We start from the raw sequence: 128,877 nt of genomic DNA, 5'->3' as shown, positions 1-128,877 counted from the left end.
CACATAAACACATTTGTGGTGACTGATGCTGTCTCATGAGAATCATCAGTCTGGGCAGATATGTGAGAGTAGGAGGTGTCAGACATACAACATTCTGAATCTCTTTCAAGTGTTTATTTCCTCCATGCTTCCTCCCTCTCCTCCTAACCACACTGCAGATCAAACACATCCACAGGAATTGCACACAGCACAATGGGCTGGTAGAAAACAGACAGATTTAGAGTTATAGCCATGCCAGCATGCACAATAACACACAGCTACACAAAGTTAGGAACGGATATGTACAGGACAGGTGCCTGATAAAACTTTATTTCAACTCAACTTTGACAAAACTGACTTTTATTTTCACCAGGGTTTTAATTCATGGCTGAACAGGCTGTCAAGAGGACCAATCACAGCTTAAAGTATTATGCCCTTGTAAACGTAATGACTTGTATAGAGGCAACGCAACATGGTGCCATCGCATTTCCTCATAAAACCACGCTGATTGAATAAGTAATTACTTTTGCCATCACTTTTAATGGATCGCACAGTAATCACCCTATCTCTAACTTAATTATGCCTGTAGAATTACATTTTCATTATTTGGGTTGCTATCGGAAGGATCCCTAGTGGGCCTTAAACTTCCCAAGGCGTTTAACTATCCTCTCTCTCATCAAGACAAGCCTGGATTTACAGTCAATGTACAGACAGAGCTCAGGGAAGAGGAGGGGGTGTGAATGATGAGAAAACAGACACTGGTGAGAGTTAACGGCGACACAAGGAGGTGGAAGTGAAGAAGCAAAGTGAAGAAAAGTTCTACGAATGGAAGTTAAAGCAGATGGTGTGAGAGCTGATAACTGAATGCTGTTAGACAGACTGAGTGATCTCCCAGTAAGTACCTGAGTGAGAGGAGATGCTGTGAAGAAGAAATGAGGACAAAATTGTCTAAAGATGTTGCAAGATGAATACATGTAGCGCTACAAATGGGAATTACAAAGGTGTGATCGTCACCTTCGAATCTTAACGTGCAAACTGCACACGTGTTCTTTCCATTGGCAACGTAAGAAAAGGAAATTGAATAAAAACAGCTGGCAGATGTGAAATATGGTAGAGAGGGAGATCGTAGGTTTCAGAAAAAATCCAAGAGCAAAGTGGTCTTACTGTAAACATCAGAGCGTGGCATTCATGTGTCTGCATTCCTCTACCAAGGGCAGTAGTTTTCCTTTAACACTTTGGTTTTGTGTTGTGGAATGTTGATGTGAATGTTTGCTCTGCCCTACAGTGCAACTGATGAGAACTTGCACCACGAGGGTCAACAAAAGTATATGAAGCAACTACATAGTTCACTCAATTTGCAGCCCTTATAATTATTTATTTTTTGTTGACCCATAGAACCCAACCGATGCACTCTGCATCCAATTTCACATCAGTTATTCTTGGTTGAATTACTCTCGAAGCAATAATTGCAGCTAGATGTAGTGCATACTACATCAAACCCCATGACTTGAACTTTTCCGCAATGTGAGTTTTTTGTCCCTGTGACAATATAAAAATAATCTTAAAGTCACATCAAATTTAATCTGAGTTACAGCCACCATGCAGCTCTGTGTCCATCTCCACACGCATTACTCTTGTGTAAATTACCCATGAGCTTGCCATTGTATGAATGTGTTGACATCTTGATATGTAAATATCATATCACAAGAAAGAATGTAACCAGACCATTGTAAATATGCACATGTGTGCATACCAAAGCAGGCAGATCATACTTCTGCAAGTAATCCTTAATAACTTCTGAAGTCCCTATTATTTCATAACCTACTGCATGTCAAAGTAAACAGCAGAACTTACCCTTTTCGGTGATACTAGCTGTTTCTCTGTGCGGCAAAGAGTAATCTGGTTTTGAAATTCCAGCATTTTTGCATTGTCTGCAACACAGGAGTGACATTCCGTCTCACTTTGTTTGAAAAATGAACACAGAATGATGGATTTGCTTTATGTGGGATTTCTGGATAGCCATAGACTCAGAGAAGACTCACACTTGTTGATGAGAAGAAAAAAAAACAAGATCTAGCATGTGTGGCCAAAGCTTTTAATAACTAAGATAAAAAGCTTGAAGGTAAAGGTAGTAAAATTACTCTGAAAACAGCCTAGGGCTCACAGGGTTCAAGTAGCAAATCCAAGACTTACCACCAGATCCTGTAGTTTGTTAGTTTGTAAATCTGTGTTTACACATCAAGAAGATGCATGACCCAGACTTGAACTTACTAGAAGCTTCCGCTTAGAGTGTTTTCCTAGTGTTTGAGTCTTATGGTCTCAAATTTTCAGCTGCGGTCAAGCTCTAATGACTCCATCAGCTGAACTGAGCCAGAAAGGTAACCACGCAGAAAGGCATTGAGAAAACCTGCAATGAGAGCAACTCAGAGCACCAGGTAGAGTAGTTGTAGCTGAATGTAAAGAGGAAAGTGTGTGGTTGGGGGGTAGACAGCGGTGTGTTTCATCCTGCGCTAGTTCTGTGGGACAGCTTGGATTATCAGTGGTGTTATGGTCCGGGGCAAGGCTTTCATGCCGCCACCGTGGTCAAATGCCTTTGATACGCTTGGCCAGCACCCTCCAGGCGGCAGAAATCCAAAGGAAGAGCACAGCAGAAGAAGAGTAAAAAGGCACCAAAAGAGACACTGAAACCCTATGAAGGTTTTATTTGCTGCATGTGTGTGCGCGCACTCCTCCATGTGAGTTCAAAGTCACCCACATGCTATGATCATACACTGTGTGATGTGTATGTGTTTTCTAGGCTCCCACTCAGAGAGGTGGGGTGTGAAATCAGGTCTCCCTGCTCCTCAGCCTCCCAGTCTTGTTTCCACAGATTCCTCCCTTCGTCTGTTTGTCACCATCTGTCTCTGCAGTGCAGCCTCCTCCTCTCTAGTTCTCTCCCAGTGACCTTGCTATCGCCCATTTCACACCACTTTCTCTACCCCAATCTCCCTCCTTGTGCTCGTCTCTCACTCCTCCTGTCTCTCTCATCACTTCTCTCCATCTCCCTCTCTCTCTCTCTCTCCCTGCCTCTCATCTTCCCCTTCTCAGGGGCAGTTTTGTGTAATTAAGTCCATGGTAGTGCTGTTGGTACACCAGCTCTGCCATCCTGACGGCCAAATTAAAAATTGATTTCTTCGATGGATTCTATGCACTGGATGAATGCTCTTGCCCTCCTCCTTGCCCTTACTCTCTCCCACTCTCTTTCCCTTCCTGCCCTCCCAACTTCATATTGATGCTCTCTCTGCGTCCCCAGCTTCCTCCAAGTGTCACCTTTGTTCCACTGTAAAATCTACTGGAGTCACCCATCACCCCAACTCACGCCCTGCCTACCATAAGTCAACATTCACTTAGACTTTATAGCTGAAAGTGTGCTGCTGCAAAGCTCGCCCTTAGCCTTTTTCGTCTTTGTTTCTTCATCACTAAGGTAAGCGCAGTCAGTGTAAGGTAGTGCAGACATTACATCACAAACAGTCAGTAAATGCCACTAAAGTTGATAAATGCACAAGATGTTTGTTAAATTACCTTCCAGAATGGATTGGTGGATTGTCTGTCAACCAGTTGCAACACTTGTGCAAAAGCAGACTCAAACTGTGTGGTGTATAGGCTCATTAAACATTCACAACCGCAAGCATATGAGGAGAAAAAAAAAAAAAAAAGTAATTATTTTTGTGCTCGAGACCTGCTGGGTTTTGGATTTACAGAGCTTCTCAATGACAAAACAAATCAATGGAGTCACCCCTGTGGGAGGCTTTGGCCCTGCGTTAGGTATGCCATTAGAACCGTAAGAAAGAACAAGTCAGAGTCCATGTCAGAGCCGCACACATTCTGATTTCAGAAAGATCAGTGGAGTTAAGTCAGCACAAAAACACCCTGTGGCACTGCTACGCAAGTCAATGAATTCTGAAGTCAGATGTGATCACATCAAAAGAAGGGACAGAAAGTGTTTCTAGGCCTGATAAACTCTATTCAGAACTTCTGAGGCTTTTTAAACCTTCAACATGTGGTTATTTTATTATTGGACAGAGCCAGTGAACTACTCTGACTTGGCTTGTGGGACTTTACCCCCTAATGTTTAAGAGGACAGAGTAGATATTACAAAATGTCTGTAAAACCAGAGTTTCAAGAAAGGCGTATGGCATAGATGCTAAGTCAGCACAAGTATTTATGCAGAACCTGGCCCTGACTGAGTGCACATTGTCTAGGGCCTTTGTTTTACAAAGGCGCCCATTATTTGATATCTCTGAGTGGGCCGTATATCCTTTACACACTTTCATGCTCCCATGCATCTCTATGTTCCTCCTTTACCTTCCCATTTGTCATTCACCACCTTCCTCACTGTTTAACTCTTTCTCCTGTAATCTCCAGCCTTTCTTCTTTTCCATTTTATATTTTTGTGTTGCCCCTAGCTACAGTTCCTTTATACAGTCGTGTTCTTTTGCTAGGGACACACTGGTAGACTTAGGTGAGTGTGATAACTATTCATACGTTTGTGCAAAATTTTCATATCTGAAACAAACGAGAAAAGCTTGCAATTGGTCGACTGGCTACAAAAAGCAGTCTGAGAAGATGCTGTCACGTAGCCCCATTTTGATACACCAAATCAAACTCATGGGTTGGTCCATCGATCAATGAATCCTAAATTAAGCAGGGAAAAAAAAAAAAAAAGAAAACACAGTCCATTTATAATGTTTTGTTTGTCAAAGTGTAAAACAAGATGTTCTCCCAGGTTTGTGGCTGTTTGTATACTTAAGGTTGAGATTCAAATTGAAATAGTGCAATGCAACACCTGAAACCTAACCTTACTTAACAGCAGCTTTTTAAAAATCTGAACTATTCAAAATATTGCAACTTATCTGCAGTTCATTCAATTTATTGTACTTGACAGTTATTGAGTCTGCTGATTCCTGCTCCCTCCTCCAAGTGGATAGAGCCGTTTGTTAGACTGTGGAGTATTTAACAATGCATATTTTTGCAAGCAAATATTATATACCTCATAGGCTAGAAAGTGAAAATGATGAATAGCCTCGAAGGAAATAATCTAATTTGTGTGTATATTTTACTTATTTACAGTCAAAGCTGACACAATAAATGCAATAAGTGGTCGTTAAACCTTGGAAATGGTCAAACCTGCAGCGGGACTCCAGCATGAAAACTGCAAAGTTAGCAAAAAAAAAACCAAAACAAAAAGCTGTTAATTTGTCTAGTTCACAGTACAGAGCATGGAAGCATGACAAAGCACTTGCTCCCTGCTCACTCCTCTCTGATGTTTCTGCTTTTTCAACACTGTCCTCATCATCACCTGCAGACTTGCTTAAATGCGCAAAGTTATTTACTTTGTTTGGCACCTTCCCTGCACCATCGACTGGAGGTTTTCTTTATTTATTCATGTTTTGACGAGTGCAGGATACATACAATCAGTACTAGACACTAATTACCTGAATGCTGGATACTTGCAACTGTGATGGCAACTGCTATCTGCTATTACATGTTTCCCCAACTGTGTTGCTGCAGCTAAGATGACTTGCTGAATATCTGCATATAGACACATAGCTTATTAATGCCAAAGTTTGGAAGAAGAAAAAAAAAAAATCCAACCGTACCAAAACTATCAACTAGGAAAATTCCAATGGTCAGGATTGGAACAAAATTAAAATAAAGCTCCTAAATTTACACCAGATGGGTGCAAAGACTAAGATTTCACGGATAGTGGCCCAGGAATACGAAACATGTTCGTCATGTATCGACTTTTCAATAACGCTTTGCTCTTAATCACAAAATATCAATAACCAGCCACAGCCAATGCTACACCGATGTAATTATGTCTTCCTGCCTTCATTGTTGTTCTGTTGGGTGACACACTGGATTGCACACAATCCCGCTGAAACTCTGAAAATGTTAACGTCAATGACATATTCAAAGCTTGGATGATAGTCTGTCATTCATTGGAACATAATTACACCTAAGAAATATCAGACTTTTAAAAGCTGTCTGTGGCACTAGTTGCGACTGCTGGTCTTCATCAGTGTCTTGTATTACAGACAGATACCAAGATTCAGAGTTAGGCCCCGTTTTCACTTCGCAAAAATGGTGATATTTCAATGTGTTTGGGCCTTTGGGCCTTTGGCCTTTGGCTTGGAAGTTACAAGTCACTGAAAACGATCATATCTGATACTCCAGCCACAGTGGAGATTTGGAAAAGCTCTGCCTTTATGTTTGCATGTAGATAGAAGGAGACGGAGTTTGACGTCACAGTATGCAACAAAAGCGCCATCAGCGTCATACATGTGTGACCCATGTTTACAGTTTGGCTACTGTGGTAGAAAGTCAATATGTTAAAATATTTTACTTGTTTTGTACTCTAACACCACATTTAGGAGTAGCTCCACTTCTCTGTCGGTCCAAACAAACGACCCTCGGTACATGACAAACATGTTTTACAGGAAGTAATGAGTGGCATTCATTGTTGTGTTTTTTTTCCAGGATTCTGATTGGCTAGCGTAGCTTATGCTTTTCGTTACACTAAGGCAAGCTCATAGCAGCTCTTAACAACGTGTCTATGCGGGTTTGTGTTAACAAAGATTTTTTTTTAAAACACTCTGGTCTAAACAATGCTATTTTTGAAAAAATGGATCCATTTTTGTAAATATCTGGCTATGTGTAAACGTGGCATAAGTCGAAAGAGAAGGTGGAGGACATTTTTACATTTTCCAAAAGCAGAAGGCTCACCTGCTTTTGACCCTCCCAATCTTGTTATATCTTTTATACTTTTTTTCTTTTTTTTTTCTCCTCTGGTTTTGATGCTGGAAAAAAAGTCAAGAGGTCACATTTGGCTTAATGTTCTACAAAACAAGAATACCACTGCAAATAGAGTAAAAATCTTGCCAATATGAGTGTTTTCACTGACCTTTAATCATGGGGGAAATGACCTAACTACTATTAGTGGGAACCATCCTCTGGGATGCAATAAATTTCATATCAATTTCACCATTGCTTGACAGAATAATTGGTCAGGACCAAATTGTTTATGTACTAATTGGCATCATCTTCTATTAGCCCTGCTGTCTGCATGACAAAATGGATGAAAATAATCATATTTGATTAAAAAAAATATAGAACAAAACATTTTCATTGGATTCGGCCAACAATGGATTGTCTGCATTCTAAATCAGTCATTGGAGCCACATTGCAGATACTAACTGGCCTGAAAGTCTTGTCATGTTTCCAGCTTTATTTCCTACCTCATCCTTCTCCAACGTGCTGTGTGATCCTTTGCAAAAAAGCATACCACCAAGCTGCTCTTTTTGTGGAGACAAAGCAGACGGAGCTGAATGAATAAAAAAAAATAAAATACCTGAAAATACATAAAATAAAAATAAATCGTTTCCTTCCTCCCACTGTCTTTTCTCTCTTGCACCTAGCAGCCTCTTTTTCTAGCACCTTAAGCCAGGCGAGTTCACGCCTTATTAGCTGCCAGTTTTAGCGTTATCATCGCTAATTACCAGGACTAATCTCCGCTAATGACGACATTATGAGGTGTACAGTACATGTGGCAGCGTGGCCAATGCAGAAGATAACCAAAGGGAGCTTAAGTTCAAGAATAACCCTGCATATCTGTGTTCTCGTTGAGGATTCTGTGCCTGTGCGTAGGTGTAGTGTTTGACAGCGAGGAAGAGCGAGAGGACAAAATAGAGAGAGTGTGCCTGCATGTGAGGAAAATAGGTAAGATGGAGGGCGTTTGAAAGAGATACTGTGAAAGACAATGAGGAATGACAGCAGCAGTCTGGACAAATTAGGTAGTCAAAAGCCAATATAGTGAACCACGTTGCACAAGACAAGCCTTTAAGTATGAGCCGACAGGCCAGCACAAACAAAAGCAAAGGGTGACTTAATACACAGACAGCATCTCGGCGATAATTATTCCTCTTTCCGCTTTGGGAAGCAGTAGTTTGCAGGCAGGATTTAAGGATTGCAGGATTTAACTGACCTGATTTTACCTTTGAAACAGAACCCTGACAGAGAAGGTTTTCATTTTTCTCAAATGCATTCTCTCTGCAATTTGAATTCCCTAATTTACCAAAGAGAGTGGAAACCAATGCTATAATAAGCAAGGAATAAATATCTAACAGCATTATATGATCTGAAATGTGTGTACAGTAACATAACATGGCTGAAGCGAGGAATACAACTGCTTCCTTTTATCAAAGCAAGCGTTACATTCTTAGCCCAATGAGCAGGTAAATTTTCTATGTTTTTACTCTGTGACAATTCAACTGAGCATTTCAGCCGCCTGGATCAAACCAGAGACTTTACAATAACAGAACCATCTCCTTAACACTGCAGCCTAGACAGCGGTAGAAAACAAGGATAGAAATGTAGAGAAGGGTTTTTTTTTTGTTTGTTTGTTTGTTTGATTTTTCTCCATTAACTGTCAGCGACTATGTGTAGGTGTGCGAGAGCGCCGCATGAAGACAAAAACGCAGAAAGACCTCAGCTGGTTCTATTACCTTGAGGATGGCCTCTCAAAAGCTGTGTACAGAGTGTTCAACAAATAAAAGGAAAACTAAAAACTATGAAAGACAAGAATAATTTACTTTGCCTTTAGCTCTTAATCCATTATGAATGCACACAGTCAGGCACAGACGCACATTTTGAGCTCAAACAATAGAACTGTATTTCATCAAAGGCTGGTGGAGACATTTGCATTAAGGCTGTAGGCAAATTTCACGTCTTTCTGTTTCTGGATTTTCCCTGGAGCCTTTTAATGTTTTCAATTTATTGTGCATTATTCTTTATTTACATTTCTGTAATACATTTTTTTGACAACAGCAAATAGGTTTTATGCTTTATGGATTTGACCAAGAGTTTTATACAGTTGTGATCAGACCATGATGCACTGAGTATGTTGTGCACACTCGCAGACATCAGTGAAATCAATAAATGCATGCCCTGGGCAACTCACCGGTCCCAAGTGATCGTTCTTGGCGTTTATGTTTTTTTTTTTTTAACACTGTATAAGAGTTCCTCACCCAATCATTTAACATCAGTAATCTGAGCAGTCATCTGACCTTAGCTTCTTCATAGGGGATCAGTGGTAGGAGATGTAAAAGCAGCTTCTGTACTGCTGAAGCTGGTTTCATACTGCTGTTGAAGAAAGTCATGCTTTATTTATGCTTTGATTCATCATTACCCTAATGTTGCCAAGACTTCCCAATAGCCACTATACCTTATACTTGAAACTAATTTGAGCTATTAGTATGCTTTTGCAGGCTACCGGTGTTGTGAGTGTTCTTATATGATGCAGCTGAATTTTGTTTTTAGGCCAGCGGAAAGTCCTTTTTAAAATAAGAACTGCCATATTTAAATGGACAGTTGCACACCGCTAACCTCATTTTGGATGCAATTCTAACCTTTTAACTGCTCGCTGTTCTCTCTGCTCTATAGGTGGTGTACAAGAACAATGATTTTAAGCTGGAGCTGTCGCGGCTGGCCATCGAGCGTGACCCCAAAATCACCCTGAATGGCGATCTGGTGTTCCGATGCGAGGACGTGGCAGCCCTGGACCCTGTGACCTTCGAGACCCCTGAGTCCTACATCTCCCTGCCCAAGTGGAACACCAAGAAGACAGGGTCTATCTCCTTTGACTTCCGCACTACAGAGCCCAGCGGCCTTCTGCTGTTCAGCCACGGCCGCCCTCAGGGTCCTAAAGAGCAGAAGCCCGGCAGGGAGCTGAAGACTGATTACTTTGCCATGGAGCTTCTGGATGGGTATTTGTACCTGCTGATCGATATGGGCTCCGGGAAAACAAAGCTCAAAGCCAGCAACAAGAAGGTCAATGATGGGGAATGGTGCCATGTGGATTTCCAGAGAGAAGGGAGGAAAGGTGAGGGGGAAACTGATCTACAATTTGACTCAATCTTTTTATTACAGTGTTTATTCACATGAATCATTCAAATTTCATACACATTTGCTCCTGTTAACATTTACAATTATAGCTTTGCAGTTGCTTGCAAAGACCAGTTACCTGTCGCTAGAACCACAATATTTTAAAAACTACAATTGTGCAGGTGCTTATTCTCAATCTTTTTATATTTTAATTGCGTTCCGTAGCATCTTTAGGCAGCACATTTAAACTGTTCACTGGATTGGGAAGACACAGTGTCACGGATTTATCAGTCACACAAAATGAGACTGAATTGACTTTGACAAATTTCTGAACCGTCTTTCTCGCCATGCTAATTAAAGCATGTTTTAAGTGGAGAAATAGTTACACATACTAATTATGATTCAACCAGAGGTGGCTGTTAATGTAAATGTATTTTTCATAGCCGTGTGACGTCTTCAAATGCATCTGCCTGCTTGTGGGCACAAACAGGAGCATCTGCATGCCTGAGTGTGTGGTGTCTGATGAATGATCTTAGGTGGGCAAGCACCTTGGACATTTTATCTCCCTCTAATGGTGTCTTATAATGAGGAAGGGTGGGAGTGAGTGTCGGTGTGTGTGTGTGTGTGTGTGTGTGTGTGCATGCATGTGATCTCACTGCCGCTCCTGCTGTAATTGGCTTTTAATAGAAAATTAAGATGGAGTCGTTAATCACAGAAAGAGAGAGGGCCCCTTTGTTTCACCCACTCCCTGCTGCATTCTGCTTCCCTTCTCCTCCATTTAGCCTATTATAGACACATTAGACACACACAAACACATGCGCACAGACACTCAACTGTCACCCACCCCCCTCTCCTTCCTCATATGTCCTTCTGTCTCTGCTCCGTGTCCCTAAATTAGCCACCTACTGGCCCTCCCACTCACCCGTTCATTCTCCCACTTACTCATTCAACCACTTGACCTCCCACCCACTCGCCCACCTAACCAGACCACACACATCTTTAGATGTCTCATTTGTGTTGTCCTTTAGAGCCATTAACGCACAATTTCAATCACTTGCTAAATACAAGAAGCCCCCATATGGATTTGTTTAACTACGTTTCGACCTGTTTATCAGTTTGCCATCATATCAATGATAATTGTTTGTTTTTATTTTTTTTCATAGTTAATATTGTCATTTGTTCTTGTCTTTTAGGATCCATCTCAGTCAACAGCCGCAGCATGCCCTTCAGTTCCCCAGAGGGAAGTGAAATCCTGGACCTGGACAGTGATATGTACCTGGGCGGGCTGCCTGAGTCCAAGTCAGACCTCATCCTGCCGCCAGAAGTTTGGACAGCACTCCTTAACTATGGCTACGTAGGATGCGTCCGCGACCTCTTTATCGACGGCAAGAGCCGCGATGTTCGTCGCCTGGCTGAGATCCAGAGTGCTCTTGGTGTCAGCAGTTTCTGCACTCGTGAGCTCCAGAAGCGGTGCAGCAGCGCCCCCTGTGGCAACGGGGGTCTGTGCAAAGAGGGCTGGAACCGCTACATTTGTGATTGCATTGGCACCGGATACCTTGGTACCAATTGCGAGATAGGTAAGGAGGACGCTTAAGGGCTAGGGCGTCTAGATGGGTGAGATGGTCAAGATTTGAACTCCCTTTTCAACTTTATGTTCTGAACAACTCTGCGTATAACTAGCTTGTCACAGCTGTGTTAAACACTGTTCACAAAAGAAAAAAAAAGTTATTGTATTGTCCCAAACAACACTTCAAATTGATACAATACTTTCCTTACAGTGAGGCAAAAAAAACAAGAGGCATCATAAAATACAGTTTATATGAAATGTGTAATGGGAATTACAGACAGTCCCAACATGAAACAGTGAAAAGTTGCCCTATTACTAACATTGTAAAGTAGAATAAGAAAACAAAGGTAGAAAGAGCATGTTGGCACATTTGACAGCATTCTTCCCGTATATGACACAATGAAACAGCTGTTGGTATAGTAGGAGAAAGAGCTCCACAGTGAGCTGTGCGTACGCGAAATGCCACTCGAGGCTCAGTTGCATTCAGCCCCACTGCTGGGACTCGGGAATTGAGGCTGAAGTGCTGTGAGGTTGGCAGCAATGTGGCAGAGCAGCCAGGCCTATTGCCGCCATCTGTGGTAGTCACGCAAATCCGGGTGGCGCAAACGCCACAGTGAAGTGGGGTGAGCTAGTCAAATAGCACCACGTCTGTCTGATTCATCCCAATTAGCCACAAGCACCTCGGTCCATGGTTTGTCTTTGCACGTCTGTGGGGGGTGAGTGAGCCATGACAGTGTGGAATTTTGAGGGACAAGGAAGGTAATGAGGGAAGGAAAGATTGGATTCAAATCAGGACAGTTGAGGCAGAGGATGAAATGTCTTTATTTTGAAGGGCGATATTTTAACAGTTTACTTGTGGTTGCTCAGATGACAGGTGTGGTTTCTCTGATGTTCTTCTGCCATCTAGTGGAGCTTTGGGTTACTGCAGGGATGAGGCACTGAGCATTTTTCTAATAACTGATTGCATATTTATTTATTTATTTTTAATAAACTGAGTACGTCGATTAGCAGAGTTTAAGGAGAATCCATGATATTGACAGACAACCCAGAGGATGGTGGGGGTAGTGTTTTAAGATTAGCGTTCATGTGGTAATGTTTTTCATGAGACATTGACTGATTTAACTGATAGAAAAAGAAAGCAGTATCCAATTTAAATGTATGTAGAAGGTTTGCCGTAGAAGGCAACGCACGTTTGTCCAGTTTGTGTGAGTCTGTTATCGTCGTCGTTTAAAATATCACCTGATAGTTCCCCTGCAGGAAGGGGTTTTTCTGCATCTTTTAACATCATGTTTTTGTGCACTCTAAAACCTAAATGCTTGAAGCACCCTTTGACAGTGACTCATGTTAGCCTGTGGTGACACATATCGACCCACACTGCAAGATAAGAGCAGTCCTCAGGGAACTGTCACTCTCCACAGCGGTCTATTTATGGCAGAACTGATTCCAGAGACAGTAACCACAGCTGTACCTAGTGTGAATAAGAATGTTTCAGAAACCAGCTTCACTTTTGTTTTGGACATTTTTTTTCTGAGTTAGAGGACAGTCAGATATTTGATTCCACATGAATAGTTCTTGTGGTTTCCTGTTCTTAAAATGAGGTCTTGGGCATACACTTACCAACTGCAAACGTTAATTTGAAAGTAATTAAATTTGTTTTTATTACCAAAATTTCATAGAAAATAACATTAAAGTGCATCCACAAAGATTCTGAAAGACAGTGATGCCGATGTACAGTTTGCAAACTTTCTAACCCATTTAGAGGTGTGAGAGATGCAGCAAGATTGATATTATCTTTTGATCGGTATGATAACTTTTCAGACACACATTGCTTTCATCATTGTTGGTACTGAATTTTCCCTTGATCTTATGATGCAGATATGACATCCAAGTACACCCTTTGATGAACAGGGGAATTTATGTTTCTTTCGGTCACATTTGAAACAGTTGAAAGACAAAGATAGAGGGAAAAAAATAGTATTTTGCATGGCTATTTTGCAAACTTTCTTGGTGGATATGATTGTCATGACAGGTCATGCAGTGCTATGGTTACACACAGTTGAAGCAGATCCAGCACACGTGGACGGGCTGTTGTTGAAGCATTCATGAAGTTGAAACTACCTCAAATACAACAAAAATGCTATGAAATGTGACAATCAGTAGGTTAGTAGTGGAGCATGAGTCTCATGTGGTAAAAGGAAAAACAGACAAGAATGGGGAGCGTGGAGAGTAGGGAGCAGGCGTTCTACTTTGTTTCCCCATCAGGTAACAAGTGGGTGCACTTTTACACTTGGAACACTGGGCCCAGGTGTTCCCAATGAAAAACAGCCCGTCCACATGTGCTGGATCTGCACAACAAAACACAAAGACAAGTGTCCAGGCCAGCAGCCAACAAAAAGAACCAAAAAAAAAAACAAAAACAGCGGACTCAGTCAAATAATGCAGCCTTCATTTAGTTTTCATTAAATCTGTGGTGTTTGGAGGGATAAGACATGAATATATATCAGAGGAGAAGATTTCCCAAAGATAGTTCGATTTTTTTTTTTTCCTATATCATTTAATCTTACGTTGAATTTAACAAATACTTCCACTTGGCTGGTGATACTAGCCTGTCGTATCCAATCAGCCTCCATATCATTAAGCCTAAAATTATTCATAGCCCTGCCAAAATTTGATTCATGGTGATTTATTTATTTTTTATCGTTTTAGTGTGATCCGTATGTGAAATAATATAAACAGGTGATCAAAGACAGCACAACATTATGTTAAAGGTATTAATGTTTAATTTTTTTGTTGTCAAAAGGAAAGAAAGTCCTTGTGTAAAACTCTGCATATCCCAACTTTTTGTTGTCAGCTCTTGAAAAAATGCTAGTTCCTAGTTATGTCAGTACATAGCCATGGAGACAGGGTTTCACATTGTAGCTGCTCACAAGACAGGGAGCAGCTATGAAGCCACTTCCAAGTGTTGTCAAGTGCCACTGGCCACAGTGCAAATCATAAGCAAAAGGTACATGGAGTCACAGACTGTGACAAATATCCCAGTGTGTGGTAGAAACCGAGTGAGTGACAAAGAAGAATCTGAGGATCACCACCAAGACCATTAAGCTTGATTAAGCTGAACCATTCTGGTACCAATATTTTAAGGCAGACAGTTCCAGCAAACACAAAACAAAGCTGAAAACTGGTGCAGCTTTTCTTTTGTGAAAGAAAGGAGAAGCATTTTAACCGAAGAACACCATCTCCTTAGTCAAGCGTGGTTGTAGGAGTGTCGTGCTGTGGCTTTGTTTTTAATCGTTGGGTCAGGTAACCTTGTCAAGGTAAACACCATCATGCCAAAAGAGGATTGCATTAAGATTCTGGAGAGAAATATCAAACAGTCTGTAGAAAAAAACTAGGCCTTTGACAGCATCAGCCATTTCAATAAGATATTAATCTGAAATATACAGCCAAAATTATTTAAAAAATGGTTAATAGAAAACAATGTCAACATTTTGGAGTGAACCAGCCAGATTACAAGTAGCTTGTCAAGAACCTGTGGAAGGAATTGAAGAGCAGAGTGATGCAAGGAGTTTGATTGCTGTGGTGGCAAATAAAGCTGTTGCCATTGATCACTTAACATTGAATATTTTTTTGCCCACTTTGTCCTCTCCTTTACCCCTACACAGAGGCAACAGTGCTGAGTTATGACGGAAGCATGTACCTGAAAATCATCATGCCGGTCACCATGCATACAGAGGCTGAGGACGTGGCTCTGCGCTTCATGTCTCAGCGAGCATACGGTCTGCTCATGGCCACCACGTCCAAGGAGTCAGCGGACACCCTGCGACTAGAGCTGGACGGAGGCCGCGTCAAGCTCACTGTCAACCTCGGTAGGCCGCTGTGATTTATCGTGGATGTCCCTGCTAACCTTTCCCTTGCCCCCTCCCCTGTCTCTCATCTTCACTCTGTATTTTAGCCTTGTATGCCTTTGAACTTAGGATTATGGTTTGACATTTTGAGCTTCACACCATGATTTTTCTTCCCTTGTCAGATAGTTGGGTGGGGAAAAGTTTCTAAATTTGTCCCTCAGCTTGAACAAATTTGTTTAATTTAACAGATACATTTGGCACTACGGCAGCTTTTGGCCGTCATTCTCTTATTGGTTTAAATGAGGATCATCAATAATGCAGAAACTCTGTTCATTTGAGAGAACTGATGTACAAGTACAGAAACTTCTGTTCCACAAAGTGCTTGCTGGAGGAAAATAAGGCAGATTTGTAATGTAAAGGTATCCTCAGATCATAATAATCTCACCCTCTGTGGGGAGCCACCCTGCAGTAATTTCTTTTCCATATTCTTTGATCCCTGCAACCCCCCCAAACCCCTCTGCATTCATCCCCTTCTTTTGGTATTCTGTGAAGTCCCATAGCTCCTCATTCTGTTTAAAAGCTCCATCTCTAACAGTATCCCTGGCCCGACCCCTAGCCTTAACCCGTTAACCTGTCTCTAGAAACTTTAAGGTGGCCTTGCTCCTGTCTCGCTCTTCCTCATGGTTCTTGCTCTCTTTTTTTTTGTTTGTTTTTCTTTTCTGTGGAAATAACTGTAGGGGTTGGTTGTCTCCACTTCTGCTCAGGAATCTTCATTGTAGGCAAATGGTTAATGTGTTGAAAGAAGAGGAAGATGTAAAGTGGTCTGAAAGGCAATGTTAGTTAGGAGAAGGTCAGTGAAATTAAACAGAGAGGACAGTTTGTAAGATGGATTGTTCCATAGAAAGGACAAATTCATACCCTCTAATAACTGGCTGCAGGAATGTAGACCCATTGACTTATTAAAATTTCATTGCAAAGAATGTTAGTGCTCTGGGGAAGATGGGTATGACCTTCCAGCTCTGGAGATTTTAAGTCTGTCCTGACCTTTTGAAGGACCAGACTTTCAGCAATGAACCGGGAGGAGCATGACAGAGGTGCACCCTGGAATGTGAGATTTTAAGCCACCATAGAGACAGGAAGGAGGGCAGTGGGATAAACGAAGGTGGCCGTTCTTCTATCTCTTCTCTCGCGCTGTCTCTCCTCTTTCTCCTTCAGCCTCTCCTTTTTTCTGTCACTCATAAACACTCCACCTGGCCAAGACTCAGAAGATGGAACTTTTCATCCCTTCAATGGCCTGTATGTCTGCGGCCCTCGGATCAAACAGTCAGAGAGACCGGCTCACAGCTGTAGCGTCAGAAGTTATTTGTACCTGCTGTACACAGGGCCACACTTCTACCTGCTATCAATTAGCCACACTTGAGGCTAATTCATAACTGCATAGGCTTTTTTTTTTTTTTTTTAACTGGTGCCTAAATGACACCAGTTAAAAAATATACACAGTATCTCACACCATAGCTTTGCTGAGGGTTTTCATAGGTCTTTTGCAAGAAAATTAATTAACAAGTAAAGGCATCCCACAATCAAAAGGGAATCCTTTTGATCTGTTAAGGCTCTAATCCTTGTTAAGATAATTAAAATTCTGGTAATTTATCACTAGGAATAGCTGTAATTTGAAACATTTAAGCCTAATGATATTTATTAGTAATAGATGATGAGGATAACCTGTTCAATGTGCAATATGTAGGCAGTAGCTAAGTATTCCCAGCTAACGCTGTCCAATAGCAACTGGCATGTTATTGTTTGGCTTCATCAGCCATTGCAATTATTAATTGCCAGTAGAGAAATTCTCCTCCTGTGGATTGACTGAAAAATGACTTGCTTCAGGCTTTTGCCCTGAATTTCCTTCATTTCAAAATAAAATCACAGCTTTCTAGCACATGTGGCTCACTAATGCACTTTCATGGAATTACACTTGTATTATATCCACATCTCTACAGAGTGATGCTGGTCCCTGGCTGTTTGTGTCCACTATTCTGTAGCGGTTGACAGCTCGAGACCACAACCCAGCCACACTGCTACATGCACATGGAGTTTGCAGCAGACTAGTAATGAAATATTCTGAGGATATGGGATTCTGTAGGGAATAATCATTTGGTACTTTAATGAAATGTGTGTAAGAGGTCTCTATTTGCTAACTTCATTCAGAGGTGGAGTTAAAAGGTCAGGTTTTGCCAAAGACCCAAATTTAGTTTCTTTCTCTACCCAGAATGGGTGTTTACCGACACCCTGCTTTAACCTAAATCTTCAAGTTGAAGGACTAAGCCTTTTAACACTTCAGTATACTGGGTGCATGGCTTTTAAAATAATACCAGTGTTTTTGTCGCACCCGTTTAGAAAATCGTACACAGTAGAGTGTCTTATCTATTGCAGTTTGTGTGCACAAAGCATAAGGTGGCTGGGATGTGCAGATCACCCTTTCTTGTCATTTACACTGTTGGGTTTCTGATACCTGAAGTGCTGCAGAAGGCAAGTACATCTCAAACTGTCAGGAAAGGGAGCTAAAGTTAAAGGTGCGAGATGCTGCATCTGCTGCAGCGATGGCATAACAGATGCAGAAAAAATGATGTTTGTACACAACGTGAGCATAATGGCTTAATATAGTTAAATTTAAATCCTTGTTTTGCAGATCATCTAATTATTGCCAACACATTTTGTTCACTTGAAATTATTTGGCTCTATCTAAATTGTTTACGGAAGTAATGGTTATTGCACGGTTTACACAGCACAGTTTACAAAGGAAAAGAAAGGAGAAAGACATAAAATATTGAAAAAAAAGATGTGTACATAAAGGTTTTGCCAGATGGTATGATAAAACTTTGATGCTCAGTGTTTCAAAACTGCATTCGACCCAGATAGAACCTTATAATTCCAAGTACACGATTTGCATTTTGATGTTGTCTCTGTAATTACATGTAAAGTTGTTTTGATGTATATTTCCACCAAAAATAGACCAATTTGCATAGCGTTTTTCCATAAATCTAAAGAAAGTAGTATCACCAGTATGTTCATACTGTCCTTCTCTATAGACCTGACAAAGTCTTGCCTTCTGCTGTGCTTTGGGGGGTATTGGGTGGAACACGGGATGGTAATACTGATGGAAGAAAAGGGTGATCCTGACTCAGAGACTGTCCCCGGATGGTGGCCCCAGAGCAATGCTTGGTTGTCTGCAGAATGTACCTTGAAGGATGTAAAAATGTCTTTTTTCTCTTTTATCCTTTCTCTTCTTCCTTTTCTTTCTGTCTCTTTCTTTCTCCTTTTCTTTTTATTTGATCTCACCATTTCGCTCTCTCTCCCGCCAGATTGTATCAGGATAGACTGTAGCCTCAGTAAGTGGTTCTATCCATTTTTCTGACTAAATTGTATCTGTCTATCTCATCCTGATTCTGTGCAGTGGCGATTTCTGCTCTCTCCTGTCCTCATGATTACTGACACCTCTCTCATTACCCATGTCTCTGCTCTTCAATATTTCCTTGCCTTTGATTAAGCACCATTTATTTTATTCGTTACACACCTTTTTCCTCTCACCTCCTTTCATTCTTGTGTTTCTTACAGCCTCATTTTAAGTTTGACCTCAGCTCTTTTTGAAATACCTGATCTAAGTTGTATTTTTCTTCTCTCCATAAGTCATTTTAATTTCCCCTCCCTTTCAGTTACGGATTTAATTATTGTTTCCCTTGCATAATTATCAGAAATTTTCATCCCACTTCCCTCCTCATTCGCCTACCACAGTCAACTATGAAATTATTTCATTACATTTCCCCTGCTTATTACCCATTCTAGTCATTTTCCTGTCAACCTTCTCTAAAAATGCATTCAGAAAAGGGCAACTTGACACTCCCCTGCTGGATGTTCCTATTTTCTATTATGCGACGTTGAGTCTCGGCTCCACATGGCTGCACACACAGGTGTTGCTTGTTTTCTATGTGGGACAAACTGTAGTTCTGGCCCCCAGAAAGCTAATTGCTTATCCACTGAGAGACGGCACCACCTGGTGTGTGCTTGTTTTCGAAGCAAGCTAATGTTTTTCTGCCTCACGCTGACAGAATGATAGCAAACTGTTATTTCTATCATGGCCACTGACAATGGCCATGAACAACTAGCCCACAGGTAAGTGCTGCCAGCCACGGTGACAAAAATAGAGAAAACCTCATGTTTGCCACAATGCTTGTGTGTATGCGAGTGTGCTACTCAATTTTGATGAGGTCTTTGTGTGGGGAGAAAGGTGAAGGGCTTGATTTGGATTAGCATCTAAGAGCGAGGAGCAGGCAACAGCTAGTAATGCATGGAACTGAGTATATATTGATTCACTATTAGTATTTATATGGAGTCGTGTTAAGTTGTGGTGACATCGTCAGTAGCAGGTGCCATTGTAGAGTCATGTGTTTGCTTGCTCAGCCTCACTTGTTCAAGTCTTTTCCCTCTTAATGTATGTGTGCCACATCTCTGTACATCTGTGGAATGCACATGGATTCTGTTTATGTCAGACTTTAAGGAGCACCATCCATAACCTGCAAAAGCCTCCACCAGGTGTGGAAGTGGCCTCAGTGTGTGACAAATTACTTCCTTTATCATGTGCAGTGCCACGGGCATGGCAGACATTCAGAAAATGCTCAGAAGATGTCAATACCCTAAAATCACCACTAGATGTCAGAGAAGCATTAGGAATACCTTGTGATTTCCCTGCAGTAGGGAGGAGTTGGAGAATGAAGCTTATTTTTGTACCACCATAGGACTCTAAACCATTTCTCCGTTTGCCTCTGTTGGCTGACTCCATTATTGTAAATTAACTTAAATGATGGCTGAGGTCATCTCAGATTTGCGTGTTTTAGAAGGTGAAATGTTTTGAAATCAGAGAATATCATGCAGCTTTTTTTTTTTGTTTTGTTTTGTTTGTTTTAAAGATTCTGCATGCTTCATAGAACCACCACTGTACTGGAAAGACCACTTTAGTCAAATATTTGATCTGGTTATTCACCAACTGGGAACTCCGGGTTTCAGTGGATTTGCAAAGAATATTTTATTGAACCGCTGTAGTTATTCGGTTGACTGAGCACCCTTGTACAGTAATACAGTAATGTCCTGCTTCATGGCCACTCAGTCACGCACAACATTGAATAAGAGATTGCAAAACATGGGTGTGTGCATGTAACACAGAGGAGGAAGGGGTGTGTATGTGAGAGAGAAAGAGACTAGGGAAAAAAAGACAGAGAGGGAACAAACCAGGCAGAACTACAGACAACATTTAATTCAGTGGTATGGCATGTCCCAGTCGATATCCCCTCTAGAGCCCTACAGTTACTAAAGTCACAGATTTGTGTAAGAAAATCAGGATACCAAAGTCTCTCTGGTTACTGGTCCATAAACAAAACAGCAAAACAGCGCCTTTGCAGGGGCAGCCACGTGACGAATGTGTCACATTAATGCAGATGTTGAGATACATGAACAAGTATTGAGAAGAAAGCACAAAAAAGTCATGTATTGATTTGCTGCTATTACTGTTTAAACTGCAGTATGCCAACTGCTGAACCACCTGACCTTTTTTTTCTTTTTTTTTACTTTTATCCCTTGACTTTGGAGTGCTTTGTGAGGCTTAGGAAGTGAAGGATCAGCCTTGTGTTTTATTGTAGTATATCGTGACCCAGCTCTCCCCAACTTAATGCATCTGATATGATACAGAGCAGAGCTGTAGCCCTCAGCTCCAGTCAGGTCAGGGTGTCAGGCTGATGATATCTGTTCGGAGGGTGGCCTTTCAACCGCCAGCAGCACCTTCTCTTAGTGCAAGATGAGATGAGATTTGGCATGACATATGGCCAGCATGTGGGGTGCGAGCACTCCGTCTGCTAATGTCATACCCTTTGGCCTCTCCACCTGCAAGCACTGACTCAAGAACACACTGAAACACACTGTGCGCGTAGACGAGATGAGAAGTAACATTACAGTTCAGTGTGAAAGCATCTCTAAAAAACAAACCTTAAAAGTAAAACGGAGAAAAAACAGGCAGTCTCCAACATTTTAATCAAGACTGACAGCACCTGTGAAGCTTGACAGTGCTATCACAAGCACTGCTTTCTGATGTGCTGCATGTATACAAAGATTGACAGTAAGGGAGTAATGATAGCTTATGTAAATACGTTCCATAAACTGAGTACCCTGGCTACTTACATGCATGTGCACACTGACAGGAGTTCAGGGTTGTTTAAACTGGTTATTGAGAAGATTCATGTGGTAGAATAGCAAAGACAGCAGAGGGTGACAGAACAGGGGATATAAAAAAGCGCAGGGGGAGTGATAATTTAATTAACACAGCAAATTACAAGCTACATGGAGTGGAGGTAGTATTTCTATCGCTACCACTCTACTTCCCTCAATCTTTCATACTCTTTATTGTCTACACTCCTGACAGTTGATAGTATGGGGGGGTTAATTTCTCTGAAAACAGTAAGCCAGCTCTTTAATTAGAGCTATAAAATGGGGCCAGAATCAATAGATTGTGACTGTACATACTAAAATATCTCAATATATCTTTCCAGTAGCCCACTTCTTATTCTTTAATTAACTACTTTTCCAAATAAGTAAGTTTTAGCCACTTTAACAAAGACTTTTAGTAAACAATATCATAGTCCAATAAGAATAGCACACGGATGACTAATAGTACGAGGACATGAGTACACTGCTGTCCAATGCTGTCAATGTGCACGCCCACAAACCTCAATGCACATGTACGCACACATGCATCCACAGATGGATGCACCACTTGACACATATTGTGGGCAGCTAAGTGAATCTGCGATTTTTACCCACTCTTAGACACATTTTTGTCACTGAAGCTGCCACCTTCCTCAGTCTTAGCTGCTTCTGCCCAGGTTGTCAGGTGTCACACTCTTCCCCCATGTGTTTTACACAGTCACAACTACTGAAATATGTAGCACAGTTCATGTAGCCCTGTAACCATTTTCACTACAGATACATGTGTTCAGAGACAGCAGGTGTCATAGCCATTTTACATTTGAATGGATGGCTTGTTCAGTCTAATTTGTATTGAATCGGGGTCTTATCTGCCTCCCCTGCTCTTTCTCACTCGTCTCCATGCAGATGGCTTGCTCTTATTTTCTCAGTGAATCACAAATATTGAATTTGACTGAGTTTCCAATCACTCACTTAAATCATGAGTCATCATCTCCTATCTGAGCCAAGTAGATGTCAAAGATAGATTTGCGGTAGGCATTAGAAATTGCCCTCTGCATGCACAGTGTTCTACAGATTTTAAAATTGGATCATGTATTACATTTAGACTATAAAGTATAAAATTTATTTTGGAAATGCTTGGATTGCAATTTGATTTTTTTAAAGGCAATTTAATGCTTCAATGGAGGATAGCTTTTGTTATTTAATGTTCATTTTATCCTCCAAAACTCCAGGCCAAATGTGATGCAATGAGCCAATAAGAAAAGTCTATTATTAACATAATGCCTTAGATCAGTGCACTCTCAAAGATAGTACTTTATTTAATAAATAGATAATCCTAAAATGCATGGTCTAGTTCAAAGATGGACAACACAAATTCACTGTACATTTTATAGTAGTTACCAAACTAAAATATAATTAACAGTCATCTGTATGATAGCAATGCACCGCCATGGACAAGCAAAAACCATGCAGTATCTAAACATTATGCAGCCTTCTTAGCAGTTGGAATAGTGCGCCGTCACACGCAAATCATCTGTTAAAGACTGAAAAAAACACTCATGAATATCTCCCTGCAACTTCATTTAATTTTAAGACGTTTTATCACATTTTGCTCTTTGCATGTAGTAATGGAAACAAACCAAATTCCTCTTAAAATGTTAAACAGACATGACCTCAAAAAAAAAAAAAGTTCTTTGAAGCCTATATACTGTAAACTTCAAAGGAATATGTGATCAGAACATTTTCCTAGCTAGAGCTGGAATGCAATGCGGCAGTGTGCTTGTGTGGAAACGTGCCAGTGTGTTGAATTGTGTATGTACACATCAGTCTGCTATTTTACATTAGGATACGTTGGGACCTCGAGATCTGCCTTATGTGTGGTGTCAGAGTGATAGTTGAGGTCAATTTCTGCCAAAATGTTACATAGCTGAGGACTGGACACAATATAATTAGGAGTGAACGATAAGGGCTTAGTTAAGAAAGATTTGTAAGACCTGGATTCAGAAAATGTTCTACTTCCAGTTCCAATGTCCTGCTTCACTTAATTGCACAAATGAGTAGAAGAACTGTTCCTGCAAAGAAGTCCAAAAACTAAAGAGCAATATTCTAGCTAGAGCACAAGTTGGGAAGGCGATGAACCACAGCTGCAGCAGTTGGTAATGCTGAGTAAATGTAGAAGCTCTAACAAGGATGGCACTGTGCCTTGTAGTTTTTCTTTTTTTTTCTTTTCTATTTACTTCCTCCTTTCTCCCTCCTGTCTCCGCTCAGTGTTAACTTAAGACTCCCGAGGCAATCTGCTCACTAGACCTAACCGGATGAGAAGATTGCCTTCCTACCCTTTTTGTCTAATACAAATTTTCCACACCAATGTTCCAGTGTCTCCTCGTAGTCTGACCACAATTTCAAATCTTTAACTTGGAAAGGCCAGAAAAAGACAGGGGCAATGTCTGTCTTGTCTCCTGGGACCTAGTCAAGTACTGGAAACCAGCATGTACAGAAGACCACCTCTGCCCTCCTGGTTCACTGACGAGTTTGTGAAGAATGTCAAACTGTAAGGTGCAAAGCTTAGTGTGCATGGCTTGTTCATTGCTTTGTTTGGTTTTGAGGGCAACTGCCACAGTGACCAGTCAAATAACTTAAATGTGATAAATGGATATTAAGATTCCCTTATAGAGAGGCATATGACAGTAGTGAATCCAGAAAAAGGGGCGTCCTCGGAGTAGTCTCGAGGTTTTCCTGAGAAACATTGTCACACACTGGTAGACCTTGTGAAAATTTAAGTTCAGCAAATGAGATTGTGGGTCTTGGATGGTGTTTATTTTTTGGTGTCTTATTGGCAAGTTTCATCACACTGCAGTCTTATAACACCTCCTGGCTGTTATTTTGGACTAACAAGACCAGGTCCTTATCTAGAAGAATAGGGAGAGAGCCAATTCTGCAAATTCAAACAAAAATCCCATGTATAGAATCACCAGTCGAATGTAATACAAATAAAAAATAAAAATACCTCCAAAGTATTTGCTGACTTTGCCCCAAAATATGGTTGAAAGAGTTTCCCCACAGGTTAAGCTACAAATGCACACAGTTTCATAAAACCTTGCTTGCATCTGTACAGCAACACTACTGGCTGGATATTACCTGGTTCAGCTGTTACAAAGCACATGACTTCATAGGGACCTGTGCCATACCATACCATCTTTAGTGTGATGGAATTCTTCCATATTTGTATATTCAGGATTCTTTAATTGACACATCTCTCTCTAATGGCGTCGCTGGTGCCATCTCTCCATAAAACTGTTTAGTGTTCAAGTGCAGAAACAAAATATTGTTTTACTCTATCAATAGAAAAGATGTTCAATGTCCACATAGAGTGCTAGTTTCCCCGTTATCTTTTTTTTTTTTTCCCTCAGAGTAATGTGAAGACAGAACAGCACAGTTGCTAAAACTGATCTGATCTTAACGAGTGCATAGAGGACTGGACCGTTGAGTTTAATCGTGGTGTGGCTGCCTGACTGCTGTAGTCTTTATCTGTGATCGGTTTGTCTCTTTCCAGCACTATGTGGTGACTGGTTAGATGTGGACACATTGCAGAGACTCTAATAAGAGAAGCGGCTGCAGCCTGAGGCTGTAGAGACCCATACTGCCTTACCAGACTGACAGATGTCTCATGGGACCATATCCTCCTGCCAAAGCATGCTGGGAAATGCGGTTTAAATCATAAATCAGCATTTCCCCCTGGGACCTTTTTTCTAGAGTGTAAAGCAGAGAAATGTGAGGAGGGAGAGATTAAAAAAAAAAAATGAGGATGAAGAAAACTGATAAGAAGCAGGCGATGGAGGGTGAGGATATAAAAAGAAAGCAAAGAGGAAAGGTGCACATGGCAGCATGAAAAGGACGGAGAGAGTTGCCTGTCTTTGAAGCTCCAGCAGGAGCTCTAACATTCTGGAATGGATGGGTAAAATGTATGATTCATGCCCTGCTTCTTGAAATCATTCAGGTGTCCTCTCAACATCTTCCTAATTCAAATAAGTCTTCCTGCAGTGGCCATCTGCAATTCCAGAAGCTATCAGCAGCCGTTATCTTGCCATGCTAAAGCACCAGAGCCCTGGCTCACAGCGCAGGAGCAGGAACAGTGGGGAAGAAAAAAGTGTGTGGCCACTGATACCAACCAGTGAATACAAATGTCGTGTGCAAGCAAGCATCACACACACATTTTGCTTCAGAGAAAGGAAAGTAGACACACTTGTGTACACATACGGGCACAGGCTGCCTTATCTCTGTAATTGGCACGGGGGGTCAGAGCGGCAGGCGTAGATAATCATGGCTGGGGGTCATAATCTGTTCGCCGCTCCTTTCCCTGCTTCTTATTCCTCTTCTTTCAGTGGTCCCTCCCTCACCATAATAACCACACACATCCGCGCACAGTTTTGTACTCTTACACGCGGACATGCTTGGTCACTTCTTTTTTTTTTTTTTGTTTTGTTTTGTTTTGTTTTCTGTTTGTAATGCAGCACCATGCTGAAGATGTTTTGGATGTAGCCGTAGGGGGGCTGTTTTGCTGTTGTGTCAGCATGTGACAGTGTCCTCAACAGACTGCCAGACCCCCCACTTACCATTCCCCAATCCCTTCCACGCATCCACACAAATACATCCCTCTGACACCTCCACCCTCCATCAAGAAACACAGGAGTGGCAGGGTAAAACAAGGAGAGGTGCCTCATAGGAAAGAGATGTAGGTTAGGATGGGGGGAAAAGTTGCATGGAAACAGAGTCAACAGCAATCATTTTTTTAAAAAGGAGGAAGACATACAGGAGGAGGAGGGTCTCGATGTAAATGTCTCTTTGGGTTTTTATTACCATTACCTGCTTCTATCTTTCATTTCTATCGTCGCATCTGAATAGCTGCCATTTAGATGGCTCCCGTGCAGGCACACAGAAACACACCCAGCTTTTCATTAGATCTGCAACGATAGGTCTGCGCTCCTTTGAAATAGAAAATATGATATCATAAGATAGGAGCCAAGTAGCGTTATCGTCAAAAGAGGTCTTATCCTGATAAGTCTGAAGAGCAAAGCAAGTCCTGTCTCTTGCTATAGAAACAGTATTAACTTCTGCAGTTTTATGTAACTATTTTTGCTATCAGCCTTTGCTTTTACAGAAAAATAACACGTCCATATGGGTCACTTGCCTCCATCGAAGAACCCTCAGCCCTCCTGTAAACCGCATTCCACAGCAGTAGAAAAGTAATTTCTACTTCCATTCCCACATATAGTATGTGTATATAATAGCCATTTGGTAAATGATCCTGCAGTGATGCTTGCAGTCTGACTAAGGCAAAAAAAATAAAAAAAAAAGCTATAGAAGGATATAAAGAACTCCATCCAAACACACATATATAATATATAGAGAACTGGCCTATGTGGCTCAACCAAAACGCACTTTCCAATTTCACCAGTGCTTGGCTCATTTTTAAACAAGACACTTCTGAATCTGAAAGTCAATGAAGGCAGTTAACAGAGTTACTAGTCATGAATCATAAAATAGCACCCCTGGGTCTCGGAATAAGGCATCATTTGCATAGTCCTACCTCTGTAAATTAAATTTGAGCCACATATATAAGAAGCGGCACAGGTTTGTGGAATGTGGGCAGCAGTTGTTTGTCACTGCGGAGTCAAATCTAGTAGGATTTCTTTCTATTGAAAAAAATAAATAAAGAGTAAAAACATTTTGAAACCAGTGAACAATAGCTCACTTGTGTATTACACTGTCACATGCTGGCATTCAAATGTAAACTGCATTTCGCAAAGCAACAATTCAGAAATGATCCAATTGTGTGGATTTGTATTATTTTTAATGTGATTTTACACTTTTTTTATTTTGACTTCTGCAAGTAATTTTCCTTTTTCATTCTATTTGGTACAAATAGTAAACAAAATGATGTTTTTGTTAACCTATAGCCACAATAGTGGTCCATTATCGATTAATTGTGAAGAACATACTGTTAACATTTTTCAGTATGCTTAACCACTGACACTGAAAAAAACAAACAAACAAAACCCCTGTAAAGTTAATAATCTCTTCACAGCAGTTTGATATGAAAATATTCATCATACCTGATCAACATGATTGAGTGACTTGTTCACTGTAGTTAACGATAGTCCAGCTGCTGGAAACAGCTGCTCAGCTGGAACAGATGCCCACAAATACTGTTGCACAAACTTTATCAGTCAGTCAAATCAGTCAGTAATTACTGCCACCTCTAGGATGGATTTGTATCCAGAGCAGAGTGTCGCAGATGCACTTCATCACTTTAGTTTAAATGATGTTAGAAGTGTGTTATCAGAGTCCTGCTGCCCCTGAAAGTTCACAGCATCAGCTATGACAGCTATCTGCTGCACTTGGATCCTGATGCGTGTAGTAGAGTTAGAAAGCCCTAGTTTAGCCTAACAGCCACCAAACACATTTATCATAACTTTCATCAGCAGGACTGCCACAGCCAGCAGCTGGACAGCAGGGCGGTGTGCCAACCACCAACATGTAGGGCTAAGAAATTAAGACAACGCAGGAGTGCCAGAAGTTCAGGGTTATTAAATGTAAACTTAAGGCTGGCTCCAATTCATACTTTATACTCATATGGGACAGTCCATAACCCAGAGACATTTGCAAGGTCTAAGCCAAGGGTGTCCAATCCTGGTCCTCGAGGGCCACAGTCCTGCATGTTTTAGATCAGGGGTGTCCAATCCTGGTCCTCGAGGGCCACAGTCCTGCATGTTTTAGATGTTTCCCTCTTCCAATATGCCTGATTCAAATGATCAGCTCATCATCAAATTCTGCAGAAGCCTGATAACGATCCTGATCATTTGAATCAGGTCTGTTGGAAGAGGGAAGCATCTAAAACATGCAGGATTGTTGCCCTCGAGGACCAGGATTGGACACCCCTGGTCCAAGCTCTACTCAGACTCCGCCTCTTTAATCATTTTTGTATTAGCCAAGAGTTCGGAGGAGTCAGGGACTGCAGCCACGCTGAGCTTCCAAATCATTGCTCAGAAAACCTGTGGATGACATCATGGCAGGCTCAGCCAACGTTTGTACAGTCCAGAGATGCGATTGTTTTATGCAACCCTTATGGGTTTTTGGTGAACACACTCCATGTCAAATAACAGTATAATGCTCCACCCTGTGGTGAAACCAAGCACTACAGCAAAAGTAAATCTTTGTCCTGAAACACGACCCTCATCTTCTGATTAATCAATTAATATATATATCAACTTAATTGAATCACTTGAATAATAATATCAATTAGTATGCATTAACATCCTTCAATAAAACTAGTAGTTTCCGATATTAAATGTGTCTGGGGTGTGTGTGTCCTTCTGTTTAAACCATTCCCAAGGTAGCATGTACATTCTTGAACTGAGACCTGCTGTTATTCATGCACCTGTGCCTATAATTAATGAACCATACAGTGTTATGTTGATAGTGGAGATGAAACTGGCAGTGAATGAAAAATGATGAATTATTTGAGTAGATTTATGATTAGTTTGATGTGTATGGGTAAAAAAAAAAGAACTAAAATAGTGTGCATATTAATGCTATTGCTGCATGATTCCATTCATAAGTTAGTATTTCTCCGGCATAAGGATGATGTGCAAATGTATTCCCTTTAATCGTTTTAATATTTCACATTCATGACTAAGACTGAGCAATGTACTAAGAATTTATTTCCCAAAAGCCTTTTCTTCATTTCTGCTAAACAACCACACCTGTTCAACTCTTGAAGTCAGCTCAGTAAGATCCTTCCCAACAAACTGAGGACTGTGTCGTGCCAAGAATGCCACAAAATCCTGTGCCATTGTCATTAGAGAAAATCATTAAAGCATGCAGTTTGGTAGAAACAAGGGGCATTTGTGTTCTGTTACATGAATGTCACATCAACTCGACACCTTTTGCAGCTTTGTAAACCCAGGTGCATTAAAACGTTGTTAGAAATAGGTTCAAAAATTGAGTTTATTAAGTCAAATATACGCATTAAAGGTTTTGTTTTAGTGAGAAAACTGAAGGACTGGAAACAAGACAGTGGCAATGACTGAATCTTTCAAGTCTATAAAAACCTTGATTAAGTTTCCTGAGAAGGAAAAAAAAGCTAATTAGAAGGTATTTAATTATCTTCAAAGGTTGCGTATTTGCTTTTCTGGCCTGTGGTAGGCACTAGCCTTTTTTTAGTCTGCGATTGCAGTCTACCGTGAGACATTGTATATCGATGAATTATAAACTGAGACGAGTGTGTCAGTGGATTGTGTTGCAGGAAGCGTTTTTATTTATTTATTTTTGGTCAAGTAATGCATCACGATTGTCTTTCAGCATTGCTGCTTGGCACAGAATCTAGGGAACTCATCAGCTCTTAAAAGGGATGTGTCGGTTTTACCCATCACACTATTAGCAAGTATTGTTTTAGTATTGAAAAGCCTTATTCCAGAACACTACATTCACTTACTTTGTCGTTTTAAGGACTGTATAATAATCTTATGAGGGCTGGTAAAACAAATAATACAGTGTAGTTAGTGACAGTGATCTTATAATCTTTTTAAATTCATTTTTGTATTTGGAACGTGTCTCCTAGATCCTCAGCTCCTCACATATATCTGTGGATTTATCCAGCCTTCATTTCTATTAATTTTCTTTTAATATATTAAATTGTGTGTAATATACTTTTTGTAGCTCATCATCAGTACGTTTATGATAGTTTTCCAGCAGTGTATCACTCAACATTACACAGACTATTAAACCGTAAACTTCAGATGGATTTTATTGGAACACCTCAGGCATGCAATATAAACATTCCCCAAATAAAGACTGAAAGATTTGTTTGCATTGACAGATTGTGCTGCTTTAATGCCACCGATTTAACTGTGTTAGTGTACAGATAATTTATGCAGTGTTTGAAGTTCTTGTACCTCCACTGTCAACTGCAACACTACAATGTGTGTCAATTCTCACACTTTATAATAATTCCCAAAATTGTCCATGAAGCATGGCGTCACCTTACTTTCAAGTGGAAATCAGACAATAATCATATGCAGTGCAAAGCCCAAACTGACTTACTTAAAATTTAATAAATAGCCATATGACCTGCATACTAATAAGTACTTCTGGAAACATGTTCTGCTCTCTGCTCTTTTGCCTTTGTTTTTTAACCGCAGTCATAAATAATTTCCCTCGCTGTGGTCCGCTTGAAAATATGAGAAATAACAAAAGACCAGTGATTGTTGATCATGTTTTGACAGACGTCTCTAAAGCCCGTTTGCTTTTCATAGGGCATACAGCGCATGGCATTTTGCACGCAGTGTCTTCAGCACTGCATTAACATTTGGAATGAGTGCGGTTTGCATATAGCGGTGGCAGGGAGCGCTTTGGTGTCCTGGAGATGTCCCCCGCCGTCCAGACAGCAGTCGACTCGAGTAATCAAGTGTGAAGGTTGCGAGGAGCAAACAGCCATTAACCTCCCAAACACAGGCCATCATCACCGTCTGCAGAGGACAGAGGGGAGAGTGTTTGTGTGTGTGCGTGCGCGTCACTGTTGGTGTGTGAATGGGAGCGACTGCTGTGTGTAGTATAGAATTGTGTGTGTGAGTCCTTTATTGCTGTTTCATGGATTGTGTGCGATTGCGAGCGTGTCTGCTGGCAAGCTTGTGGATGCATGGTGCGTGTCCACGGCTCGTACTGCCATCAGTTGGGTGGAGAGGATTGTGTGTGTACATCTGAGTGTGCGCAACGATGCTTGGAGCATGCAAGTTTGAGGCCTTGACCGCAGTCTGGTAAATAGTCATTTGTGCGTGTGTGTATTTTGAGACTTGCACATATATACTCTGGCATCCACGGCTATTTATTCTGATTTGCAGGCAAATCAGGCCATGTATCCCACTCTGTCAGCCTGTCCAGTGTGATCTCAGCGCACATTATTCCCATATGGCAGTACAGTATGGCTGTGCTTGGCATGCCCAGGCCTGTGACCGCCTGTTTGACATGCCACTGTGTCGGCTGGTGTGATGCCATGCTGAACCATCCCATCTGTTCAAGGCCAAGCTGGCACAAGAGGGAACTCATCGGAGGGAAGCTTGAGGAAAAGGGCATTGGACCTGGGGCTTGGCAAGGCATGGCATCCAAAAATCTCCTGAACTACTGCCCTCGAAACGGTTCAGAGAAACAAGGGCGTGATGGAGTGCAGGGAAGTGTTTGTTTTCCGTAGGGACAAAGGGAGCAAATACAGTGAATAAGTCTCCATCTGACTAGGTGAAGAACAGGTCGCCTACAAATGAAGACAAGTTGATGTCTTCATTATTTACATGTCTTTTGCATATTCTGCTGATGAAAGTGCCACGAAGAATGGCATTTTAATGAAAACCAAACGAGAATTAATTCATTTCAGCAACTGTGACTGACATCTGTTTTCAAGTCAATAACAAATAAGTCAAATTAATTTTAGAAAAGAATCTCAAATCCAAACCTAAAATGTGACCTGTTCCGGGCATGCTTCAATATACATTCTTTTAACACTGCAGTATTACGAAACTCTCTTGATAGTGATCACAACTAGAGGTTATAGTTCACTTACCTATTTTTTCTCTTAGTGCATCATAGGATAGAGGAGTAAGTATTGTAGGAGGGATGTTGTAGGATTAAGGTTGTCTGATTATGTGTGTGTGGGTTCCACAAGTTTGAATTTCAGAGTTGTAAGCAAAACTTGTTAAATAAATTCTAACTATTAAGGCTGTAGCTATTTATTATGTTTTTTAAATAATGATAGCTTAAATTATCTTCCCTATCAGTTGACTAATCTAAACAATTCATTTTCCTCCAAAAAAAAAAGCAACACGACTATTTGGTATAAGTTGTTGCAGCTCAGTGAAAAATGTGGACAAGGGTTTATATATTAAAGTGCAAAACTGTTCTGACACGGTGTATATTTTACAAGCACAGACCAGCTAAAGCAACTCCTTTTCTCCTAATTATACTCTGATTTTGGTGCTAGCTTTGAATTATATGAAAATATATCCAAATTCACAGCACAGTTGTTGTTTTTAAAACAAGATTTTTAGTGCTGCAGAGTAGCAGCTTGGAAGAGGCTGCTGGATAACACGTAATCGTAATGGTCTGCGTTTCAGTCATTTCATACTCGTTCTGTTGTCTGACAACAGAAACAGAGACATATGTAAATGAATACAGATTTTTTTGTGAATCTGACTGTTATAAAATACAGTATGTGTGAGCACGGAAAGTTGGACAAACAGATGTAGTGCCTCCGTGCAAAATGTTGTAGGTGGGTTTTAGTTTGAGGTGTTAGTGCTGCTGCGATATACCATCCGAACTTTGCACTTTTTACCAACCACCTTTTGAAATGCTCTTGAAACCTTAGGGAACTGTGTGACGCAACAATTACACAGCGACACTGATACAAAGCAACTGTAATAATGACTTGAAGTAAAAACACAACAAACTAAAAAAAAAAACAAAAACACGCACCAGTTAAGAATATTCATGTCGATGCACTTTCACTGTCGACATTGATTATGCCAACAAATTGTGACAGTTCTTTTAAATAAGCAGAGCTTTTCTGGCAGCAAATGACTTGGGTTTTTGCTATTCTGTTAAAATTAATTTGCCTTCAGTGATATATTACACTGTTAGTTTGAGAAAAAAGCTAATAATTAATAGGACTAACGGTAAAGTATTTAGCAGTTATGATTAATCTTTTGGTTTGGAATTGGGATTGAGAATTCAGCAGCCATCAGAGAGTACATTCAAGTCAATGCAGCCTTCTCTAAAACAAGCGAAACCACTGGAAGTGTGCGCGGATATGTAAGAAAATATGTGTAATCTCGGTTTGGGGTGGGTTATCAGTGTGCGTTTCAGAACACTTCAGGGGTCCCTTTCAGTGCAGCAATGAGATGTGCAGTATTTATAGGATTTGTTCATTTGGGTGGGAGGAGAGCATTCAACCGTTTGAACTTAAGAGGCAACATGCTGAGAGGCTCTGTTTAAAAAAAAATCAATAGCAAGTCAAGCGGATTCAGAGGAGATGCAGTTCAGGAGGGTGTTTCAAAAGCAGAGATACCTGGGACAGATCAGTTGTTGGCGAATTTCTGTGTGTGTCTGTGTGTTTAGACAGTAGCGTGCAGTGCAGCACAGTTGTTTGAGGGTAAAGAGAGTGCATTGAAGGAGGAAAGGATTGTTAGAGACTCAGACAAGGAGGCAAAAGAGAGGAAGAATGTTGTGAGTAAGTGTGAGTGGATGTGAGAGAGAGAGAGAGGTGGGGTGTGGGGGGAAGATGGCGTCCCTCTTCATTACTAACACTAAGGAGCCATGCCAGCAGCACAGATGGCAAAGGAGAGAGGGGGCATCAGGTTGGCACACAAACTGCAACACACACACTTCCACACTACATACATTGGCACACTCGAACCAGCATTAAAAAAAATATGTAAATTCAAAGAATAGGTCCTCAAAGCTCAATATGCTTCCCTAATAATCGTGATACAAAGTGCAGGTACAACAGACGTGCACATAGATATTGTGCTCATTCCTCCTCGCGTCACTTGCCCACGCATAGACACACTCACACACTCGCACACGTGTCATCAAGTCATCCCGCGGTGTTCCCGTGCCACTTTCTTGGCCAGGAAAGCAGCCGTGCTGACACTGCATCTCTCTCAGCATCTTCTGGCTACCGCACTTTCCCTGACACACACACACACTCTTCATTCCCATTACACATATTCTCCGACCCGTTGCCACCATCAGTGCTTTAACCTAAGACCTAAATTAAAATTTTAACAGCACCTTTATGAAAACGAGTTCCTCTCACATTCTCTTTATCTGTCATTCACGCCCACACACACAATCACAATCACACACACACACACACATTCAGGCCCCCAATGGTCTAATTAGGAGCACCGGTCTGTTTGCACAGTAAGAAAACAGGGCAACATGTTTGTGTGTGGGAGATTGTGCACAGCATGTACTGCTCTCCTCTGCAAGGTTGAACGAAAGAGCAATCTCTCTCTCTCTCTCTGTCTCACACACACTCACCACATACAACACACACACACGCACATCCCACAAATGTAGGAAGCAAGAAAAACCATGTAGAGTCAGCTCATAGCCTACAGTACACCTAAGAAACACCCACCAGCTTCTGGTTCTTACAGCTGAAGTTACTATGTTACATGAAAATCCATCTTTTTACACCAGTTATGTGCATTTGTTGTTTGTTTGTTTCTTCAAATCTTTACAGCTGTACATCTGATTTGCAATGGCTAATTAGCTGGGTACAGATAAAACATCTCAAAGAGATGCTGATAAAACATCTGTAAGACTGATTTCTACTTCTCTGCTGGCCTTAGTTTGATAGTGTCTGTTCAGTGGATGCTAAAGTAGGTGGTTTTGTCATTCTCAATAACTTTCAAAGTAAGCAACGGAAATTACCAATCAATAGAGGAGTGATTATTCAGCATCCTTTGGCTGGAAGGGTTTTCTTTTGCACAATCTTTAAGCAGCTTTTATTGTCTTCCTTAAGGCACAGTATGGAGGAGGAAATGGCTGTCAAGCGATGCCATTTTACTACACTTGTTTTTTTTTTTTTTTTAAGGCAATTTTGATGCAATACCTGTATGAAGTTCATAATTCACTATCTAAGACGGTACAGACATCTAGAATTAATTTCAGGTTGAAGTCCCCTGTTGCACACGTGCTTGGCTTATACAGGGAAGAATCCCGTAATTAATCAGAAAGTATCACAGCATGAAATAAATTGCCCTTTGTAAAGATTTGCATTTGCATGCTACTCTGAAAAACCTCAGTAGTGTGTGTTTGTGTCCCTTGTTTGACTATACTATTTTGATTTTTAAGCTTCTTTAAAAAATAAATAAATAATGCCAATGTACTTCTAACGAGGATGGCAATTCATCTATTTTTTCAATGAAATTCTCTCATCTATCGCCCCCAACTGGTAATGGCCCAATGATGATTCCCATGTCATTTGCAAATTCTGATATAAATGTTAATCTTGAAATTCATAGACAGCCATGTGATAAGAACACATGGGAGAATAAACCTGCATGATATTTACCTTGATTTCAGTTTTAAAGAACGTGCATACCTGCCTAATCCGAAGCTGGATGTGCCTGTACTGCGAGTGTGAACAGCATAGTGGGGAGCTCATTGTGCTTTCCCACATGGGAGCACAAGAAGGAGGTTGCCTGAGGTCCATCACCTGGTGAAATGCTAATCATAAACAAGTTCTACACTCATACCATACGTACACAAATGCCCTGTTTGATTGCAGCACCTGCCTGTCTTGCTGAGCAGGGATTCCATGAGAAACCTTTTTTCTATCCCTCTCCTTTTCACAACGAACCCAAGTATTACGATTCCTCCTGGTCAGCATTTGGTCTCCCTGGCTCTGTTTTTACGCTCTTCTGCTGTTCTGCATGAAAAATCCATTCCAGTCATCTGGTATCCACCTCTATCTCTGCATTTTCTGTCCTGCCCTCCACCTCACCCCCCTCTCTGTCTCTCGCCTACTCTTTTCAGTGACACTCAGTATCAGCACTCTCTTTTTTTCCTCCTCAGAGTGGGGCTGCTGAGTAAAGAACTAGACACTCAGGACTGTGGATCTTTCTCGAGCCCATTTTAATTAGACTGCAGTCCACTGTTATGTTTTCTTTTCTCTCATGGGTGCAAGTGTGCGTACGCGGATCCGTGGATGTGCGTGATTTTACAGAAGCTCATGACCTCGAAAGCACTCACTGCTCGTGATTATGTTCTCTTCCAGGGAATTCAAATCACAAAGTTTGAGTTAGCTTTCACTGCTGTATCCCATATTTAAAGATGGCAGCTTTTGTCAAATTACATAGAAGAGAATATGACTCTGTTAAGGTGGAACTTGACTAACAACCGAGCTCAGATTCACCTGTTTAGTTAAGCCGGCGTTGAGATGAAAAGGTGGCACATTCAAGGCACATTGCTGTTCTGTAATACAACTATATCTATTTTTCTGTTCAGTGTTACATTTATTTTGTGTTTGGAGGTTGATGCCACTCTGATTCTGTACTTTACATAGAAGTATTGTTACCTTCAATCTACATCTTCATTGCATTTTCACAAGTTTCTTTTCAACAGCTGGATTGAGGCACCAGTGTGATGGTGTGGATCAGGGTCTTGGCTTAAACACATCATCACATTCATCCTACAAAACTTTGGCCTTTTAACCCTTAGACACGCCCTGCAGTTACCTCTGGCACGTACAATCTCAGAACTACATATGGTTGAGTGACCCTGAAAAACAGCCGGCTTCAATGACTCGCAACTATGTATAACTGCATGACTCATGGCTGCTTCCGTTGTCATGAACTGTTATACCACCAGCAAACTTGCCAGAGACCGCCTGTGGCACTATCATGCTGTGGCGTTGTCGTTTTGGCTTCTACATTGCCGAGCAATAATCATTTCCTCTTTGGCCGGCTTTGGCCCCTCTGGCCAGACTACGGTGTTCTAGTTAGCTCAGCAGCCATGTTGGTAAAGCTTACTGGGTTTGTTGTGTGGCCGTCATTATTTTGAGATGATTCTAAGCGACAATGAGGATGTTAACTGGACCACACAAAGCTCTGGTGTCATGCAGAATGCAAAAGAATCCAAATGAAACATGACTCACAGCAGTGTTTTATCATTTTTCCTTCATGCCGGGGCTTGAAGTTGGGGTGTCTGTGCACAACGTGAACAGGAAGGAGAGACATCCTCATGCTTGGCAAGATATTCTGTTTGTCAGATGCTTTTTCCTCAAGCACCTCAGAGTTCTGAGAGTTAACACATTACCGTGAGTGGTCTAAGAGATATCTGGATCTCTGTGCCACTTGTGCACGGTGAGAGAAAACAAACATTATTCATCTTTTATTTCTTGATTGCAATAATAGAAATGTTTTGTCTTTGCCCATGGCAGACTTATGATCAGCTTCTCTCTCTCAAGTTGTTTTGATTAGGGTTTAGACAAAATAATTACACAACTATACTCCAGTACTCACTGCTGCAGCAGCAACCACACCACTGAATAGAGACTGATGGCAACAACCTTCAGCCATTGGCTGAGGGCTTGTGTTCCATTGATCCGATTGCATTAATCAAGGTTGTTTACAGGGAAAACACAGCAACTAATGATGGATGACTGCTGGTAATTATGCAAAAGGCTGCAAACATCACACCTCTCATTCATGGTGTGCTGAATTAGTCAATGAAAATAATCCACAATCTTAGCTATGTTTGCACTGGTAGAGAAATCTCCTGGACAACTCTTTAGCTCAGATTTGACACATTTTAAAAGTGCAAGGCAAAGCGACAGGAACGGAACAAAAGAGACTGACAGATATAGAAAGAGGGAACCGTTGTTTGTGTGATCACAGCTCATTGCCCTGCTGATTTTCAAGACAAAGTAAGAGGGCACAAGTGGCAGGATGATAATTAATTGTGTTTTAATTATTACCAGCTATTTTATTAATCAGCTCTGCGTACCTCTTTGTTTTTCCTGCTTCCCTCTGCACTAAAGGCTTAGTGACTTGTTTAACCCTCGACTGCTGGTCCTGAGCTTTCTTGTTTGCCGGGTTACCTGTGTAGTGAAGTAAGGCTTCAGTTCACTTCACTGTCAGTGAGGCACCACCAATAATAGGCACTTCTTCAGCACATGCCTTTGAAACAGGTGTTGTTTTCAACACTAATGATGATCTAGAAATCACCAATCAACCAATGTATATAAGAAATATTTTAAGTAAGGGCTGTGTTTTATTCTTAGATTCACCCTACTGAGTAGTCAACTCAGCAAAACTAGTCTTTAACATTTGGGTGTGACACTGCACTTGCTTTCTAACCTTACCTGTGCTTCTCCTCAAGTGTGGTTGTTACTACACTTTACATTTTGCCCACACCATCTAACTGATCCCCAGCTGCATTTTTACCACCTTCTGCCCGGAGTTTTTTGTTGCTTGGATAGCCTGGCCAGGGCAGCATATATATCTTGTGCCCCCCCATAGTTAGTAGCATTATGGCCAAATGGCTCTTGCTATGTGAGCAGCAGTAGCCCTTGCTCTCCTGTGGCCTGTAGCAGCCAGGCGAAATAAATATTACATGGACTCCATTCTAAAGGGTAGCCGTTCCCATTCGTTTGTGCTGCACTGGGCTGTTCTTAACTTTTACGGTCTTACATCAGCCATCCGGCTCTGCTGTGACTCTACTGAACTTTGTTTCTTAGTTTTTAGTTCTTTTGTTGGAGGGAGTTGTTTCTCTCTTTTTTTTTCATCTTCATCTGTTTTCATATCTGTATCAGCTTTAACTTTTCTGCTGGCAAGTTTCATCCACTCATCCTTTCTTTGCAAGAATGTAGCAGCATTTTCCTTTATATTTACTTCACACATGGTGTGATCAAAAGTCTTTCTATCCAATTTCATGTGGCTGAAGACAAAAAGCCCATGAAAAAAATGATATAATAAAAAAAAAAAAAAGTAACAGGAGTAAATGGGAAAACAATTCTCCAGCGGGCTGTGTGTGTTCTTGCCAGGCGGGACCATCAATTGATGGGACATTTTTTACTCTCGACTAAATAATTTCACACACAACTGGGAAGGGGACAATCATATTTCTCGAGGCTGTACTATATCATCCACTCGAGCAGCTGGTATATTGCTCTCAGGCTCAAGCCAGCTAACCAGTTAGAAAGGAGCCACTGACCCTTGAAGTGGTATGGGATTAAAAATATTAGACCCACAATAAACAAATCATCAGTGGCAATGGCATGAGTAAGCCAGTGCCTTTTGATGTCTTTATTTACCAGCCACAATGGCCCTCCCTCCACTCCAGCGCTGCCTAAAAGTGGAGAGTGCAGAAGGTGGCCTAATGGAAGTGACTGGTGTCCTCTGGCATGCCGCTATTTCAGTCTGCCCTGCTAGCAACGAGGTGGAAGTTTCCCCTCATTATATTGTTGTTTACAGAATCCTCCTCCTCTTTTCTGATCCCTGATTACTATCATCACCTCAGTGCCAAGACTCTGTGCACGCCCACTATTGCTAGTCATTCATTTCAGCCTCTGAAGCCATGTAAGAATAGATCCTATTTTCTTGCCATAATCGTGTTCTTTCCCACTCTTCCTTGCCCATTTTCAATCCTTAAATAAACTTTGGCATACCTATTAGCCTGCCCCAATCACTGTTTTGACTTTAGCCATCACTCATGTCAGCTCTTCATTGTGCACTAAGGAGGGATTCGTGATTGCCGTTTTAATTAAAATCTGCACTGTTTGTCTCGTTGTCACTCCCTCACACCAACAGTTTGTTCTAAGGCTGATGTAATGAGGCTCTGTCATTGGCAGTATATAAATAGCCCATTTTCCCACTTTAAAAAGAGGCTTATGTAAATATTTCTCTAATAAGCATCTCTGCATCACCATATGCTGTTGCGTAGAACTGTCTTCTTCAGTGGCGGGAGTCAAACCAATGGGAAGTGAGAAGACCAGAACAGAAGGGAATTGGGAGTAGAAAAGTGGAAAGGGGGAATTACTGAGGAGAGTGGTTTGGGGGTTGAGCAGCTAAACTGTCTGGTCTCGCCCATCAACTCCCCCACTTATGTGGCACACTAAGAGAGTCCTCTGTGTGCTGAACTAAGACACAAAATGCTCTGTGAAAGCAGAACATGTCTTCATGTAATGTTTGTAACACAGCGTATCTGTTCCAATCTTATTCCTAAGGTGGTTGTGGTGTATTTGCCCTATTGTCTTAACATTCTCCTGCCACACTGAGCTTTCGAGAAGACATTTGATTTAACAGTCTGTCAGGTTGGATATTTGATTCCTTTCATTTCTAGTGTGGTGGAAAAACCCTTAGTGTGAATGCGTTTTGCAAACATGCAGGTTTTCTCTACTAGCTCTGTCACCTACTACGTGTGAACTCTGTGAGTGTGGGTTGGGGGGTCGGAGTGGGGGCATGCATGGGTAGGCGCGCACGTCGTTTCCACTGTGCTGTATGTGATTTGAATTCCCCCTACTACAGGCAAAGGACCTGAGACACTGTTCGCGGGGCAGAAGCTGAATGACAACGAGTGGCACACGGTGAAAGTGGTGCGAAGAGGCAAGAGCCTACAGCTGTCTGTGGATAATGTCACAGTGGAAGGTTAGTTTTGTTTGGGACACAGAGGGATTGATTTAAAATGAGAGAAATCCACATGTATCATCCTACAAAGAATGTACCCACCCTCAGAAAGTTATCCATTTCACCATTTGTCCTTAAAACAACTCATTTGAAAGAGGACAGTGACTAATTGTAATAATTATGACTGAACCATCTAAATAGCTGAAATAATAAAGCTTGTATTATTTAGACCCAGTACAAAAGATCGTCTTCCAAACGTATACTTTACTATGAGTAAGCAGCTACGAACAAAGTACAGAGAAATAGGTTCTGCCAACTTTTAAGAAAATAGCAAGAGAAGGATGAAAGGTCAAGAGACGAGGTGGAGTCACAGGCACTCACAGTATTGTGGCCTCAGGCGAAAGGATGGAAGGGCAAAGGATGACGGAAGAGGTGAGAAAAAGGTGTGAGCTAGATGAACGGAAAAGAGTGGGCATGCTGAGGCCGGAAGCAAGGAATGACCCTGTGAAGTCCTGACTGGTTCACAAACTGGTTCATGGGGAAGAAAAATGAGGAAACGCCCAGGGAGTTATTGCAGGGCTGGCCAGGCATTAGAAAGGAAGGCATTTTAATCGGCAGCTTACCAACATCATAACTTTACATCTCCTGTGTAAACACACCATAAAGTGCGGTGTGTAGCGCAGTAACAAGAGCATTTGTGAGATATTGTGCTTATAAAGTCTAAATTACTTATCAGCAGGTTAACAAAAGTAGTCCAACAATAACAACATATAATCTTCACACACTTTGTCAGACATCTAAAATCTATTTTAACATATAACAAGTCCAGTAAAGATACACAAAACCCCAACTAAGTAGTTCCTATGAATGGATTATTAGGTTGCAGCTTGGTATGCTTTTCTTTGCAGGAAAAAGCTAAACACAGTTTAATATTCATGGAGAAACCGCGGTTATATCAGATCTGACAGAATCTCCACATAAAGTAGAAACCTCTAGACGGAGATCTTATTTGTCTGCTGAGAAAGGCTATAATTCATTCACAGGTATAATATGACACATTTCAAGTCAGCTCTTTTTCAAGGATGTCTGATATTGCCTCATGGAGAGGACTGCAATTAATGTATTACCATGAAATTAATGTATTACCATACATTAATGCTGTTCTTTTCTTTATCACCTACCATTTTCAGGCCAGATGACTGGTGCCCACACGCGTCTCGAGTTCCACAACATCGAGACAGGCATCATGACTGAGCGCCGCTTCATATCCGTGGTGCCTTCAAACTTCATTGGCCATCTCCAGGGCCTGACCTTCAATGGCTTGCCGTATCTAGACCAGTGTAAAAATGGGGACATCTCTTACTGCGAGCTGAATGCCCGTTTTGGCATGCGCCACATCATTGCAGATCCGGTGACTTTTCGAACGAAAGGCAGCTACTTAGCGTTAGCCACGTTACAAGCTTACGCCTCCATGCACCTCTTCTTTCAGTTTAAAACCACCACACCTGATGGCCTGATGCTCTTCAACTCTGGAGACGGGAGCGACTTTATAGTTGTGGAACTGGTGAAGGGGTGAGTTTCATGTGAACTGACTGAAAAAAAACATGTCTGCTATCACAAAAATAGATGCTCTTTCTTTTCTCCTTTTCTCTTGATGTTTTAAATGACTGATGACAATAAATGTATTATTTTTTAGTTGGATTTTATGTCTTCCCCAATCTGACATCGGCACTAAGCAATCCAATCTTCGGTCAAGCAATATTGATTTATGTTGTAACCAGTTTGCAAATCAGTCCACTCCATTTCATAACCAAATTGCTCAGTGTGTGAATTACAGTGAGCAACACATCTAAAAATAAAACGTATACATATTTTTATTTTTTTAGTTGACACAGATCAGTGAATCATTTGATGTTGCTATGAATCACAGAAGGCTAAATGTAAGTGAGTTTAGTGTATGTTGGTGAGTAATCAGTCATATTAAAAGCTCCATTGGAAGCTGCATATACTGCACCCTGTTATTTGGTGGTAAATATAGAGAGATTCTCATGTCTGTCTTTCTCAAGAACTTTTTTCTCTTGTGTTTGTTTTACAATCTTTTCATGCATAATTCTAAGCCTGAATCCATATTTCTGACCAGAAAAGTGTTTGGTGAATTTTCTACAAAGACTTTGAAAAAGCGAGCGCAAACCAGAAATAAACTGGTTAGACTTGTGAATTGTATCACCCTAAAAAGCTGCTCATAATTGGAGTTTCCAAAAGAGGCTTTTGCATGTGTATCTGTCTTTCTCTTGTGCTCTATATTCAGCACTGTTACAACACAAAAGCCTGACCTGCTTCTGCCACACAAAGACAAGAGGCTCCATAAAGGAATTGGAATCTAGGTAGAAAAAAGAAAAAAAAAAACACATACCTTGAATGAAACAGCCACAATAGCCTTAACCCCAAACACAAAAGACAGCCATATTTGTCTGAAGGAGGGAACTGTGCCACCTTGTCTGCCTGTGGGCAAACAGGGAGTTTTAGACAAAAGCAGGTTTCTATATTTACATGTCAAACCAGACAGAAAAAAACAACAATAAAAACAACAATCCCAGGCCCCATGTGCAGCCACATTAACCGCTTTATTATTTTTCTCAAAAATGTGTTCTTAGAGAAGAGAAAAGGTATGAGAATGAAAGTTATTTAATCACTTTATCATGACAGTTGGAGATTACGTGCTGTTGTCATCAGTGTATGTCCTTGAAATAAAACATATGATGAAAAAACACAATTTAAATTCTAAAGTAAAAGTGCAGTGGTTGCTACTATTTTCTGATACAATCCCACTTTTAAACAGTGATTTTTTTTTGTTCCTTTTACATCAAGGACAGGTATAAAATTAGCTTTATAGTGACAACACAAACGCACTCCTTACTCTGATGTCTTTCTTCACAGTTACGTCCACTACGTCTTTGATCTTGGCAACGGCCCGTCGCTAATGAAGGGCAACTCAGACAAACAACTCAATGACAACCAGTGGCACAACGTGGTGGTGTCCCGGGATGCCAACAATGTGCACACACTCAAGATCGACTCACGCACCGTTACTCAGCACTCCAATGGAGCACGCAACCTGGATCTCAAAGGTAACAGCAACCCACTCAGTACTGTAAATCCTCTAGGAACGCATGTCACTCACAGGAAATTACATCCCTAAATTGTTGTTGGAGAGCAGCTGTGAACACATCATCAGTGAAATAAGCAGTCAAGGCCATGATTGAGTATTTCTGTCATGAAACTGCAGTGTACCAAAGAGTCTCAAAAGCACTGATTCAAACACAAAATATTGAGCTTAGTTGACATGCACCCTGTGTTGATGTCGCTGCTTTAGTCTGTGTTCACACGATATGGGCTCGTCTCAAGCGCATACACTTTGGCTGGAATTCATTAAGAGTAACAGAAGAGGCTTCACCTGGTGGTGCAACCAGAGCTTATCTATCAGCTTATCTACAATGCTTAAAATGTTGATTTTCTAGAAAAGATGGTATTGTTTTGGCAAATACTAAATATTACATTTTCAGAGTCAAAAAAACAAAACAAAACAAAAAAAAACAGGAGTTCCTTAGGTTCCTCTGGATTTTTTTTAATGCAAAAATAAAACCAAACAAAAAACAATATACATATTAATTTGTAATTTGATACATATAGGTTTTAGTGGTGAACTGAATGACTGTTGAGGGACTTTTGCTTGTATTTTCAGTTGTCCTGGCTAAACAAAAAGAAAAGAAAAACATATGAGATATATAAAAATCTCTTTCATTCTATGAGCTAGGTGTAAATATGCTGTCCAAACAAGAGTGGACAGTGGTTGAAATGAAAGTTAACAACAACCTGGCAGCTCATTTAATAGCCTGTCTTCACTTTGAAAAAATGTCCATGCTTTTGAACAGATGTTAAGGAGCAAGGCAATAACAGAGCAAAATCCTTTACCGTTCGGTGTCTAAAATATCACCTAAATCCAACATCACAGGTCTACATGAAAAACAGAAATATTCATACCTCAAACAATGTCAGCTTTTCACATCATCTGTCTGTACTTTGCTCTTTTTGGTTTAACTTTATTTGTCCCCGCTGAGATGCCTGGTAAAAAACAAAAAACAAACAAACAAAAATACTGTTGCATCGGGTGCATCTGACTTTGACCGGAAATTCAATGACTGTCTTTTGATTGAGCCACCTTTACATCTTTGACTTAAAATGCCTTGCCCTCGTAAATCATTTTGAAATAACAGCCGTTGTTACGAGGCACTTAGGGATGAATAGGTGACTCCGGTCTGCTGAGAAACTGGAACTGGAAACTCGGGTAATTCTAGGCTTGAAACTTCAAAAGTCAGGTTTCTGATGTGTTATTTGGATGCTTGAGAGAGGCTATCTGTGGAGCCAAAAAGTGACAGCATGGAAATAAAGAGATAACTACTTGGAAGGAGAATACTAGGTTGCTAACAGAGGACAGACAATAGCACCACCAGTACTGAACTCTTTTAAGTAGGCACTAATATTAAGATTAGCTCAGGATTATTCACTTTGATTTTGCCTGTGTCGTGTCTGCTCTTGAGGGTACAGCAGAACATCAGAAGCGAGGGTGAGCCCCTGGGTCCAACTGAAGGCTGCAAGGAGTCAGAAAGATTAAAATGTGACCCAAGCTTTTTGGGAAGACATGATTTATTAAAAGATTTACCCTTTATTCTGTCTTATCCTTTGGGGTAGTGTACCTCCAAAAAAAAAAAAAAAAAAAGATAATCAGAAAATGTGTAGGCGTGTGGTGTGTAGAGGAACTATGCCAGTGTCCTCACCTTCCCTGGGTTAAAGACAAAGTTAATTAACACAGAACAGTGCTTTCATAAGCCAGAGACAAAGACAATGAAGGGTGTAAAATTGGCTATAGTGGTTTTAGCAGTGGCACGTGTAATTAGCTGGCTGGCCTCAAAAAGAAAGAGAAAAAAATAAAAAATCACGTTTGCCACATATGCTTTGGCGGCGAAATGTAATTGTGACATGCTTTATGTGTCATTATACGTTGTGTTCATTTCACAAAACTCCATTGTCTGTAGAGGGATCAGTAATTACTAGTTATAATGAATGCTTGCTGTCAAATTTTTTGAGTATAGCAAGCTGCAGCATAATTGTATATTCATGTGTGATTGAAAAATGAAACCAGTCTCCTATTCAACCATGGATGCATATAGATGGGTGGCTAATTAAAGGAAAAATCCACATAGTTGATCATCAAAGTTATGTTAGAAAGGTCCTACAGGCCACCAGAATAGTTTCAAGGCTCCTTGGGAAATTACTTTCCAAGTCTCTGGAACACTACCTGAGGGATGGAAGACCTTTCATTGGGTGTTTTTGATTAGCTTGTTGGAGACTTGCCGTCAAACACATAAGTCCAGGTCCAGAATCTACCATGTTTGCTGGATTGAGATCTGGTGACTTTTAAGATATACACACCAGTTTTATTCTTATATAGTCATTGAGTGACCCCTTGTTGCGTATTGATGTGGGTTTGCACCCTACCTTCAGTTTACACCACACATGCCCGCTTGTTGATAATGTGATGAATCATCTAATCAGATTACTTTTATCAACAGTGCATCCTTCCTTATAATTAAGTATGTATGCACTGCAACTCTATTTTAATATCCTAACAGCAGCTTCCAGCCCCATTTACTGATGTCTTCCCTCATAAATCTCAATGCAGATACTCTGGTCTCTGTTCATATTGAAATACAAGTGAGTTTGACAGTGTTTTTGCATCATGCCCTTGCCACCTGTACCTCAACAATGAACCCTCTCTCAAAGTCACTTCAATCCATTACATTTGCCATATTGATACAAAATCAGCAGGTTTGTTTGTTTTGTTTTTGTCTTAATTGTACCACACAGTGCACCTTTGTGAAAGCCTCAGCTGTGTTTCTCCACTCAATCATTCTGCGTTTTCTTTTCATTTGTCATACATCTGGGTCTGCATGAGCGATCTCCTACAGTAAAGTGAAGTAATTAATGTCTGTATTTAAGATAGTTTGTTGTTGATTGATTGCTTCTGTCTACGACGTGGCAGAGACTGCTGTCAATCAACTCTGAGATTAGACAGGCGAGTCATTAAGAAACTGACAGTGATGTTTATAAGGGAGTGTGCTGCAGTCCTGCAGGTGTTGGACCATGTTGCTTTTGCTTTAGGCCCCCCGTGTCATCTTAATGCTCTCACTGCCCCCATTTTTTTGCAGCCATGTTGACCTGTGTCCTGCCTAATCAAGGCGAAATGTTTCACAACCAACTCTGACGCTGAAGGTTACACATACTCGGCCGTCATTATATTTTACGTAATATAAGCATGTCTTCCAATTATTAGAATAGACATTGTTCTCCAAGCAATACAACTGGTGTTCCGTCACTTGAGAAATTAACAGACAATTGGACCTCCTGCTTAGAAAACACAACCAACTAAGAAGGCACAGACGAGATCCCTCAGCTGCCCAAAACAGTGTCATACAGCAACAATGGCTCCATTTACATATTTAGAATTACAGACACCCTATTGAATGTTTTGTTGGGTTTTTTTTTCTCCCCACAAATGAAACAGAAGGCAGCTTTTCAGTGCCCAATCACCACAGTATTCATGGCTGGGGAATAACCCTCCATCTGTGTTATTAATGTGTAAGCTGCTGTGTTTGTAACTTCTTTATTTTCAGGGTTCCTTTTCCTTATCTGAACAACTCTTGCCTGCTGGGGACAGAGATTGAGTCAGATTGGTGCTAGTGGGAAGAATAATAGTTGTAAATCTTGCTTCAGAGGACTTTAGTGGGGGGAAGGGGATGTCTCTATCCTCAATTCCCTTGTCTAATTGGGCATTCAAACCTTTCTCTGTGGTTCTAGTGTGACAATTCCCCAGCCAAAATATCATGCGTAGCTCAAACGCTATAAAACTGGAGCAAAGCACTAGGTCTAAGCATATGTGTAGGTAGAGAAAACCCCTTGGCAAATGCATAAATACATATACTATCAAACTTGATAGACACAATATTTTTTTTTTTACTCCTTTTACGTCTGTGTACGCCCAGAGTCGCTCATGCTATTTACGTTTTTCTGGCTGTTCAGCAGTCACACACAAAGCCCTGCAAATCAAACACAGAAGAAATAGCAATAATAAGCCATTTTTTCACAATCTCTTTGCTCTGTTTTAACACCATTTCAGCCTGAATTTCAAAGAAAAAAACCCAATTCGCCAAGCTTTATCTGTGTAATTGCACAGAGAAAATGGGGAAAATGGGTTTTGTGCTCTCTGTCGTCATCTTCTTTGTTTTTGGACAGGCAAAAAAATCTTCAAGGCATCCTTCTTTGTCAGCTAAAGTATGGTACGGGAACAACACACAGTCCCCGAGGATAGCACTGAGTGGATCTAGTTCAGTATAGAGAATGCAGAGCAAGACACGGTAAACATACACCGTACAAGGAGAATGGCCCTGCCATTCCTGTTGACAACGAGCAGAACACAGTGAAAGCAGATTTCTTGGCACATCCTTGCCTTGAAATAACCTTGTTGATTCTGCAGCAACACATTGCAAGAGGATCTGTATCAAATATGCCAGAGAGCCTTTACAACATGATGGTAGAACATGATAATGCAGAAAAATCCTTTAGTTATACCAAATGGAGGTGAGAGATACCACAAATCATGATAAGCCGAATGTGATATCACACTAAGTGCATATTTTTGGAACTTGGAATTTGTGCTTGTTAATTTGATATAGAAGAGTGAGCGAGCTGAAACTAATTGCCTTCTGCTGTATCTCTCACATTTCCTTAAAAATCCATTGTGTCTATTTATCTCATGATCAATTATGTCTGTATGTAGTAATGGTAAGTAAGTAATAGGAGTATTTAGCATGATAGTATGGCTGTTACAGACTGTTGGCCCGTCTTTTCTTCCGCCAAGTGCATACATTATCAATGAAAGCAAAGAAGTTGACTAAAACAATGTACAGTATCTTTCTTAGAGTCTGAACTTGTGATTGCCCAATGGGGGATTCTCCACAGGATGAATTGTTTTTGATTACCAACACCCATCCCCAGCCGCTACTTTGATCCATATAATAATGGTGTTAATTATCACAGAATAAATTAAAATGCGGAATGGGATTTTCTTCATTCAACACCTTGCCTTTTTCTCTGCAGGAAAATGTCAAACAGCCTTTTGTTTGATGCCTCATATTACGAGAGCTGCTTTGACTATTTCAGTCGGGCTTTTTCATTTTTTGCCACATAGAGCTAATGGCGTGTTGGCTGAATTATTTTCCATTTATGGTGAGAAACGTTTCATCTCTTCACTATCACATCATAGTTTGTTTTTGTTTTTTTCAAAACGGACACATGTTCTGCCTTTGCCAGGTGTTGCTCATATAATTTAACCTTACCAATTATCATGTTTGTTTTGGGACTTCATTATAATTACAAATACAAGCAGCCTCCTCCTGGGAAGATAGCTGGGACAATTAGCAGCATCCTCTTTGGTGACAGAAAGCAACAGGGTTTATTTTGCGAAATCCTCGCACCAGTAGCACCACTTCGGGTGGACAGAGGCTAATAGACCCATTTGTTTATGCTAATTATGCCAGCTATCACAATTAATTAAACAATGATATATTGATCTCCGTGCCACACAAAGCACTTTAAACCAAGGACACTTAAGGTTAATTAGTAAACGTTTTCTCACTGAAACCAATGACAATATACACACTTTGTTGTATCTTGTAACATGTTTTACTAATTAATGTCACTTCTACAGCATGGCACTTTGCAACAGATGTAAGCGTTTGTAGGTCACTCTAATAGTTATAGTGGCTTTCTTAATTATTTGCATCTTGTATTTTTGACTCTTTTAAATCAGAACTTGAAGTGAGCAGGGTTGGGCATTTGGAAGAGGAAGTAAACACAAACATCCATATCCCTCAGGGGAATAACCTGTTTTACTATGCAAAGAACATGACAATGTCAAAGATATTAGTATCTTTTTTTCTTCTTCTTAAATACAGTGATGGGAAATGAGGAATATCAACAACTGTAGAAAAAAACAACAACAACTAATGAAGCATTTTTCAGGTTGTGGAGATGCAGGGAGGAGGAGTAATTTGGCACACCATATTCAGACTGCGCCTGTCCCTTTCTTTTGAAGATGCTTGCTAATGAGGCATACTTGTGTAGAATTGTAAAGAGATGACATTGAATATGTTCCATTTTCCAAGAAAAGCAGAACAAATTGAAACACAATATGGAGGAGAGGTTTGGCAAGGGAGAGAGACAGAGGAGGAGAGAAAGACAAACAGGTACACACATTGTAATGAGCTCTGCTCTTGCCAGCAGTAAAATTGAGATTAGCCGTTTGATCGCCACAAAGCTTTCTTTTTTCTGGTTAATATCAGCATCTGACAAACCAAGCTAAGCTAGCCACAAATCCAGCCACAATTCCAAAACCTTTTCATATCTCATAGCAGACATGAAGATGAATGCTGATTTTCAGTTTTGAGTTTTTCAGAAGCACAAATGCAAAAAGCCAAATGATGTTAAGGAGTGTATTATTAGTTAGAAAAATAAAATAAAAAATCTGCCAATAAATGATCACAATTAAGAAAGCATTAAAAGATGTTGATTTTAATAATAAAAATCAAGCCGTTAGGAATCCCAGCTATTTGACCATATCCCTGTTTTAATGTTACTGCTATCACCAGAAACTTTAAGTTAGGAAGCTAAAGGGTCTTATGAACTCACAATCTCCTGGAAAACATTGTCACTCAGCTGTAGCCATTGCCTTAGAAGTTGATGGATACTCTTAAAGTTTTTAGTTTATCCAGAAATAGGAACAATTCATCTCATACATCCATCCACAGTGTAGCAATGCACAGTTGGCACAACAGCCACAAGTAAGTGGCTGTGGTGCTATGATGACTGTACTGTAATTTGGGTTTCACTCTGCAAGTAGTCACAGCAGGGGGCGCTGCTATAGCTCACCTGGTTGAGCTGGCGTCTCATGTACAGGGGCTATAGTCCCTGATGCGGAGGTCATGAGTTTGAATCCTACTCATGGCCCTTTTCCGCAGGTCCTTCCCCCATTCTTCTCCCCCACTTTCCTGTCTTTTTCTCAACTGCACTCTCAAATAAAGGCAAAAAGGCCAAAAAACAAACAAACAAAAAAAACAGTAGTCACAGCAGGTTGTGGGCAAGACAATATCGACATGAAGTATACCGCTCATGCAAAAAAGCCTGTAGTCTAGGTGAAAAAATTACAAAATATCTAAGTATAAATTACTCTAGGTTATTCTATATACTTTTATAAATAAAGTTCATAATAGGCTCTGCAAAGGCTACAAGAAAGACTTCTTAAATATATGGCTAAATCCTCTTTACAGAGCCCCTTAGGTGGTATGTGATAGTGTTAAAAAAAAATGGCTCAAGCCTTTCAAGGATATAGTTAATGTCATACTACATAGATAATTTTTGCCTGCTGCCCCTCCTTACAGGGAGATTTTCCTAATGCTACCTTCCTCTATAAGAGGATCAAGATGAGCAACACCACAGCAGCTCTGAAGCTGTTAGGGATTTATTGTCGTGCTCAAAGACACAACAGTGTGGGGTGTTTTAGGTGACTGTACCCACATTCTCAGATAAAATGAACTTGAACTTTTTGAAGCCCTAACACACCAACTGCCTGGCTTTTATGAAATACGTTTTCCGCTGCCCAACATTTGGCCATGACAGGTACCATTGTAAGTTGTAAGCACTATTGTAAGTCCAACAATGGCCCGCTTCAGTCATTATCATCGGTACCACTGTGTATGGCCATCCTTGGTCCCCTTGGTGTTGAGCGCACTGTCACCAGTGCAACAGCATTTCCACTTTTTCAAAGGAATCTTCTGTCAGTATGACTGTAAAACATCTAAATCTAGTCATCCTCTGACAATATACATACCGTTACCTCTGAAGGGTTTTCCTGTCCTTTCATTGTGTCATTACCATAATTCCAGGGTCTGTGCCATTACGTAGCCAGAATACATTTCTCCTCTTCATCTCGTTTGCTTCTTATTATCTTCCATAGCATAACGTCGGTGTGAATCGCGTTTAAAGTCACCATCTGTGGGGAAACAGTAACAAGACGGTGCAGATCCATTAAGTGAAGGACAAGACAGAGGTGTAATCGTACAGACAAAAAAAGGAAAAATCATTGTCCAACAGTTAAAATGTAAATCATATTTCTCCTTCAGATGCCATGGCCAGAGCACAGTAAGAAAGATTTCGATCGAGAGGCAAAATACTTACACCGATTACATATTTTTCTCGACCTCACCAGCTGCGAAAGGGTACACAGTGTAAGCTGCAAGGACTGAAGTGTTAAATTCTTCAAGGTGTCAATATACTGACAACCTACTTGGAAAGCAATCTGAAATGTCTATGCCAAATCCTCCCAGCTGAAGGCTTAAGCCATTGTGGAGGTGTTGTAACCTGCACCTTCATTAATGGCCACTATGTGCTGGTTCCATGAAACCTTAAAGATATCCCTCTAAAATACAGAGAGCTTCTTTCACTTCCACTATATGTCAATAGTCTTTTATGACAAAGGGGTGCTGGATGCATGTTTACTCCATTGATACCTGAGACCATCACACAAATTCACTGTGGGAGTTTATTGGGCTCATTGCAGTTAAAATTAGTCTTTTCTTGGCTTAACTAAAGAAATATTTTGTTTGTTTGTCTGAAGCAGGGAGCAAATACCAATAAGTTATCTTTGTCTGGTTTAAAGTACTAGAGTTTAGTGAACTTTAAATATTTTCTCTTGATACAAGTTGCAATATCTTAAAACTAATCAAGCAGATCAGTAATATCACAACAAGGTCACACTGACTTTTTTTATTTGTTTCCAACAGATTTTGTGACTAGTTCTGATAGAAGTCATGATTATTTTGTATTCATTCAGGAAAGATACCAGTGTTCCTCTCGAGACTTGTTAGCTCCAATTGTTGTGCGTGTGAGCCAGTGAACCAGGTGTGGAAGTAAGATTTTGTTTGAAACCTGATGTTCTTAGGACGAGAAAAGCGAGAAGTACCCGTGTACAGGATGTATTACAACATGTGCACTGTATTCAATTTACTCTTTAGCACTGTTTCACTTTGCACCTGGTGTAGGATTGTGAGTGACAGAGAGGGATGAGGCAATGTAATGAAGATCTGCCAAAGGAGCGCCTGAACCCATTTGCATAATAATAACTAAACAAATCACATGCAGTATAACTGGATTAGCACCTCACATCAGACAGTATAAATGTCTGAATCAGTTTCTTCAGCCTCTTGCACGGCACGTATGCCTGCAAAGCTTCAGGAAGGTGAAGACAGTATGAGCAATTTGAGAGAGAGATGCTGTGTTTATCCGCATTGCACGATTTGTCATGATCTTCATTGTCATCAGCACAGTGGGTGATGTTGCCACGATCAGTGTTTTCATCTTTAATATATTGTCAACAACGTCTATTCTTAACTACAGTTTAATCAGTTAGTGATGAAACAATTACATTTTTTCTAAATAATTAAACCTATATCTTTTATTTATTTATTTAATCTCCATGTGAGTTTAGAGATTATAGATTCTTCACATAGTCTTGTAAAGTGTTGCCTTCCCTTCTACAACAGATTCCGTTTGCTTCCTTTTGATTCATTTCCCGCCCATGTCTGTCTCTATCCCCTCTGTTTTTCTGCTCAGTTTCAGTCCTTTCTCAATAAATGATGGGCTAGGTAGGTTGAGTGCTGCAATAGAGCAGTGTGTTTTAGCTTCTTTTTTTTTTTCTTTTTGCCCCCCCCTACACTGACCTGTCTTACAATACAATTTACTATGGCATTACTCAGAGCTTTGGCCATTTTCCCACCCCACCTTCTTCTTCTTTCTCCTGCTTCATCACTCCCTTTCATCAAAAGCCAGCTTCCTCACCAGAGGTGGATCCGAGATAGAGACAGCAAGTGTTTGGAGTGTGTGTGTGTCTGTGTCTGCACACTCATGCATGTGTTTACAGTCTATGTTTTCTGCAGGCACAATCTGTCAAATCATTTCTCTAAAAGAAATTTACAAAGAAAACTATTTATCTCCAGAATATTGTAAATTAGTTCTAAAACGATAAGACCTAAATGAAAAAAAAATTAAAAGAAAATGTATTTAATTTAGTTTCATTATTTTAATGTCATTAAGAAATCTGTTTAGTCAGTAATGAAAACAAGTATTTGTAATGTTCTAATACTAGAATTTGCCAGGTGACATTTTTGACAATTACAGTTACAATATAGAGCAGATAAAAGAATTGAAATGACACAAGCTCACAGTTTGTACAATTCATAATTAAGTTATATGTATGTGGACAAACAAATTAATCAAAGCTCATACACACAGAGACCAGAATATCCGTCCATGAAAACGAAAGGCCAGAAAAGAGAATAGGGAGTTGTGTTTATGATGATGTATGTACAACATGTCTTACATCAGAAGGGCTAAAGAAGAAATCTTGTTTTTAGTAACTTTCCTGTAATTGTAGAAGCTCCCAGTTCTGATGGGTGAGTGGACAGAGAAGAGAAGATCATTTTATTTGTAAAAATAACGAAAGGGCCATTAGTACAGACAGACGGTACGCAATGTCCTGGGAAAGTACAAAATATGATTTGTGTCAAAAGGTAATAGGTGATAAAAAAAAAAAACACAAAACAAAAAAAAAGAAACAATTTTAATACAAAAGTTGTTTGAAATTGACGGGGGTTACCAAACACCAGACAGGTTCTAAGTGGCCTTGACCCCCTGCTGTTTCACTTATAGACTCTTTCAAATTGTCCCTCCACTTAGCCTGTTTTGATTTTCAAAATTACACAAGCAAATAACAGCAGCACATTTGCCACATTCAATTGTAGCTTTATTTAGGAGAGAATAGAGCTGGCTTTGTACCACATCGCCACAAATCCCCGGGGCCTCATTGACTGACCTGTACTCACCTGGCAGATAACAGACTAGTAATCATGCCCCCGATGAGTGTGATATTGTCATGGGTGTATTTATTTTTTTTCCACACTCAAAGAGCCCCTTCGCCATCATCTTAGGACTGAGAAAGACAGCTTGAAAGAGAAAAGCCATGTCTGCATTTACTAAATCATCTTCCAAGCTATTATTCAGATGCCATTCTTGTTTGTTTTTCCCAACAGCCCAAATAATGGATTTTTATAATATGTTAAAGTCAAGTAAAAAAAAATAAAATAAAATCGGCACAATACATCAAAAATGTTTTCTGCTGTAGCTGCTGAAGTTGGTCAGTCAACATTGGACATACTGTATATTTTTACAAGCAAACATAACAGAAAATGACAACCGATATTTTAAATATTTTGAAATAGTACAAAATACATTGTTCTGAGTTACTAGGCAGAGTGTTATATGAAACATTCAAAAAGCTGTCATATTTGTAGCATCAGCAAAACAGTCCCAAAAAGTACAACCAATTTATATATATTTACAAATCAAGGGGAATATTATTATGTGAGCCCGAACTGTCTCGTTCTTGGAGCTCGTAAGTCAGCGTATAGATTCTGTTTCATTCTACAGTGTCAGTACGGCCTCCCACTGCTTCTGTTTTGAAGTATAATGCCGCCCATCCTCATACATCTTCCTTGCTCCACAGGTTCTTAGTAAGGTTAAGGTCAGAAGATGATGGTGGTCACAGCACCTCTTTTCCTTTTTTCGGTTTCTCCTTTTATTCCCAAGGAAACCAAGAAGTCTGTGGTGTTTGTGCACCATGGGGTATGATGCATTGTCCTTCGTCAAAACGATTCTTTTTTTCCCCCCTAAAAGGCACAAGAAACCATCAGTTAAAAAGGGTTCCATTTCTTGTGGAGGTTTTTCAAATTACAGTCTCACTTTGTAATATTGCAGCCACATCATCAGTCAGACATCGTCCTGCTAGTGTCGCAGTCTTGCTGTAACATAACAATAATAGAGCATGTGTTTCTATAGGGACCACTTATCTAAAATAAGTTGCAACATCCAAAACTCAATTCTTCCAAACCATTCTGTGTAGCATGTCAGTGAATAAAACGGCTTGAAAATTAATTTCCACGTATTTCTGTTTCCCTCTCTTTCCTTAATAAGTCTTTATAAGCCTTTATCTGACCCAATTTATCTGTGCTCTGAATCACTCACAAATCTTTTCACAGTGCAATGATTTCTCCCCAGTTTTCACAAAATATCACTGCTGGTAATGCCTCTTGCAAGACATTGCGATATTTCATGCTTTTTTATCTAAAAGATCTCTCTCTCTCTCACCATATTGTCTGACAACTGTGACTTGCTTAACACTGTAGAACAACTTCTGTAAGTTGGTTTCCCTTCTATTAGAATCACCTTGTAAACTAACAACCCCTTTTTTTTTTTTAGATTTATAGTTATTTTTTAAAGATATAAGAAAAAAATAAGCCAAAGCCTTGACTGAAGGCTAAAAACTAACTATTTATTTTATTTAAATCCTTCTGATTTAGTTCAGTTAGTTACAATGAGATAAAACATGAGATGTACCTTACTCTCCTATGCAAAATTCTGCCACAGAAATTGCCACAGAAGCACAAGATAATGTATTAGCCACAACGAAAAATTTACATTTATATCTTACATAATAAAAGAAGATAAAATGCAATAATAATAAAGCAATACAATATATTTCTAGCCATCCATTTATTTAGTTTCTGCTGCTTATCCAGTGTCAGATCTCGATGGCAGCAGGCTAAGCAGAACATTCCAGATGTCCCACTGTTTAGTTTCTGTTGGGGGATCCTGAGGCATACCCAGGCAAGTTCACATATGTAAACCCCCCAGTGAGTTCTGGTTCTACCCCGGGGTCTCCTCCCAGTTGGGCATGCCCCCAACACTGCCCTCAGCTTTAAATCAAAGAAGCAGCAACTTTACACTAAGCTCCATCCAGATGTTGGAGCGCCTCATCCCCTAGCTCTAAGGCTGAACCCAGCCACTCCACAGAGGAAACTCAGCTGCTCTTACCCGCAATCTCATATTTTCTGTCAATACCCAGAGCTCATGACCATAGGTTAGGGTTGGTATATAGATCAGCTGGTAAAGAGCTTTGTCTTTCAGTTCAGCTCCCTCTTTACCACAAAGGTGGGACATACCATCTGCATGAAATGAAAAATACTTTATTTATCCCAGAAGGGAAATTCAATAATTTGCATTACTGCTGCCTTTCAATCTTGTGCTTAATTTTACGTCACCTAATACTTTGCTTGGGGTAGCAGTTCACCCCTAACCCAGTGGGAGCAATCTACCTTTTTCCCAAAGAGACCCATGGCCTCACATTTTTAGGTGCTGACTGGCATACCAGCTACTTCACACTCAGCTGCAAACCACTCCAGTGCATGCTAAAGGTCACATGCTAGTAAAGCCAACAGAGCTACATCATCAACAAACGATGGGCTGTGCCTTAAGAGCCTGTCCATGAATATTACAGATAGAATCGGAAATAAGGGGCAAACCTGGCACAGTCCAACGCCCACATGTTTGACTTAGTGCCAAGAAGATGGACACAACTCTCCCTCTTATACAGTTACATAATAATTTGGAACAAAGGTTATATTAATGCCCACAAGACCACGGAGTCCTTCATAAACATCCGCTTGAAAACTGACAGAACAAAACAAAACATTACTTTCTTGTTTCTTTAAATAACTCGTGATTCTTTTCGGCAAAATTAAATTGAAACCCCTCCTTAAAATAGATTTAATAAAAGTTATTTCCACAGAAGTGTAGATATTTAATTTGTGTGAACGCCTCATATATTGAACGGCGGAGACAGATGGAAGTGAAATTGCAGTGTTGTTCCACAGACAGTGAATAATAGAAGTGGTACAACAATGTGACAGCAGCCACTAGAAAGGATATGAGTACACTGTGTGATTTACAACAAGAGACTGTTGAATGTATGTATGGAACATCTATGATATAGTAACAATGTGGCATCTTAAATAGAAATTCTTTGAGCCCAAAGTCTGACAGTAATTGATTGGACCAACGTAAGAAGTCTTGCCTGAAGACATCTTCAGTTCCAAAGTGCAGACTGTGCACATTCAATTTCTGCGAATTTTGACAGGTGCAATGAAAACTAGACTTGTAAAACACTCCTATAACAAGCCTGAACAGCTGACCTGTACTGGCATTTGTACCATATATCATGTAAGACTGAACTGAGTGCAGCAAGGAGACAGGGATAGGAAAGGGAGATAAGGAAAGACAAGGCGAGGATATTATGAGCACAAAAAGCCAGAGTGGAAAACGAGAGGGCAGGGAGAAGAAGACAAATATGTGGAAAATGGAGAGCAAGAGATGGTGACCGAGCAAACTGGGAAAAAAACTGAAGTGCAGTAGGAGAACCCAGCCAAGGCAAAGTGAAAGGACACTGAATACAGACTGACATTTCATGGAGCGAGAATGGAAGCATGAAAGTGTGTAATGATGCCTGTCTGTGTCACTATACAATCTCTCAGAAAGTGTCACCAGCGAGCACTGGCACATATTCTGATGATGCCCTTTCAAGAACTTGCACTGAGTCTAGAATAAAATAAAATAAAAAAAAATACAACAACAAAACATTGCTATGGTGGCAAACAGTTACACATTTTATTCCTTTTTTTGTTGTAGAATTAATGATTTCTTTTTTTTTTTTTTTCCTCCCCCCATCTAATGTAGCTGTACATCCCAGTTGGGAAATCGTGGGTTAGTTGCAGCTTGTATAATTTGAATACAACAGGCTATGCCATAAATGATTATAGAGCAACTAAGGGCCTTTAGATATGCTATAAAGTGTGGCATCAAGGGGATTATTAACTGCATGTGCTGCAGCTTAGATACATCAAGGACCTGCTAAACATGAACACATCAAATAAGGCTGATCTTGATGAGTGGATAAACAAACTCTTTGCAGTACATTGCATTAAAGCAAGTATCACAGTGCTAGTGTGTAGATAGAAGTGATTTGTGGGTTTGATACTAATGGTAAATGAAACACTGTTTGGTCACTGGACACATAATGACCTTGGACCCCTACAAAACATACTGATTATATTTCCTTGAATGCTGGTATCTACTGTTTTAATGCAGGGGAAGATATGCTATTGGATAAATATGCTAAATAAGATGGCAAGATAGTTTACATACATACACGTGTATGTCAAGTTTGCTATTTTCAGCCCATCTGTTTCCTTTTAAAGTGAGTTATGTGCATTTTATCTTATTTAGAATGATTATTAAACTGTTGACTAGAGCTATGTTTTAGACGACACCTGCTATTTAATCAGAACCTTTCCATTGTTGTTGTATATCCAGTCCATCGGTGGTCTATTGTGAATCTAAATGAAGATGCTGAATGCATTATTGTTGTTCAAAAATGCATAATAACTGCTTATGATTGGTCTGTCTGGCAGCTACAGAATTACTATAAAGGAGTTAGATGGAAGAAATAGTTTATTGCTCAAGAAACAATAATGACAGCAGCATGCCAATCAATGGCAAGTTAAGAACCCTTTTTTTTTTTTTGTTAATTATTTCTTCATCTTGATCTCTCCCTTTTTTTTTTTTTGTTAATTATTTCTTCATCTTGATCTCTCCTTCTCACTTTGTCTGTGACAAAATGTTTGTGCCTTTTTTTAATTGTAATGAGTCATTCTTGGCTTTAGCCATTTTCACTACATGCTGGAACACTAAAGCTATAATTGGTGCATGACGAACACAATCAAACATTACAAGCCCGTTTTCATATGTAAGGCAGTAATTTTGTACTGAAGGTTCACTTGCCTAAATAGTCGCTTTAAATTTTGATGACTTGTTGCTGGTCATGGAAGCAGAATATACTTAGACACAGTCAATTTTACCCGACTGTAGTTGTTCACTGTTCCATTTTCACTCATTGTATCCCGTTACTCTGTTTGCAGCTTTTTCTCCCTTACCGAGTTTGCTACATCGGGAGAGTTAGATAAAGAGAAAGACGAGGGAGGGAGACTTTGAAAATGTGTTTTACCACCTGTCGTTACAGTAAAATTGAGCCAGAATGCACCTGTTGCCACAATTGTAACAAATAATTACAGCTTTAGTTGTCAGTCTCTTTTTTTTTTCCTCCAAAACATCTCTTGCTATATCATTTGTTTTCAAAAACACACATCCAAAACACAGAACATAATTACACAACTCATAATTTAGCATCGGCAATTAACGCACAAGCGACATCAACATTTATTCTCTACACTAGTCATCTTGTTGTGGCGTCTTTACAGATTGGAGCGCCTCTGTAATTAGCAATCATAGATTCCCTGCATCTTCCTGCTGGCTGCCATTGTCCCAGCCCTGTCTATAACACACACCACCCTCACCCTAGCAGTCATTCATTTGCGCAGAGCACTACGTAGATGTGTGTTTGTGTTCTTGTGTGTTTGCATGTATTTTTGTGTTTCTCATCAGTAATCATTCAATCTTTGTCAATTAGAGCCAGCATGATAGTGGAGCAAAACAAGCAATAGAGAGGGGAGAGAGTGAGGACTCAAGAGGGAGGCAGAGATTCTTAATAGAGCATTTAATGAAAGTTAATGGTCGGCTTTGTGTTCACCAGGGAATTGGCAAGAGGGTGTCTGAGAATTGTTTAGAGATCAGACCAGGCATTGTGCATTCATTGGCCTATTCTCATTATCAGACTCCTCTTAATGACGAATATAAATAATGTATATCACAGTATGGCAAGATATGGGAAAAGATTGCAATACCATCACTTCACTTGGGAGCCAATTATAGGCAAAGATGAAATACAAGTCTTGTCTTGAGCTGACAAGGTGTACTGACCGAATAAAACGAATAGCGTAACACTGCAATTGGATTTAAACACTATCCTCCAAAAAGTTAACTTTTTTGCAAAAGAGTAATCCAAAACTCCAATACTTTCATATCAAAGCCAAAGTGCCTCTGATAGAAAGCACTGTTTGGATGTTAATATGAGTGTCATGGGTTTACACCCATGAACATTATTTTGCGATAACTCAAACATAATGAAAACAGTGAAATCGGAGCAATGATGTTTTTGCTTATAGGAGATGGCTAGTTTTCAGACCAGACTATACATACATACCCCCACACCTCATTAAAACAATGCTCTTCTATCCTACAAAGTGACATTAACAAGTATTTTGTCAAGCATACCTGCGTGCCTTTGGTTTGCCATAGAATCCAATAAATAAGCTGTAAAAGAGATTAATTCTTGCTCATTCTACAGAGATCTGACATTGTCTGGGCAGAATTATTGAAATCCCAGTGGTGAGTGGATTGTAGCGATATTCAAAGCAGACTCCCGTCTTCAATTAGTATCACAGGTTTCTTCAATCTTATAGTCAATAATGCAAGCTGTTAAAAGAGAGGAAAGTAGTCTTTGTGCTGTTTAGTATTATTGTGTGAAGCACACTTAAAATAGCAAAGCAAAAGAAATTTTGCAAATTCTATGTCTGCTGAAGTTTTCGTTTCTATCTCTCAGCGTGATGTATTGATCTTCTGATGGTGTGGTCACTTTGGGTCTGCCTGATCGTGCTTTGGATACAAGTGATTCAGTTTCTGCAAAGCATTTTAGAGTGCCCTGCAGTACCCCCTTTGTCTAGCCTTCAGTCTAACCTTCAGAATCGACTCTGAGAAAGTCCCTTTTTGCTTAGAAATAACAATTTGACTTCTGACACTTTCATTTACTTCTGATGCCATGTTTCACAGTATCACAATGCTGCTTAGTCAGCAATGTTCTGCTCGAAAGATGAGAAGAAGAAGAAAAAAAGTCACATCTCGCCATATTTATAACAAGGGAACAATAGCTGCAAATTGATTCACTATAGCAAGTCTCTGAGTGTCATCTCAACACTGCTGAGATATAACTCAAGGAAATCTCACTGTTAATAAAAAGATGAACATAGTCAGTTCCACCAATTTGCTTAAATTTGATTGCCAGCCTTGAAATAGAAGAGTATGTTGTTTTAAATCACGTATAAATCCTTAAACTTTCATATTATATACAGGATTGCATAAAAATATGACCACACCCCATTGTTCATACATGCATATATATCAAACAAATGAATATCACATATACTGGGTTTATATCTTGCACTTCTAAGAAAGTGAAAATGTCAGTTATCAAATTATTTTTCCATCCATGTGCTTGTTCACTCGAGAAAGAACTGGTTGTGAATAGCTACTTTAGGTCCTAAGGTCATCCACCCATCTTCCAATGACTCACAGATCAAGTTTTTAGATCAGCAAAGCTGGATAATAGAGGTGTCCACACTACAAAAGACAAAACCATCGTCACAGAGATTTCTCACTTTAAAATCTTCTAAAAACAATGATGGTCTAGAATAAATGTAATGTCAGTACGCTCTTCCAGATGGTGCTGTCAAAGGCTCTCCTGGGCCCCATATCCAAGCATCCCGATTCCTCCCATCGGCCCCTGAGAGGTCATTATGGTAACCGTAGAGATGTGGAGGTGGCGCTCTCTGGTGATGTCTTGGAGGCTGTAATTGGTCCCATCTTGTGGATCTTTTTGAGCTCCTCAGCACCACAGGCATGCATCACTGCTGGGACAGCCGAGTCAGAGCAAGACACAGTCTCTGGCTGGGAGGAAAATGGTTTGTCATCATTTTACTTCTCCTGCTCGACAACAGTCCTAAAGACCTGTAAGGCTTTTGATAGGTAAGGTTTGTATCAAGCACAGCATATTGCCTCCATTCAGATGTTAGTTCTATCCATATTGTGGGTTACTTTATTCTCAGCATCCTAAGCCACAACCACAAGTTAAATCGACACTCAACACATTGTTTTCTTGCTACGCCGTATAGCTACTTAACTTTCACAGTCATTGTTACAGAAGTGAGAAAAGAAACGCAACACCTTTTGCCGCACCAAGAGATATTTATTTTTTTCCAACTGAGCGGGAAAACAAACACCTCTTTAATAACGACCTCTCTCAGTCAACAGATATAAAATAACGGTTAATGAGCAAAAAGAATGTTGTGTTCATTTTGATTTTGTGAAATAACAGCTTTCCACTGCATAAATAAGAAAGAAATAATAGATAAGAAGTTTGCGTCGGGTCACTCGGCTGTGTGAGTCTATGTAGCACAACTTGGATCAGTGCTTGTTGAGACATTGTTGATATCTCACGCGCCGGCTTTGTTTCTCGCAGCTTTTAGATGTTGGATATCAGAACGTTCAAAGCAAACACCCCTAACGATGCTGAAGCCATGTTGTATTAAAAAAAAATAAAAAATAGAACGTATACGAGCTGTAATATATGCTGCAGAACAAAACATCCCTGGCCCAAATGAACAAGGAAGTCAAAACTTTACCCAAAGAAATCTGTAATTCAAATGAAAAGTATTCAACTCCAAACTGAACACAATGAGAGCCCAGTTCACTGAGTGGGTGTGTGTATGTGTGCTGCATATTTATAGTCTTTACTTCACTGAAAGAAAACAAAACTTGCATGACTAATTTTTACAGTGCATCTGGCGCAGCCCTCCCTCCCTCCCTCCCTCCTCTCGTGTCTGGTCTAGTTATGCAGTCAGCCAGTGGAATCTCAAACATTCTGTTGACGTCTGCGGAAATGCACTGTTTGCTCTTTTGAGATTAACTCCATACCGATAATTTCATATTTGCTAAATGGTTCTTACAGGCCTGATTTCAGGACATCACTCAGTTGGACAGCTAATGAATTCATTGTATTGATTATAAAGCCCGGGAGCCCTGGCTGGGAAATATGAAGTGTCAAGTACTCATTAATTCTAGAGAGGAGTTGGCAAACATCATTGACTCATTCCATTACACAAAGTCCACATATAATTGACCTTGTGGCTCATTGCTTCTCAGTTGAAAGTTCCGTTTTTTAGCAGTGGAAAAATAAAGGTTTTCTTCTGGTCTTATCTTTGTAGCAGGATCTCGCCCCTGTGTGAAAGGTTTTGCTTGTGTTCATTTTATGCTTACTTAAAGATAAAGCATAAAGTAGGGGTTTTGATGATATGAAAAGCCTGAAGCATTTCAAACCGTGTTTATTCATATGCACTTACATCAAAGGCCTCTTTGTGTTTTTCATAATTTCACTTGGCATTTTCTGCAAAACTCTACAGAACTGAGGGCTGAGATAGAAAAAGAGAGAGGGGGAAAATAATTGGGTTTAAAAGTGGATGGGTATATCCTTTTATGTCGTAATATAAAGAGACCTTAATTGTACTTGAGCACTGAGATTTCCCAAAATTCATCTTTATCATCTCTCTGAGGATTCACAAATTCTGCTTCCTTCATGAGTTTGTGCTGCCGAGTACATTCTGCTCTGCTTCCAGGAGAGTACAGTATATGGACAGGCTCATGGAATAAATCTGTCAAGCATCAAATGTCATATCCAATACTCCAGGCTTGATGCCGCACAGTCTATTCATGTCAGCTGTAAGCTACTTCTTTGAATCATGTAATAGTCAAAACATGTTCATGCCGCCTCTGTAATGACAAGCATTTTGTCAGGGATGTCTCTCAGGAGCACACCTCCCAACATCCACACTGCTTGGCTTTAAAATGTCACTTCTTTGTCTCTCGGCGACTGTAATGTTTGCTGTCTGCTACACGTGTTTGGCAGCGCACACACCTTCACAGCCACAGCAGAAACACTATGTAACCATAAAAGATTAGCTAATTAATCCAGCAGTGACCAATAAAACATTTTTATTGCCAATTTTGTACAGTATCCCTAAGGTATGACGATTAATCATTCCAGTTCCTCTTCGCATATTGACTTTTCTCTATGTAGGGTACAGTAAAGGTCATGTTAAAGTGCATGTTAATTAGCATTAAGTTCTTATACATGATTATCCATCATAATCAAATGGCTGACTATGGCGTCTTATATTATCTACCTCCATATTTAATGGTGTTTCAGGTTTTCCTGCAATGCTGCATTATACAAATGCATTTTTATAAGAGAATATTAGATTGCAACCAAGCTGTGGAGATTTATAATGTGACTTTGCAGCACAATCCTTTGGATTCCTTTGTGGAATTAGTTTTGACTGCAAATGAAATTTAATTTTGAAAAAGTGACCTTCAAAAATACAAAAGGTGAACACCACCCTAAAAAAAAAAAAAGTCAGTGTCGTGGCTATGATTTTATTGTACACGTTCTGTTATGTAGAATGGAGTTGGCTGGACTTGGGCCTTTGAAAATGATCAATGGAGCTGATAATTTATTTTAATAGTGTGTTATGTGTAACGTAATAGTGATGCTCTGTGTATTTCTATCAACCTTTGCAATATTGTCAGAATTTTGAATCAATCCTGGGTTTGAGACACATGTACCCGAGCATTCCTAATCATCTTTGAGCTGATTATTACCACATTGAGTGATGCTGTTGCAATTCTCACGTGGCTGTATCCAGCAATGGTTCATTTGAGTGTTTAAGTATTTATCGATTGACCAACCTTATGGTTTATGGTGGGTCTTTATTTTTTACACTGCTGCCATGTTGAGGAACAGCCTTCCATTACACGTACAGTTGTTTAAAATGACAGGGGCTTATTGTCAATAGGTCACTTTTTTTAATGGAATCGAGGTGATGGATTTGTAATTACACATTCACAAAAAATTCACATCACTGAAAATGTCAAGGTTTTCTGAGTATTCGGATCGTGCAATAAGGCAGCCACGGTATTTTATTTTTATTTGTATTTTTCCCCTTCATGAAATAGCCATTTTAATTACAATGCTGTCCTCTATGCGTCAAATGTGCCACCAAAACAATTCCCCCGTCGCTATGTTGAAGGCATACAGTGGTTGAATGCTTCACTTTGCATTTCGAGGGACCGTTGTGATTGGTTTAAAGAAACACAAACAAGCCGCTGTGTTTTTGCCGTCCACAGCAGAATGATAATGAAGTGAGGCTATACGAGACTACATTTTCAATGACATTTTTACCTCAGCCAGCAAATTGTCCTTATTGTTTTGAAATGAAAGTGGTCATTGTCTGAATGTGTTTGGTTTTGTAATATTACCAAATGTCAGGAGTTAATTGTCAAACAAGTAATGACTGCTGCATGCGCGTAATAAGAATTTACTCAAACTTTTTTTTCCTCTCAGTTTCACACTCACTGTTGCTATGTGCGTCTCTTGCAGGGGAGCTGTACATCGGTGGCGTGACGAAGAGCATGTATAGCAATCTGCCCAAACTGATTGCATCTCGGGACGGGTACCAGGGCTGTTTGGCCTCTGTGGACCTGAATGGGAGACTCCCTGACCTGATCGCAGATGCCCTCCACAGGGTGGGCCAGGTGGAACGAGGCTGCGATGGTGAGTAGTGGACTGTCTTCTATCACATACAGACTTCATGTGTAATTGTAATCCTCCCTGTTCACTAATGCCAGCGATCTTCTCTGCAAAGGTAAAGATCTATCAGCAATTATCTCACCCTTGAGTCACAAGGGGATATCAAATAGCACTGATTTAAGTGTCATTATTCAATGTGTAATACAGTGTTCCTGTTACAAGTAACAAACAATGCTGATGCCAACTTTTCAACAATTATTCATCAAGGTTGGCTCAGTTTGAAAAAATGGCAGAAGTTAGAAGAAAAACCGTCCAGGAGCTGAGTGTACTCTTCAGAGACAGAAACAAAAACATCTATTTTTAATAGCTGCTGTACTTTCGTCATTATTTACACTCATACATTGGAGCGGTTTCCTTCTATGGCCCAATCATACACAAGGCTGCTACTTAAACTATGCTTCCAGTAAAATATACCAGTGCAGTAAGTGCATTTCCATGGTTGTTATTCCCTGATATGCACCAGTAACCACGCCCAAATTCTCCGAGCTGGGGGATGTCTTTACAGTCTGTCCTCTGTTATCCTCTCTATTGCCCCATAAAACCTGCATGAGGGAGGCATCTTTCCGCTCTAATGTTATTTTCAGTGTGGCTAATCTCAGCAACATCCCACCCTCACTGGCTTTTGCTTCATCAATCTTGCAGTTGTCGTGTTTTTACCTCTGCTGTGCGTAGTCCGCCACCGTGTCTCAGGCTGCGTGCTGTTGGGTAGTTAATCGTGAGTATAACAGTGGATTTTGGCTGTAGCATTTTCCCCTTTCCACACACCCCACCCTTAACCCCCCTCCACCATGTCTCAATGGCATACTGAGCGTCAGAGAGCACAGACTTGATTTCCCTGAGGGCCACACTGGCCGACTCGATGCAGCACTGATCCAGCCTTTTTTTTTTTTTTTTTTTTCCTCTTGTTCCCTAACGCTGCTACTTCTGCCAGCCAGCCTTATTACCTGCCTACAGTTATACACCACAATTACTTGGCTCCAAACACAGTTTAAAACTGCATTAAGCAATCATATTGCCTCCCGCAGGCACACGAACTGGATGCTAATATTAGTTAATGATTGGATATGCCAGGGAGTTGAGCAGTTGTAATTGACCGGTTTTGGAAGGGTGGACTCTTTTGATAAATATTAGTATACCTAGTCCTGCAGCTGTTGCAAAGCCATGTATTCCTCTTTTTGATATTACAAGAATACATCAAAAAAAATTAGATAAATAAGATGTGATTTAAGTTTATTGTCACTGCACAAAATGCACTTCTCATATATCTCAGCTTGTTAGGAAGCTGGGGTCGCACAGGGTCAGCTACACTACAGCATCTCTGGAGCCGGCAGGGTTAAGGGCCTTCCCTAGAGGCCTTAACTGCTGAGCTGCCAACATCCCTTTTCATTAGTTATATGTTTTATTTATTTATAACCAAATTCACAGTATCAGTCCTTATCATATGCCAACAAAGCCAAACACTGTTGATGTCATCTCAGCTAAATTATGTTTATAATGTCTATTTTTCTACTGTTGATTGATTATTTCAACAGATAAGATCCAATCTCTAAATTACTGGGTCACTAAAGCAATAAGAAGTGACGATGACTTTAAAAAATAAATAAATAAAAAAAAAAAATCACTGTTTTCCTGGTTGTGGATCACAGACAAAGTCCACACCAACTTGGTTCTGAGGTCGTTGTTAGCTTATGGACCGGGGATACAGAGTGGTCAGAGGTGGCTGCTGGTCCAGTCTCTCCAGACTTAAGCCAGACAAAGGCGAGAACTCTGAGCTTGTTCTTGTAGCTCCCCACTGACTCTGCAGATCATAGAACAACGCCGGGAAAAGGGGAAGGAGACCAAGAGAGTTGAAGTGCAGGTACATAACCAGTGTTGCTGACTCACTGTAACTCAAGAGGGGAGGCACAAAGAAAAGAGGTCAAAAAAATGAAAATAGAATGGTAAAAAAAAAAAAAAGGTAAAAAAACCAAAAACATTCCATATCAGTCTATATAAATATGTAACAAGGACATCGCAGAAATAGAATAAGGTGGGTTGATGAAACGGTTCTGAGGCTATGTCTATAAAAATAAAAAAACACCACCTGATTTATATTTGGCTGCCATCGCAGTCAAAATAGTCTTCTCGTACAGCGATAGCGCTCCAAGCGCTCCTGCAACACTGACAACGCTCCCTGGAAGTCCCGTTGCTCAAAGTCCCCACGGAATAGCATTCTCTGCGATGAGCGCCGAATCTCCTGAACACTGTCAAAACAGCAGCCCTTCGATGTCAGTTTCAGTTTGGGCAAGAGGAGGAAGTCACAGGAAGCAAAATCTATCAAGTGGGGTGTTTGGGGAGTACAGAAGAACTGTGCGTTGACAGTCCAACAGTCAGACCCACCTCTGTTGACCAGTGATGATTGCTGACGTGAACGTTGACTCATCCCGGCTGCTCTCTAACGCAGAATCTGAATCATAGACTCAAACAAATCTCCTCACTATTAGTGTGGAAGCAGATGTTTCAGATGTAACCAAGCTGTTGATGAACACACAGTTGACAGCAGCAGGGGAATGGAGATGTGTGTTTACTTAGTTATTAGTCTTGCTCCCTCCCTATATTGTTCAAGATTTTCCCAAACACAGCAGATGGAGTTTTATGCTCCAACAAACCTGAGGCACCTAATAACAGGTTCTTAGGCAGCCACACAATAGTGATGTTAGGCCAATCAATAGTTTAAAGGAAGACTGAAGAAGTGATTACATGACATGGTTATTAATTATGACAATATGCTTAATTAGATCCTGAAGGGAACCTTTTTTTATTAGTGAGTAATTAATGGGTCAATTAGCGTAGTTAGGCAGTTAAGGAGGTAGAAAGTGGATATCTGGGAGCACAAAAAAACTGCCATATATTGGTGTGTGTATGGAGGTAGAACTTTATATTTCATATGTATGTTTTTGGCAGTTTAGTTGTTTTTTTGTGTGCTTTTTTTTTTTGGGGGGGGGGGGGGTTTTTTTATTTAGGCCATTTGTAAATGGCACAGTGAGATGTCTGTTTATCTATGCGGAAACAAATTAGTCTAGCATTGAACCATGGTTCTTTGAAAATGTCTATGTTTAATTGAGATTTTAATGAGAAACCTTACTTCCACCAACATAACACCCCCCCTCCACACACACACACACACACCCACACACTTATTTTTTTTAGAACACAACTGTCTTGCCTAAGACTTGATCTGCATCCTAATCTTAGATCTATCATTCAGCTTTTCCCCATCTAATTTGGAAAACAATTATTTGAAATCAGGTTTTCTTGGAAGGAAAACTAATTAAGATCTTGTCTTCCTTCATTTCAATCAGCTGTATTAGCTTCTAATAACACAGAGCCAACAAAGACAAAACATTCGGTGAATCATGTCAGTTCACATGACAATGCCTGTTGGGTCAATGGCATGTATAATCCGATGTAGAAATGTGGGTTTTCAGTCTGAATAAGCGCCTGGAATTCCACAGAGAAATTACAACAGCGTAGTTTCTAATTGACAATTTAAATGCCTTCAGCCATCCATGACAGTGGGAGGGAACAACTTTACCCAACACCCACCTACCTAAACACACACACACACACACACACACACACGCACAGAAATATGCTGAAAAAGCTTTCAATTTTGGTACGCAGAACTTTAACAACATTTTACATTTTTTTTGGGGTTCACCAACTTGTAGATCAAACATTTATTTTGCAAATGCTTAAGTCTTTTAACTAGCTTCTAAAGGTTGCTGAAGGTGCAAAATGTGTGTGGCAGAAAAAGCAACCCTTTGAATCCACAGGGGGTGCCTGAATATAAATACCATGTAATGATTAATAGAGCTTTAAAATGCATCCTTTGCTGTCATTGTCTGCAGGAGTACACTGCCAGCACAACCGCCTGGGCCAGCTATATATATATATATATATATATATATATATATATATATATATATATAATAAGACCTTGATTAGTACATTACTCTGTGCTATCTGTGGTCTTCCACATGAATTTTCCTTAATTGTATTTTTTGTGTTTGTTTGTTTGAAACTATTTTCGTGTATTTTATCATACCCTCAGGACCCAGTACCACCTGTACGGAGGAGTCTTGCTACCATCAGGGAGTGTGTCTCCAGCAGTGGGAGGGCTTCACCTGCGACTGCACCATGACGTCCTATGGAGGCTCGTTTTGCAACGACCGTAAGTGAAAAGTTTTTTCTCGAATCCCATGGTTTGAATGGCTAGAGTGAGTGGCGCAAGTGGAAATATCGTTAGGTGGATAGCTGCTTCTCGGGACATAGCGGTATAAAGTTATAGCTCCACAGGCAACTTTGCAAGTCTGCTTTCGTAGCGGCAGTGACAGACCCCTGTATTGTATAATGTAATGTCGGTCAACAAGATTTTACCTGATTCACATTGTTTGGACAGCTGTGATTGGTGAGTCCAGCTTTCTCGGTACTCATTTATAGCTCTACAGGAACCCATTTGTGTGAATCTGCAGGCTCTCAATTAGTGGAAATGGAAGGCTCACACTTTTACAGCCTTAATTTATCATTAAAGCATCACATTTTTACATACATCAATATTTTGCCTTGTGCACTTATAAAAGCATTACAACCTGACAGATCTGCTATCTCCTTTCATAAATAACAAGTTACTTTAAAAATGACTTGTTGAACTTGTTAACATATTACTGAACAAACAAACACTGGTTAACAGGGACTCATAACATCACAGGGTCACACTGATCGCTCTGCACTCTTCGCTCGTTCCTCTTCACACATTCTGTTACATGTTTTTCGTCGCAAAATCTTGTACAACTGAGAGTTCGCCGTGAGATTGATTCCTCGGTTCCTGAGGTACTGCTAACACATGCTGCGAGGAGAAACAGTGATTTAAGTCCTGTGTCCCTGCCATGTGGTCACCTGCTGGGTGGCTGGCAGCCAAGGAGTGAAAACAGAAAGGTGTGGGGAGAGGCCAAGATAGGTTTATCACAAATGTGGTGTTTATTTTAATGTTTTAAGTGTTTCTCTTCCCAGCTGACTGTGTATATTTATTGTAATATGATTATAGCTAACGCTTCTACTGAGGGTGCAGTGTTAAAACTACAGTGTACACATTTGCATAGATATTGCTTAGGTGTGAATTAGCTTCATTGAAAAAACATCATCATTGCTCTAATGTTAACACATTACTGCAAATTACTCCGTAAATAAAGATAAATATCTTGACCTCTTGTCAGGGAGCTTTTGCTTAAGTGAACATTACCAATGCAGCTGCAATAAACCTAACTGTGAGATCTCATTAACACATTTCTTCTCAATATTCCATTGCAGAAGTTGAATTGGTACTACTCTGGTGATACAGATCATTTTGCGTAGTGTTGTCGAGGTTTGACACCTTAAGTCATGTGTCTTACCTCATGTTGATTTGATAGTAATATATTATAATACATACTAATGCACTCATTACCAAAAACTACATTTAGGCTAATAAACTCGGCAGACCGTCCACATACCTGGTAAATAGTTTACTTATTATTTTAACACTGAAAATTCTGTTAATATTTGATGATAATTTGCTGCAACAACTTAAAATGTCTTTATACTTTTACTCGCTACTTCTTGCCATAATTTGGAAAACACATTAAAGCCCCCCTTCTGTAAGAGTCTGTTGCCTTGCAGTATTTGAGCACGGTTGTAGTTAAATGTGTGTGCTGAAGCTCCAGAAAGCTGTTGAGATGTTGGTGGAGGCAAAGATGTGGACATCATAAATCTGGACATTCTTAAGAAGGCAATGGTGTAGAGTTACATCTCAACTATTTTGGCAGGAAATAATTGTCATAGAAACACTTGCAAATGTGTCATTTAATATACAGAAATGATTTTCTTAAGAGCTCCATTATTTACAGAAAATGGAGTTTTAGGATGAGGTCATGTTCTAGTTGTTGTTTGTGGAAAAATGCATGCACACAACACTGAAAAGTCTCTGACCAGTCATGACCAAAAAATATTTCGGACGTTTGTCAACAGTGTGACTTACTGTTCGATCCTGTCTCCATGCTGGGGTTAATTTATAATTAGGAATACTAGATGACTTAATTAGTGTTGTTCCATGTGCATAAATGCTTGTAATGCTCACTTGTTGGTGATGCTTAATTGGATCCTGCTGTCTGATGCTGCAGGTCTGCAGTAAACTCAGTGAACAGCTGGAAGCTGCAAACTTAATGTTAGCTCCTGTTAATGTTTTGTCAAAACCAGGGATTGCATTCATTATTGGTGAGTCTTGCTAACCAGACCTGTTGCAGACTCTGTCTTCATCACAGTAAAGTTTTATTTTTATCAACATTTCAGTTTGTAATAGATGAGAAATTGTAATGCAAAGTGAATGATGCAAAACTTAACCTAGATGAAATGTGGAGCATGCAAACTTCCTTTTCTGTGATGATTTTGGATGAAATCTGTTCATACAGTGACTTGCTGTTCAGTGCCTTGTTGAAAGTGTTTAGTAAATATGACTCGGTCTGAGCCACTAAGATTGCTGTTGTGACTTTTACAGAACAGTGACCAGGCTGCCCATTCAGACATGCTGACACATTCAGATACCATCAGATTAATGCAAAGGAATGCATGTCTAAATGGGCTTAAATGTAATAATAAAACATTTGTCAAGATGAATATTTATTGCAGTGCTTAAGAACTGTGTCTGTGGCAGAGCTCAGCTTGGTAACATAGAGCTTATGCTCAATTAGCATTCAGCACTTTTTACAGGCTTGATTTAAACAGGGGCAGAGGCAGGGTGACAGGCTAATAGACTTGTTTGCATAAGTCTTTGTTTGCTTATGAAGTGGTAGGTGCTGAGTTAAGCTGTATCACCCTCACCTTCTTTTCTGCTTTTTAAGCCACCCTATGTTTCATTTGTGGTAGGGTTTATCTTTGATTGTTGTGTATTGTTGCTGTTGTTATGTTGGCTGCCACGTTAGCTATACAGAATACGACTGGGCATGACAGTAAGGGGCTGATTAGCAAGGTGTTCGTTCGCCTCTTGGAAGTCTCAAGCAAGGAGAAGGTGATAATAACTGCTCTGTCGGCATGACAGCTCTGCCAAGATAAGCAGAGATCCTCTGCTTCTTGAGAGAGGAGAGCAAATGAAGAAAAGAGAAAAGGAAAGGGGTGCTGATTCCTGCATTTGAGTTGTTGCCTGTGGGGAGTGTTAGTAGCTTTACTGTGCCGGTTTCAAAGATGACAGGTAGAAATGTGTGGAAGCAGGGAGCATACCAACATGTGTTCTGTGGAAAGACGTAGGAGATGTGTGTCTGCTTTGTGCGAGTGTGTAAACTGGATGGAAGGACTTCACCAGCAGCCTGTATAAATGTTGTATAACTACAGACAAAAAAAGAACCATTCGAGAATACCAGTCTGCAATACAGATGGATCTTGTTACCTGTTCATCTCTAAATTTCAAACTCAATAAAAATCTCAAACATGTGAGACTACAATTGTGGTTTTCTGGCTGCTGGGTAAAGTTCACTCACCCCATGTTGCAATGTTTTTGGTGAAGGGCTGCCATACTACAGTAAAGCACAGTTACAATATCTGAGAGAACAGCTAGCATCTCTAACTTGCTGATGGCACAATTATGGACCATATTTTACATATCAATGTGGCTTATTGAAATAAACCTGTAAGTCTGTCACATGTCTTCTAAATTCAAGTGCAAATTTGATTTAAGTGATGAAAAACTGGAAAAATACACATTTATCAGTGCGGTTTAATTAATGAGACGCTACTTAAATGCAGTATGTATTTTTCCAAATGTGCTTACCAACAATATGTCAGCCTCTTTCTTGTGTGCATGCATTGCTGTAGCTGGTTCTATTGTAGCTTGTCCTTGTTTTCCTCAAAACAGCTGCTCATCTTCTGGCCTGCCCTTCTGTCATCCTTTCTGCCAGCTTGGAACATTTACAAAACAGATTTCATCTCTTGACCTTCAGAGCTTGCCCAAAGTTGACCTTTTGGCTCCTTCTCTGCATCGTCTTCTCTTTCTTGTCTTCATGATTCCTTGTTTCTTGCCAGACAAACAGTTTGTCTCCTTGAGGCTTTTCACTGATTTTTTTTTTCTTCTGAACATACCAACCTTGAGGGAATTTTCCTTGAGTCTGCTCTGAAAACCAAGGTAGGAGTCGTTACAGTGGGTAGCATTTTCAACTTGTTTGAAACTGTTGTTCCAGATCGGGAGATCTTTCGCCTTATTTGTGTTTAGACACAGAAGATTTGCAGTATTCACTGACAACCCTATCAATAGGGTTATGCTCTGTTGCTCTCCTCAGTAAAATTGCTTTCGCCTGTTCTCTGCCATGTGCCCCTGATTTGTCTTCTGCAAATCTGAAAATGACAGCTGTGAAAGGGCTTAATTCTTTTGTAGAATCGCTTGTGCAATAGCAACCTTACAGCTTGGATCCTGCTTGCCTGCATGAATAATGAGAATGAGACCAGGATGAAAAGGTGTATGGGTTGCATCGCTTTGTAGCTCTATAATAGGTATGGATGCACGTCATCAAAAGAAGGGACAGAAATAAGGCCAGTGAAATGAACCAGCCTGTTTATACTGTGAAAAATACCACGCGTTTACAGTCCACGCACACCTTCTGCGTCACGAGCCAGACACACACTCAAAAAAAAAAAAAGTATCCACTCAGTTATTTGATTTTCATAAGAGAATGAAGAACTGGAATGCTTGATTAATGCTATTGTTTCATTTTCTGCAGTTAATAGAAATTTCTCCTAATTGCACAGTAATAATTGCTTGCATATTGTCTGTGCATATGTGTCCCGGCAATAACCAGCTCTACTAAAACAGCACTATCCTTGATAAAGAAATGCTGCATCATATGAAACACACATCTACAGTTTCACATAACTACAATAACACATTAAGAGTTGTGCGTCATGCGGTAAACATCGTTCAACAGAAAAAAAGCTTACGTTTAATTTCCTCAGTTTAGGCACAGAGTCATTTGTTTAACTCTGGGTGGAAAGGTTGTCAAAGTTATTGACACAGCAGCTATTATTTATGAATGCGGATTCACAGTTCAGTGGGGGGAGACATTGCGCACTGAAATAAAAGATTCTATTATCAAGCATTTTTCAACACTGATCTTTCATTCCAGATATACTGCAGTAATTTGTCTCTATTAGATCGTATTACCTTTTGGACATCAGCCAATCATATCTGCTACCTGAGACATAATGGAGATGAACTTCTTGACTGCAGCTAGAGACAGCACTTCGTCAAACCTTAAATAAGATGTTTTCTTTGCATGCTTGATGTGACAGTATTTGTATGTTTAGAAAGAAAACGTATCTAAAACTTGAATCCCGGAGTTGCTAAATCGAATAGGAGGATGAGTCACTTGGCCCTAAGCGGCAACTAAATCAAGAGCTGTGATTCCGACAGAGTTTGGGTGTCTCATTATTTTTTCAGTGCTGTTACAGAGTTCTTTCTACTGCCAAGAATAAAAGCTGTGTAATAATCAAAGTCACATGAACTAATGACATAGTGCATCTGAACATCCTTTAATTTTTCTGGAATATCTCCAAACTGATTGTTGCTCGTGTCTCTTTGACAAGTCACGCATTTAAGTGCCCGGAGAAGCGCGAGGGATTTCAAATAACATGTGACATGGTGAGTTGCCAGCAACTAAAATTGGATTATCCAGGGGTTAAGACCATGTTCAGGACTGCACTGATGTGGCTGTTTTATCAGTATTGTTATTTTTTGTATTAATTTTGAAATATTTTTTGCCTTTGGGGCGTCCACTAATGGGATGGCTTTCTTGTAATTGCTACACTGAAACATTTTCAATAGCTTTTGCAGTGGACACGGATTTATAGTAAAGCAATTGAAAACTGTGGATTGAAAGTATACCACATTAATCCTGACTTTTTTTTCTAAATTGATCTGTATATTGTATACATTCCCTAGCCAAGAAAACTACTTTTGAGAGCTCCCTCACTGTCCTCCTTGAATTGGATAGAGCTGTCTTCCTCCTTTCCGCCATCTCCAAATCATACTGCACCACTGACTACTTTTTTTTTTTTTTACACCTGCATTTCTTATTTATGAGTGTCCACCTGATACGAAAAGACTCTGCTGAGAAAGTCTAGTAGTCTGATTGGCAGAATGTTGATACTACAAGTGATCACCATACCCCAGGGTTAGCACTGTTGCCTTTCACCCACAGATAAAGGGAGGTGCCATGCTGCTCACTCTTGCTGAATAAATTTGTCCAGTTTCTGTGTAGACATGGTGCAGAGCAGAGCAACAGTTCACTCTGTGATGGATAGGTATGTTTGTGTATCTGAAGTAGTCCAGAGACTTTAATCCCAGTATGGCAAGCAGTGACCCTTTCCGTTAGTAAGTTTACCCTGCCAGGCCTACCGCACTAACCAGACATAACGGATGGTTTGTTACACAGAACCTTATGAGAAGTCGTTCTTGGAAACTGGTTGGACAAAGGGCAGAAACTTTTGAAAAACGCTTGGATGAACCAACTCTCTAAGGCCTTCTATCATGGGCTAACTCCAACTGTGGTCACACCTGAAAAGTCCCTGTGGCTTCCAGTAGTTCCTCATAGGACAGTGATTGGTCTGAACCACTGTGGTTTGGCCACAAGTGCATGGCTTGAAGCCTGGCAAGATGAATTAACATGAAGCATGGCTTAAGGGAAGGATCAGGTACAAATAAAATTGGTCTTTGGTATTCCTCTTTTCTACGCTGCAAGAGTCTAGAGACTTTACCTCAGCCGCTGCTTTTAACACAAATGCTCTCCAGCGGTATTTTGTATGTATCCCTTTTCTTAAACAGCCTTTACTTCTCTGTTCTCATTAGCGGCAGAAACGTCTGGTGTAATACCGGAAAACACATCAAATTCAACTAGAACTGGAGGTTGTTTCCTATACTGTATGTACACAGATGCATTTATGGAACAACAAATATGAAAAAAAAAAAAAAGCTGTCTTATACCCCATCTTGCACACACACACACACACCAGAGAGCATTTGTTATTCAGCAGCAGCCTGCAGTGATTGACTGGTCTATTTGTCTCTGCGTAGCGTATAAGTGGGCCACTTGGTATTCTGCCTTATTCATCTGGAACCAACTCAGACAGAGATGCTGTGCAAGTGCGTGTGGTACGAGGGCTTTGTTTCTCTCTCACTCTTTCATTCTCTGTTTATGTGAGTGAGAGAGCGACCGAGGGAAAACAAGACGAAGAGGGACCAGGGAGGGAGATCCAGGGAGGAGAGGCTGTGTCTGAGCAATTCTTTGTTTAACTGTATGCATTCGCTGGGCGTTAGCACAACACGTGCATGTGTACAATGAATCCAGCTGCCAGTGGATAGCGCTGTCAGGAATACTAATTGAGCACAGAGTGCCAGTGTGTTTGCAGCACTGCTGATTTCAATCTGCATCCCCTCCCAATACCTCATCTCGGTTTCTTTTTTCCCCACATACATTTCCACATTTAGCATAAGCGAAGCATTTATCTTGTCGCTGAAGCAAGACTCTATACTCTATTTAGAGCCATCATAAAGATATGACTGACCACACTCTGTTTTTTATTTGTTTGGTTGTATATATCCACTGCAGTGCCATGGTGTTTCTGATTCTATCCAACTATTCTATTCTTTTTTTTAAATTTTCACATCATATTTCTTGTCCAATTTATGTCCAAGGTTTTTTTTTTTTGATAGTTCAATTTAATCTCTCTGCAAACCACTTTGGTCAACATTTGTTCTTATTATGTGCTCTGCAAATGAATTGACTTGACTTGAATTGATTATACAGATGCTGCACGGTACTGTTTCTAAGCATTTGGTTTTTAACTGACACCTATAATACACCAGTAACTCTTTTTTTTAGTTGAGGAAACGCTTCAAATGTCTCCTTTCAAATTGCCAAAAAAAAAAAAAAGTAAAAATACAACTGTTCAAGGGATTGCGTTATCTAATTTTACTGCAACTCTTTATTTCTTGAGTCCTTTATTTTTGCTATGTGAGCACCGTAACATAAAGTAATTTGCCTTCAACAATTCCAAGGGACTAAGTGCAGCTCACTAAGCATTGTACTCCTTGTTTTTGCTAGCCTACTGTTAATGCTTGATAAGATTGATAGGTTTCAACAGGCATTGGTCACGCAGAGCCCCTCTCGCCATCTTTCCTCACCAAACTTTAATGACACCTGATTACTGAAATGCATTCGCTCTCATCCTCTCCAGAGGTGATCATTTGGTTGGTACATCGCTTGAAATGCAAACAAAAAAAAAACAAATAAACAACAGAGAAACAAAAGTCAAAGATGGCTACTGATCTCTTGAGCAAAATGGAATCCTGCCTCGCTGTGTGTGTAATGCACTTGGTTTAGGCTTAACACCAATTGTCAGGCCGCTTTTTGTGATGAAGGTCACACTGGTTTCAACATGGACTCAGTGCTCAACACAGCGTGGATCAGGACAGACTTAAGGGGAGGCTTTAGCCCTCTCAGATTCTCATCACCAGCTGAAATCACTCAGCCCAAACTCAGGAGGAATGAGTAAGCAGAGCGGCAAACCTCTCAGAGAGAGAGAAAAAAGTCTCCCCTCAAACCCCCTGATCCAATAAGGGAAATCAACAGTTTTTACCCAAGGACCCGTCTGGGAGAAAGACAAGCATGGTCCCACATAAAAACCAACTCATAGAAGGTGTCTTGACTATTTTTCTGCACATATGCTGTATGACACTCCGTTCTCATTTTTGTCAAGATGTGTTATTCATTCCTCCCACCTCTTGTGCAGCTCCCCAGCCAGGCCCAAAGTGCTGCTGTCCAGACCTAGCAATTAACCGCCACCTCATTAGGCCAGCAACGCAGTGTGATTCCTGAATAATTACTCGGTTTGCTTTTTTCATGCCATAAATATAGACACACAAGCTCCTTCTCTATTTCTCATTTGTGGGCTGCTCTAGAAATAAGATGGAGAGAGACCAGGGCGGCTGCAGCTATCTTCCCATTTGCAGACACTGAGGGTGAGAGCATGGGCAGAGAAATGAAAGTGTGGCTGGAAAGCACTGGAAAGAAGAGAGTGCGAGTCAGTAATGAAATAGTGTTTGGGCATGCAAAGGCAATTTTGGCTTTCCCAAAAAAGAGGGCAGCGCTAAGCCCATTGGGCTTTAGAAGTCACCATGTCAAGAGCTTGAAGGGGATTGGTTGAGGGTGGATGGCCACATGCTGTGGCCTGCGGTGCTGAGGGCAGCGGGTGTAAGTAATAGCTACGGACAACATATGGCTTAGGTGGAAATAATGCTTTTGCTGTAGTCGTCAACTCTTGTACTACGCTGATTGAAAATTTTAATCAATATGCCAATTCCCACCGCCTATTATGCTGTACGTATGCATTAGATCGTAAAAGAAGTATCTCATAGATAAAGTTAATGTGAGTTATTACAATAGCAGTAACTCACTTTTACCTTATCTGTCTCGCTTTGAGCACAGTTTTATAACACTCTCTCATATTTTAAAACCCCCAGTGCTCAAATCCTTAAACTTCAGGTTTCAGTAAACATTCTGTTCCTCATCTCTTCTCTCCAGAGTGTCTGTTTGTCTGTGAGCCTGCTAGCTTTGGCAGGTAAGCCAGACATCTGCCTGTATCTTTGGGTAAAAATACCAGAAACTTTCTTTTGGTCTTGATGAGTTTTTGTTTTTTTTTTTAGTTGAAGCAGTGCAGATTTTTTTTCCCAGTCCTCGCTTGGTTTTAATTAAAGATTGCACGAGCTTTCAAACCACAATGTGCATTAAATGACAATTAATGAGGCTTTGTAATTGCATTGAACCCATTCCAACTACTCACAAGCATTATCAAAAGCCTTCCACTGCATTCAGGAATAAGAACAAGAGAGGTGGGAGGGATATCTGTGAGCTTGTGTATGCGTGTTTGTGTGTGCGCCTGTGTGAACATGGTAAAGAGAATCAAAGTCTTTTTTTTTTTCCAACTGGTGTTCAGTTCACACATTTCAAATTAGTCAATGCCTTTATTCACACTTTGTAAATAGGAGCTTTGTAAATCTGAGCAGTGCCAACCTGATTGAATTCAGTGGTGCAAATGCACTTCCAAATACCATGCACTCGTTCTGCAATCAAAATGATGTAAACATAATTCGGAGAGATGTGCTTTGTGTGTGTGTGCATGTGCGTGCATGTGTACCACAGTGTTAGCATGCCACAGACGAGAATTGCAAGCAGGTGCTAAAAGTCTTTCCACCATCTAATTTTTTATCCATTTCCAGTCATTTTCCTGGCTTGTTTTGACTCACAGTAAAATGGGATGGATATGTTTATCCATTAAAAGAGCTTTTCTTCAACTGTCCTCAACTTTAATTATTCCAATCCCTGTTAAAGTTGTAAGAGCATAAGATGTATGCCCTCTGCAATTCCTCAAACAAATCCAAACTCACCCGGCACCGCAAGTATCAGCTTTCCGTGTATGGAATTATTAATGAAACTGTGGTAATAGAGAAATACAGTGTTGTTGGACTGTATATTAGATGTGACTCTGCAGTTGGCACAGCAAACCTTTGGCCTATTTTTTGTCGCTACACATTTCACAAGACTGGGAAATAGGCTCGTCTTTTTACGAAGGTGTCATCTCCACTGGCATGAATGACAGCTGCACTATAAGCAGATACACAGTTTATCATTGACGGTGCTGACCACCTGAAATAATAGCCAGTGCTTTAAGGATCGCTGCACTCCCACAATACCTTAAATATTGGATGATGCTGTCTACACATGGGATTTAGTTGGAGGAAGTGCTCAGTCAAATTCCCTCGATGTCTTTGTCTCCTTTCTCGTGTGCTTGATTTTCCTTCCACACTGCAAACACACACACACACACCTAAAGAAACTCAGCTGAGAATGTCAATGTTTCCTCAGGGCACCAGCACCGAGAGCAGACCTTTACTCAAGTCGACATGGTAGATCATCAGGACTGACACATACACACACGAGCGCACGTGCACGGCTGCAAAGCGCACACCTTCCTTGTATTTATCCCTGTGGGGCTTGAGCTGTCAATAAGTTGAGGTGACAGTCTCCTCTTCACCTTGTCTTTCCGCTGCATCCTGTCCTCTTCCTCAACTCCTCTACATCCGTGCTCTTTATTCACTGTACATCTCCCACTACTCTCCTCTCCACGGCTGCTCCCTGCAGGCTAAGGAAAATCCCATGTTGCTGGTAACAGGGCTTAAGCATTTAAAGCATGAGAAAGTTAAACATTAATTCCAGGATGTTAAGTTAATTATAGTCTTTCAAGTCTTTTTCAGTTCGATTCAGTTTCATACATGTTGTGCCGGATCATCACATAAGTCATCTCCGAGTGCTTTACATGGCAAGGTCAAGACCTTACACTATAATGGAGGCAAAAAGTGACAATTCCCCCTTGAGCAAGCAGTTAGTGACAGTGGAAAGAAAAAAAGCTTCCTTTTCACAGAAGGAAAATCTCCAACAGACCCAGACTTAGGGTGGGCGGCCATCTGCCTCCATTGGTTTGGGTAAAAACTATCCAAACTAGACTCTGAAAAAAGTCTTCATTCATGATAAAACATCAACAATTCTTACGGATTAAATACCATCTATGTATTAAATGTGCAGGAAGTCTCCTTCTTGTAGAATATTTGACATATTTGGTGGAGTCTGTCTTACTGCTTTTCACTTGTTCCCCACATTTTTAAATTCCAGGAATCTTTGCTTGATCTACAACAACAGCAAGGATTAAAGGATAGATTGTAGCTGGAGAACTCAGCAATGTTTTACACAGACATTTTTTGTCGTACATGCTTTGTTATACACACCGTCCCCACATTGTTAGAGACGACGGTGGTGGTGACAGTGATGCATTTCCAACCACCTGATGTAAATCTACATCTGTTCGACACTTCGATTGATTTTAGAAGGAAAACAAATCAAAGCACAACAACAGCACTCATCAGTTTAACAGAAGTAATAGAGCTTCTGTATTCTCGTCGAAAGATGTAATCATTAGGCACTGCATGTCTGTGAACTCTCATGGTGTCCTTGAGCAGGAATCCTTTATTTGCACACTCTCTGGAAATCACAATTGATTATGTGTTCGCAAGGAGCTCAAAACGGGTTTTGAAAATATGCACTTCATCGGATGCCAAGATTTAACTTCTCAAACATTGTTGCCTCTGCAGTATCTCTTTAATAAAAGAGAAATGAGAAATCAATGGTACAGATGATTGCTATAATGTAATTGTAGCAATACATTCCAACATCTCGAGCAGTTGTTAACATTTGTCTGACTGAAAGCAGAAACCCAACTTCTGATGTACAATATGATACATCCAGCGCATTTCCCTGCCAAATCCCCAGTTGTTCATATTATTTATCCCTGTAATGAAACGTCTGCCTCAAATTGTCTTGTTCAAGTAGTAATAATGACTTGTAATCCAGTCATGACTCCATGTCGGCATATTTTCTTGTTTAAGTGTGTCTTTGTGAGTGCACAAATTGGTATACGCATTCCTACAGTAGAGATCAGGAACATTAGTGTCGTGCAAGCCGACTGCTGCCTGAGCATCAGATCTCGTATTTTGTACTTACATCTTCTCTGTCCCTCGACCCGTAATGGAATTGCCCAAGTGGAAATGCAGTGACCATTTTAAAACAGGTCTAAATCTGTTGCCTAGTGAGGTGATAAATGATGGTGGCCGAAGAGGGTGATAAATCAGGAATCTTTATTTATTTATTTTATTTTTTTCAGAGCTTATCCAATGATCACATTTTGGTTAAAACCCTGCATTGGATTTTCTATCAATTTGTTATTACGGTGTGTCATGTGAGAGATTTCATAGATATTACATTTTTGATTTTTGATTTTATTTTATTTTATTTTTAAATACACCAGTAAACGCTTTTTTTAAAATTTACTGCTGGGAAAGAACTGTATCATAAAACCTAATCTTCACTGTATTTGCCCCATTGCCCAGACTCGCAGTGTTTGACGTCTTGGAGATATGTGGGCACAGCGTATATGGCTGCATGCGCCTGCGTGTGCTACGATGTCCTTAGTGCAGTTCCCATACTGGGATATGCTGTGTCGAGACTCTCTGTACATCATTGCTTCATTTGAGCGTCTTTGATTTCTGTACTCTGACGGATGACATGGGGATGGGCCAAGTACAGATGAGAGCAACCATGAGAGAGAGAGAGCATAAAGAGAGGCAGAGACAGAAGCAGAGAGGGAGAGATGGATGGCACTCTTTTCAAAGCCCCTTTTTCTTAGCTGTCGAGGGAAAGTTTGACTTTCACAGTTGGAATGTATAATCAAGTCAGCTGTCTCTTTTCCTTTTAAAACAAGTCCCTATCTGACACCAGGGAAGGTTTGTATTTGTTCATTTTACTTCTATATTTTCTGTTCTTCATAGACAGTTACTGTGACTTTGTAAGACACGATTAAAAATACATGATTTTATTTAATGCTTTATTAACATTAAATATAGATCAATAATATATTGATGCAGAGCCCCAAAGCTGCGCTGTAGTTTCCTCTTGATATTTTTGTTGTATTTTGCACATGTTAAATTTACATTCACACTTGAATTTGTTGATTATTAGTAACTCACAAACTTATGAGGCACACTTGAGATAACTGTTCCAAAAAGCAACACTCACAACACCTAAAAACAACTAAGTTAGTGTGTAGTTTTTATAGAAAAGTCAAAAATAATGGTGTAGACATAGGCCGTTGCATGGCCAAAGGATCTTTGATGAAAGCTTTAGCTTTACAAAAAATAGTTATATTCCAATTTTATTGAATTCAGTGTATAGCTCATGATTTGCACATGCATGATGCTGATAATTGGCATCTCCAAGTAGATTACTGAATGTGCGATTTCACTAAATCAAACACTGACATTCATTTCCTTTAGACATACCACCACATATTTTCCCAAATAGCTAAACCATCCCACAATCAGGGTTCTGATATTACCATGTTATCTCCTACACAGTCATGGAAATATCTTTTTACCGCCAGCATTTTTGGCTGAGATGCATGTAACAGCACAATTCTATAACGCAAAATTATTTTTTTCTCGATTTAAAGGCTAATATTAATGATCTACAGATATTATCACAGCAAAAACTTTGGTAGGATAGAATGTTTTGAAACTAAAAAAGTAATTGCTTATATTTGTAGCACAACGGCTGTAATCCAAGCTTAAATGTAAAGGTGGTAAAATTACCCTAAAAATATCCCGGGGTTCCAAGGAAATATGTCCAGCTCTTATGGCTATAGAAGCTTTTAATTTACATGCAAAATCTGGTTTTGCTTTTGTGCTCAGTTTTCTGTTTGTGTGCAGTTTTAAAGAATGCAATTCAGTATTTTATTAGTCAATAGACAAACCTTTAATGTGCAAGTCGTGCACAAAGTTAGCAGTAAGCAGATTTTTAGGACCTTTCAATGTCATACAGAGAAACCACTGCATTAGTATTGCGTTTTTAAAATGAAAACCTTCTTTCTATCGCCTCCACTTTAGGTCTTTGCTTCAGTTTTGCTACAATCACGTAGAATTTACTGTAGAATGTTGTATCCTCTGTGTCTTTGGCTTTTACATGCACACACAATGCTGTTGAGGAGGGCCAGGGATCGATTGAAGCCAGGCATATGAGCATAACAAAGTAGACAAGTGTCCTTGAGCAAAGCAGAAACCACATTAATAACCCCCAGTGATGACAGCCCACTTCTCCCTGAATGCAGTCATTCTGACTGTAGCCGAAAATGCCTCTCTGTAAAATTGATAATACATGAGTTTCAGCAAATTTGTTATCCGGCGCTCATCAGAGAATCAAGAAGAATTTTAATCGTGTTTTGGATGCTAAGGAAGATGGTGCTGGAGCGTTCAACCTGTCTCAATGAATCATCCTGTTGCTGAATATCCGGCTCTGCATCCTCCCTGTCTGACTGCAAATGTATCTATCTTGTGTTTTCCAAATGTGCTTTCTTGCCTCAGCAGCAAGTAAGCCAGAACCTCTTCCCCACTCCCTTGTCTCCATCCCAGTGCTTGGCACTTCCTGTATTATTCATGGCAAGGCTGTTCTTTGTAAATAGAGTAGCTTAGGCCGCCCAGTCAGCTGCCGTGTATCGGAGGCACCATAGGCAGGCCTGACAAAACATTCCTACTGTAAGAGCTTTTAAAAGCAAAGGTGGGAGGGAAATGAGCAGAAAACTGACACAGTGAAACAAAACTCTCTTTCAGCATGAAGACTACACCCCTACCATGCACACACACACACAGGGCTGCACTGGTTGAAACAATCAGACCTGGCATTTTTGGCCCAGACAGTCCCACCACAATCGATCACACATCTTTGTGCTCCTCTGAATATGTAACCCATCCATGCCATGCCATGAAAAGACTGTGTTTTAAGTTGACTGAATCAAGGAGGATTGAGAAACATGCTGAATGCTTCTAAAAAGTGAAATGAAAATTGTATATTTTGCTGTAATGAAGGAAAACATCCAATGGCTTCCTATAGGTGTGTGTGTGGAGAGAGGCAGAGAGAAAGAAAGTTGCCGTGATAAGTGTTATCGATCAGATGATCTGTGTTTTCCAGACAATGTAGCACTGAATAAATTGCAAACTCACTTAGACAAAACAATACCTCTAAACTCCTGGGATGAATCCTTAAAAAAAAAGAAAAAAAAAAAGAAGTGAGACTGCTCTGTGTAAGTGTGAGAGAGGGAGAGTAGATGTGACAAATGTGTCTTACAGATATAAGTAGCAATGCATAAACAGTACAATCACACAAAAGCTGGCTCGCTCACACGTTTATTTTCAGGTTCAAAAGAGCGAATTTACCCTATAGCCCAATAAATAAATTAACAGAACTACAAACACTGCCAGCTGACTCAGTGGCAATGTGTGAATGGTGAGCGATGAAATAATGATGTTCTTCATACAGCACACACCATTCGGATACATATGGCCACGTACAGACCAGCACCATCTTCTAGTAGGTTCTGTAGGCACGTTATCACCAGTCAGTGTTTGGTAAGTTTTGGCACCAAAACTACTTGGTTAGGTTTAGAAAAAGACAATAGTTTGGGCTACAATACACCCCGTTGCTATATTTTTTGCTTGCCTTGATGAAGTGAACATAAGAGGGTTCTTGGACTCCAGAAACATTTTGTTAGCCTCTTCTTACCTCGAGTTCTACACTCCATTTGTTCCCACCCTCCCTCTCCTCAGCCTCCTCACTGTCTCGCTGCCACCATCACCACACATGGCTCACGGGGGCTAAAGAAGGTCCTGCAGCAAACGTGTCAGTGATTTTTGCACATTTGGCAGCATCTGCCTCAAGGGCCTGTCCTTTTTTCGACTCACATTTCTGCCTTGCATTTAGTCGTCACCATTCTGGCACTCTGACTTGTTTTGCAGATGCGCTTTTTAATAAAGGCACTGAGCCCAAAAGAGGTGGGATTTTGAGATAGGACTGCACCGGCATTGTGTCAATTAAGGGGAAAAAAAAAAACACTACACAATGGGTCGATGTACCTGTTTTATGGGCTGGTTAGACAAAAATAAAAGACAGTTGTGTCAGCCCAAACGGCATGTCCGCCAACCAGAAAAGTGTCCGGTCTGCCAGATGGCCAGTCCAGCCCTGTACACACACCCCTACACACTATTAGGAGCCTTTGTAAACAGTGTCTTACACCAACAAGACCTGAAAGCTAATTTCTGCCCCAAATTCAAAAAATTTCTTACAACGGCAATGTTCTTTAATAATGTAATTGCGTTGTACCTGTTGATTTGTACGGTGCATTGTTGTTCTAGTACATTCTATTCACTTGGCCAGAGAACATATCACAAATTCAGCTATATTGGAGACTATGATATGGAAAGAGTTTGGTGTGTTGTTTTTTTGTTTTGTTTTATTTTTCTTTTGTAAAGTTATTATAGGCACAAATATAATATGGGACTTCTGGGGTTTTTTGTACACTTTTAAACTAATCATTTTACTGTTGCCTTGTACCTGGAGAATTAAAGCTTTTTTTCTGCTCTTTCCTTCCAAAATCTGTTTAATTAGTTCAAGGCACAGGTTTCCAATGAAAACAAATGAGTAATGGATGAGGTGTCCTTTGTAATTCAACAAAAGCAGAATTCTCCAAGCAGAAATAAGGAGCTGAGTAGTGTTACGTTATCAAGCGGGCCAGGCTACTGCAACGTGGCAACCCACTGAGTGAGCCTGGCCTTCAGCTTCATATTCCATAAAGGAGCAGGGTGGAGAATTTAGCATATTTTAGAGTGGAGATGTCTTGAAAATCACACACAGTTAGCATGAGGGCTGTTTAAATCTCATTGAAATGCTGCGAAAGACAAGAGTTTGAATTGTCTTTCTTTTTTCCTGCCGCCCCCACCGCCCCACCTTCTCACCCAGCATGTACACACAGCCGCCACCACCCATGGTTCTGTAGTTAAATTTAGCTGCCCTAATTCCTGTTGTCACCTGCACTCTGCCAGTTGCTGTTGCTTGGTCTTCCTCCAACCTCACCATATTACCACACCAGCTCATACCATCATCTCCATCAGCCTCTTTAGTGGTTTAGTAGATGGGGGACTGAATATAAAGATATTGGACAAAATTACATAAAATACCGTCGTTTTTAAATGTTTAGATTACATTAGATCAAGAAATCCATCCTCTCTCGTCTGTCACATCATTGAAAGGTAATCTGTGGCAATTCCACCCCCTGCTCTCCGTACACTAACAGTTGCTCGGGTAGCATAAAAGTTTTATTTTTCTGTGTATTCTTTATGGAAAATCATAAAATACTGCTGTTACTCAATAAAAAAATATCTTTCTGCTTTCCTTCAATGATTTTCTGTTTTATTGTGAGCTTGACTTTCCAATAGAAGGCTTACAGACTGCTAAATTGGCCTATCTTCACTACTTGCCACAGATGGAGCATGCATGAATAGTCTGCATGCAGGCATTAAGTGTGTTTCGATCTAAAAGCCCATCAGTGCGACTCTCCCCAGTGTGCAAATGTGCACACAAGCTCACGTCCATAAGCTCCCGTCACACACACACACACGTGCAGACACGTACACACAGCCTAATAAATATTGCCTCCCTATTTTGTGTCATTCCATTCCTTGGAGAGAGGCCTGCATCGACAGGCGGCACAGCTTTACCTGATCAATAGTCTCTTTCTCCACCTCTCTCTTTCTGTCTCTCTCTCTCTCTCCCCTCACGTCTCGCTCATATCTCGGCTCCCTTGTTCTCCCATTGATCTTGTCGTTGAATTACTTCTGATCTTGAGCATATAGTCAGAAACCACAAAAGCTCTGATCAGTCTCATTTGGCTTTATTTTCAATCAATTACCCAGCACCCCGCACATTGGAAGCTGGTGGGAAAGTGGGCATATACATCTGCGTATATCACACTTGCAAGGTGCACGGTTGCCTCACCCTTGATTTGCACAGCACAGCCACCGTCAGCAGCGCTGTAATGTGGTACTGCGAAAGGGCCAAAGGGTCACATGAAACCATTTAAGTCAAGCTAGACTGAATAAAGTTGCTGTGCTCTGCAGGTTGCTCTCTTATGAATAGCATAGAAACCCTCAAGCCTCTTGGTTACACATACAAACTTGCATGCACACATAATGCACACCGGCAGATAGCGAGCTTTATACATGTTCAAGAACGATGTGTTTGCCGTATCTCATGATCCACACAGCCCCCAGTATTAGTGTCTTGGTGATTTAGTGAAATCCATAATTGCAGCTCAGTTGACTCATATTTACAGTCATCCATAGCTGGAAAAAAAAAAAGAAAAAAAGTTTCTCTAGTTGTGGCTCACTTCTGAAATTCATCCAAGTAAGACATTTTTCTTTGAGAAATATTCTTTGTGAACCCCAAAAATTATTAGCTTTTTATGTGTTCAGGACTTTTCATTGACCGACAGCACTGGACTGATCAATTCTACTATAAATACATCATGGAACAAGGTTACATTCATCATATGAGAGGTAGTTGCAAGTATTCAATTCAAGACTTTAAAGGCCAACATCGACGAAATGATTTAGTGCCGTAATTTTGAATATAGAACATAAATGTGGGAGGGAGGAGGAGAAACAGGGATGCAGCGGAAGGAGTGCAGCCCTACAGGAACCCCTCAGGGCCCAGCCACAGTATTGTGTAAATACCTAACAGTCGTGCACAGCAAAGTGCAGAGTCTCTCATTCTAAAGCAAGAAATCTGCTCATTTTAGGAGCTAAAACAGCAGGAATGCTTTTTCCCCCTAACCCTTTCTGTCTTTTGAAGTACAAATAGCACACCGAGGATCGTCTAGACTGGTTTAAAATGGTTAGCCATGTGATTTGCAAGGTAGATTGCATTTTTAATTAAAGTAGAAATGAAGATCCACCGGCAAAAGTTAGAACTTTGCTTATGTGTTTGTTTTGGAGATAACTTATTGCATGTTGTGTTGTGAAAGGGGTGCAAAAGGTAACAGAAAGAGAACGAAAACCGTGACTCTGTGTCTCACACTCCACCCACACTCATCAATGGTGGCATTTTAGCCTGTCAAGGACCGAAAAGGGGAGAAAAAAAAATCCTTGATGCCTGGCCTAGCTACAGTGATAAAATATTGAAGTGGTTTTCAGCTCACTGTGCAGTCGCCACTTTTCATATATTCTGCTTCAAGATAAAAGGCTGACCCCTCTCCTGCTACTATACCTCGTCTCACCCCTTCTCATCAATTACTCTACCTTTGTCTTTGTTTTAATTGTATCTTGCTCACCTAGTGTTGCCCTTGCTCTTGTCTTAGCTCACACATTTTCCTGAGTGTCTGTCTATGTGAGAGAGAGTTAAAGAGAGAGTACGTGTGATTGTTTGAATCACTGCATAATGAGCAATGATGTTTGACATAAAATGAATGGTTTGTCTTATCAGACTTGTAAGTTATATGTCTTTATTTTGCCAATATTCACACTGAGCTCTTGGCTGTATTCTTGGCTGATGCGAGCACACATGTGGTTAGCTCTTAGTGAATGTGACATTCCACCGCAAACACTTCGCTAACACACTAAGCCTCATTCAGAGGAGATAGGGAAGTGAATACTATATGTACAATACTGGCAATGTGTTTCATACCACAGTGAAAAGGGAACCACCAGTCAGCTGTTTGTATAGCCTTACAAGCCTCACACAGAGAGCTGAGTACCGTCATCTGCCTCATTCTGAGCATTTCTGACAGAGTGGTTTTTGATCCAAAAGCGCTCTCAGATGTGTTCTTTACTCTGTAGATATACTGGTAATTAAACATGTGGGCATGAGTTTTAAAACGCCTCCCCAATGTATATTTTTAAAACAAGATGTAGTTTCTTAGAAACTGCAGTCACAGGGCCAAACAGATAAAACCTCGTGTGATCTAAATCAATCAAATGGTCATTTAAAACAAATTAGTTACATTCTGGTGCCAAGTATAAACTGTAAAGTGAGATAGGGACACACTGTGGTTATAATTTGGATCTGTAGGTTAGATTGTAGCTGCTCTCTGAGGGAAATGACTATCTCTCTGCCTAACTAGATGTTCCATAAGTACAGGTAGTGTCCCCACCAGACAGATTACCATTCTCTGGGGCTTGGACCTCCTCTGGACAAGCAATCCACTGCCATTCTGTAGTCAAGGCATGCCACTGCTCCGAGGCATAGATGGTGTAGAGATGACCACATTCACAGCTCGTTTGCAAGTCTGTAAAGGCACAGGAAGCTGAAGTCTGTTGATGTAAGCTGCTGCAACCGTGCTCTGTTCAGCAGCGTATTGCAACCCCGATGGCACAGCAGCAGTTTCCATTGCATGAGTTAGGCCACCCTTAACTGTTGCATACTGGTGACCCACACCCTGGCCTGTAGTTGCATCTGTGGGTGTAGTTCCAGGCTGAGGAGACCCTTTTTGTACCAGGCACAGGGAGAGGATAAAGGCGAAACTGACTAATTTAACATTTGCTGCCATCAGTCCCAAGAATCACAGGCATAGTCTCCCGGTGACCTTTGTCCCGAGGAAAAATGCAACAAGCAGACCTCTAAAGCCTCTTGACTCTGAGTAAAATATGCCATGGCAGAACTGGAGTCGATAACCATGCCCAGAAACTGTTCTTGGCATGACACAAGCTTGCTCTTTTTCTTGTTGAGGCAAGGATCTGATCCCTGAATGTACTCTAGGAACGAGGTCATATGGACATGTTCCTCCATCTGAGCACAACCTGCCAATCATTTAAATAATTTAGGGCCCTGGCTCCTTCCTGCCGCAGAGGGCTAAGACCTGCATGTATGCACCAGCTGAAGGTGTAAGGGGCCATCGAGATCCCGAAGGGGACACAGAATTAAAAGAGCTCTTCCTCACAGGTGAACATTAGGAACCACATAAAGCCTTTCCACATCTTAGATTTATTGAGCTATGGTGGCAAACCATCTGCCTGTCAACACTGTGAACTTCTGATGCCAGGGAGGGCATCAGAAGTTCACAGTGTTGACACAGCGTTGATCCAAGATCTCCTAGGAGATCTAGGATTTGCCTGAGACACTTTTGGTGGTGAGGACACAGTGGGAATAGAGTCAGAGCACAAATGTGAAGCGAAACTTTTTTTTTTTTTCTAATATTGCAAAGAAAACACTGTCAAATTCCACCATGGAGTTACACCCAGACAAAGAAGCATCACATCACCATGACGCACCCAGGTGGCAAACCCCACCTCTTCCAACTGAACAACACCAGCTCCCACTATGAGGATGCACGTGTGTTCTTCAGAGGGCTCACCATGCAGTAACCCTCCAGTGTGCTTGATGACTGCTAGTGCTTTAAGAACATACAACTAAGCTAAGTAATAGCAACAGAGACAAGGGCAAAATGCCAACCCTCATCTGCACCGGGCAGTTCATAGTCTGTCCACTGTGCATTATCTCTACTTTACCTTGTTTATGTATGTGAATTAGTTCCCAATTAGTTCCCGTATCTCACCACTGGAACCATTTAACAACATTCTCTTTCCCTTTGTGTGAATCTCAGTCCCTCTGTCTCTCCCTCTCCTGCCACCCTCCTCCTCCCGTGTAGCAGTGATTCATCACAGCAGTGAAACTGTGAACACAGTGAGACAAGCCAGTGGGTAGCGTGTGGTAACTACAGCTGGCACTTATTTTTAAAAAAAAGTAGACAGAAGAGGTAAGAAGGAGATGGTGGGAGACAGAGTTATTTAATTTTCTATTATTTTAAGGTTCATGCGACCTGTCACATCAGGTGATAGGAAAATGTCCTGCCAAGGTGGATTTCTGTTCAAGTTGTACTTTGTTCCATGGTTAGAAGTAAAGCCAGACCTATTATGGATTTCTGATTTCATTACAATGGTGATATTTGAAATGTTATAAAATCACACAATATATTGAGGACTTGTCACTGCCCACTGGTGGTGAATTTGTGTTACCTTTAATGATGGAGAATATATATTTGTATTCCCTGGAGAATATGGAATTATGGTGTTTATTTCTGATGGCATGCAGCCAACTTTCCCCACATCAGTTATTAGAGGCTATGAAATCTAAACTACCATTTGAAATAGCGTTACAGGAATGTATTTTGCCTACTTGAATAATGAAGTTGTATTGATGATTGATTTCTTGCGATGTACAGCAGCTATTTAATGTCCCTTTTTTCTCTAAGAATGATTTTAAAAATTACAAATGAATAAATTAGGAAATCAGGAAAAAGAATGTCAGTGGCAGAAGAGCCTTACTGTTGTCCTCTGATGAAATGGGGAGGAACTGTTTTAAAACTAAAACAGCATATAAAATTAATCGAAAAGCAATGGAGTGCATAATTGATTTAATGTTCTGTTTTTTGGAAACAGTACGAGGAGAAAACAGGTTGTTTATCACATCACATGAGTGGAACTTAGAGAAGGCAGACTGGCAGGGAGACAAATAGGGAAAGAATGATGAAAAAGTAAGAAGTAGATGTGATCTATACTGTAGGAGGAGGAGATTGTTTCCTCGCTCGCTGTGGTCTCCAGAGAATGAACCAGCAATGCAGCAGGAGAATGGAGCATGAAACTGCAGAACGTGCTCACACACACAGACACACACACACACACACACTCTCACACAGCCGCCATGTTCAGAGTGGGACTACTAGATAACAAGCAGATAGAACTTTAAAGCCTTCTCCAGCTTTTTTTCTGATTCATCCCTCTGTGCTCCCTTTTCCCATCATTTCTCTATACCTCCTTTATCCTTACTTTAACCTTTCTCCTCACTTTTTAGACTCCTTCCTTCTTGCACCTCTTCTGTGGCCTCCCGTCTTCCTCCTCCCCCATGACTCATTTCCACCTGTTAACATTTTCTTCCTGTATTCCCGCTTTCCGTCAGTTCTCTGCTCCTTTCGTGTTGTTTCCATATTTCCATCTGTTCTTCCTCTTCTCGCTGGATTTAGTTTTTTCTATTCTTTACTTTTAATCATCTGTTACTGCTCCTCCCTTATAGAGACTTCATGTCTTTGCCTTTTTTCAATATCCTGTTCTCCTCATCCTTCACTTCCCCTCTATCTTCCCCTTTTCCCACCTCCTCTCCTACTTCCTTTCAGCCTTTTCCATCCCCATAACCACTCTACCAGAGCTCACTCCTAAGTCTTTTTAATTTAACACTGCACTACAGCCAGGGCCTCTGGTGGCCACAAGGCCCTCTCCTATTGTCTAGATGAAAAGCGGGAAAAACAGAGTTGGATGTTCCTCAAGGGAGTGATGGCAAAGAGGGACACGGAGGCAGAAAAGAGGGTGATAAAAATGAAATTTGTGCGTCACTTGATTGAGTATTGCTGGACAGATTTTGTGAGTCTGTGTGTGTTTGCGTGTGTGTGTGTGCTCGGGTAAGTTAAGAGTCAGTGTGGGAAAAGATAAGAAAAGAGAGCAGGTGATTTGAGTTTAAGATGCAGTCCGTGTCCTCCACTCTGAGAAATCACTCATGCTTTGAACCCTGTCTTTACCCTAGTTTTATGCATAAAGTAGCAGAGTGTGTGTGTGTGTGTGTGTGTCTGTGTGTGTGTGTGTGGGCCACTGAGAGTTTCAGACAGAACAATGAAGAAAGAAAAAGGAGACAGAGAGAGAGATAAGTTGCGCTCATCTGTGTGTGCAGGGCAAGAGAATAGAGTGAGGTACTCAGCTCTAACATTAATGAGACCACACTCCTTAGCTGAGCTCTCGTAAAATGCATGCCCTCGTCTTCATATCACTTCTGCTTCGTTTCTTAAAATGTGATAGAAATTTGGAATTTTTCTGCATGCAAAGTGATTACCTTTTTCTTCCTTGTCACCTTTTCAAATAACTATGATCAGAAGCCTTGTTTTTTTTTAACTTGACATATATTTATTTTTAAAGATATTTAAAATTATAATAGTAATAGTGTTTAGATGAAAGAGACAAACATTTCATTGTAGCATCTGGTCACAAGAGAGCAAAACAGCAAATTCTGATTGCTTTCTGCTTTGAGTTGATTTGCTCCAACAATCCTGGCTCATTGGGCTTCTCTCTTGACCTAATGTTCTTGATCGTCCTTTCACTCAGGCTAAGACTGTTTTTTTGTTGTTTTTTTTAAATCAGTGGTCAGTGGTTGTTTAAGGAGTAAGGGTTCATGAGATAACTGGCGTAATTATGAGCAACATGTATTGAAAAAAAGGTGTTCAGAACCATAGACTGTATAAAAGATGGATGTAGCTACCATGACATCACCCGTTGGTTTCTGCACTGGAGAAAATGAAGCCAGGGTTTTGCTACTGCCTGGTTGACATCTTGGATTTTTGGAGCCAGTGACGCAAAAATCGTCGGAAGGGGGCGGAGCCATAGGAGCAGTGATTGGTCAGACGGATTGAGAGGCGGGCCCTCTCTGCCCGTCCACATTTACCGCCTTCTGCTCCCTTCGTCTGCATCGCCGCTGCCGACTGTCAATCAAGCCAGCCACGCCCCTTGCCCCGCAACATTTTGACGATTTTTTAAAAATTCATTATTGATTTATTTTCAGATTGGCCACCTGATCTCTGGACCTGACCATGAAAACTAATAAGAAAAAAATCCTGAGCTGTAGGAATACAGTATTTCTGGATCTGTGATCACTTCTTTTCCAATTCAAGTCTATGGGAGCCAGGGCTTCTTGGAGCCAGCAGCGAGCGGATGTAGGTTTTTGACACTTCCGTGTTGGCTTCATTTTTCAGGGCCGGTTGCTACATCCATCTTTTATACAGTCTATGTTCAGAACGCAGCCCTGTAGTTGGTTTCAATACACTGATACCAAACAAAAGAACTTACATTTGATTTCAGAGAGGTATTGTGTGAACGAAACCAGTGGAAATAATGAAATTAGTTTTTAATTATTTATTTTAATGAATTATTTATTCGAGAGAATGAAAGCAATCATGAGTTTATGGTTTTTCCTCTCCATTTTATAGCTATACACACTTTATCCTGCAGAGGTGTTGCTGGGAGCTGGGGTGTATCCCAGCAGATAATGAGCGAGAGGCGCGGCACACAAAGAGGCAGACGTGCACACTATCACACATATAGTCCCAGCAGGTTTAAACCCAGATCCTTGGTGAGGTTCTGGCCAAGGAGGGCAAATCACATTATAAAGTTCCCCTGTTCACCCTACCAAGTACACTGAGCTTTGGATATCTGCAACTTCATCCACAGCAAAAATGGGTTAGTTGTGTTTGTGGCTGATTTGGTTCTGTAACTACAGCACATTTTACTTTCTTGCCTATACCCTCATAATAGTTCCTTGTAGGCTTTGTTTGTGCATGACAATCAGCCCTAGAGGCAATTAGGTGGCAGCAGGATGCCAAGCAAAGAGGCATTAAATTATTAATAATAGGCCTAAATGAGACTGTTAGCCATTGGCTGAGAGGCAGAGGTCTGTATGTGTTTGTATGTGTGCTGACTCACTTTGTGCATTCAATCACCGTGGGGATAATTATTTAAAAGGAAAGAAATTGGAGGAACAAAGAGAAAATGGCTACAGAAATAGAGAAGGATGAGGGTGCAGGGAAGAAAATTAGGATGTAGACAGCATGTGGAGAGGATGAATTGCATAATTAAAAAAGTAGCCAGTGCATATTGATTGCCCAGATCCTGAGATAGGATTGTGGAGGAATGTCCTGGGAGTGCAGTTGTCCCCAGGCCAGAGTGAGAGATAGCAAGGGCAAGGGGCAGGGATAATGAGCTTCTACAAATGGAAACTGCTGCTCATTTAAGACACACTTATCTGTTTCCTTTTGATTTAAACGTGCAGGAGCACAAAGTCACACATATCTGTGCGTTGACCCACAGAAATGTAAATACAGACATACTGCCACAAAACACACTAATGATGCACACACACACACACACACACACACTCTCTCTCACAACCATGAGCGGGATTTTCATCCTACAAAGGCACAAAAGCCCACATGCACAGATATGCACACAGACACATTTAATTTGTAGATCCTGCTTACCGTGAGAAATCTTGGCATGCTCTACCGTTATTTTCTGTCACTTCCATTTTTGGTACCACAGGCTGTGTAGGAAGCCAAAAAACATTGTGTGTGCCCCCGGGGAGGGAAAGTGGAAGTTGAGAGAGGGAGAGAGAGACAGCAGTCTCCTGCTCAGCTGAGTCAATTTGGTTGCTGGTCCCCTCTCAGTGTGTTTGAAGTGTGTTTGTTGACCTGTAGACCTACAGCACTAACATCCACGCATGAGTTTAGATTCACCATGCTGGCAATTGTAAGCAAGTGGATGGAGAACAAAAGAGATAGAGATGTTAAGAGAGCTAGAGAAGGGCAGAGACAAAGTTCAGTTTTGCTTTTTCATGAAAAGTTTTGCGGCTCTTTGTCCCACAACAACAAATATTCAGTCAATCCAAAGCCAGTTAATGAAGGATTCAGCATTTTAAAAACACTGAGCTTGTTTTCTATCTTGCAGTTGTGATGTTTTTGTATGAGAAAATACTGATCATTAGATAGATGTTTGTGAAATCAGGGAGACATAGGCTCAAAACAGCAGTGGCAGGAAGGGAAAGCAGGGGACATTTCTGCTCATTAGCATGAATGCATATGGAGAATCTTACGCAAGGTTTCACTGTGTTCATCAACATATTAATCTGATTAGATGCATCTTTTACGGCTAAAAAGCCACCCACCCCAATTGCACCGCTGATGATGTCTTCCAAATATATATCAACCACGGCTAACGTGAGCTGACATACAATGCATGGCTCGACATCCTATTTTAAGCTAAAGGCAAATTGGTTTTGACATTACTCCTAATAATACATTAGGCTTTTAACTGCACTTCCAAATCTGTAGTACCCCAACAAAAACAACAGGACTCCAAAGATCAGAATAGACAGTTTGAAAGGGTCTTAAATTAAACTCAACACTCGAAATACATCACGAGTGACTATTTGAAGTTCATATTTTCTAAATGAAAAATGGATCGAACAGAGGAAAATTGGAAGCAAGGTTGGATCTATTTATAAATGAAGGTGTAATTCATTCATTATGGAACAAATAAATGCACTTGCTAGAACATTTTAAAACAGGGTTTGCATATACATATATTAAAATACATGTCCAAACAACATTGGTGTGTATTCTCCCTCTGCATTTATTTCCATCTATTTGGCTTCATGCTCCTATGCAAATGAGGTTCCATGGCTAGGTCTGTGCCTCTCATCACACTGTCATCGACTCCAGCTTAAGTAGCATTTTTGAGATTCAGCTTTGTCAGATGACACACTGCCTTCAGAGTCAGCAAGATGTCAACAAGTGGTGTGTTGTTTTTGCCGCTTAAATCTCCAAATTTAAATCTGACAAATTTGCACAAAACCATGTACAAAGGGACACATAGTCTGGATGGATAAACAGACACATTGTCTCTTAGACTTACATGCGTAGACACATGTTCACACTCTGTGTTGAACACACACTCTGCCACACACATTTGCATGCTCATTCACTCCTGTGTCCTCTGACTCAGTCTTTCAGTTTGTCTTTGTTGAATTTATCAGCATAATCCTTCTGTCTTTGCTTGTTCAATAGAGAAATGGAAAAACTAAGCCAGAGGTGGGGGGGCGATGGGTGCAGCAGTGAGTGAGAAACACAACCGCAAAGTAGTGGAAAAGAGACAGGACATTAAAATGCATGGCTGCCCTTGCCTGTTCCGATAAACCTCACAATACACCGGCATCAGATCTCATCAAATAGTCATCAGACGGTATATAGCAGGCCGAGGTTCTTAACACTGCATCCGTACGCCCTGTCCATAGAGCTACATGTGCATATGTGAGCAAAAGTGTGTCTGTGTGGGTGTGACCTTCCTGCAGGCCACTTACCGTCCTTGTGTTTAGTGTTGTCACCTTTTGACCGGCACTAATTGTGTAAAGCACAAGGCACACACCTGGCGTGTTCACTCTAATGCTGAATCCCTCAAGGTCAATCCCAAGCATCCCCACCTTCCTTCTCTGTCTCTTTGATCAAGCCCCCCTTGTCCCTTTATGATTTTGTACTCATCCTGTATCCCCTGTCGGATTGCCTGCCATGTCCTGTGGCTGTCTGGAATTCCAAGGGGACAGTACAGGAGTGTCCTCCTTCCTCAACACAAATACACACAGAGAAATACACTTGCTAATCAACAGTGGACACCCTCCTCTGCTCTTTAATAACCTGGCCCATAGGGATGTATGGAAGAGAGGAAGTGGAAGCGTTACATGGGGGAATTAGTTGTCAATTTATACCCCTCAGGCTGACTAAATGTCAAAGACAGACATGGCAGACGAATTGAGAGACACTAGGTGCTCTGTTTGCAGCATGATGCCTCGATGATCGATCAAGAATAGCCGTCGGTCAGCGCTGCGTCAAAGTCAAAGTGAAACCTGCTGCGGGGGCCGACCTTTGCAATCCAGCCCTTCGTGTGTGTGTGTGTGTCTGTGTGTGTGTGTGTGTACAGTAGTCTTCATGACATGAAGTTAATACCGTGTACAGCTGTAAATGTTTGCCTCCATGTTCAGCAGGTGTCGATACTTGCCCGAGGTAGCAACAGTCAATCTCTGACATCAAGATTAATTTAATATTCCGATATCTCAGGATGTGATTCATTTGGTCGGCGAGCAGATGGAAAGAAAAAAGGAAATGGCAAATTGAAAATGACACCTCTGGCAATGCTGTATTTCCTCAGCTCCATTCTGAGAAATCTTTGAAAAGTGTCTGCTTCTTTAAAGTTAGGAAGATAGGTGAGAAGTGCTGTACCCATCACACACGCCTTGAGAAATGTGAGCATGATGAAAAAGACTTGATGTAAGCAGGTATAACACCGTGTTAGCGCACAACATTTAGGGGGCACTGCCTGGATACTGACATTTTAACTTGGTAAATAAGTCTAATAATTAGCTGGCTATCTGCAACAGGTTTTTGCCCTTTCACGGTGGCACCCAAGCAACCTAAAGCCAGGGCCAAGTTCAGCTGAGCACAAATACCAGAGCAAGAAGCAGGGGAAATAAGCGGGTTGAAATGTCTCTACACGCTCTGCCTTTTTTCCTCTTCGATGATTGATGGTGGACATTGTTCAGTGGCTTTTAGTCACAGGCTTGTAATTGCTTTTTGATATTGTTACAAATGAGAAATTACTCTGTCCCATTACCAGCGCGGGAGATAAACAATGGGGAGGCTTCAGCGGAGTCGGACGATAAGCCGATGTTTACAAAGGGAAAGCACCAACATTCACATTCCATTTATTTGAAGTGAGTTACATATACACAGAGAAAGAGGGGCAATTGAGAGCCTTGAGAGATACCTTAGAATGTAAATTACTGAAAAATGCCTGCGCTCCATCATTTTACAAAACTCCACTAGCAGACAAGAGAATTTCATAAAACTGCCTTTACTAGTCCGACGAATTATTATTTATAAAACCTATCTTATAATGAGAAGGCGAATACAGCATTTATCAGCCACCTCAGATATCAAATCATGTCCGGAATTTTGCAGAACACAATATTTTAAAATGCATTAACGATCCCCATGGCCGTTGATTGAGGGGCATGGTGGAAGAGAATTAATGACAGTTTGCACATGTTTGTCGCAAATCCATCCTCTATGTAAACAGCCTCAAGGAGTTAAATTAATGGTTGCTGTCTCCTCACATGTCAGACCTTGTGTAAGCAATGTCCTGGAACGTCACTCACAGCTCCTTCCCATCCCCTAACAAGACACCCACCACCCTCCCATCACTCCCAACCACGGCAGCAGCGCCACCGGGGGAAGCAATGCTAATCACTTATATCACTTGGTCAATGTATGCAATCATGGTGAATGGTGACAGATGACACGGAGGTGTGTGTGTGTGCTCAGGTGTTGGGTGTTAGATTAGTGCTTAGTTTGTGGAGATGGATATCTCATGCTGTGAGCACTGGAGACTCTTATCCATGTAATCATGAACGTGGACACGCTCCCGTTTTTACTGGTGACATTTCCCCATACATCACCAACACAGAGAGCACAACCCACTGTAAAACACATCATGCATATTGAGAGCCTGTGCAGCAATAACAGGCTGTTGGCCGGGTTGTCGATTGCGCCTCTTGAATTGGCTGTTTACATCATAGCAGTTATTTAGGGCAGGTCCCAGGAGTCCAGCCAGTCGAGACAAGTCCAAATGAAGTTGCAAGTCTTCGGTTCTCAAGCCAGTTCTGATTGTTTTCAGGGCGGGTCAAAGTCAGGTTATAGATCTACAGAAGATAGATTATTAAAATGACCCAGCATTTGGACTTTTTGCTTCAAGATTTTCACAGTTTGTTTGTTTTTTCTTTAACATAGCACTAATGGTGTTCAATGTTATCTCAACGCTTATCTGTCCATGGCCTGTCCATCGCTGTCCTATTTTTTTTTTTTGTCATTGCTCTTTGATTTTGCCACAGAAAAACCTGACACATGAACCTTTAAAGACACATCTTATTGAGCCAGGTCTCTGATGAATCAAATCTCACAGCAGTCAATTCCAACAACGCTATTAAATCCTTACTTTGGTGACTAGAGCCTGATTATAGTCCAAGTCTCATATCCACAGCTCTGTCTTATATCCCCTGAGGAGATCTCACATGGAGATTGTTCATACTCCTCATCACAATCACACAAAGAATGTCCTATCAGGCTCTTCTCTGATATTCCAAGCCACTTTTCTTCCCATCTTCTGTCTCAGAATTTATCTCTCTTTCTGTCTTTACTATGTATTTCCAGTGATATAGGGTAGAGCTGTACATCTGTACTTTGTTGATAGACCTTAGTTGACCTGAGACATGACTTGGATTACAAGACGTACAATCATTCCTGCTGCACTTTGCAAGTACTTGCAGCGAAAATACCCTAGCAGTGAAAGTAAGTGGATGGATGCCACAACTTAAGAACTTGTGTTCCATCTGCAACTTTCTGTTGATGAGTCTTTCTGACTGCTTTTTTCTGCTCGTCAGGCAAACTTCATGGGCACAAATAAACTATGTGCTAGCTTCAGAAAAGCAAGCAGCTCTTTTCCCCCGTCATTGATGTGCCATTGTTTTTGAAGTTTAAAGGCATTGTGCATCTGTGATGTCTGAATGATGTGCATCAAATAAGGCAAGTTTAGTTGGGATTTAGTTGCTGATATTGAATACCCAGTGATTTTTTTATGTTTGGTTACTTCTTAAAGATGGCACCACTACATTCCAAGTATTTGTTTTGCCAGAAGTTATTTTGTAGCTCCCCATAATCACAACCCGAGTGTTTTTATTTTTCTTTTTTTTTGTGCTGTGCTTTGATTAACACAGCCATAAGATGCTGAAAAACTTGTTTGCTGTTGCTTGCTGTAAAAAAACAAACCAGCTCTCAAGGGTAGCACGATCCCTGCAGAATATGTCCCAGCCTTAGTGACGGAGACAAGCTGGCGTGCAGTGAGCCCCTACACTCGTAACACGCTCCCTCGGCATTGTAAGCTTCCCATATGATTCCCACCCTTGCCCTTGGACATGGAAAACAACTTCCCTAATTGATAGGAACATGCCATGTGATGCAGGCTGATGACTAAGAATTTGTGTTTAGTGCCTGAAGGTAGAGCTTTCCACAAGGGGCTTTTTTTTGAGTTTGCATGTTGCAAGTTAAGGTGAGCCACTGATTGCATGTCAATTAGCCTGTCAGAGTGTAAACAAGTAGTCCACTACCAGTGTGTGTGTGATAGCAGCGAGAGAGGGGGGACAGAAACGGAGGCAAAGACTACATAAGTGTTTCTGGGAGCATTAGTTAGAACGAGCCATTTTGCATTCTCTAGTCATCTGAGCTTTCCAGATTTTTCCCCTTCTCACACAGAATACTAATAAAACCCCCCAACCACACATAGACAAAGACACCGAGGATGAAATATGCAACTAAAGTTGTTTGTTTTGGGGGCCTCAAAGCCAAGGTTATTTGTCATTTCTTAGAGAGGGGTTCTCAGGCTTAACAGATTTTGTCTGCTCTGTATGGGCTCATAAGAACAATGATCCGTTAAGGGCGAAGAAGTCACTGCCACCAGCCTGGTAGAGCAATAAACAAAGTGTTTTTCCATGTTGCTGTGAATGTACAGTTGCACTTCTGTCACATTCAATTTGATAATAAGTGCATTAATATCTTCACATGTTTCTGCCTAAAGCTTAATTGTGCTAGAGGGCTTAACACTTTTATAATTAGCATCATCTCGTCGCAGAAAAAGGGGTGGTAATGAAAAAGGGAGTGAAAAGTTGTTGACCTTTTACACATGTCACAAGATGTCAGCAATTAATGTTGTGAACATTTAAATCATTAAATATATAGTTCAATGTGTTTCATTCATGCAAACTAAATAGAAAAAAAGTCCGTCCTGCTCGTAGAGATCTAGATGTTTCTTGTGGCCGACACTAACACACAAGTACACACACACACGGAGTCTGCAAGGCATGTTTTGATCAGCCTTGTGTGTAGTATGCTTTGTGATCTGCTCTCTAGTGAATGCCATCTCTGAAGTGTTAAATCACTGATTATTCTGTCACTCAAGAGCAGCTGGCTCTGTGAGTTTAGTGAGTGTGTCAGAGATAGAGTGAAAGACAGCGTTGGAGAAAGAGAGAGAATTATGCAAGAGAGGATTTATTGGGATATACAGACAATTAAAAGTAACTTTCTAAAATGTAAAGCAACAAATAAAACAATTTATTTACTTCTGTTTCTCAAATGCGTGTATCTGTACTGTGAGGTATAGGGCTCACATGCAAAGTGGAATCAACTGGATGTAAAGGTCTCATTAATGTCAGGTGGAATTTATTCAGACAACCTTTAATGAACCATTAACCAACAGAGCAGTACGGAGGATTTTTAAGCATCAAATGAAACACAAATAAGCCAAAGACTTCAGGGCAAAAAAAAAAATCAAGCAAAACAGTTCCTATTAGCAGCTGATGTATATAAATACACTGCTTTTAAATCTAAATCTAGATCGCAGATGTTTATGTAAATCATATCTCAGACTGCAGATACAGCTTACATTCACTCTAACAAGAAGATTTCATTTCTTCAAAACTTACAATTATTAGAATACTTTTTGTATGTGTGTGTAGAGTTGCAATGATTAATTAGTTGGCAACTATTAACTTTGTTGCCAATTATTTTGAGATAATTGGTTTAGTTAATAGTTGTAACGGGGGGGGAAATACTCAAAAAAGTTGTCAATTCTTTTTTTTTAATGTTCATGTTTTCTAGTTTCTTTCTTTTCCTGTGAAATTAAATCAAATGTCTTGAGGTTGACTGGACAATATAAGATATTCAAGGTCTAATCAACATTTTTAAAAATATTTTCTGTCGTTTTTAGACTAACCTGCTGATCAATTAATGGAGAAAATAGATATGTTATCTCACAATTGAAGTAATCGTAAGTTTAATTTCTATGTTGGTGGTCCTGTAAATGGAACATGTACATTTTCTTTTCTTTTTTTATGGTATTAGCTTTTAATATTAAAGCAGTAAACAAGTGGTTACCGTGCAGCATAACAAAAAGATATAAAATGTGCTCTAAAAAGCTGTATTAAGAAACCATACTTTCTGCCCTGAGGGCGCAGCTTGCATTAGTTTAAATAAACCTATTTGCTACCACTGAGCTGCTCTGTAGGTGGACACTTTGATCAAACTTTCTACAAACTACATCTTCATAATTAACTTTCTTTTTCAACAAAGTGCAAATGGTATTTGTCTAAAAAATGATTACAAATATTGTATTATGAAGTTTACAATAACCCTCAACCTCTATGCCCGCACACCCAAGTCAGTGCAAGCTACTGATTATGGAAACTTTGAAATAACTTCATTATGTTGATTCTGTTGTTGTGATTTTTTTTTTTTTTTTCCCCTCAAGCATTTGAAAATCCATTTCAGATTGCCCACCCGCTGCTATAAACTGCATTTTATGAGAAAGGTGTTTCTGGATTTGTTTAAACTCAGTCGTGCTGAGCCTGTTTTTAGTTTTGAAGAAAGGAGCTAAAGCCTATTTGAGGGGAGCTGTCCCTGGTGCTGAATTCAGTTTCACAGCTTCTAGTTTTTGTTGGTTTAAAAACAAGACTAAGATTGAGAAGAATATTTGAAAGAGGATGTTAGGAAGGTGGATGGCAGAATTACATATTTAACACTGAAAGGTAGATTAGTTAAGAAAACATCAACAAACTGAAGCTGGGGGGATGGGAGGGGGACAGCATGTGAAGTAACTACAGAAGAAGTGTGCATGTGTCAGGGAAGTGTGTTTGTATTAACAGTTGAGCCAGCGAGTGTGTGACCTCTGCCACGGTGAAGGCAGTGTCGAGGGAATAGAGCAGATGGATGACTAGCTGGTGTCTCAGCACCTCTCTAGTTCACTACTGGCATGCTCTGTCCATTTGTCAGCATTAGGAGTCGGAGGAGGAAGACCATGGGGGAGGAGAACAGGAAGTTGTGCTGTATGTTGTTCCCCCTCTCACTGCTCTCCCTCTAGATTTTTACACCAGATACATGGACATGCAGGTAATCAAGCACAATGGACTTAACATCATATTGTTTGTGTCTCATGTTGTTTTAAATATATTTATTAAAGAATCAGCATATTTAAATTTCAACAAGAGACTTCAAATACAAGGATGTTACCTCGGGTGAGAGTGGATGGTACAGGCATACACCTCAGAGTAGAAGAGGCAAGATGGTAGAAAGTTGACAGGGAATTGGAGTACATTATAATAAATCCACCAGGGAAAAAGCACTTGAGCATAACCGAGGGAAATGTGCCTGCACTCCTTTGAAAAATGAGCATAGTTGCGTCATGTCCATTTAGAGTTCAAACCCATTTGGATGTGCTCCGAGCTGCAGACAGATACAGTACCTGACTTCATATTGTAGCTCTAAAGCATCAAACAGAGCAAGTCCTGTTATTGATGTTTTACATCTCACACTGGAGCCCTCAGACATTTTTGGACCATGAATTGCCACAGTTTAATCACCGCAGTCAGCTGTGTTGCTTGTGTTTGTCACAACTTGACAGATGTGAACAGAGTCAGGGTTGCCATAAAATACTTAAATTGCACATACTTTCTTTTTTTTTTGCAAACTGTGCTACTGTATCAAGGCATTTTGAACTTATGCACTCAGATGATCCCCTAAGCTGACTTCATCTTCATGGCAGGTGACTCTGTCATAATTTGAATGATACATAACAAGACCATCCTGTAGCAACCCAATGCAGTAAATGAATATTTATATGCCGTTTCTTTGCAGTCGTTAAATGACACCGAGTAGGGTCTTTGTTTCTCTTTCTCCTAGCGTTTTTGTTGACCAAACTGCTGTAGCTTTTTGATGCACACCCTGCTGCAGAAGAGTCACAAGAGGCTCAATAATTGCATATCCAGAAAATCTTTTGGTTAACCCAACTCAGCGAGTCAGAGGTTCGTGTGAGGTTCACTGTGCCTTAGGCTGTGCTCTGATCTTAGTGTGTGTTTTTCTAGGTGTGTGTCTGCATTGTATGTCGGGGATCTGTGTGCTTGGTGTGTGTATTCCCTGGTCAAAAAAATGTGCCTCAAGGCATCTCATTTGAGTGTCTTGAAGTTATATTGCAAACATTGTGATCATTGTTTTACAGTATTCATCATGCAACTGAAAAAAAAAAGTAAAATAAAAATAATCACAGTTGCACATCAAAACAATGATACATACAGACGGGCAAAGTAGCATAGTCATGCCTTAAGGGTAATCAACAGCACAATGGTACAGGAGAGAACCGCTTAAAACCCCTTTTTAAAACAGCCCTTCACAGCAGGGGCACAATGTTTTGTTTTGCTTTACACATTTCCTTGTATAACACAGTAACACTATTGGCATTGCTGTGTGAATATCTTGATCAGTTGGAGGCTCTGTGTGGAATCAATCTCTTGAAAAACAGTTTTCTTATTGTTCAGAGGAGCAGAGCATTTTCTTCTGTGTTACAATCTCACAGATTAATCAACAGGAGTCTTTCTGAAATCATTTTACCCAAAAAGAAAAGGTGTGTTTGTCATTAGAAATTAGACTGTAGAGGAGAAATAAATATAGAATCATTGTTATTGTCAAGGGTGCCACTGGGACTTTAAAATCGTTAATGGAAAGCAGAGTGTATTAAAGTAAAACCATGATAATTATGAAATTTCTCATTAAAAGGAGCACCATCTGACACTCTGACTTGACAATTTGGTGTTACAGATTTGTTTGTGAACTGAACTCCTCAATGTCTGTTTAGCAGGACATGCATGCTTTCACACTGTGTCAGTGGAATATTGTAGAGACCACATGGTTGTACAGTGACAAGAAAAAGTGTGTGAACCCCCTGAAATGTCCTAGTTTTCTGCATTAATTGTTCATAAATTTGATCTGATCTACATCTAAGTCACAAGTACAGACAAACACAATGTGCTCAACATAATACCACACAAACAATTCTAATATTTCATGTCTTTATTTATCACATCCATTAAACAATCATAGTGCTGGTGGAAAAAGTAAGTGAACCCTTGGGCTAACGATTCCAGCAAGAGCTAATTGGAGTCATGTGTTAGCAAACCTGGACTCCAATCAATGGAACAAGATTTGACTGAGATGTAGAGCTACTGTGACTTATAAAAAGCACTCAAACTTTTTGAGTTTGCTATCTACAAGAAGCATCTGCTGATGTGAACCATGCCTCGCAAAAAAAGAGATCTCCAAAGACCTACGATCAAGAATTGTTGATTTGCACAAGACCGGAAGTGGCTACAGAGTCTTCTCAAAGACTTTAGGAATTCACCAGTCCACAGTTAGACAAATTGTCTAGAAATGGAGACGATTCAGTGTGGCTGCTCTTCCTAGGAAGTGGTGCCCAGCCAAATGGACTCCAAGGGCACAACGCAGAATGCTCACGAGGTAAAAAGAAATCCTACAGTAACAGCTAAAGACTTGAAGAAATCTTTGGAACTGGTTAACATCTCTGTTTATGAATCTACCATATGCAAAAGATTGAACAGGCATGGGCTCCATGGCAGGACACCACGGAGGAAGCCACTGCTTTCCAGAAAAAACATCACTGCACGCCTGAAGTTTGCCACAGAGCATCTTGACACTCCACAACGCAACTGGGAAAATGTTTTGTGGACTTATGAAACAAAAAATGAATTGTTTGGGAAGAACACGCAGCACTACGTATGACGTAAAAAAGGCACTGCATTTCAACATGAGAACATCATCCCAACGGTGAAACATGGCGGAGGGAGCATCATGACTTGGGGCTGCTTTGCTGCCTCAGGGCCTGGACCACTTGCCATCATCGAAGGATAAATGAATTCTCAAGTTTATCAAGGTATCCTACAGGATAATGTCAGGGTGACTGTCCGTCAGCTGAAGCTCAGTAGAAGTTCGGTGATGTAGCAGGACAATGACCCTAAACATAGAAGTAAATCTACAACAGAAAAAAAAGAAAATCCACCTTTTGGAGTGGCCCAGTCAGAGCCCAGACCTGAACCCAACAGAGATGCTGTGGAATGACCTGAAGACATCCGAAAAATATGGCTGAGCTGAAGCAGATCTGTTTGGAGAATGGTCTAAAATTCCTGCTGAACGTAGTGCAGGTCTGATCAGCAGCTATAGGAAGCGTTTAGTTGAGGTTATTGCTGCCAAAGGAGGTTCAACCAGTTATTAAATCCAAGGCTTCACTTACTTTTTCCACCAGCACTATGATTGTTTAATGGATGTGATAAATAAAGACATGAAATATTATAATTGTTTGTGTGGTATTATGTTGAGCACATTGTGTTTGTCTATGATTGTGACTTAGATGTAGATCAGATCACATTTTATGAACAATTCATGCAGAAAACTAGGACATTTCAGAGAGTTCACATACTTTTTCTTGCCACTGTATTTGATCAGCTGGTCACAACATTGGATCTTGCATATTGTCAACATCTTGCAAAACCCTTTTTTTTTTTTTCAAGCTTTTTTTCAAACTAGGAATCATTTTCTTCTCTATTGTTGCCTCTGTGTTGGTGTAGCATTTATAAGAATTGTATCAGTTTTCTTGGCTTGGTCACAGAGTCGTGAAAGTATTTTTTTATTTTTTTTTTCTTCGCATGGTGCCTGATGCCCTGTGAAAAGGAGATAATAGGAAATAGGTTTCTGTGATACACAAACGCAACTGAGTCACCACTCTGCAACTTACTTAAAAATCTGAGTGTATGTGGGAGGATTGTGTAAACCATTCTCAGATTCCCTCCATTCCTGCTTGAATGTCACACGCGGCAGTCTAAAGGTGGAGCGGCAGTTTGGCATCTCACCTACACTAGTGAGTGAGTTTATTAATCACACATGGAGAAAGAGCGCACTCTAAATGTAGCCAGATTGTTTTGAGGGAGGGAGATGATTTAGGTACAAGAGCTGTATTAAAGGCTGGCAGAGCCATCACATTTGCTGAGTCACGACAAGACAGATTGTCACACAGTATGCGGAAAAAAAACATGCGACGAGCTAAACACGCACGGCCAACCTCATCTTGCTTTGTGAAGGGCGCTTTGAAACAAGAAATATAACAGTTAACTTTACTATATCTAAAACATCTTTTGCTTGTGCACAGTATTTTTTAATTATTGTCTGGCTTGTGTCTCTAAAGAGGGAACAATTGGTTCTTTGAAATACACAGATTCCTCAGCCTGACCATAGGACAGTGAGCTGCAATGTAGTGCCATCTGCTGTGTGCTAATACACCAGTTAAGAGTCCTATGGCTGATTACTGAACACCTCGTTTTTGTTTTGTTTTTTTCCCCTCCATGCGTGATTTATTCGTGGATGTTTGCACTTGTAGTCCAGCAGTGCAGTGTGGAGTCATTTACCTTAAGCTGTGTTGAGGACCTCTTCTGTAAGTCAAGAACTAGAGGGCAAAGCCACCAGCTGCCATCGCTGGCCTCGTGATGGAGTGCAGCGCTGTGGGCTGTAATCACCATGACTTGCTAAAGAAATATATTCAGATTATTTTACATCTGTTTTGATCATTTTGTTGGCAAGAGTCACGATATGTGTGTTTTTTTTGCTAGTATCTGCATGTGTTAGATAAACTGCTGACTGTTAAACGACTGTGAGTGTGAATGAGTGTGTGTTTATAGTCATTTTAGCCTGTATTTCATTGCTGGTCCATTTACAGTGTACAGCCTTCTGACAATAAATCCTACCCTACACACATTTTTTTCCCCCCCTTTTGTTTTGTTTTGTTGTTGTTTTTAAGCTAGAACTTGGTGATAAATTATGCAACAGAGTGCTTATCTACTTCCAACAGAACCATGCTGCGATGAGGTGATCGTCCAGCCATTGCAATTAGCCGATTAATCAGTAAATTTACCGAACATTGCCAACAATTTATCAAGCAAGCACAAACAGGTGTAGGTTCATGTTTCACAGATGTAACGATTGTGCTCTTTGTGCTTGTTTTATTTTATCACTATTTATTACTATCACCATCGGAAATTGTAATCGACAAATGTCTGTATTTAAATACCCCAAAAGGACCCCAAAAATGGCCACTGCTGATCTCAAATCTATGAATCATATGCTACTGCTGTCATCCATATTGCCCAGCCCCATTCAAGCACTACTTTATCATTAAACTCATCATGTCATTAACATTTTACTTCAAGTCCCCCTATTCATTATTCATGAGATACATACAAACAATTATTATTCTTTTTGCACAGTCCTCATGTGAGCACCCACAAGCTGTTATTAAAATGAATTGTACATTAATACATAAAACATGCCCCTGTACCTACATAAAAATACATTATAGTGTAATGAAAGAGTCTATGGATTGTTACTGGTAAATAATGCTAGACTGCTATAATATATATATCGAGATGAATTCTTAATCAGAGGTTGAGCGTTACTGATTTCGATCCTAGACTGCATCCGACCTCACCCTTTTGCCTCGTCTCTGCCATTTTTGTCTGCCTGTACGTCTCTCTCGCCTTCTCCTCTTCTGTGTCTTTCTCCTGTTTCCTTGCCTCTTCTCTGGATCAATGGCCTCCACCAGCCAAACCCATCTTATTGACATTTCTGTGCTCTCAGAGTAACAGAACACTGGTCAGAAAAAGAGTCATCCTCCCAACTCAGCTCGGGATATAAATAGAGCTGTCAGTTTGGAACGTCACACGGCTATTACAGTTACAGTGTCATGTTTCACACTTACATTATTATGATCAGTAAATTGCCTGTCACAGTTACTTGAGTTCTTCCAGCTTATTTAAAGATAAGCACTTTTACAGTTCTCCAGGGCTATTTGGACTAATGGATATTGAGCGTGTTAATATTTTTCTGCTCATTCTGATGCGTTTACGTTTTGCTGCCTCAGCCTTTTATGATAATAAGGGAGGATCTGCTGGTCCTGTGGATTTTTTAGAACTGAAAACCTCTGAACTGGTGGGCTGAAGTCAAGCTCTTTTTTTTTCATGTCTTTTCTTCATATTTAACAGCTTTCTTCAATTTTCAAGTTTGACTTTTCAATCATACCTTACCATACATCAATAGTGCCTTCCTGAAAGCAGGTTTGCACAAATCCATTTCAAACTGTCGCTCAATCCTTGAATATTGACTCGTTCTTGTTCATACATGCGCGCAGAAACACAAATGTAAAAATACATTTTCTCTCAGATGCCGAAGCCTGTAAAGTTGAACGCGAAGACAAGTAGAGAGAAGTGACAAGTATTCTTTGGTAAAGTGTCGATAAATGCACAGGGCGAGGTGACATTGACAGCAGGATTGTCAATCACACGCATAAAACTGAGAACAGTACTTCACCCACAAAGTCCAATGACACAGAATAAATTCAGGAATCGAGGCAAGGAGGAGAGCAGCGTGGAAGAAGCTGCAAATTTACAATAGCAGAGGAGTCTCGCAGGCATATTGCTTTTGTTAACCTTTTGTTGCTCTCTCTCCATGTTTTGACTTGCATGGATGCTGTCGTCGATGCATTCAGCAGTGACTGTATTCTTTTAGTTAGTTAGTGGCTGAACACTAGACACACTGAGAGAAGTTGTATGATTTATTTAAATGCATGTTGTGATTTTATTTTAAGTAACAAATTCACATCATCGAACCCTCAAAGCTTCTATGTGTTAATAGAAAGTCACCATTTCACTACATTTAACAACTAAAATAACGAGCATTAGAAATTCAAGGCATCAGGTTTTTTAAAATAAGCAGCTGAAATGAGACACACTCCTTTGCCTCTTTCTACCCCCAAAGGTGATGTTAGAGTACAGAAATGACTCCCAATTGATTTGGCTTTCTGTCCCCCCCTCCTAGCTTGCTCTGGTACACTCCTCTCCGCCTCTGCGATTATGCCTTCCAGTAGCGAGCTGAAGCTGTTTATTTTGGATGGCGAAAGAACCGCCGCCTGCCAAAATGCGACCGGTCAGGCCAAGTTTCTGAATGGCTAGTTACCTTTTGAAAAGCCCTGTAAAATCAGGCACAGAACACAAGTCACAGTCCTTGAGGTAACCTTCAATAAATCTTCTGTCAGTAATAAGAGCTGTTTTAGTGATTTTGCCATGAACAGGCACGGGGCTGCAGTGGAGGCGCTGCATGCACCGCTTTCATATCAGGTGTTGCATGAATGTTGTGATAATAATTCCATTAGTAAACATTTTTTGTATCCTGTGATAATGAAAAAAATAAAATAAAATTCTCATTTCTCTACTCTGCTGAAGATTAATCTTCGTCATATATTTTGATAGTTTCACTATTGATGGTGATGCAGTATTTCTCCCTGTCAGGGTATAAATGATGGCGCTGAAGGCAAACTCTTTGACTTTCTTTGCTTTACAAGGAAAAAACTCCTCTGAGGCCGTCACGGCTGCTTCTACCCTGACTGTACGTTGAAAAATATCCTCCAGCAGATTATTCACATTATTTGCATTTTGCTTACTATAAAGCACTTTCAGGTCGCCATAGTAAAGCATTGCCTGGGAACTCCATTAAGCATTCAGTGGCCTGTCACAGTCGAACAGGCTTATGGGTTTCAACCTTACCCTTGTTCCTTTGTCACTGATATGCACGTATACAAATTACAAGTCCTGTGGTACATTCACAAGGGCCCACCTCAATCTCCTTCCTCACGGCTTCTTTTAATGACTTCATCACTCATCTGCAAGATTTTCCTTTTTTTTTTTTCTGTCATTAGGCAGGCCCTGGCCAGCGACATGCCTGGGACTGGTTTGACTTGCCTGGGCAGACAGTGAATCATGCAAAGGGTCTTTGGAGTGCTGGAGATCCAAAGCTCCATGATTATCCTTTTCACTCAGGCTGGATGTAGGCTGAGCTGGCTGGACTAAAAGCCCAGATCAGTGCTTCTACAAATGGGACCCTAAGCCCCAGGGCTGCTAACCCTTCTTTATTCAAGCTGGCTTACTGGCAGAACTTAGTATGTGGTGGTGTAGACACACAAGGTCAGTTGGTCTCTACTTCTCATTGTCTGTCTGACCCCATTTTTCATTTCACGGTAAAGGGATACCAAATATTGCTTTAAAAGAAAACTGATTGGGATTTATGGAAGATATACCCCTGCAAAGAATGGATGCTTGGAAAATTACATGAGAGAAACATTTCAGAATGGCTTTAAAACTGGGACACTGTAGTTATTTGGTATGCACCTAGGCGACCAAAGCAATCCTTTGATTTCTATGCGGTTGTAATGTGCAAAAAAAAGAAAAGTTTCTGAGGGGATTTGGGAACATCTTTTCATGACAGGATGGTAACGACGGCACCTCGGCTAAGAACCCTTATTTGTGCTTTTTTTTATTATTATTAAAAAAATCCCTTGTGCACCAATTTTGAAGGGACTGATCCCCAACGTGTCACAGTCCTTGTTACTGCTAATTCCCTGTGTTGACGTTGCTACTGTAAATTCCCTTAACTGTACACTAAATGACAGTTATTGGCCTCCGTTGACCCCGGTGAAGACTCGGGGATACAGAAAAAGAGAGGAGAAATTCCAATATGGTTATTGGGAGTTAAGCCATCTTAAATCCCTCTCTGTCTGTCTGAGAGCTTCCCCTTGAGAAACTTGTCTGAAGTTAACTGGGACACTTGTGCAATTACTTCTATGTGCCTGTGAGGGGATAAAGGGAATTGCTACTGTACATACTACCTCCCCACGGACTCAAACTAGCAGAGTCTACCTTTTTTTTTTTTTTTTTTTGTCCTGACAGAACCTCAACACCATAAATTCCGGATGCAAACCCAGAGGAGGCTCCTGAGTCTCCTGGGCCAGTAAGGCGTTGGTTGAATGCCATTTCTAGCCTTTTAAAACCACTGTTAACTTTCTAAGCAAGTTTACATTGAAGGCATTGAGAGTCTTCTTTTTGGAATCTTTCTAGATCACTGGCTTCTTCCATTTCATGCTACAATCATGATTTTTTTATTGATTTTTTTAGCTTTCTGTATGTACGCTTCTCTCACCAAGAGATTCTGTCTTTACCGGAGTCACAAACAATTTGGAGCATGATGCACCTCGTAGCTGCAGGCTAGATTCACATCCACAGGAGGGATTTTTGGTCTGTCTCAGCCATCAGCCATACTCCTTGGGACAAGGAGTATAGTTGGCTGCAATAAGGTATATCTCTGAAACAAAGTAGTGTACAAGTTGGGGACTTATCTGTTTGTCTCACTTAGGTGCGCAAACACACGCACTTGGTAATGAACACCCCTCGTCCGTATATTGGTGCAATCTGTAAGCTCTGTATTCTTTGCACCATCTAACTGCTCCGTCTATCCTCTAATACCCTTCTAGCATAGTGTTTGGTTTCCAATGATTTCTATCCCCTGCTGTGCCCCCCTCCATAGCCATTCTCAACTAAATAATGAATTTGTTTGATGCTAGTCTCTCTCTCTCCCCTGGCTAACCAGCAACAACCATTTTAATGTGATTCTCTTTAATGTGCTCTTGCTCTTCTCAGCAGTATGTGACCCTTGGAGATAATTGTGAAGCCATTACGTGGAATCATTGTCATTTTGCAGGCTGTCACGCCATGATTGTTCTACCTTGTGCATTTTTACAGTGTAGAATAGGGTTATAGCTTCGGGTAGAGCTGTTGTAATATTAAACTGAATTGAAAGTTCTGTGTTAATATTATGTCCTCCTCTGCCAGATCCAAAAAGCATTTTATTACTACATGCCTGTAGAATCAAGGATCTAACATAACCTGAATCGAGACAATTTTAGGGCTGCAGCTTACATCTTGTCTTGCATCATTCACACTGATGGTCAGCTTTATGTGAGCTAGTCTTTCCTGTTTAAGATATGCAGTATGGATTCACCATTTGCACATCCAATCAGCTTGCAAGGCAGTATTCAACATGAATTCATTACCCTGCATAATGCATCTCTCTCAAGATAAACACAAGCTCACATTTTACATTATCAAACAGCCATTTGTGATAAAACTGAGACTTTATTTCTTCCCCACAAAAATGACCACATATACTGATGACTTTATCTAAATCTGCTCATTTTCTTCCATCTCCCTTGACTGACTTCTCTTAAAACCAAACTGCACTCCATTGTAGCTTTACAGATGGCTCATTTTGATGTGGCCACCCACCAAAGAATGTATAAAGTGTTCTTTGAAATGTTTTTAAAAAAAGTTAAATGTCAGGGTATTTGATTAATTATCCTTACGATGTTTCATTAATTGCATTTTTGGTCAGATGCCAACTATGTGTCATTATTAAGTACTTTTGTGTGTTAAACAAAAATGGACTCTAATATCTACGCATGACACAGTTTGGTGACGTTACAGTTAAGACTAGAAACTAAAATATATGTTTAAGTTTAGGGTGGCATGGTCATAAAAGTTGTTGTCATGCTATCTCAGCCATAGTTGGTTTTGACAGGATGCAAACCCCAGTATGCTAATTCACTGGATACAAGCAGAACGTTCAATAAGACCCGAACAGAGGGTAGCTTGTATTTTCTTGTAGACTCAATCTGTGTCTTCTCCTGTGCATCGCTTGATATTCTTTATGAAAACTCATTTAACGTGACCACATGTTAAATTAAGCAAAACCAAAACTGATTAAACCTTTTACTTCCCTTCATCAATGATGCCCACAATAACTCTTCTTCTCGCCCAATTCCATCATCCACAGCACAAATCCACATTCACTACCATTTAAACCACACGCCTCTATTCATGCACACACACCCCTGCTTTCTCCTAAAGTCCTAAAAGACAGACAGGTTTATAGCATGGAACAGCCTTTTGCTTAGTGGCATGTATTTCACACTCGAAGCCTCAGCCACATAGACACGAATTCATGCCTGCACAGTCACAAACATATAGAAAAATAGACACAGCAGGCGTTTTCTTCCTTAAAGAGCTGTAGACAAACAGTCAATGGTTCTGTGCTAGAGGCCCAGAGGCAAACTGAAACAGAGTCTCTGCCAGACTGACTAAGACCAGCCTGAATAGAGTTGCACAGGATGGTGTGTAGTGCATACTCCCTCTTTGTTCACAGATAACCATGAGAGCCAAGTAAGCTGCTTCTTAAACTGGGGTGATTTAATTTATGCATTTCAAAAAGGCCTTTCAGATTACCTAATTGGTCAGTATTGGCGTTTTTAGCTGCTGCTGTGTTGTTCTCTTTTACAATGTGAAATAAAAAAGGAGGGCAGCAATTGACTGTGCAGTAAAGACCCGTGTTTGTCCAAAGATATCATTTTTTTTTCTCTCTCTCCTTGTAATTTACTTTCAATTTCTCTTTGTCTTTTCCTCGTCATTCACTTGTCCATTTTACTCATCTTTCAAATCCAAATTTCATTACTTGTATTTAACTTTTTTTTCTCTCTCTCTCTCAAATCAAATTGTCATTTTTCTTCTATCTTTCTGTTTTGCATTGTCTTTGTTCTTCTGGAAAATGTGTTCCCCGTGAGAGGCAACAAGAAAAAGACAATTCATTTTTTTATTGCTTTCCTTACCATATCATTTGTGCAGTTGCTGAATTAATGTAATAGAAAACAGAGTACCTGTCTGAAGCAGTAATCTGCATTTTGGACATTTGGACATGTTTGTTTTGTTGTCGGTTTTAGCTTTACAGTTTCATTCTTCTCTCTAAATGAGACTTGATATACATCACCCAAATTGGGTGAGGCACTACTTTCTGTTCCTGCGCTGCTGCGGTTTATCACCTAAGGGAGAGGCAGTACCCATGAAGAACAAAGTGGTGAATTACAGCAAACATTACTTATACTGAAAAAAAGCAGCTGTGTTTTCATGGTAGAAGATAGCAGCCTATTCCCAGATCAATCACAGCACTGAATATTTGAAAAGAGGATAGTCAATTATTTCCCACAGAGGGCTACCCTAAGTGTGCTTTAGAGAGACTCTGGCCAATCCACTGAATAAACTCAACTTCCACAGCATTACAACCACAAACAGGTGAAGTGAATAACACTGATCAGTTTGTTACAGTGTTCTGCTGGGAAACTTTGGACCCTGGGATTCATGTGGATGTTACTATATGTATGTTTTATCATATTTGTTTGTTTTTTTATGGCGGTTTGTGTCAAATGCATGCTTTTCTATTGAGGAAGTGCCTATCACCTGTATGCAGAATAATATTTTACCACCCTTGCCTACCAACCAACCATAAACCCCGCTGCTACCTGCAATGTTGCCCTCAAGGGTCTCCCACCAACATTTAGATTTCCATGTGCTCAAAGGTTAATTACATTTTAGCTGATATGGAAATATACACAGACCTACTTCCCTCTTTGTTGACATAAAACTACTATATATTATATGATTTGAAAATAACTTTCAGGCATGACAGCAGCACAGAAAACAGCAGAAGAAAATGCAATGTAGATGTATGTAAAACTCTCAAGGTAATTCTAAATGAGGCATAGATACAGTATATATACGGTAGGGATGGGTTGAAATATTCATGCTCTCTAACTATATAAGTATGGTACATGAATCGCTATATTACCCCTTTCCTCCTGAGCAAATTAAGCATTCTCTTTACTCCTAACTCGGTGGATCGTCTTTTTCCAGCTTCACACAAAAAGCCCTTCACGCTCCTTCCTTCACGCCCGCACTTGGGCTTTTATTTATCAGACTCCCAGTGGTGTTTCAGTTCGGTGATTATTATGATTAACAGACAAAACAGCTGATCAATATGACGCACTTTATGCAGCAACAAACAAAAAAAAAGTGTTTTGGTTGGACAATTGATTACGCCCCCCTTGACCTTTGGCAGGCTATTCATTGTGAATGCACTTCTCTCTTCCTATTCAACTAGGTAAATGACTGACATGTTGAGCTAGATGGCACAATCAAAACCCTATTGAAGCTCTTTTCACTGAAATGATTGCCCCAAATTACCAAAAACATTATCTCAGTGTGGATCTGTGTGTTTTTTCCTTGGCAGAGCTTGTGAAGCTACAGTTCTGTCACAGCAGAAATGGATGTACAGTAGTTAATATTCTACATTACAGTGTATATTTAGAAGAGGATAGATATATTGTCCTTAAATGATCTTCTATTAAGTGGAGGTTTTCAACATTTGTTCAATCGTATCATCATCCAGTGATTCATTATGAAATGATCAAGGCTCGTTCACCTAGTGGGTGTGCAGATAGAACCCTTCTGGGCCGAACATTCATCACCAGAAATGACAGTGAGAAGGAAAGATCAACCCGTGCAGCACAGCCTCGTACCTAAAGTTTACATAAAATGCTGTGTGAAGTTCCCCATCATTTTACAGGGGTTTTAATAGTTTTTTAAAAATTCCCTGCCATCAATTCACGATAAAGTTGTGTAATTTAGAAAACTGTCCGTCTTCCTTTTAAGAGTGAGGTCAGCAATTGTGAATCTACAACATGATTTACAAGGTTTTGCCGTACAAACACGTTAAGTAAACTCATTTTACACCTGCATGTCACAATGGCAAAAAAATGAAAGGCTTTTTACTATAAAAGCATGCTCTCTGCGAGTGAATGTACAACATGAATGCATTTTTAACCGGCTCCACTCATTCGTTTTTTGTTTTTTTTTCTATCACAAACATCCAAACAAATAACCGGGGACTGGTTTTCAATTTCTGGGAATGCGTACATTTATTTTACCTAGTTTCAGTAATAGGCAGCCATAGTTGACTCATATTGCCTGTTTATTTACAAAACGGTTTCCGCTGCCATTAGAGTTTAGCTGACCTGTATGTTTTTGACACACATATTCCCTCGTCTCCACTAGCTTTTATTGTTTTACTGCACCGTTTAGTTTAATCTAAATAATTTGCAGCAGCTTTTCTCTTCTTCCAGTTTGTTGTTTGGCATCATGTGGGCCGACCCCTCTACTTCTGCTTTGGTGATTTACAGACATTTAAAATAAGATCGGTTGCGCAAATAAAGAAAAATAAATTGATGGATTGTTCTCTCGTCCAGCTCGCATTCATTCTCCCTGCAGAGGTCTCTAAATGGGAGTGCCTTTATGGCAGTGGGCTTGTACCTGAGATAAAAATGTTAACAATGTAGAACCTGCCCTGCCAGCTGTTATAACCCGCAATATATATCATTTAATATTCTGTTTTATTTTCCCATCTGCCCTGCGATATTCTCAGCCTCTACCTGGCTCATTCATACTGTCCCTCTATCATCTGCATGCTCCTGCCTGTGTCACTTTCTTCTGCGTGGCTGTCATGATGATTTCGCAGGTGCACAGTAATCTGTTCCAAAGAATGAATTGTGACAAAACAAACAGAGCAGGAATTGAATACAAAAAGGTATCATAGGAGGATAAGGAGGAGTACAATGTATTCATCCTGGTGACATGTACCTGATTGCCACCCACCGGCGTGGCGAAGCAAATCCTGATCAGTTCTGTGCAGCGCCGACGAGGGACAGAGGAGGCTTTTCTTATCACTTTTTTTTTTTTTTTTTGTCAATGTCGCATGTGTATGGGTAATGTAATATACGTTTACATTGTAGAGGCTCCTGAATCAATGTCACCGCTCTTCCTGTCATTCGAGAGTGACACTGCAATCACTACCACTGCTACCGCTCCCAGCCAAGAGTGATTGCCGCAGATGAGAAACGACGAGAGGTCGAGCTTTTTCCAGTTTTCATCTTCAGTCACTGTTCTGGTTTTTAGTCCAGCATCTCATAACCATCAAAAGAAGGGGAAAAAAAATACTTGCCAAACCTTTTTCCCCTCACTGGATTGTCTAACGGTGAAACAGAGGCTTTAATTTTCTAGGCTGCCAACAGGAAAGTATACATGTGGGGCTGCTACGTTACTGTTTCTTTTCTACTGGTGTGTAGTATATGTATGTCTGTTTTTGATCTCCATTCGGAGCCTGCATCTTGACAGCAATTGAATCAAACACTGACTTGGCTTGACACGCAGATTGCCGTGACTCATTGTTGAGATTTAGGAGGTGTGCACGTTGGCTCCTCTGTGAGTCTTTGCAACCTACGGTTACCCATAACACCCTTCGCCATGTAGGTTGGATGAGATGTTTACGTGTATCCAGGGGAAGCATAATTCCTACATCAGACATCGTGTTCATCTTGTAAGTGAGGAACATATACTTTATAATACTACATGTAGCACAAAGTGAGCCATAATGAAAGCGTCGCAGCAGTGGTGAGAAATTCAGTCATCATTCTGAGGCTTTAATTTAAATAGCTGGATATGATATGATACACTGCATCTTATCTGATGAATCGCCTTTGTTATTCCTATCTCTTTGATTGCCTCCTTGCATCTATATATCTGCTCTATTCCAATCTACCCCCGTTCTTTGCTTTTGCAGTTGCTGTATGTTTCTCACACACACTCCTTTGATAGTGCTGAATCACTTTGAGGCCCCACGTGTGCTCCATGAATGGTCTTGTAACAGCAGTGCAGCTCGGTGCGCCCTGGGCAGAGAGCACAGTTTCAAGGGATCAGCCTTTTTGTTGTGCTTATTAACTGGAGGATCTCATAAGAGGAAAGTGTTAAAAGAACGATGTCAAAAACTGAGCCACAACTTCATCTGATGAGAGCAGCTGCAGACACCACAGAAGCATCTGTTAGGCCTAGGGGTAGTCATCAAAATAAATCTGTGTCAGTCCGTGATAATCGCAGATATGTTCTCTAACTGTTGCTGATTTTCAGTTTTGTAACTGTTGCTAATACTGAGTATTTCATTAGTGATTTTGATAAATTTTGAGAATAGCTGAACTATAGACTTTTGCACTATCTGAATTTTTAATTGCATCAGAATCCTCCATGTAAATCATGAAAAGGAGCTTCTTTGGAAGATGAGTTAGTGGGTCTAGTGAGGCCAAGCATTTCCCTCCATAGTTTGTGCCTGTAGAGATAATGTGATACCTGCTAGATTCAGCCATGATTACTTTTCAGTGACAGTGTAAACGTTTCCATCCTCTTCGCATCGCCCTGCTGTCTCTCCATCTCCTTTGGCGTCATGCCTAGTATATCCCAGCCGTACTCCAAGCCTCCTTCCCTCTCCCTACTTCCCTTTCCTTAATTCTCTCAATCCTTCCACTCTCTCCTGAGGGAGTCAGGAAGCTAATGGCTTTGTGCTGAGTCCTCACCATTAATCAAGCCCCCATTAGCCAAGCCCAAACAAAACTCAGGACTAATTGATAAACTGGGATCGGATAGTGAGGAGTGTGCATATGGAGGCAAAGTGAGGATAAGACAAGGTCACAGTTACGGTTAATTTATACTGTTGCCTCTAGAGATTCTGTCTGTGACACCTGTCTGTTATACTCCCTGCCAGAAATATAATTGCTTTCTTATATTTATAGGTTTATTTCAAGTGAAAACATCACTCCATCGCGATACAACTTAAAACTGCTGTTAAGATGCTGCAAAAAGCCAAATAAAGCAATTTCTTGGCAGATGTTATCTAATTCAGTGGAAAATTACAAACTGAAGTAACATTATCAGATCTTTTAACTATTTAACATAAATGACAACCTCCTCTAGTTCAGTATTACTGTCTACAGATTACACTGAAGTGATGCTAAATTAGCATTCATCCTGCTGTTTCCTTGCTGTGTATGTTAGGTATTTTAAATATCCTTGCAGGGACGTCATGTCATTCATGTTACAAATCCAGTTGAACTCTCCACCTCAGTTGAAATCAGTTTGATTAACCACATTTGCTCTGACCTTCTAGTCGCAATCCATTCAGTGACAATAACCTGTACTCTGTTGCCTTTGTGGTTTTTCAGCATTAATCCACACAGATCCCTTGATTAGCTTTGGTGCTCTGTGCTTCCGTTTATGTCTCTGTGCTTATGCCTCCAGTGCAGCCAGCAAACCTATCCGACACAGACACATATGTGCGCAAGCGTACAGCTTTTTCCTCATTATGACTTGCAGCAATCTGCTGAGGTGGGAGAATCCAGATAGCAATTATCTAAGCCAGAGAGTCAGCAAGCGGCACTACACTGGAGAAAGGCCTGTTAGACAGAGACAGCACCTCGTTCTCAAAGTTGGATAGTCCTCATCAGACTATCCTGTCTTTGGTCACAATGAAAGAGAAGAGAAAACACTAACAGGGCCAATTTAATAGGTTGCAAAACAAGAGAATTGGTATGTGGGTGGAAAAGAGAAGGAGGCATCCAAAGACACTGTTGTGATGTATCATTCTGCCAATAGTAATGGCAAGTTGGAAGCTGAAATGATGGTGCGCAGCTACACCTTGAGAGACTGCCTTTTTCTTCCCTAATGGAAAGAAGAAGAAAAAAATTGCCATTGCTTCTGTGTTCAGCCAGCACATGCTATATTCCAGGAACTGATGACATGTATCATCTAATGAGAGAACAGATGGGGGGGGAAACCAACACACCCTTCAATGTCGGGTCACTCAGTGATACTATTATATCAGTCACAGGATCTTTTATGTTAGAAAATGTGTCTTTCTTCCAACAAAATGTCGTTTTTACTTTGCGTCAAAGCCGTGTTGACATTGACATTTATCGAAGTAAGCATGCTGATTGGCAAGGATCAACAGCAACTTGACTTTCCAGGCAAGGGGAGGGGGGATTTTTGCCTGTACCCAAAACCAGTCATTTTCTGTCGCTGCAGGTTTTCCCCGTAGTGGCAGGCTTTCTACTTCTTGCATGACAGAGGCTCTGCCAAGGTCTGAAATATATATGAGGGGGTGCGGGACGGCGCACCATTTCAGGACCTCCCATTATGACTGCGAATCAGAGCATTCTCCTCCGTGCTGAATAATTCATGCAGAGAAAGTATCTGCTTAGTCAGATTTTTTTCCACCTGATGTAGGCAATGGATAAAAGCAGTCAGCACTCGTCTTAGAGTAGCCTGGGAATGGAGTTGCCACTAAGATCAAGTTTGAGTCAAGGGACTTATAAAGAGAAAATAAAATCTTTAATCTTTGCAAATAGTAGATAGATCTTGAAAGATTGAGATTGTCCCTGAAAAATTCTATTTACCAGGAAGTCTTATTAGAATTCTGGACCAGTATTTTGACTTTGCAAAATGCAGCATTTGAATTGCAATGAGAGAAGAGAGGAGCAGGTGAGGATGCAAGAGGATGTGCCGGGGCAGGAAGGGCTGTTCCAGTCGCCCCCTGTATTTATTCCAGACGATCTCAGTGTCCCATTACTCACGCAGCAGCCTGAGAGCTCTTACTCATTGAAACCCTGTTAAAGCCCTGCGTCAGCAACAGAGGCAGACTGGGAGAAGGGTAAACAGAGAGAAAGGGAGAGAGGAAGAGAGGGCAAGAGACAAAACAGAGGTGAGACAAAACACTGCTCTCAGCCCCGTTTTTCCTGAGTACGTCTGCCAGTGGTTGCTATCCAAACCTCCATTAGCCTCCATGAATAATGAAGGGGAACAATGAGTGTGTTAGCATTGAGCTATTTCCCCCCTTTACTGCTGGGACCTACACCCCTGTGAGCAAGTGGGTGGGTATGTAGGCAGACAAGGTTGAGAAATTAGAAAAGATCCAAAAGAGAAAATTAGACTTCTTTTTTGGAACTACTCACCCTATCCATCTTGCAGCCAGATGGGGTTGTGTCAGGGGACTCATCGTTTATGGACTTCTTATCTGTTTAAGGTAAAATGGCTTGGGGCAGAAAACTTTGTTGTTATTGGTTGCAAAAGTTTGGAATTGAGTTTGGTTTCACTACACTTCAGCTGATGGTACTGAGAGCGTTGGTTATTTTTTTGCTTAGTTTCCAAGCCTGGTCATTTAAGTTGGAATTGAACGTGACAAATGAAGGTCGATTTATGCCTGCAAGGTTATAGGTGACACAAATTTTGTCATCCATCCATATGCATCCCAAAATTTGTAACTATACACAGTACAGGCACACAGACTGCACGTACACCAGGAAAACAAATGATGCTTTAAACAAATGGCTGCTATGTGGAGAAGCTGTGCGAGGAGATTCTCCATCATCCACACCTCTCTAATTCATATATGCTGACACAATGCTGCAGCCCAATCTGTAACTAGCTGCTGTGTCCTGTAAAAAGTTCCAACAAGCCATTCAGAAACAACAGCAGGAGACTAACTGCAAAGGAAACTAATGTGTAGCTATTGTATGTACAGAACCACATGCTTGTCTGCTGTCCACTTTAGGTTGTTTATTTGCACCACCTGCATAAATATGTTCTGTATAGCAGCTTTAATTTCAGTAATGGATGTTCAATTCAAACTGCACAAGAAAACAAAATCAAGACTCAAACCTTACATACTAGTATGCATATTAATGCACACTAACATATTTATCAATATTTGACCTTTGAATGAATCACTTTAAAAAGGAATCCTTGTTTTAGAGAAGTCTTTATTTGACTATCTCAATTTATATATTAAAAAGTCTCTTGAATTCTTGTGGGGGGAAAATACAGCAAATTACTTATTGTGCACCAACAAGCCTGCCCACAATTGGCCAGACTTATGTCTTTACATTTATTTTGACAGGCAAAATATATACCTTTTCATTAATGGAAAATTGGTTGGTCCTCTGTGTTCCAGCCTGAATTTTCTATTTCCACTGTAGATATAAAATATATATTTCTCTTAGCCTGCAACATTTCCTCACTCCTCTACTGTGCAATGCACATCCCTCTGCTTTTAGTGCTCGCACACCCTGCCAAGACCATCACTATCTCTCCTTGTTGTTGTGAGAACACTTGAAACAGCTCAAATCAGACAGCAACAGCTGGCCTCAGACCTCTGCTTGGAAAAAAAATGTCAGGATAGGCAGAGAGCAAAAGAGAAGGGGAGGCAGAAGTGATAGTCCAAAGAGGAAGGAGATAAAGGCTGAATGAGAGAAAGCAAATGTAATAGAGACTGAGAAAGGTAAAGACTGGCAGTGATGAAATAGAGATGTGAAGGAGACCAAAAAGAGAAGCAGAGTTGGAGAGTGAAGCTGTGAAAACAGACATGAAAACACAATGTATTTACCATGTGCCCTCACTCTCACTTCACCTCCTCCCGTTCATTGACAGCAGGAAGAGATGTGAGGCTGCAACATGAATGGAGGCAACATGAATTTGTCAGATACACCTTGCTCTGCCACATCACTTTGAAGGGATGTCAATTACTTCTGACATGTGGTAAAGCTGCATCACCCATCATGGGGCATGAGGTGGATTGCTTTGAATCTGGAAGCTGCTTCTATATTCATGTTGTTGTCATTCATTTTCTATAGCAAGGCAAATGTAAAAATAGGATGTGAATTTTTATGTATAGTTTCCTTATTAGATGTGCAGCGTCCCAAAGATGCCTGCATGCACAGCATACTGCATTTTGGTAGACTGTGTGAATCCGTACATGAGGTGCTTGTGTATTCCAGCAGGTCGTGTCTTTGTATTTTAAATGGGCGCCTATACTGAGCACATTATGCATGTTTTGTTTTGTTTTTTTCAGCCATCACACTTTTGACATATACTGCAGTTTAAAATAGTGCAACCACTGCTGGTTAGGTCATGATGTCAAAAACAAGGCCATTTAGTTCCCATACAAGTTATACTTTAAAACTGTCTGAGGCTATCAAACTAACAGCAAGCAGAGGCACACATGTAGTTTTGGAAATAATTGAGACAAACAGTCCAAACCCCTTGTTTTCCTTGTCAACAGTTTAACTTTAATGCAGCTATAATTGATATTTTCATAATAGCAGTATATCAAATGACAGCGTGTAATGCGACTCTTACTGATGAATCTACAGAGAATTATCACCCGGCTGCAGCTCCCCTCGGCTTTACAGGGCTTAATTTTGAGTTCCAGCTCATTGTTTGTCTGTCTGGCCTGCGACTTTATTGCCCAAGTTCAGTCTCTCGACACTCGTAGTGTGGCTTTTGGCTACAGCGGGCAGCTGTGTGCAATATGTGAATGGAAATGTTGCAGTGATGCTTCACAACTCCTGTGCGTGTAAATGTGCAGCTAATCCGAAAAAATAAATGAAGCACACCTGTTTTATCGTAGAAATGTAAGTATAAAAGGTAAACATTGCAGCAAATGGAAAATGTGGGGGGGAGGGAAAAAAAAAAAGGCGTTTTTTTTTTGGTTTTTTTTTTGCACTTTGAGCCAAATAAAAAGTGCATAAGTAATCTGCACACTTGCAGTACTAAAATGCTTACTCGGATTTGGATTGTCGAATCCAATCACTTGATAAATGGTAAATTGATAGGATTTATATAGTGCTTTTATCAAAAGTGCTGCACACACAGTCAGTGGCAGTGAGCCACCACACAAGACACAGCAGGTCTGGCTACATATCAGTGGCCATTCTTTTAGGAAATATTACATGCTTTTTGTTCACCAAAGCTGAACTGTGTCACATGGCCACAAGCACACACACACACACACGCACACACACACACACACACACACAGACAGACGTTTACGTTGTGCATCCTGCCCCTGCCGAGAAAAACAAACCTGCATGATAGCCCCCTCTGATCCTGAGCATTAGTCCCATGATGTATCACTTGAACCTCAGACGCAGCCTTGATCCTCACCTCGTCCTGCTGTCTGATCCCGATGCGCTGTGGTCATAGTGGTGGTGATGGTTAGGATCCATGGTTGGATGTCGAGCACCACACTCAATTGCTCATGTCTCATGTTACCCAGCACAGGGCCGCACACATTTCATGCTTGGCCATGCGTGTTCTCTCTCAATCCATTCTCCCTTCTTTCTGTCTTCCCCCTCTCCATTCTTCTCTCCCTCTCTTATTCATTTGGTCACTAGGGAGGGGGCAGGATGGAAATGCAGGTGGTGGATTTTGACAGTCAGCACTGTCTCCTTTTGTGTTTTTTTTTTTTTTTTTTTCATATTTGCATTTTTTTTTCTTCTCCTTCCTCTGCCGTAGTTCCTCTGCCTTCCCACTCAGACTGCATTGCTTTGCTCACCTCACCTCCTTCTTTTTTCCCTCTCCTCCTTTCTTTCTATCATAAATTTAAGATATGAATGTGTTTCGAGTTTCTCAATGTTTGCATCTATAGGAGACATACTGCAAAAAGCCATTTGATGGTGTCCTGTGTATACATCAGATTCCAGCTGATGCTTAAAATTTTTACCTTTTGGGCTTCACAGTTGTTTTGATGCTGACAGTATGACTGAGATTCTGGTGCATAGCATGGCTTACACACACCCACACATTCATATATATGTCTGAATTAAAATGCCACCTGAGCCCACCTTTCTTTTTTCATCACACCTCCACTCTTGGATAAAATGTGATAGCTGTCAGACCAGTCCAACTAAGACTGTAAGGTGTCAGTTTTTTGATCACAGAGTATTTTCTTGCTCATGCTCAGGTAAGGAATGCAATGCTACTTATTAACATAAACCAGAACATTCCTGTCCCCTTTCTTGTTTTCTTGTGTCAAACTAAGTTTGGTTAGGGTTTTGGGAAAAGCATTTACCAAAATAAGCAACATTTCCCAAAGTTTAATCATATGTTTGTGTTTTATGATTTGTAAGACGCCTAGTCTCTACTGTGAACGTCCAACAGAACATCCAACATCCTGCCTTAGACATCTGTCAAGTATGCCACGTTTCGGTTTATTAGCATTTATTTAGGTTTATGCTACTTGTTTTTTAGAGTTTAAAGTTTTGGTTGTGTGCTTGCTCAAAGAGGATAAATCTGTATCCCTTCCTCCACCACTTCATTGTAATCTTCCTCTCTCTGCGTTCCCCTCCGCGCCTTTGTTCGTCAGTCCCTCTGTCTCCCTCCCTCTGTCCACCAGTCCTTGGCTTTGTACTGTTGGATCTTCAAAGAGAGAGCCAGGCTAGAAAGAACCCCTTCTGTTTGATTGCAGAGGGGTCAGTGATGATTGCTGCAGGTTTTAGTTCCTCAGAGAAATTGACAGAAAAAAGGCACAGTGTGCATCTGTCCCCATGTGTGTGTAGGCTGGGGTTCTACAAAATGTGTGGGCGCGCGTGTGTAACTGGATGCTGTTGCATGTGCACCATTGTGAATCAGCTGAAAGAATTTGAGAGGAATAGGCAGCTGTGTCGAGGTCTGCCCTGAACCCTCCTTCTGCCTTAGTATTTGCTAGAATGTTGTGCCTTAGTGCTGTGGCAGGTTATTACTACCTACAGTCTTTTACTTGCAGCCAATTTTACCAAGGGTTTCCAAAGCATGGCCCAGACAGACAGAGGTGGCAAGGGCAACAGAGACAGCAGGGTGACCTCTGACAAATGAGCGTGGCTCTCTTCTGTTGCTTTGAATCTGATATGAACTTTGACTTAAGGAGCTGAAGTAAAAAATTCATCACCAGTCATAAAATAGGAGTATTCACACACTAATAGAGAAACACTTTTTCTTCAGCTGCAAAAGGGGCAACGCGAAAAGAAAGAAAAAAGCACTGCCATTGATTCCTAGAAGTCAAAGGGGGTGTCCATAGCTGTACAGTGTTGACGAAGTCAAATGATGAATGATACTTTAAAAGAACTCA

At 40.5% G+C, this 128,877-nt stretch overlaps 1 protein-coding gene across 1 annotated transcript; it reads left to right on the top strand.

Moving 5' to 3' along the window:
• Window positions 1-7,665: 7,665 nt before the first annotated feature.
• LOC103375919 (neurexin-2-like) lies at window positions 7,666-70,447 on the top strand (the record flags this gene model as incomplete). The annotated part of the gene is made up of 10 exons (XM_008306222.1): window positions 7,666-7,724; window positions 9,460-9,898; window positions 11,094-11,477; window positions 15,130-15,333; window positions 18,672-18,698; window positions 40,644-40,763; window positions 41,933-42,314; window positions 43,680-43,870; window positions 66,025-66,198; window positions 70,328-70,447. Coding segments are annotated over 10 exons (2,100 nt in total), but the record flags the coding sequence as incomplete, so codon positions are not given.
• Between the last annotated feature and the right edge of the window lie 58,430 nt (window positions 70,448-128,877).

This window comes from Stegastes partitus, unplaced genomic scaffold (genome assembly GCF_000690725.1).
Source record: "Stegastes partitus isolate 25-593 unplaced genomic scaffold, Stegastes_partitus-1.0.2 Scaffold3633, whole genome shotgun sequence".
NCBI classification, from domain to species: domain Eukaryota; kingdom Metazoa; phylum Chordata; class Actinopteri; family Pomacentridae; genus Stegastes; species Stegastes partitus.
Note: the sequence above shows the minus strand (reverse complement) of the source record. Positions and strands in the feature narration are given on the sequence as shown.